This window comes from Lepisosteus platostomus, chromosome 11, assembly GCF_059453375.1.
Source record: "Lepisosteus platostomus isolate fLepPlt1 chromosome 11, fLepPlt1.hap1, whole genome shotgun sequence".
Taxonomy (NCBI): Eukaryota; Metazoa; Chordata; class Actinopteri; order Semionotiformes; family Lepisosteidae; genus Lepisosteus; species Lepisosteus platostomus.
The window spans coordinates 8,476,837-8,598,732 of NC_142621.1; the positions used below are offsets into that span (position 1 = coordinate 8,476,837).

The window sequence follows — 121,896 nt, forward strand, 5'->3', positions numbered from 1 at the left end:
CAAATGCTGACTCACGACAAGACCTTGGGCAAGAAATATGAGTGTCAAGTCCACTTCAGAGTGGCCAGCTCATCTGTGGCGCCCCATGGGCAAACAGCAGTGATGGATTTTTCTACCTGCTGACAAATTCCCTTCTCTAACCATAAGAGTCTGTTACTATGTTGGTTTGTCATGCTTTAGGACTAGCTCTGAGAGAAAATCAGCAGACATTGAAAGCAATGTAAATTGTCCTTAAAGGGAAAACCCCACACAATAAATTCTGCCTGAATTCATTATGAATTAAGTCCTAAAAGCAATGCTTCTGTGAGCTGCTCTAAGGACATATACATATCCAGTGATTGATACTCAGAAAAAAACAGCATACAGACAAAACAGAGTGAGACTCTGTTGTTAAAATGAGTAGCATTACTATGTGCCTCTTTTTAAGAAATAAAAGGCTTTAGCTTTTAAAGCCTTTGAAACATTTATGTTCAGCAAGACCTGGTGTAGTTTTGGGACTGTTTCTTTTCCGTTTTGGTACATAAATCTATATTTTGTTGGTGTGGTACTGTTGTCATATTCAACCCAGTAGTTGCATGGCAAACTTTAGCTGATAACAATTATTTAATGACCTTTATTATTATTTTAAGAGCATTTATCATTTGAGAGGAAACAGTTTAATATTTCTTCCCAAATGCCCAAGCACCAGGTGTGCTACGAAGTTAATTATAGCCTTAAGAATATAAGAATGCTTACAAACGAGAGGAATGCTACTGTATTTGGCCCACCAAGTTCGTTTCCTGAAAAAAGTCAGGGTAACTTCAACAGCTGGGTAAGTTGTTCCAGACTCCTACAAACCTTAGGATACAGAAGTGCCCTCTAGTCTTGATTTTCAAAGCACTTGAAATTCCACTGTTCATTCTGAAGAAATTTGCTGAATCTGTCACTCTGTTGAGGATTTTGAATTAAGTCCTTTTGTGTTCTTCTCAGTTCAAGATCACAAAGGTTCAGTTCCTTCATCTCCAGAATATAACTGGTTGTTCTTCTCTGGCCAGATTTCAGAGCAGCAACATCTTTTCTATAAAGTGGTTACCAAAACTGAACATGATATTCTAAACAAGGCCTTAAACATGCTATTTTAATATAACATCCAAAGACTTAAATTCAATGTTTTTATTTATACATAAATCCTAGCATTTTTTAGCCTTTTTAATAGCTTGTCTAGAAGATATAGATGATGCGTCAACATCAACACCTACTTTTTCATAAGTAGCTGTGAATTACAATATTGAAATTAATATTAAAAATCACATATTTTTATATATATTGTCAGTTGGTAGGGACTATCGCCGTGTTACTTTTGTGGTTCAAGTTTAGCAGGTGAGTTCTAATACAAATAAACAAATTCAGAGATTGTAAGAGCCTGCCACACTATTCCTCCTTGGTTCAATATTAGGTACTGCCAGTTTAGACAAGCAGTGAAATAACTGTTCTCGTCTCCTATGCAAAATGAACAATTAAGGGGGAAAGACCTAGGTCTGAGAATCCCTGACAAATTGTAAAGAAAAAACAAATAAACAATTTTAAGTCTAACTGAAATGAAAACAGCCACTCAGTCCCAAACCAGGACTCTACAGCATCAATTCATTGAAGAGATGAAAGAAGCCACTGACAGAAATCCTTGAAAAAATGTTGGACTTGGAAACTACAATTAATGGGTGGATTAAAGTTGTCTAATGTATTTGGACATGAGTTTGAAATGTATTGTTTGTTTTTGAGCATTCGTGTTAAAACCATCCCTGTTTGTATAGGAATTAAAATAATGATCTTCGTTACAAATCCTACCTTCACTTGGTTTAAATGTGCTGAGGTTAAGATGTGGTGCCACCTAGTGGCCAATTTATTGGTAATCCTTCAGCCTTTTGATAATATAGATAATTGCTATAACCTCTCTGACAAAATCCATCACCATTAGACCTTACTGTCTACTCAGACTGAATTCCACAAGTATTTTGGAGATAGCACTTGAGGCAATATTGTCAATTAGTGGGATAAAGCAACCTTATTGTTTGTTTCAACATCAAGAAGTGACCTTTAATTTCAAGTAACCCAATCTCAAAGAATATTCCTGGTCTGTATTTGTAGGTATTCTCCACAAGGAATGCATAGTATAGCCAAAAGTCAGACAATGCCATGCTTTATTTTTAATACAAGGTGATTGTGTAGAACGTGTCGACAAAACATCTTATCTGAAAAGCACTAAAAATATTGAAAGATGATCTTTTAACAATCAACAGTTCTTCACACCCAATAATAGAATTTTGTATTGTAAGTATGATGTCACACACTTGTTGGACAGGAAAGAAAATCAAGTAGCAATTGCTGGGTAAGTGACGTTGTACAAGCAAGTCCATTGTTAAACTTTTTGTCCCCCACATGTATGATAAAATATTTTGGAAGGATATTCTAACGTTATTTTGGAAACCTAATGCTTCTGTGACTTTTTTGCTTTGTTCCAAGAACATAATTTACTTCCTTACACTGAAATAACTATGTAATTCATTAATGTGGCTCTATTTTTTGCACAAATATTAAAAATACGTACTTATTTATTTAGTAATTGAAAAAGTCTTCTTCTTAGCATGTGAACATTTACATTCCATTATATGAAATGTCTGCAAGATTATATTACAGTAATTCATGGAGATGGAAGTAACTGGTCTGCTAGAGCAGCAAAATCTATTTTAATTCAGGAATACAAGTTCAAGCCCATCAGATGATATTCACAGGTGCCTCTATTAATTGTATTAAACTAGAACTCCATAAGTCTTTAAGCCAATAGACTGACTGCAACAGTATTTAACACACTGGTCTCTACCCACATCCTGCTGTTGATCGTGCATGCTGTACTTTGAAATACACTCAGAAATCTCTACATTTGCTCACTTTATGGAATGTAGGTGAGATACCATTTTAGGATAAAATTCAGCTTAACTTTCACATAGCATCACTCCAATTTCACATGGAATTGATTGAATCCCTTTCTTTTTTTCATCTTTCTCATCCTTATCTGACAAAGGTGAAATATTGAGAGCTGATGCAGTGTCCTTGTTTGTGCTCTAATGCATCAATAAGTCATTTAGGGATATGAATCAAGTTAACAACCTTTATTTATCCTTCTTATGTACAGTACATGCAGAGTTACCTTTTAGCTTGTACCACATTCCATCACTATCCTCAAGATAGTTATTTTTCCTCCTTACACCCAAAGGCAATACAAATGTTCTTTTTATGGTTTGCTTTGCAACATGAGATCCCAACTCTCAGATTTGTGGTGTAAACATTGCAACTGTCACACTCGAAATGAGGGGTGTATTGTTTTTGTCAGTGTCTCAGTATGTAGTTCAGAACTACCACAAAAATGTTTTTCTGTTTCTTTTTTTATAAACTGCGTTAAAACAGTGAGATTAACGCTGCTTATGGTCATGTGGGTTAGCTTTTGACAACACCAGTCCTTTATCAATATTTTTTGTTATTGCATAGCTCTCCAGCTGCTTTTAGAGATATCGGTGTTATATTTTAGCTCACAAGCCAGCTTTTTCTTCTCAGTCTAAAGCTTTCAAAAATGAATCAGCTCTGTTATGCATTCTTTTTTCAAGGTTATCATCACCATTCAGAAAAATTACCACATCTCAGGACTTAGTGTTAAGGTGGTCATTACTTCCTGACTCATCTTTTTTGTTTTGTTTCTGAGTAGCTACACACCCATTGCGACCATTTTGCGCTAATGTGTATCATGAATAAACGTGTAACTATTGTACGTGCTCAAGATCTGCTCTCCTGGATTATCAGATATCACATAGAACGTTCACATGAAGGAACTTGATACCACTTTTAGATAGTGTGGGTTTTCTTCCTCCACATTTTCTATTGTCAGTAGTACCAGTTTCACAACCCCCAGTCATCCATACAGCACTGAGTGAAATAAGTGAAATGTGAAGATGGGCTGTAATGTGTCAATAGGGGCAGTTTCATAAGCAAAAAGTTTGATTTCTACATTATGTTCTTGTAATAAACTTACAAGCACTGTCTATAAATACAGGACTTTCTTTTCTGTTACCTGATGACGATTAATAACATTACAGTTTATCAATATAATACTGTGTTGGGTGACATTTCATTTTTATAAAAGCCCATTCATCTGTAATGAATGATTTACCTTACATGCATAGATCATTCACTTTCCATAATTATTTCTAATATTTCTATACAGTATATAATGAATAAACAATAAATGATGAGCATTTCTTAACTTGACTTCATTTTAAAGTACTTTTCTCCTTCTATGTTCGAATCTTTTACTTTACAGGTGATTTCCTATAACAAATGTTACAAAATAGGTAGAATTCCTTTTGATCTTAGTACTTGAAAGCTGTAGAAGATCTGGTATGGATACCTGGATAATAATCTCTTTTACAGCGACTGAATTCTCAGCTAAGCAAAAACACTGACAACAAATCTGATTAAAAAAAACAATTGTCTTCTTTTCAGAAAAAAATAACTTTTTCTTAAAAGTGTTATCTTTATTACAAAGAAAACAAAATTATTTGACATATACTTATGTATGTACATTTCGTATGATTTGTTTAGACCAGTAGGTCCTATACTTTCCACTCTCCTAATGCAATCAAAAATAAAAGACTGTGTTATACATACAAAAACTATTCTATGACTAACATTATCTCCGCTTTTGACAGAGATTCCAGTGTTTCTCTAAAAGAGTGTTTAAAAAGAAGGATTTTCCAAGTGTGGGAGGGAGAAGATGCTATATAAATATTATAGTAATTAAGTAAATCTTCTGGGTGTTCATTATTCTTTTACGGATATAAACATTTTAGAATGATAAAAAAATGCTAAAAAAAATTGCAATGACACATGTCTACCAAAAGAGTTAAGACAGAAATATTAGCTGAAAGGAATGATCACTGAATGCATGCTAAAAAAAAGCATTTTTCAAAGAAAATAACAAAATTTCAATTTGAAAACAAATCAGCAGTTCTTCATGCAATACATGGAGTATTATAAAGTACTACTATATATATTTAAATATTTTAAAAGTATTTTTCCATTGCATGTACTCTGGTTCAATAAGCAACGTGGTTTTGAACAACTTTAAACTGCAGATCAGTTTACTTTAATAAGCTAGAATATAAAGCTCACTTGTTAACAAGTTCACACACGCAGACATCTTATGACATCCTGTTATTTCTCACAATACAAAATACATACAGTAGGCTTGAGATCTGGAAGCCTATTTACAAACTGTAATAAATATGGCTTTTAAAACTATTTGACAATATTTGATATATCTGAAAATATATATCTTCTAGACTTATTACTCCATTCACTCATCATAGTAAGAGATAGTTTCGATTCATACTGAATTATAGTTTTAGATTGATAGAGATGCCTAGTTCTTTCTTTAAAGCTTAAGTTAACTAAAAAGAAGAAAGAAAAGTAAACACAGGAAGTGATCCCATTAGGGTCATGGGCTTCAGATGCACAGCTCTGCTTTCATAGAAGTCCTGTATATGGAATGATAACTCTTAGGTACATTTTGAGAATATGAACGTGGATATTCAAAACACTATATGTCTACATACTATGTATAATTAATTAAATAAGGTTACAGTCAGCTTAGTCTAGTTTGGACTCTTACAGTTTGTTCTACACAAATGAGGTATATTTTACTGGGAACACTTAGACTTCTATTTAATTCACAGCTTGTGTGCCTTGCACTGTATTATACTCACAAGCAAACACAAAAATGCAGTGCTTAGAATGAGAAGCTTTAACCATTTCAACTTTAATCTGTGTGTAGATAAACATCTGCAAAAGATTATTAATTATTCATATTGGGTTAAATCGCACCTTAATGCATGATGCAAGCCCTGGTTATCTATAATAAAATAGTGATTGTGCATAAACACACTGGCAGGCAGTTCAGGAGAAAAAATAATTTGGTGGTCCATTTCAAGACCTTGCTTAACATCTGAGAAATCTTTTCAAATCTGCACTTACTAAGGAAACAATCATCAAGGTAATCAGTACCCAAAAACTCATTGAGCAGCCAGGTGTTGTTAAGGTTGGTTTCATGTTGTGACAGTTCCGGAAGCTTCAAGAAAAGGTGTTTCAAACACTTACATTCCTTTTGCAGGACAGGAGAATTTGTTTCAAAGCACTACGCTCTGGGGCTAGGCATGAGACAAGCATTTGGCATTGAGAAAGCCACAGAAAAAAAAAATTCTGTATTCTGACTCTGCCCCAGGCAATAGTACATCATCCTGAGCTACTCAGGCAAGGAGGAAAAATAACATTTACCTGTTTCTATGGTAGTACCCAGCAATTACAGGAGGTCCTTCTTAAAACTAAACTACAACTATTCTGTCATAATTCTGGAGACACCTGGAAATTTGACTCAAAAGCAGGATAGAATGAAACAGCAGAATCTATTCCTAAAACATATTTTGAAAGTTGAAGTTAAAAATCTGGTCATTAAATTTCAATTTACATTTTGCCATCATGGGTAATGCTTTTTATATAAACATGTGCAGTTTCAACAGGTCTGTTGAAGACGCCATTGACCATTAACTCTCCATTGTATACTCCAGCATTTGGAGAAGCCAAATTCCTATGTCCGCATCCTTTTTTGGGGGGATTTCAGCTCAGCATTCAATATCATTAATCCAATTAATAACATTAATAATAAATGATTCAGTAAACTGACGGACTTGAACATCAACCCTGCTATGTGTCGTTGGATTCTGTACATTGTAACACATTGCCAACAGACTGTCAGGGTGAATAACAGGACATCTTGCCCTATGCCTCTCAGCACAGGTGTTCCCCAAGGCTGTGTCTTATCTCCATGGCTCTTTTCCCGTTTCACAAACAACCTCACATCTCGGGATGACTCTGTCAACCTTTTTAAATCTGCAGATGACACTACCATTGTTCGTCTCATCTCGAATAATGATGTGACTTGTTACCGAAAGCAGATTGACTTGGGAACAGCCTGGTGTTTGGACAACGATCTCCTACTGCTTCTAAAACCAGGGAAATCATCATTGACTTCTGACGCATCCAGAACACAAAACTTCCAATCTTCATTAATGATCTTCCTATAAACTGTTTTAAATTTTGGGATACATACATAAACAGAGATCTTTAATGGAGCACCTGTCACGGACGTCCAAATGCATAGCGGCAAGACGGGAAAAAGGCCCGGGCTCGTTAGTGCAAAGAGTTCAGGAATGCCGTATAGAAACCAATGCCCCCAGGTAGCGAACGTGGGGCGACCTGGTGCTAGGCGGGTCTCAGGACATCCGAACGTCAATGCTGAGCGAGGGCAGAGTGCAAGACCCGGAAATATATAGCCCAAGGGAAAGAGAGGGACCGGAAGGACAGCAGGCAGGAAACTAGGGACAGGACAGAGAAGGAGCGCCCTCTGCACTAAACCAGCACTGACCACTTCGTCGAAAAAGCACAGCAATGTGAACCAGCCATGAACCAGCAATGTCTCCTTCAATTCTACACAGCCGTAATCCAAAGTGTTCTGACAACCTCTATTACAGTCTGGTATGGGAGCTTGGATAACTACTCTAAAGGCATACTGGAAAAGTTTGTGTCCAAAGTTGCAAAAATTGTTGGCTGTGAACCCCCTTCTATTTCATCTCACTACTCAAGTCGCACCTCCAATCGTGCCAATAAAATCATTTCACATCCCTCTCATCCAGCTCATAATCTCTTTCAGCTTCTCCCTTCTGGAAAAAGTTTCAAATCCTTCCTCTCAAGGACTGCCCACTTCAACCTCAGCTTCTTTCCCACTGCCAGATTAATTTTGCATTCACATTGAACTCTGAATTTCACTGTATAATTATGCTGCTACATGGAGAGTTGTTTACATGTGTATGTGATGATGTTTGTTTGTCTTCTGTCCTATTTAAATTTGTACTGTAAATGTTAAATGTACTGTATGTCTCATCTGTGTTCTTTGCTGTACCGAAAGCAAATTACACCAACTATTGTTGTGTGGCAATAAAGAAAAGAATACAGTTTTCCATACTCTTTCTTCATTTTGTGCATTCTTAGGGTTAATATTGTTAGCTGGCTCATGGGGATTAGTGTTGTTATTTTGGCAGAGACCAACTGCATTTACTCTGAAACCTAAGGACAGTCACTTGACACTTGGCTGGTCCAAATGGGTTTTGACAGATGTGGGGTTGTAGGACAAAAAAGAAACATACCATTCAAACCCTTAGCGGTAACTCAGCTAACTGACAATTACCTTTTGCTAAAAACAAGTAACTGCAAAAACAAAACTGTTGAAAAAGAATGCCATGGGCTTAAAAGGTATGTTGTAGGTGGTATTTACAGAGATACTTAAGACGTAAATAGATTCATGTTTATGGGTGTCAAAATATTTGATTTTTTTCTACATGGGTCTGTAGTAAAAGCCTCCAACTACTCCACCTACTCTTCAAATTCTGCCCTCCTTACTGTCCCCCAAGCCCGTCTACATTGTATGGGCGACAGGGCCTTCTCCTGCTATGCCCCCAAGCTCTGGAACTCCTTGCCCAAGGATATTAGAGAGTCACCTTCTCTAAACTCCTTCAAATCCAGACTCAAAACCCTCCTTTTCAGAAAAGCCTTTACTTAACTGGTTCCATTCTTCACCCCTCTGCTCTTCTTAATACCATCTTCCACGGTCTCCTCTATTGTTATTGTTGTATTGTTGTAATTATAATTGTGTCCTGTCTTGTGAAATTGTCTTATTTATTGTTGTAGTCTTCTTATTTATTGTTATTGTCATCCTGTAAAGCGCTTTGAGAAGCCACCTTTAAAGGCGCTATATAAAATAAAGTTTATTATTATTATTATATTACTGCAGTCGAACCCAACTGCCACAGAACTCCTTCTGAATCTGCAAGGGCATGGTGGGCACTACAGCTTCAACACCTCAGCGGTTAATCAGAATTGAACCGGTGACACTTTGAAATAAGTGCTGACACTCAATACTTTGAATTCTGTGCACTGTTTGCAGAAGTATCCAAAAATACACTGAGTATCACAGGAAATTATCACTTACAACTGAAACAAGTTGGCAAAGCTATTATTAGAAAATGACAGACTTTGTTGTAGCAGGTTCACAGAACTTCTACTGCACTGATATGTGCAAATACATTATGTTGATTAATGTTTGTAACCATTATGGTTTAACCAAGAGCTTAACTACTGTGAGAGTTACTAGCATGCATAGCCCCTGTTGAAAGCAATACAAGGCGATTATCTGCAATGCATGCCTTGCACCATGTTCTATATGCTGTCTTATGGTATTTTGTTCAATTTCTCCTGTAGAGCATGGACAAGTATGCGCCTGTTTGCTGGTCTCTTAGACTTGTCATGTCATCCCAGCTCTTCCAACAAATGTCCAGGTCTCAAAGCTGACAAGGACAGCATCCATCACATCACTGTCACATTCTCAACTTGCAAGAAAGGTGATAAAAGGCAATTAGGAAGGGGAGGTGTGTCGTCATGTCACGATGAGCCTTTGGGAAAGGTAGACTAAGCCTCATTTGACCGCAAAAAAAAAAATTCAATCTTTAAAAGTGTGCTTTTTGAATTTTTTGATTAACATAGAAATTGGGCACATTTGTTCAGGTGTACCGACACAGAAAATAGTACTACCTCTAGAATGACTATCTTTCAAAGAGTAAATTTCAGCAAACAGTGTCCTTGAATGTCACTTTGAACTGGGCAGAGATGCCTCTCCTTCAGATTTTCTATTGTCCTGGAAAGTGAAGCAGCTCATCAGTTTTGCCTCATGATGGAGTTTATTGTCTGGATCCAAACTCGATCCCATCCTCTAACTCTCTCAGCCTCTGAATCCTGATTGGCTATTTTCATTGAGCGCAGGTCGCTAATTCTTCAGTAGCAATCCTCTTACCCACACTGAGCTGTTTCTGAGAAGGCCACCATGATCCGGAAGACTAAATCTTAGACAAAGCCCATCTGGCCTTACTTAGAAATCCACAGTGTGCTTTTGTCTTCTCCTGGACAACCCAAAGGACAGGTGACCACAAGCACAAGAAAGGCAACTATCCAACTGACCAAGGGAAAGTTAAACTCACAGGTAAGAGTCTCACTCATTGATTACCAATTACCTTGAAAAAACTGTAGCTTGTTTCTTAAACAGTAGTTTTCTGCATTGTTTGAAATACAGTTGAATTTATGTCATGCCTGTTATTTATGCTATGATGACCTTTGTTTAAAATAAATTAAGAGAATTAGGATGCTGCAGCAGTACTAATTTACTATCATCTCTATTATCTTTATCTTAAACAATTGAACCTGGAAACCTAGGAGAAGTGTCTCTTAACTGTACTGCATTTTTGTTTGATCCTTGTAGCATCAGTTCTAGCAATGAGAGTGTGTCTTACGTTTTGAGCCAGTTAAAATATCAAAACATTTATAAATGAAGGTGAACATGTTATCGTTTTTGTTTTTTCAATAGAGTTCAATACAAAGATGCCTATTTTTTATATAAAGTTTTAGTCTACTAAAATGAAGGAAGTGATTCCCTTAGGATAATGGGCCTCAGATACATAGCTCCGCTTTCAAAGTCCTTTATATGGAATGGTAACCCTTATGTAAATTATATATCAAGAATATGAGCATGGATATGCAAAACACTCTGTATGTCTACATATATAATTACATTCAATTTTCTCTATCAACATATCACATAAGGTTACAGTCACCTTACAGTCTAGTTTGTACTGTCAAGTATATTCTATTGGGAACACTGAAAATGCTTTACAATTAGCTGTGTGTTTACCTTGGCAACTATACAGCTGCACATGTGATAGTATTTTGAATAGTGCTGATTAGCCACTTTTTATTAGCTTATTGTGATGTTCCATTTTCTGCCAACATGTTTTAACTCTTTGCATTTTGGGACGTTCCATGCGGCATTTCCAGCCTGCTGCACTGTACTCACTCACAGCATAAAGAAGTCAGCCATGTCAACTTCAAATCTCAAAAACTGTCATGATGTAATTGGGACAAAAAACTGACAACGAGCTTGCCAGTGATACAGGGATGAGAAAGTCAGGATTAGAACTCAGAGCTTGCGACCAGAGTAGTGATGACAGTGAGGACACACATTTAATAAAGAGTAATAACAGTAGCCTTTCAGCCTGTATGGTTTACTTTGTAAACAGCACAGAGGACTATACAATGTGCCACAGTGACAGCGAATGCAAGCCATTATATTAATTTTGTTGATCATTTTCAAAGTCACAGCTGTTCAGCGAAAGAGTTGCCCTATAGCTGAACACAAGCTGTATTTTGCATTGACTATGTCCTGACCTCTTTACAGTGACTAGGTTTTTTCCCCTGAAACTAGATTAATAACACAAAGCCTACATATTTCTGAAAACTAATTATGATTGAGCTCTTCACATGTAGTGCCATAGTATTTGATAGCAAGGATAGCCTGGACAATATACTGTATACTGTAACATCTTAAACTGGTTAAATTCTTTATATACTGTAAATACAAAATCTATCAATGTTGCAACAACTAACAGCAGCAACTAACAACAGCTCATACCTGACTTCTACTTCACAGCTAAAAATGTCTTAAATATCGCTGATATTCTTGAGATAATGTCCAAGAAATGTAGTGTTTGGAATTTACTTCAGATCCATATTTACTTGCACTGAGGAAAAGACAGTGGTTCCATTGTCAATATACAAAGCACATGACATTGCTTAGTTATATGGTACCTGTAAGGTTTAGCAGATTGAGTAACTGTAGTGGTATTTACAAACCTAGTCAATATTATAGTTAATTATGTTGACACTGAAGATATCTTTATGAAGTGGAGTAATGGATAAAATGCTACTTCCAAGTCCCTTTTTACCATATGTCTTCTTTTCAGTCTTGTCTTTGAGACACTGGACGCTAACCTAACCCTGTATTAAGCTCTACTCTGTTCTTCAAGCCTCAGTGCAGAACTTAGTCACCTTCACTGCAGGACCTTGTAGTTCTTAAAGTTCCCTTTTCACTTCACTACAACTTGAAAGGAAGCCACACGTACAAATTCCACTCAAACCAATGAAACAAATTGGGTATTAAGCTAATCCTCTAATACCACATCAACCCAGATTGCCTTGAGTGAAGAAGACAACTTCCTTCGTCACATAACACATGCTAAATTAGCCCATGCCTGTAGTTCATCATATGATTGCATCATCCTAATTAGTCCTATTTAACCTGTTTCCTATCCCTATAATACAAATGCATTCTGTTAATAATGGCTCTTTTAAAAAGGAAACTCTGAAGTTCCAAATGTTTTCAAGAGGTACAAATACCTGTACATAACGACTTTCCAATTTTGTTTTTTATCATTCACTCAAGACCTTTTGATGTTTGATGTGACATTTAGCTACAGATTTAACATATGATAGTAGACATGCTTGCTCTCCAGAGGACAGGTAGGGCTAGTATTATCTTTTCTCATTTCTTACAAACAAAAACAAACAAAAAGCTGATTATCAGTGGTGTAGTTTCTTCAGATGAAAGGGATCACGTACAAGATGTAGAGACTTAATATGACTGAATGATAAGGAACACAGAATTTATTATGAGGTGACATTTAAGATGAACCTGAAAGAAAAACTTGGATTGTAGAAGCTGCATTAGAGATCTCAAGCGAAAACATGACGGTAGGCGGCACATTGTTTGAAGTGTTGCAATAAACTGAATGGAGCTCTTTACTAAAGGGGGATGCTACTGTTGAGGGAAAACAAAAGCGAACAAAAAATGAACAATCAAACAAGAGGTTTCCGTCTTCCCACACTCAGTGCAGCTTGGGCTTGTATTAACCCCTTCATCTCTTTCATCATTTGCAGATCATTCTGCAAAAATGTCAGGCCACAGTGTGGAGGAAGACTTAGAGGAACTGCCTGCAACAAAAACAGGTAAAGAGAGGTCTGAAGAAGCCAAGGGGCAATGAGACAGATTAAAGAGTAGGTTAGATTCAGAAATGAGTAAAAGATCCTGTGCTGCTCCCTGTATAGCGAATCAATCTCAGAAGTTTAACCACAAGGAAAAAATTGACCCTGTGCATCTTAGCAATTTATTGACATCTGCAAGGATTGCACTGGGCTTTCCTTACATTGGAAATCACCAGTCGTTTCTGGCTGGCCTCATAGTCACAACGCCCACACAGCAGGTTTAGGAATGAGGAATTGTAGACAATCTCCTCTGACACGCCTGTCTTTAGACAATTGAAAAACTCCATGGTACCTTACAGCTAGGGTTGACTGCAGGAGCCTAGAGGAGCTCGATGAGTCACAGGAGTGACAGATTCACCCTAGGGATCCTGGATATACCCACACAGTGCTCTGTGAATGGCTGATCCAGACTCTGGCCAGTGATGCGCAGGTAATGCTGTTCAATATGTGCTCTGAGTGAGCACCTGTGCTGTACAGAGTCCTGTACTGCTCTGTTTTTTAAATCCCACCAAAAAAGCTTCTCGTCACCTTTAGGTAAAAGATAAGATAAGATAACTTTATTGGCCATATACAATTTGTATCAGGAATTAGTCTTTTCGCATACCCCAGCTTGCTCTCCATGAGACACACAGACAGGGAGAGAAGCTTGGGTCTCGGAGCGCAGGTGTGACCGTCGCGGTTCCGCTCCACCCCACCGGTTCGTCCCTCAACACCGAGGCGTGAACCCAGATCTCAGGCGTAACGCAACAGGGAACCAGCTGAATGAACTAAAGGGGACCTCCCCCAGCCGAAGGCGATGACGTCACTGTGCCCAAACTACTACTACTCTGGGTCAGCCATTTATACAGTGTCCCTGGAGAAGTTGGGGTTAAGGGCCTTGCTCAGGGGCCCAACGGAGAAGGATTTCTCTGTTGGCCGCAGGATATGAACCGGCAACTCTCCAGCCATAGGTGTAGATCCTTAGCCACAGAGCCGCCACACCGCCCTATTCCAAAGCAACTGCTTCCATTTCACCACGCTTTTCAAATTAACACCAATAATTTAAATACATTTGATTTTTCTAGTAGCTAGTTCAATATGTGGAGCAACATTCTTCATAAATTATAAAATATTATTAAAAAAAATACAGTAATATAAACGTAAAGTTTGATATACACATACTGGATACATACTGGATAGAATTTATAGGCAGCAAAATTCTGCCTATTCTGCCTACATGTTTAAACAATATTCCAAGTAACTGTCAAGTAGATTGGAGGACTCTGCATTTTCTTTTTGTCGTGAATCAACTTGAAATGACAAGACATGCAAACAGACTTTTTCCGAAAATAATTAATAAAGTAACTTCAAGGTATACTTGGAAAATGGAGGTCATAGCCTGCGTGGCTGACTTCAATTTAGTTTCACCATATCACCATTTCTGTTTTTTTATTGTTAATTCAGAAAGAACTCCTCTGCATTAATAATGTTTGGACATCACTCCAATTCACTGCAAGTATTCATACAGAACAGGGCCTCTGTGTATTGTTGACTTGTTTTGTCTGTGGATTTGATCTGGGGGATTAACAGTTTATGTGGACTAATATTTACAGGACCCAAGGGAGTGATCAATGACTGGAGGAAGTTCAAATTGGAGAGCGAGGATCAGGAGTCCATCCCCCCCAGCAAGCGCGAGCTCCTCCGGCAGATGTCTTCTCCCTACAAGCCCAACCGGGAAGAGGAAGCTCGGGAGAAACTGAACCGCAAGGTTGGAGATAACAAATACAAACACACGTGGAACGAAGTATACCATAGCTTGCTAAGCAGCAGAAAAGATCTCCTATCATGCACTCTGCTGATTGAAAGAAAAAGTATGACAGAAAAATTGCATTTTGGGATAAAAACCCAAATAAATCTCGGTTCTTTCATGGAAAGGTGCACACAGGGTAATTTTACAAAGCCTTGGACACTTCAAGTGCTTTTTATTAGTCAGTATTCAATGGGGCTTTTGTTAAGTGCACTTAAGACTCAAATGTTTGTTAAATCCTATTTAAATTGACAGTGAACCCAACTGCAATCCTCCACACATCCATAATAGGTATAGGTCTGCTATTAGAAAAACAATTATGACTAATAAAGCACTTGAAATTCATATTCCCAATGACTGAATCCCTTCATTAAACAGGATTAATATAATACAGGGCCATCATGTTAGCTTCACAGTGAAAGAGGGTAATCCAGTTATGTGGAGGTGGTTTCCTGTGGTCCCGTTTTGCTCCAAACATATTTAATTGGTACATACTGTATCTATGTGTAACACTGCAGTGTGTTCTTTCAGTGTACATGTCTGAACTTCAAATGAGTTACATGTTAAGGTATTGCATACGTTGAGACAAATCATGTTCTAGAGCTGAGAAGAGGATCAGAGACACAAGTCTCATTTCTTTCAATATATGTGCCGTGATCATCTTAAACATGAAAGGGCCAGACTTTCTCACTCCGCCTTTGCAGGACCTTTAGGCCACTGTTAACCTCTCCTCCACAGATGAGCGTGCAGGAGTACGAGCTGATCCAGGATGAGGATGAAAGCTGCCTCCGCAAGTATCGCAAGCAGTGCATGCAAGAGATGCATCAGCGCCTGAGCTTCGGCCCCAGGTTTGGTTCCCTGTATGAGCTGGAGAGCGGAGAGCAGTTCCTGGAGACCATTGAGAAGGAGCACAGGCTAACGGTGGTGGTGGTGCACATCTATGAAGACAAAGTCAAAGGCTGTGATGCTTTGAACAATTGCCTTTCCTGCCTGGCTGCAGAATACCCTACCGTCAGGTTCTGCAAGATCAAAGCCTCCAACACTGGGGCAGGTGATCGCTTCTCAGACAGTGTGCTGCCCACCATGCTGGTGTACAAGGCAGGAGAGCTTCTGGGCAATTTCCTGTGCATCACAAAGCATCTGAATGAGGAGTTTTATGCAGTAGATGTGGAGTCTTTCTTGAATGAGTACGGCTTGTTACCGGAGAAGGAGTTTGGAGCCTGTCAGAATGACGAAGACGAAGCAGATGTCGAATGAATTTCAGATTGCAGAGGAATGCAGAGAGAATAAGTTCAATTATTCTTCTAAGTAGTGTTTTCCAGTACGGCATCTCAACTCTTCTTAAGGCAATCTCTATAAAAGATCAAGTACTGCCCTGAAACCTGTGTAGTCTGTCCTCAGGGCCTTTTTCCTTAATATTTCCTAAGACCTACCACACATTGCCACATCCAGGCCATTGATAAAGTAAAAAAAATCAAATATTTTAGCTTCTTGGTCACTCTAACTTACAGTAAGTCTAAATATATAGACGCTAAACATGCACACAAATATGAAACTGTAAATCTAAGCATCTAAGCAGAAGGTGGCTATGTACAGTATTGTAAGTCATGTCAAGAGAAAGTGAACTGTACAAACATTCAGAAGAAAATGCCCTTTATTAAGAAAATAATCGATTAGTTAATTTTTATAAACTCAGAATGTATTGCAGAATGTAAAGCCCTTCGTAATTACTTTTGTTTTTTAAAGTTGTTTCACTTTTCTGCTGTAAAGTTCCTTTTTCCCCATTGATGATTAAAGGTTTCACAGAACTTTTGAGTACGTTTTGGTGTAATAATGGAGTTCTCCTTTCCTCCAGGGATTTCTCAGAAGAAATGTTTTCCAACAGCTGGTTGTGTATTCTAAAAATGTTTGACACATCTCCTTCCTCCTTATTGGATTTCCTCAATATGACATTGTCGGAAGAGAACGTGACCCTTTACCAAAAGAAAAACTGAAAGAGCAGGCTACCTGCCATGAATTCAAGAAACAAAACAGATAGCTTCTTAAAAATCAACCTGTCAGCCCTGTGATATTCGTGTTGCTTAAAATTTATTTTCTTAACTTAATCATTATATGATAAAAGATTACGTCTTACGTTTGCTGCTTCAGACCAAATTGCAATGAAGTAAAATGAACATTAATTTTACTTTTATAGGAAGACTACTTATAAAAGGTAATCTCCCTATAAATTCAACTAGATAAACTATTATTTAACTTGTTTAAATAATATTTCAATCCACGAAACTAGCATTTAACATGTTTGAACAACATTTCAATATATCCATGGAGTGGATACTACACACACACAGGCTAACAGACTTTCTCAGAGTGGATTAATTAATTAACTGCAGGGTATACAGTACTTGGAAAATGGAGGTGATAGGTTACAGCAATGAATGCTATCTGAACTATTCTGTTTTACAAGATTAATTCAAAACTAAGCCCAGCTCTTGGTGGCAGGTGGCAGAGGAAAGCTGCTGTGACACAGATAAATCCACTATCAAATGTTTCAAGAGGAGTTTAAAACTGGCAGGTCGAGGTCAAGGTTTTGACTTTAGCAATGTCTCCAACCCTGGTCAGGGAGAGACCCAATACAGTTATTCTTATACAGTGGGTCACTCTAACGCAGGGGGCAGTGTTTCACAGTGGGCAAGTCTCGGGACTCCATTGCAGACACTGCTGCTATACCTTGAGTAAGGTATTCTAACCAGATTGTTCTAGCCCACCCAGCTGTAGAAATGGGAACCAGCAATACAGTTTGCCCCTATGATGGACAGGACACCATCCCATGGGGTAGTCATGTGCTCTCTGTCCACTTCACACCAAGAAACCAGGATAAACTCTGGCACGATGAGCCATCGTATGTGACCTGAATGGAATTACCTACTGTACCTGTCCACCCTAAATTATCTATTATTTCAAGATTATAAGCAATTGCTTAAATAATTGACTAATCAAGCAAGTTCTATTACAATGACTGGAACACTAGTACAGTACGTTAGGGATAAATGATGATTTTTTCCAAATAATCTCTCATTTACTTCATTAAACATGCCTCCAGTTTAAACTGGCCATTCCTTTAGAAATTGATTACAGGCTACCTATAAAATATGCCAGACTAGGACTCTCCTGGACTAGGCTTGGAGACACCTGGCCTAGATGAACTGTAAAGCATTATACCTTTTAGCTGGGTGAGTTTATAAAAGAAAAACATGCAGGTAAGGAAATATTTTTCACCTTTTCACTTTTTATCATTGGTGAATACGCAAAACACCATGGGGTTGTTAACCTAAAGTACTGTATTTCATATTCATACCATACAAAACTACTGTCCTATACATCTATACTAACAAAAGCCTTAGCTTTTTTTCCATGAAAAAAAAAACATTTAGAAGCAAACTGATATTGTAGCATATTTCCATTTACCTATGCATTATTTTATAATTATTTAAAATCTTCTCAATACTAGCTAAATATTAAAACAAAATGGGACAGTTCGTAAGTATGCTTTACTGCTATTATTGTGGTGGTGGAGGAAAGGAGGAGTTTAAAGATCAAACCATAAAGAGTGTTTGAAAGTTCAGAAAAACTGTCCTAACTTGGGATGTTTCTATACAATCTTCTTTTCATTCCATTTGAGTAAAACATGAAATATTTCATTTAAAAGTGGATGAATAGAATTTTGGATAATATATGAAGTCCTCATGCATAGCTTCCCATTACTTCCCACTAGAAATGGGCTTTTTCTTATGTTCTTATACTGTATGTATATATTATATACTGTATTTGCAAGCACCAACGCATTACATAAATTACATAAACACTATGTAAAGCTTTAAAAAGCAGGTAATAATAATTCCTTACACCAATATAGTGCTTTTCTGGACACTAAACTCAAAGTACTTTAAAAGTAATGGGGACTCCTCTCCACCACCACCTGTATGTAGCCTCACCTGGATGATGAGATGGCAGCCAAACTGCGGCAGTATACTCCCCACACATCAGCTCTCAGTGGTGATGAAGCCATTTCATGGATAGGGTTTATTAGGAGGCCATGATCGGTAAAGGCCAATGGGAAATTTGGCCAGGATGCCTAGATAATACCCCTACTCTTTTCAAGAAACACCCTGGGATTTTTAATGACCACAGAGAGTCAGAACTTCAGATGTATGTCTCATCCCTGCCCTTTAAACTAAGCTATGAACAAAATACTGAAAATAATTTTAATGAAGACTAACATTTTATAAATTTAACAAAAATATAATTTATATAAATAAAGAAAATGGACATTTTGTAATTAAAACCTTTGGTTTCAGAATCTTTAATCTGTCATCTTTCACTCTGGAAAATAAACTGAGAAGGGAGAGAACAAACCTCACTTTTTAAGTTCCACTTTCCCAAAAAAATGAGTGATCTTTTGAAGTTCTGCTGTTTATAATTTATGTTAATATTCTATCACATATCCAAATGTTCACATATATATGTCTCATTTAAAATTAGCCATATAAATAAAATGATGACAGACTTATTGTCAATCTGGTTTCAAGAACATGACTGCACTAGCTGATACCCTGAACTGGGTGTGACTGAAAAGTGACTTTGAACAAGTCAATTCCTGTTTATAAAATAATGGAGTATTAAAGTAAATAAAGATTTCATTATTAAAATCATATCTGATTTATTTCCTGCATGACATTCAAGAAGCTGTCAGATTTACATAAAAAAACTGACAATGGCCACAATTGTATCTATTAAAATTTTTTCTTTGTAAACATTTCCAAAATAAGGAGTGAAAAATAACTATTCAGGGTCTGTAGGCATATTTTTATGCAGTAGTGACATTATTGGTTTTAGTACAGAAAGATTTATCTTAAATGATGGATTACAATGTCAGTGGTGTTGACAAGCTCCAGACTAAGAATTTTTTCTCACGGCTATAAAATATCCATTACATTCGTGTCACCTAATGTGAATGCACTTCAAATTAATGTAGAACTTATGGTATTTCACAGCATACACATTTTTTTAACCAGAAACTCACAGTCAAATGTAAAATATGTGTGCCTCATTATTCTATAAAGGAAGCCTCATACCATCACTAGTCCCAAAAATATTCCAGTTCCAGGCACAAAAACAGGGTTATCAATTTTCCATGTCTAACAAGTTTGTTCACTGCCAGAATTTTTTTTTTTTAAATGTGACTTTAATTTTCAGATTATTGCAAATATAATTTGCAAATACATATTCCAAATGAGCACTGGTTTGATACATAGGCCTGCTACAAAACAACATTGAATATTTAAGATATCGTCCCTCCTTTCTTAAAAAAGAATTATTTATGACATTGAATTAAATACAATATTTTAATTTAATTAAAAAATAACACTTCTTGAAGTCAGTTATTCAGTAACTAGTGTTAAAAGTGTTAAAAGATGAAATGATATATTTCCTTGTGAGATACAGAACAAAAATTAAATTATTTTATCCATTAAACTTTCTGAAGGGGGATATTAATATTCAATTAGCCATTTTTAACAGAATAAAATGTAAGACGTATAGCAGAGTGAATACTTTATATATATATACACAATGCAAGGTGAACATTGTAAACCATGGTGCTTATTTCTCTACATTAGCAGTACTCATGAAGTTGCAGGATTCTAAAATATAAAAAAATCAAGATAACAGCCCCCGAAAAGTATTCCAATCCCCAGCCACTAGTACAAAAGTAACTAGGTGTCATAAATTCCACAGCCAAATGTTTTTCTAGCAACGAATAGAAGGAGTAGTTAAGTATTCCTTACAGTCATATGATAAACTTTGATGCAAACATTTGATATAAACAGCTTCAAAAGGAAAGGCTAGGTAAAGCAGAAACCCATGTTAAGTGTACTAAAACAAACTGGGTACCTTCATCAGGAGTCGATGGTTAAGGTAAATGTTGCCAGAACTTGATTTGTTTAGCTATTGTTAAATTTTAAAAGTTAACATCAAAGATGATTATTCTATAACAGTGGGTAAATACCAGCCTTGTTTAGATGCATCACAAAAATATAAAACCCTCTTTTTTTGTCCAAGCTTCCAAAAACAAGCTTAAAAATACACCATCATTAATTTCCTTAAAGCATTCTCACTAAAATGTGTCAAGTGTATTTCACGTCTTGAGTCTGCCTTGGAGGTAATATGCCTTTCTGTAGCTTCAAGCAGTTGGTTGTTTTCACAAGGTATTCAGTCAAATGACAAATGACAAATACTAACTGGATTTAAAAGAGCATAAAGTTGCAGGCATTGCAATGTTAGTACAGTAGTGCAACACTGACACAGGTTTCCATATTACATGTACAAAAACATATACACATATTTCAGCCAGACTCCAGAACTGCTGAAATTGAAGAAGAATATGTAACAGCAACATAATAAATAGCAATAATAATAATTTGGAAAATTGGCACTTAAAAGATTTTGGTGAATCTTGTTGCGAAACTATGTAATTACAGTAAACCTTAAGTTCCTTCACAGGGTGTTATTTACTTTATTAAACCTGCACAGTAGGGTTTGTGGTCTAGAAATGAAAAACTGTTTTCTGTGATGTATCAACGGCAAAGTCAATATACGGACATTAATAATATCAAGCCTCAATCTTTAGTATGTAAAGTATTCTTTAGAATGAAAGCTTATCTAGATTCAGTTTCACCAGTACTGAAGGACCTCCAGTTTTTGTAAAAAATCCATTTGTATTTTTTAAATAAAAAAGTAAATAAGAAAAAAAACTGCAGAATAATAAAAAAAAGTTAAGGTAATCAAATGAAAATGGTTGTCCATACTCCAAAATGTAAAAAAAAAATCACATTAGGATACAAACTTATATTATTATTCAATTTGAAGGCAATCTAAATTAACAAAGGACTATTCTTGGCAGATACGTGTCTGAAGGACAGCTTTTCGTATTTCTTTTAAGGGAAGGAAATTAAAGTCAATTCATTTAATACACTGGGCATAAGGAACTTCCTCAGATTATTTGTATGCAAAGGCAGATCTGCCTTTCTACGTCTCTCAGCATCAAAGCTTTTAGTGACATACTTTTAAAGGGAAACTGCGATGCTCATTTTGTATTTTGGGTTTATAATGAATCAGCAATGATTAATGCATTCAAACCACAAGTAAACTACCAAGTACACAGTAAAGTGTACAATTTCTCATAAAGCACCACCAAAGAGAAAAAAAGTTTCAATTTATGCGTGCCATATTGTCGTCATTTTCTGCCATTCAGAATGAAGCAACAGAACTTCCAGTGATGGCCTGATTACACTGTAAAGGGGCAGATTTTGCTGCTACATTCATTTGAAATATTTTCACAAAACCAGCACGAACAAGCAGACACGTTTTTACATATTTAAATACTTTATTCCAAAATAAAGAACAACATGCCCACCCACTAAAATACACTCATATTCCTTTTTCAAGTTTTGCAAAGTGCTCAATCGTTTACATTTGTGGTTGCTTTATAGGAAATCACACCTAAAAGAAAAAAATCTAGCAGGATTTATATTTTTGGAGGACTCACTACACCAGGGCCGTCGCCTGAACAGCCGATTTGAATGAGTGCAATTGAACTGAATTCAACATATCGACTTCGAGACAGTCTTGCTGATAAATACTACTTGTTAACTCAGCATGCAGATCATGTATGTACGAACATTTCTGGGCTGAAATGCCTTCTGCACAACCTGTACTTATTCGATCGTACATCACACTGGATTGTGTCATGAAACGTATCGATGGGACCAACATCAGTGCCCAGGTTTATTACTGATCTCTGTTAGTTGAATATCCCTTGGTAAAGGAAACAGTTTGACTTTGTGATTCTGATTCAGATTCTGTTGATCTGATCTTCTACTTTGTGTGCATCCATTATATTCTGAACAGCCAAATGCTTGACACTGAGGCATCGTCTAAATATATATATGCGAGTTCAAAAAGACAAAAAAAGATTTATGTTGTCACGTCACAATTTGAGCAAACTCTTGCAATTGTCTGTGGAGAGAGAGCAGCAGCTTCTTGCCTGCCTGCGACAACATGGCAACCATACAGAACTTTCACAACGTTCACCATTTTGCACTTTATTCGAAATTTGTAAAATTCTGCAACACTGTCAATTGTTTTTTGATAAAAAGTCTGAGAAATTAGTACTGTAGCTCCCCTTTAATTGTTTTAAAGGATTAATTCAGTACTCTGGATTTCTAAAGAATGAACATACCTGATACAAGACACCGAATTATTGTATTACACAAGAAAACAAGAAGAGCAGATGATGAGAATAGACCACTCAGTGCCTCTAGTGCAATTCAAAAAACAAAAAGGTGGCCTATTTTAAATTCATTAAAGGGTTACCACTACATAACCTCTTAGTCTCAGAAGTGACGCACTTTCATTTATGAAAACAGGGTACTTACATTATAAATACCTCTCCCTAGAAGTTAAGTTTCCCCAGTTAATAAAGGACTACACTGAAAAATGGCTTAATTGTTTCAACACCAGTGTTTCACATGAGTAAAGAGCTGGGCTTCAAATGTAAATGTTTGAAAATGAAGAACTGTATTAAGTAGGCAGACACAGTGGGTCACAAAGGGAAAATGTGGAAAAAAACCTAGATATCTTTATAAGGCTTTCTGGAGGAAGGGCCACACCTTACACAAGCACAAGATTGTGGATTTCACAGCATCAAAACCCTCAGATGAAAACTGGAAAAGATATTCAGCTTTGTTGCTTTCTTTCCCTTCTCTACACAGAGATATCAAGATCATCTTTCTTTAGAGGACGATATCTGGATCATGTTTTCTTCGGGAAATAGTGCACAATTAGGTAAAAAAAAGAATTAAGATTCATCACTGGAAAAGCCCTCCATCATTCCTCTTCAGAAACAAAGAAAGAAACAAAACGCACAGAGGTCTCAGCCACTCAGACCTCACATTCTTTCTCAAAGAATGATGCCAAGAATGTCACTTAGGTGTCCCCCAGAGTTTATTTGAATGTTCAATCACTAAAATAAAACAGTGAAAAGGCTGTGGCAAGGAGCGCCATTCCAACGGCCATCACCACACCTAAAATAAGGACAAAAGAAATGGGAAATGAGTACTGGAATTTGGAGAGTAAAGACAAATAGAGGGAGTGGAAATATTTGAGGAATTGATCAATAACACAAATTACACCCCTCTTGAACAGAAGAAAGGCTGAAGCAGATTATGGTCGGCCCTTTTGTCACGCAAACCGCTTTGGCTTTATTTAGTCAAGTGGTATCCAAGATACAGCATTTAGAAAGAAAAAAAAAAGCCCTCCCAGATTTGCAGTTGCAGGTGTGTAACTTCCCCAAGACATTTTAGATCAATAATCATCAAATGAGTTTTCAGTGCCCTCGAGGTAAGATTAAAAGCACTTGAAAGACTGTGGGTGAATAATCTTCACAAATTATGGAATGACTGACAAAAAGCTGAGGTTAATGACATATTTCACAATCATGGAGGACATGTAGGTGTAAAATGAGAACCACAAAGTCTAAATTAATAGGCCTAGTAGTGCTAAATGCATCTTAGTCCACTTTAATAAGCCAGAACAATATTTACTCAAGGAGAACAGAATTACTACACATACATACCGATATTTCGCTGAATGTTTGTGTGGTTAGTGGGTGCTCTACAGTCTTCCACTTGTGGAAAGTTTCCCTCAAGGACAGCATCTGAATTTACATTTGAGTAAGCTAAGAGACAGAAAGAACATTGGCATTATAAATTATATATATCAAACCTCTGTTAGTGATGTGAATTTATGCTTCTACCTTACAGTACCAAAACAAAGTTATTTGCCATTTCCTAAAGTCAATTTAACAGTTGTAGAAAAGAAATAGGTTTCATGACAGTATTTATAGGTTCACACAAGGCTCTTCTCGGGTTTATGTGGAAATAGACTTTGCTGACTTTCTATGTCTTTTAGCTGTAACTATTATTGTGTGTGAAATAAAACCATTGTGCAATTGTGTTGACTGGAAAAGTGTACAGTACATCAATACCAACACAGGGGCATAGTAAAGCAATACTTCCAGGTATTCCTAACTAAAAGAACATCGCTGGCTTTTAATATCTTGCAGTGGATCACTGTACATACAATACATTACAGCGAGGGCTCTGACAGACCATTGCTCTAGGGATTAACTAAAGGAGATCAGAAGATATAACACAGCTCAGGTTGACAACGTATGAAGTTAATAGCTTTTATTTCTCAGAGTGTCAACTCTTCTGCGTCATAAGTCTTTCTTCTTAGGGTCTCTTAAAAAGATGTCAACTACAGGACAAACTGCAGCCATCTGCAGCCATCCAGTCTTCGATCACCCATGCCATACACTACACTATTTCTTCAGTTTTATGAACCACCCATCAAAGGCACAGTGTTAATGGAAACGAGTGGGGGTACATTAACACAGCCGAAAAGTATATTTCTTCATCTAACCACGGATATATAATATCCGTTGCCTCGAGATACTGATTATATTTTAGTTGTTTCTGTAACCTATTATACAAATTCCAGGTTAGTTAATCACCTTGTATCACACAAACATTATGTCTTAACTGGTTTAGACAAGGAGTATTTGTATACTGTAACTTCATCACCAAGAAAATACGAGCTGAGTGTTTTCACGATAAATGCAAATCTGTCGATGATGTAAGCACACCTGAGACTTTTTTAAGAGGTGCTGTAGGACTCCACGCCAGGAGTCAATATCGTTTTAAGTCAATTTTTAATATGGTTTTCTGCTGGAGAAACACCCACCTACAAAGAAAACATCCCTGTCGTGCTAGGGCCACATCTAAGCACTAATGTTACCTTTCACAAAAGCTTGCTTCATTCCACTAAATCTATGGTAACAATAAAGTGATGAAACAGGCTACTCAGTTCATGGAGTCTGTGCAGATGTATGCAGTAGACTGCCTAATGAAGAAACGAACTTTTTATCTACAAATTTTAGAACCTGTTCTTGGAGTTGTTTCTGAGTTCTTCTCTTCCATAGTTTTTTTGCCTAATTCCACTAGTCCCACCATTGTTTAAATACTTTTTTGCTTTGATGTTAAATATTTTAGAGCTTTGCCTAAAAAGGAAACTTATGTTAAAAATGATCATTTTGATTCTGAGTTGCAGTTTTGATTGCCAAGTGGCAACTGTTGAGTAAAAGGTATTGAACCAAAGGTTGTGAATTAAAAATGAGAATTTCCACAACCTTCGGCACTGAGGAGCAGCAGGGAAAAGCAAAGTCTGCTCGAAAAGAAACATAAAACATAAGAAGGAAAATCATCAATACCGATGGAGGCTAAACAGAACAATTTAAACAGCTGAGTTTCAAAAGTAATTCAAAAATTAAATCAGGTTGATCTGAAAAGGAATAGATATTATAAGCAAAGTAAAAACGTAATTTAATTGGTGTGCAAATTTCATCTAGTAGGAGGTAAGCTTTCCAGCATTATAAAAAAAAACTTTTTTTTGGCAGGAATATATACTTTTATGAGAACAGTTCATCCTTTATGTTTCGGGAAATAGAAGCTAAACTGGCGGTAAGCAAAAAATGTAACCCCATCATCCCTACAATTCAACACCCACAATTCCTAGAAATGTTTTAAAACTCATCTCACAAAAACATCTAAGCACAGGCTAACCAGTGATTAATTTAAAAGATATCTGTTTTAATGTCAGGCATTGCACAAATCGTAAACAAAAGTTTTATTTTTCTCACTAGCGTTATATTCGTTTATAGAAATCTATAAAAACATGGCAATAAAATAAAAAAAAACATGCATGCCACTAAGGCCTTTGATCAGATAAAGAACTACAAGATTAAAAATTCTTTATAAACTGACAAGCAATCCAGCAATCACCTATTAAAACCTTATCATTACTAGACCTAAGCATAAGCATTAAGAAACACTTGTGAAGTTTCTTCATATGCCATAAAAGTAACTTGCATCCTTTCTATTAAGGTGCCCTATCAGAATTAGGAATTCACTTTGATACATGCATTCCATTTTTTTTAGGAAAATTCTATTTATAATGAATGCGTTAATCTGACAAAAAAATAAATTGGTAGGTGCAAGCACAGTGAAAGTGCCTTTTTTCCCCCCATTTTGTAAGTATATATATACTCATAGTTTATAAAAAAATAAATTAATCTCAGAGTAAACTAATAGAGTCTGTCCATTTTCATACAGTGCGATTTTCATCATTGATCGTCCCACCCTTTAGAAATTGACTTAGTATTAAGATAGTCACCTTCAATTGCTTCCTGGGTCACATCTATCTGTTCTTCCTCTATGTCACAGTCCAGAATCTCTCTGAAGTGTTCCTGCAGGTCTGCCACTGCCTCATCCGGGAATATGTAGTCACACATACAGACACTGCAGCCAGGGACTTGAGCATACACCCTCCGTGGAAAATCGTGACGGTCCCTGCTAATTACTACAGAGAAGTGAAAGGACAACAGGGGATTGTAATTCATTTTCATTCTTCGTGGAGATGATTTCGAGAAAGTCAACACATGTTTAATTGCATGACGGATCCATACATCAACACAAAAACCACATGTACAAGATCAACCCAGAAAAGTTTATAGGTAGCACAAAGGAAGGAATCTCCACTATCTGCAGGCTTGCAGTTCCCCACATAAACAGATGTAAATTGATATGGCTTACATGCAAGGAGGATTGGCATGTAAGTCATATCAGTTTACTTACTGTTTGAAAAAAAAACAGGAAGCTATAAAAATGTAAGTCTCCCTTTATGTTTTCGCCCTTCTTGCTGTTACAAGAACATGTTTCGGAAGATAAAAAATTGTTTTCTTAAATGTTCTGGTATTGTAGTGTAACCTATTCGTCATTCCCTCCATCCATCTCTTTTCTAAGTGTTTCTTCAAAATCAGCGTTGTGGGGGAGCTGCAGTCTATCCCAGCAAGCAACAGGTGCAAGGCAGGGTACCCCCTGGAAAGAACACCAGTCCATGGCAGGGCATACACACACACGCTCACACCTAGGGCCAAATTTCCCAGAAGTCAATTTACCTACAGTACTAATAACTAATGTTTTTGGACTGTGGGAGGAAAGCGGAGCACCACAAGGAAATTCACACGAACATGGGGAGAAAATACGATTCTACATGCATATAGCACCCAAGGTCTGGAACTGAACCCGGAGCCCAAGTGCCGCGAGGCAGCAGTGCTAACCACTGCGCCACTGTGCCGCCCTCATTTTGTAATGACTTAGGATAATCAAAGCAATCAAGGAGTGAGTGCTTCTCCACACGCAGGACAAAATGCTCTACAACAACATAGATCAAGTGCGCCATCTAGTGACAAAGCCATACACAGCAGCGTTTCAAACAGAAAGGTGAGTGAGGAAGTTTTAAAAAAGATCTCTTTGGACTACAACTTAAAAATCCTCAGATGTTCTATACAAAGAGACAGCTGGGGAAGCTAAAAAATGTGTCAATTTTAAAAAGAGAAGTTACTAGCCCCAGGAAAAAGTTTCATGTTATTACTAAAGTATCTGGCTGATGGTTTTATGCACAGTAACTTACATCTTACAACTGGGGTGCCTCCCCTGGATTCGAACCTACAACCTTCCAATTCAGGGTCCACATGTTTATAAGTTGGGAAGAACCTGAAGCACCCAGCAAACACCTACAGATGTTAGGTTGATCTTACCATGGGAATGCTTTTCAAGTCAAATCAGGGACTGCAAACCCATCTACTGAATTGAATTGGATAAAAAAGCAAAGCAAAAAACAAGTGACCAAGAATGAAAACTGACTCAGTACTTACCTTTACTTGTGCTCTCGTCTTCATTCAGGAGGATATCTTCAAAAAGCATCTCTGTTCGGACTGAAACCGTATTCAGCACATCCCTCTTTAAAGCCTGTTTGTATAAGAGACACCTTACATTAAAATGCCTTCTTAAACAGGAGTTACTACTAGGCAATAAGAGGTTCTTTTCTTAGCCTTGCTTGTAAGCCTGTGAGAGTGGGAACTAGATTCTGCATCACTCACCTGAATTGCATTTTTCACTTTTGGTTTGTTGCTGTGAATGTATGCTTTACAGTGCACGACCCCATTCAACTGAATGGATTCACTGCAGACTTCCACCAAGGCAGTCAGCCTCTCATTTGATGAGTCTCCTGTCTTGGAAGAGAAATACAAACAAGTAAATCATTTCACTGCTCTTAAAACAGGATTGTACAAGAGCTAATGTAGAGGGACTCAATGCACCATCACTTCCAGGTTTTTAATACATTTTTCTTAGAATTATTACAGTTATTACTGCGGCTGTTTTTGATACATAAAGCAAATATTTCTAGCCATTCAGCGGTGATTTAAGCTCAGGAATCTACTGAGCAGTCAGCCTTTGTATAACTGTTAAAGGTGCTTTAATTATCATTTATCAGCATTATTAACAGCACTATTCATAGTTTTATTAATAGTGCTAATTCAGAGTGCCGTCATACTCCGGTATCCGGTATTGTCTCCCAGGCTGCATTCAGCACTTAAGCTTCAAAGTCTGCACTAGCCAAAAGTCTGACCTCCCACTACAGGACTCCATATTGTCATAACACTCTCATCTAACAGTACGACACCCGATGCGCGGACAGTGTGTAATGACTCTGCAGCCGAGCTAAAACCCTTAATTCTACCCATATATTGAGATGTACAGGGTTACTGGGAAAAGTGTTTTTGAAAACACAAGCATTTCACAAGTAAGAACAAAACAGGAAACTTACTAAGGGCATCAAAAGCTGAACATTGAAGTTCTGCTGTGTTCCAGAGCCCCGTGTGGTCTTTTTCTGAAAAAGGTTAAAAGGCAGAGAAGGGTCAGTGGGTGCTGTCCTTTGGCTGTTGCACTGTCTGTTTTTTTGTTTTGTTATTTTGAGCAATAGAATAGAGAGTGGAGTAGTTTATTGACATATGTACACGTATATTGGAATTCTTAATCGCGTTGATCTCTCGGGACAGACACAGTACAACAGACAACACTACACAATGTAGACAACAGGAACAATAAACATATTGTGGAAAATATGTGTGTCCAGCAACAGAAAAGTGGATCTACTAAACTTGCATGACAAAGTTGTATTCGTTTCTCTTAACTAAACACTGTTATAAAAGTATTTATTCGTACATTTCTGTATGCTATCTTTACTGTAGCATTGTATTGTTTTTTGTACATGATATGTGTATGTTATTTATGATTTTTTCTCTTCTCTGTATCTGTCTTTTTTTTTGTATCTTAGTTGTATCTTGTATGTTACTTCAAGCACAACACAAAAAATTTGTAACAACCTGAAGGCTTGGTTTGGCAATAAAGTCGACTTTGTGTCGACTTTGTGTAAAGCAATAATAAAATCAAACACAAATCATTAGAATTAACGACAGCACCTCTAGAACATCATAAGCCATTTTGAAAATAAACTAAAAAGGCATGCAATAACAAAGGTTATATGCATCAAAGCAGACATCCAATCACTTACCTGACCCTCTGTGAATTCTTTGTCATTTGGTCTGACATGGCCATTGATTAGAATAACACTGTCTTCTACTAGATTAGCCCATTTCTGAAGCCTGTTCTGTAAAGATAAAAACGTGTATTGGAACTTGAACTAGAGGAACCAAGGGTCCCAGAATCTATTTGGCTCAGACATCAGAATGATAAGAGTATGCTCACCTCACAACATCATGTATAGCAAAAGGAGTGTGTTACACACCAACAAATCCAGATATGAATTAATACACTGTGTAATGAAATTAAATGTGTGTACAGTAAGAGGTCGTTATCATGGGAGACTCTAATTTCCTCACAAAGACTGGGAAAACCAGCTTGAATGTCTGCAGGAGAAACTGAAATGGTAGACAAGGTTAATGACTACTTTCTTACCAAATTTTCAGAATAAAGGAAAGTCCTAAACTAAAATTACTAAACCTATAAAGTCCTGAACACAGAATACTATAATTGTAAGTAATCTAAGTATTTAAAATTGTCAAATGTTCTGACAAAATAGGAAGTGAAACAAGACCCAGGTGACAAAAGTTGAAACTGTGTGGGAGTGCAACTAAAGCTGGTGACAGATCCCTTTATACCCACAGGGTTGAGGGAGTATTGAAGAAGCTGCCCAGCTATGTATGTGGTGGAAGCTGATACTCAGGCTTTCTTCAAGAAATGGCTGAGCCTCTGTGCAATTAACTACTTGCAAATGGATAGGCTTGAATTGCCACATGGCCTCTTTTCTTTTTTAACCTTTCTCATGATCTTCTTATATTGTTTACCTCTTGTTCTGTTCCTTATTGATTCTGAAGATGATAAAAATAAGTTGTGATGCTTCATTCCGAATAGTAGAAAAAATAAAAACATAGATCAAATTATTTATTTTGCTCTGGTAATCCTACATACAAAAGAGAACTATAAACAAGAAGCCTGTTCTCCCCATTCTTGCAACACCTGCATTCGTTTGGATTTACATATGAGGAAATAAAATAACACAAATATTACCTTCACATATTTGTCCAGATTTTTCACAGAGGACCCTTCTGGCACTGGGATGTGTAGGTCTATCTTAACACTGCACTGTAGGACGGACCATGAGGATGAGAGTCCTGGCTGGTACTTCCAGTCTGCTGGCTTAGCAGAGCTCTTCAGGGCATCATTAAGAAGTGACAGGTAAAGATATAACGACGCTAAAGATTCTTAATAAGCATTCATTCTTCAATGGAATAACTTCACAGAAGTTCGTAAAAGCTGTTTTCGTCACTGCTTTTGTATAAAAGGATGCAGAATTAAGCCAGGAGTTAATGGAAAAGGTTAAACATGGTTACATATTTGAGGATAAGAGCTAAGGATAGCATTAAAATCAAGTCTAGTGACAGGGTAAATTAGGGTTTGGAACTATGGTAAGAACACATTTTACACTACAATTAACTGATTAGGTTTAGGGTCATCATGAGGTCTAAGGTTAGGTTAGGTCTAGTAGATGTTTTAGTTAGTACTTGTTTTATGTAGGGTACGGTTAAGGTTGCATTTCTCAAAGCAATATCATTTAAATTCTCTTTAATATCACCTTGGGGTCTTGCACATCGAAAGTCCGACATGTCACTCTTGGTTCACCAAGTCAAGGAAAATTATGAAGCTTTAGGTGACATTAATATCAGGAAAAATGTCAGAGCTACTGAAAAGAATGTGTCTGCTTAATATAAACATCTGTAATAGATACATTAACCTTACATCATGGTTTTGCAGACAGAAACTTACAACAGAAACACATTAGGAAGTCCCGAGGAAGACCTCCAAGTACACAAGTGCAAATACGTTAGATGGTTACAAGTAACATAAGTTGACATGGCAAACTACATCATAATCACTGCTTTGTATTTTTTATGATTGCATTAATATTTAAGAATTAGCCTAAAATGTGAGGTCGGATTCAGATTCATCTTCCTACATCAAGGTTTTTGATTAATGATACTGCTCCTATGTACAGGAGAATGTCTGCAGTGTCAACCTCACACACTGTTCTAAAGGATACTTCCTCGTCTTCGAGCAGATGTGAAGAGTCACTCTTTCTGAGACATCATCCTCCGATAGCTTCCAAAGCCTTCCCTTCACTACGGACTTCTCCACTGCAAATACCAACTAAGGAAGAAAAAATAAGCTCATATGGCTAAATGATTTTCTCACAGGTACAACTGTTAATACACGATTTTCTCTTTTCTATCCAATTCAGAATGACCTTTTTTTTTTATTGTAGCCACTTCGGATTAATTTGAACTTTTTAGCCATATGTAACCGGTACATGTACTAGTACAATGGAATTCTTACTTACAGAATAGCTCATTGTTTTAGACTTGGCCAGTTTCCCCTCTAATTATGCACACAATGATCAAAGTGAATTGTCTGAGCAACCGGGAATACTGAACATGATAATCTTGGGGAAACACAAAAAGTATCTAAAACTGGATATGGTAATTTTAGAATCACTTGCAACGTTTTCTATTTCATTTGCAATGTAACAAACTTTGTTCTTCCACTTTACATACTGTTGCTTGGAACTGTTAAATTCAATGAATGAAGTAACGCTTGCTTGGAACCAACATCTATCGCGTGGGCTTGGAGAACAACATATTACTTTAATGTCGTACATTTAGACCAAATGACCAAACAGCAGAGTATCACTGAATTCTGAAACAGAAACAGAAAAATAATAACTGAAATGAAGATAAATCATTTATGAATCTAAATGTAAAATTGATAGTTTTTCTCTCTCAAATATGTGTTGTATGAGAAGTGGAGCTAGTCAAGGCTCAAGTTACATACAGTATGGATCTGGGCCATAACGCTCAATGTGTGTTTCAGTCATGGGCCTGACTCAGGGGCTCCTGTAAATACATTATTTTAAAAAGCATATACTCAATTTCTTATGGCGTCACTCACCCTCCGCAGTGTATTCTGCGACTCCTTGGACAGTTCAGGCGAGGCGATCAGAAACACACCAAGGACCTCCAGCCCCCCAGGCAACATTCGGGAAACCTGTTCAGCACCACGAGACATTAAAACAAAGAGATCAACTGGGGGGGGATTTCTCAAATTTCCTTAAAAAGATTTTCATAAACAGTATACGTTGACTAAAGGAAACAGAGTCACAGAGATGATTCATTCTTGGTAGCCGCATAAATCAAATGAAACAATTATATTTTATTAAGCTCTGTATCGGTGTATATTTATTATTCCACTGTTGACCCGCTTTAACATTGACTTTGACATCTGTTGTCATATAGGCAGTAGAAATGCTACTGCTTCTTACATTCATTCGTTGCGCCTTTAACGCCTTTAAGTCTATCTGTTGCAATACCAGATATACAGTGCCTTGCGAAAGTATTCGGCCCCCTTGAACTTTTCAACCTTTTGCCACATTTCAGGCTTCAAACATAAAGATATAATTTTTTTATTTTATGTGAAGAATCACCAACAAGTGGGACACAATTGTGAAGTGGAACGAAATCTATTGGATTTTTGAAACTTTTTTAACTAATAAAAAAATGAAAAGTGGGGCGTGCAAAATTATTCGGCCCCTTTACTTTCAGTGCAGCAAACTCACTCCAGAAGTTCAGCGAGGATCTCTGAATGATCCAATGTTGTCCTAAATGACTGATGGTGATAAATAGAATCCACCTGTGTGTAATCAAGTCTCTGTATAAATGCACCTGCTCTGTGATAGTCTCAAGGTTCTGTTGAAAGCGCAGAGAGCATCATGAAGACCAAGGAACACACCAGGCAGGGCCGTAATACTGTTGTGGAGAAGTTTAAAGCCGGATTTGGATACAAAAAGATTTCCCAAGCTTCAAACATCCCAAGGAGCACTGTGCAAGCGATCATCTTGAAATGGAAGGAGTATCAGACCACTGCAAATCTACCAAGACCTGGCCGTCCCTCTAAACTTTCAGCTCAGACAAGGAGAAGACTGATCAGAGATGCAGCCAAGAGGCCCATGATCACTCTGGATGAACTGCAGAGAACTACAGCTGAGGTGGGAGAGTCTGTCCATAGGACAACAATCAGTCTTACACTGCACAAATCTGGCCTTTATGGAAGAGTGGCAAGAAGAAAGCCATTTCTCAAAGATATCCATAAAAAGTCTCGTCTAAAGTTTGCCACAAGCCACCTGGGAGACACCCCAAACATGTGGAAGAAGGTGCTCTGGTCAGATGAAACTAAAATCGAACTTTTTGGCCACAATGCAAAACGATATGTTTGGCGTAAAAGCAACACAGCTCATCACCCTCAACACACCATCCCCACTGTCAAACATGGTGGTGGCAGCATCATGGTTTGGGCCTGCTTTTCTTCAGCAGGGACAGGGAAGATGGTTAAAATTGAGGGGAAGATGGATGCAGCCAAATACAGGACCATTCTGGATGAAAACCTGTTGGACTCTGCAAAAGACCTGAAACTGGGACGGAGATTTATCTTCCAACAAGACAATGATCCCAAACATACAGCAAAATCTACAAAGGAATGGTTCACAAATAAACGTATCCAGGTGTTTGAATGGCCAAGTCAAAGTCCAGACCTGAATCCAATCGAGAATCTGTGGAAAGAGCTGAAAACTGCTGTTCACAAACGCTCTCCATCCAACCTCACTGAGCTCGAGCTGTTTTGCAAGGAAGAATGGGCAAGAATTTCAGTCTCTCGATGTGCAAAACTGATAGAGACATACCCCAAGCGACTTGCAGCTGTAATCGCAGCAAAAGGTGGCTCTACAAAGTATTAACGCAAGGGGGCTGAATAATTTTGCACGCCCCACTTTTCATTTTTTTTATTAGTTAAAAAAGTTTCAAAAATCCAATAGATTTTGTTCCACTTCACAATTGTGTCCCACTTGTTGGTGATTCTTCACATAAAATAAAAAATTTATATCTTTATGTTTGAAGCCTGAAATGTGGCAAAAGGTTGAAAAGTTCAAGGGGGCCGAATACTTTCGCAAGGCACTGTATACCTCAGTTCCACCTGCTTTCATTATGATGTGAATTTTTCTTGGCAAAGTCATTAAATCACACACCTGCCGAGCATGCCCAATGACCCATTCTTCATCAATGTCCACTAGTGATACTTTACTCTGTTTGGGCTGGTTAAATTGCTCTTCTCTCTGGGCCGTTTGAACTGCAAGCACTACGAAGTCCCTCTGTGGAGAACACTAAACGCAAAGAAAAATAAAGTATTAGTAAAGCATCAACTAATAGTTTTATTTTGAATGTACTGAGCTTATTGTTTATGGAGTGCACTGTCACACTAAACATATCTAGTTCTCTTTTAAAGATGATAAGTTTACATTACATAAAAATCTCTACATTTATAGGATTTACTTCGGAGATGTCTGCAATGCTCTGCTCCCTGGGGTATCTAAATCTACTCTGAACAAGCTGCAGTATGTCCAAAATTCAGCAGCCAGAATCCTGACCAGATCTAGTGCAAGTGTTCACATTACTCCTATCCTGGAGTCCTTGCACTGGCTTCCGGTCAAATTCCGCGTAGACTTTAAAATCCTCATGCTCACCTACAAGGCTTTACATGGCTTGGCACCTTATTACCTGTCTGAACTTTTATCGCCCTACTCCCCACCTCGCAACCTCCGCTCTTCAAATTCTGCCCTCCTTACTGTCCCCCAAGCCCGTCTACATTGTATGGGCGACAGGGCCTTCTCCTGCTATGCCCCCAAGCTCTGGAACTCCTTGCCCAAGGATATTAGAGAGTCACCTTCTCTAAACTCCTTCAAATCCAGACTCAAAACCCTCCTTTTCAGAAAAGCCTTTACTTAACTGGTTCCATTCTTCACCCCTCTGCTCTTCTTAATACCATCTTCCACGGTCTCCTCTATTGTTATTGTATTGTACTGTATTGTTGTAATTATAATTGTGTCCTGTCTTGTGAAATTGTCTTATTTATTGTTGTAGTCTTCTTATTTATTGTTATTGTCATCCTGTAAAGCGCTTTGAGAAGCCACCTTTAAAGGCGCTATATAAAATAAAGTTTATTATTATTATTATTATTATTATTATTATATAATGGTAAAACTATTTTAGTTTTATGCTTCGCTTCTTAAAAAAGCCCACTCATACGAAGGAACCTCACCTGCCCAATTAAGAGACCGGTTGTGAAGGCTTTTTCTGCAGTGACAAGGTTCAGAATGTACTTTTCTACCACGTCCTCCACAAAGTAACTTCTCCCCATCCTGAGAGATTTATCATTACTTGTCTTCTAAGGGGGAAAAGCAAAAATGACATATCAGTAAAATGGTACTTCACTTAGATTGATTCAGCAAACTGTGACACTATTATAAGTCGCTCTGGACAAAATAGCTAGCTGAAACAGATGGGTATTATGCGAATCCCAAGAAGCACAGTGTATTTACGAACAGACTGCTGAATCCTTACTTATCGATCATGTGCGGGTTACAGTAGCTGATTCAGAGCAGCGCAGGAGTTACACGTCATCACTTTGGTCAAGTACTTCTTAAAGAATCCGGGACTTTAATCCTTGTAGTATTATACATTTCCCTTCAAATTAAGGTGGATTGTTTAATGCAAAATGTAAATATTATACGGGAATTCTGTACAACAGATCGCAAATATCCTACACACATAACATATCTTATTTTTTGAGAAGGCACACGCTTTATTCTCCAATTTCAACACGCACACACCCAATCATAACATACGGGTGTAAATAAACAGCCCGAATATTGCTTTTCTCAAAACCCGTAACTTAAAATTTAGCTACTTTTAAATTTGAAACGTGTACTGCGATCATTATACTCCTTCTGTAGCTAAAGAGTAAAAATAGAAGGCACTGCGAATCATGCCAATGTAATATGCATACATAAATGTCTAACTTTCCAACATTCAATTGCCTGTCCACGACTGTCTCACCTATACAGTATGTTAACATTAGAAACTCATACCTGCACGCTTCACTTCTGCTTGGTAAGACCACCCAAAACAGCTTTTTTTTTTCCTAGGAATGAACGTCACAAAGCTAGCAACCGCTGGTTGGCCATTTTGCGTTGCTTGATTATGACGTCCTTCTTCGGAGGACTTAACTAAAATGCTACACTGTTATTAAACTATGCGCTAGCTGCACAGGAAAAAAAAGTATAAATATTTAAGATGAATTAAATGAAAATGCTGTGGATAAACGTAAAAAGCCCAAGACGTCTGGAGGTTCATCGTTATGCATGCACACCTTCCTCTAAAAAACACATTTATATATTTTTCCCTTTAAATTGTAACTACTTATGACCTTTAATATGTCGTGAAAAAAGAAACGTATCTTCTGTCAGACATTACAAGGAGAAGAATAATTGCAACTACACTTTTCTTTACCTAGGTGGCGATGCAATTTACTTACGGAAATGACGACAAGCCCCGGCCTACCTAGGACTTTTTATATATATCTATGTGAGAGAGTGGGGGAGATAGGCGGTATTTTCCAAGAGCTTTCGCCCGAATTGAGACTTGAGGGGGTTAAAGATGGCGGCGATTCTGCAGCAGATGCTGGAACGGCCTGAGCTGGCCAAGCTCTCCAAAGCCGTCCAAAACAAGCTCGAGAAGTTCTTGTCAGACCAGCAATCTGAAATAGATGCCCTCAAATCCCACCACGAGCGATTTAAAGTAGACAGTGGTAAGATGTTTGGGAAACGTTAATGTTTAATCTTTCGTCATGCCTGCTCTGGAGACGCAGGGAGATCTCGCGTTTCATTCCGTTCGCAATCTTTGGATTTTGAGAGCATATGATTATAAGTGCGCAGTTGTGAACATCGCTTTCCTTAATGTTTGAACTGACTTTGGTATAGGGCCCATTTCTCCAGCTGCGTGTTTATTCATATATTTTAATATGGCTGCCAAGAGGAGGCAAACAACAGGCCTTTGGCACCTGGCTTTTCAGACCTCAAAAAAGGATGTTTTCTGATTCCTTTTGGAAGCTTGAGTTTTCCATTTCTGTCTCTTTTTGTTGATTTACAAACTGTGAACTGGGAGGAAATCCCCCATCTGTAGTATTTAATCTTCATACTTTGAATATTGAATTACGAGTTTGTTACGTTACGTCTGTAAACTGCAATGTTAACCCCATCTGAGCATCTGATCTTGAACGTGAATTTGCCCCGTTTCAGGCTGTAGTGGTTAATTTGTAATTTAAAGAATGGGGACGATTATCTACCTGGTATAAATCAATGATTTGTCAGACTTTTTGTGCAAATATAAATAACATACCTGTACCCTAAACTTTGCAAAACTGTTTGTCAGGTTAAGTTACAGGATTGTCTTGTAATATAAGCAGTTATTGAATGATTTTGCACAGATTTAGGAGTTAAACAGTGCTTAATCATTCATTAATATTAAAAGCTTTTCTTACAGCAGTGCAACCAAGATTGATGCAGGCTATTCTCTAATCTTTACAGAGCAGCAGTACTTTGAAGTGGAGAAGCGACTGGCTCAGAGCCAGGAGAAACTCGTATCGGAGACTCAGGAACGCCAAAATCTCCAGGAGGAGTTCACCAAGCTCAGTACGTACATGGATTGCAATCACTTTATAGTAAATGTGACAGTACTATAGTTTTCACCCAGATACGAATGTAATCCATGCCTTTGAGCATGCTGTTGTAAAAATGCTGTTTGGAAGCTAACTCTAAGGATCTTTGTTCATGCTTGTTCCTCCACAGGGTGTATAGTTTGTGATTCAGGCCATGTGGTAAATTATCTTTTTGAAGAATCCTCTTTTTTGGGGGGGGGATGAACCTTTGGCTACTGCTCGAAGCTTGCCATGTAAAGACTCATTCACATTACAAGTAGTGCATGCGGCCCCTCTAAACTAAATTTTCTGCGTTCAATTTCTAGGTGCAGAGCTGAAGACCCTGCAAGAGCAAAAGAGAGAATATGAGTCCTCAGAAGAGAGATTTTCTGCACAGCAGGTGAACATCAAAATACATTTTGGATACAGACATTTTAGTTACTTGTTCTGAAATGCCTTTTCTTTGGATTTTGTATATCATTTCATCTGAAACTTAAAAGGGGCACATTTTGCTTGTGAGCAGGCATCACAGAACTACCGTCTTCTGTTTAATTTCAGGCTCACCTCACCAAAGTCAAAGATGAACTGGAGGCTGAAAAACGAGAGTTGGTCCGAACACTGGAGAAAAGGTCCCAGGAAGTGGAGCATCTAAGTGGTATGAAAATCTGGGTTGTGCCACAAAGCCTCTTGACCTTGAAGGAATCTTTTAAGACAACCTAATGTGCATAGCTGCTGTCGTTATGATGAATTGTTATGCAGTTTAGATGGGGTTTTTCTTGACACTGTTGCTTGAAATCTTAGGACTCAGAAGTCTAGTTTTTGTTTGGCGACTTGTATTAAGGGAATCTGGTTGTCTTGGAGTTTCAGAATAAAGGTGAGTTGTTTTGAGAGTAAAAGGCCACAAGAGGGGCTGAGTGAGATGTACTGGAGTCTTTTCACGTTGTGAAATTTTAAATATTTGTTCTCCTCAGCAAAGCTCTCAAAAAAAGGGCAGTGCAACATGTTCTACAAATTGGAGTCCTTCAGTGTTAAGTTCAGATCTACTGTCGTTTTTATTTTTATGCAACAGACACTTAAAAATGTCATCTTTCTTTAACAGAGGACCTTAAACGTCTCAATGACAAGCTTGTGGAGACGAATACTGCAAAGATGGAGTTCCAGTTAAAGCTTGATGAGCTTCAGTCTTCGGAGGTTTCAATCAAGGTGAGGTTAATACAGCTTTAGGAGTCTGTCAGTGAAACTTGTAACATTGAGATTAAACCAAAAGTTAAAGTGGTTGCCTGGAAATTGTAAATTTGGAAAACGGTATTTATCTGCCAGAGGCTGTTGTGAATCTGTGGAGTCACAACCACTAAGAAAACTGCATCTTTGGAATATTACAGGTTGGTCATGTTCTAAATAGAATCTAAGTAGGACAACAACACAAAGTTGTTTTCTGTTTTTGTTTTAGTACCGGGAAAAGAGGATGGAGCAGGAGAAAGAGCTCCTACAGAGCCAGAACTCTTGGCTGAACGCAGAGCTGAAGGCCAAGACTGACGAGCTGCTCTCTGTCTCCCGAGAGAAAGGCAACGAAGTTCTGGAGCTCAAATGCAACCTGGAGAATAAAAAGGAGGAGGTTTGTTTTATATGCTTTATTAGGCCGATTATATGTTGTGGTCTGGTCCTGCAAGGGTTAAGAAACAATACTCTTGCACTTCAGGTTTCTGTTATAAACACCTGAAACTGTAAACACATATTTAAACAAAAATAATACTTGATTTGTTCCAGCTTTGGCTGGTGTGAAAAATCCACTCTTTTGATTAGGTGCAGCTACTTCTCAAGTGCATTCTTCATTCATTGAGAAGGTTTATAGTTATGCATCCCAAAATCGTGTTAATACTATACTAAAGTGCGGTATGGCCTTCTACAAAGTAATGCCTTTGCTTAGAGCGATATAAGTACAACTCGCCCATTTGGCTTGGTTCTGTTATTCCTCAGCCTAGTAATAATTTTAGTTAAGCATGTCAGTTGTTATTAATCTGGTTTTAAGTTAATACTGATGTTGCCCTGCGTGTCATAAAACCAAGATGCAGTCTGCTGGTCTCTTAATTACTTTATTGCTTTTCAGGTTACAAGACTTCAAGAACAAGTGAACAGTCTGAAATCGTCAAACGAAAACTTTCAAAAGCAAGCGGAGGACTTGATGATGAAATTGAAAGAGGTCATTTTTTCTTTGTGGTATGAATTTCACTATTTGAGCTGGAGACCTAACACTGACCAGTGTAACACTGTCTTCTTCTATAGGCAAAGGAGCAGCAGGCCAGCATGGAGGAGAAGTTTGGCCATGAACTGAATGCGCACATAAAGCTGTCCAATTTGTACAAGGCAGGTCCACTTATTTAAGTTTTTACATTTTCTTAGCAGCATCTATTAAAATGAAATTGTTCAAACGCTTGGTCTCCAGTCTCCCCAGGTGAAGCTGGTCCTGGGATGTGTTGCCATAAAGCACAATATGCTCAGAAAAACTCCAAAGTTAATGAAAGGAGGGGGGGCAGATTTATAAAAAAGTGAAACTTGTCCAAAAGTGAATGTTGCATTAACTATTTATGGACTGTACCCTCCTGCTTTGGAAAATAAAAAAACCCGTTTGTGGGGCATTAACTGATCATAGCTCAACTTTATTTGTTTAATGATCAATGTGGAATTTAATTTTAGATGAAGTGTATACATATGACAGGGAAAATGCTGAAAATTGTTTAGATTTTGTCATGTTAATTGGCTGAATTGATTCAACAATGTTGCCCTTAACCTATTTATGTACTTTAATTTTTTTTCTCAAGCTTACAAAGCTTAACATGATTCAAAGATACCAAGATTCTAGTAGAGTGTAAGTGTAAAACAGTCTTAAGTCATAAAAAAATGGATGTTTTGAGAAGTTGTTGTTTCAGTTTTACTGCTTTGTGTGTAGAGTGCAGCAGCAGATTCAGACTCTAAAAGTGAGGAGCTCAACAAGGCTGTGGAGGAACTTCACAAGTTACTGAAGGAAGTGGGAGAAGGTGAGTAATTGCTCTTTACGGGAGTCTTTGCCTTATTTGTAACGTTAAATGAAACCGAAGACGTTTTCTGGGGGCATCCTGCTGTCACACCAGAGTCCTGGGCTTGAATCTGACCTTGAGCAACTGTGTGGAGTTTGAAATGTTCTCTCATTGTCGGTTTGGGTTTTCCATTCCCCACCAAACTGCCAAGGGCATTCTAGTTGTAGTTTTACTGAATTATTTTTCCATGGTCCTGTAATGGAGTGGTGTCCCACCCAGAGAAGTTGTATGCCATCAATTCAGCCTTGTGTCCTGTGCTTTATGATTTGACTCAGTCCTTTCCTGGATAAATAGCTTGCTGATTTTGATGGATGAACTGTTAAATCAACTGTTTGCTCTTTGTGTGTTTCTATATACAGCAAAGAAATGCACAGAAATGAGGCTTTTAGAAGCGGAGAATGCAAAAGAGAAGATTGAAGCAGAGCTGAAAGACAAGATCAGAAATATGGAGAAAGAGCTAGAGAATGCTAATGATCTGCTCTCCAATGCCAAGCGAAAAGGTGATGTATCTGTGAAGTCTTACAAAGGACTCTGGTTGAGTACAGCAGTGCCGTTAACATTGCCTATGACCCATACATTTTAAATATTTAAAATTGCTAGACGGAGTACCATTGTTTTCCAGGTGTAGCAGCACTTACTGAAGAGGAGCTGACAACTATGTCTCCTACTGCTGCAGCAGTGGCAAAAATAGTGAAGCCTGGGATGAAACTGACTGAGGTATGAATTATAAAATTGTTGTAATGGAAAGCTGTCCTCCACCTATAGTTTTTCATTTTTTAGAAGGTAGAGGCCTGTTCTTAGTGGTAAAGAAACTTATGATATTACAATTGCGATTGTAGCATCTTGATCATGTACTTCATAAGCAGCAACTAAAAAAAATCTGTGATTAATTACTCTTGAAGTGCTATGGAATAAAATTACACGTTGATCGATAACCCTAAGCTAGTCACAATAAAAAGAAAACCAGCCCTACATTGCATCGGTTTTGAAGTGTATACATGGTTTTTCAGCTTTGTTCTGCCTGTCCTTGTAGCTGTACAACGCATATATAGAATCACAAGACCAGCTTCAGCTGGAGAGACTGGAGACCAAGCGTTTGAACAAGTACCTGGATGAGATCGTCAAGGAGGTGGAAGCCAAAGCGCCCATTCTGAAACGCCAGCGGGAGGAATACGAGCGAATGCAGAAGTCGGTGGCCAGTCTGTCGGCCAAATTGGAGCAAGCCATGAGAGTAAGACACGAGCTCTCCTCTCTGGAAAAGGCCTTAAAAGTTGAGATCGATAAGATCACTTTATTGGCCATATACAGTTTCTTGTATTAGGGATTTGTCTTCTCGCATATCCCAGCTTGCTCTCCATGAGACACACAGACAGGGAGGGGTCAGAGCGCAGGGTCAGCCATTTATACGGCGCCCCTGGAGCAGTTGGGGTTAAGGGCCTTGCTCAGGGGCCCAACGGAGTAGGATTCCTCTGCCGGCCGTGGGATACGAACCGGCAACCTTCCAGCTACAGGCGCAGTTCCTTAGCCACAGAGCCACCTTGGTGAAAAGGTTTAAAAAAAAGGGGTTAAAAGTTTAGCCATCTCCTTGGGGGACTCTTTTTTTTTAAATGTAGAACATCTTTATTAGTTTAATAACTGCTTAACATGTAGCTTTTTTTTTTTTAGGAAATTCATAGGCTGCAAAAGGAAACGGATGAGGCCAACAAGCGCTCCTCTGTCCTGGAGAGGGACAACCAGAGGTTCGAGCTGCAGCTCACAGACATGTCTCAGCAGGTCAGCTGTTCTGCGTGTTGATCGGAAGTATGAGGCACAGTCTGGCTAAAAATCTCAAGTTTCTAGTTCCTTAACTTGACTCCTCCCATCTCTTCCCGCAGATCCGCGTGCTGCTGATTGAGCTGGAGGAGGCCCGGGGGAATCACGTTGTTCGTGAGGAAGAGGAGGTGAGCTCTGCTGACATCAGCAGTTCCTCCGAGGTCATATCCCAGCGCCTGGTCACTTTCCGAAACATCGAGGAGCTGCAGCAGCAAAACCAGCGCCTCCTAGTGGCTCTGAGAGAGCTTGGTGAAGCACGGGAAAAGGAGGAGATGGAGACCACCTCTTCCAGGTACTGTTGGGCAACCATGTTAAATTTCCCCATGTAGGTTTGAGAGCTTGTTTGCCTCGTCACCCTGTTGGCATCAAAGGATCGAAGGCAGGTAAAATTCAAAGGTTTTCAAACACTTTCCACTAGTTTTTGTGAACCAGAAAGTAAAACTGAGTACTGAGATGCTAAGCCTTATAGATGAGTATTTTGAAGTCAACTCAAAACATGAACATTTAAAGATCTATTTCATATTAAAATCACTTTTAGTTTGTTTGTTTTCCCCTGAGAAAACCTCACTCTTTTATTCTTTATAGGGTCACGGAGCTAGAGCTGAGTTTGGACAAGGCCCAGAGGGAGCTGGAGCAGCTACGAGAAGCCCGCAGTCACCAGATGCAGCTGGTTGAGTCGATCGTACGCCAGAGAGACATGTATCGCATCTTGCTGGCTCAGACAACTGGAGTGAGCTTCCCTGTGCAGGGTAAGGCGTTGAAGGTTTCCTGATCCCTGTGCTGCGCTATTTTGTGACTGCGTTGACCCGTTCTTTTGCGTAAAATGTTTATTTCTCAACGACGGCACGATGCAGACCAGGCACCGCTAGTTTTCATTAGCGGATGACGGACGTGGCTTGTCATGCACGTGTTCATTTGCTTAAAGAACGTGCTAATCTCCACAGAACAGCAGCCTTGCAAACAGAGCAAGAGCCAGTGGTGGTAGTAGTTCAGGTGGGTAGCTGCGTCAGCATGCGTAGGCTGCAAAGGAACAAGTAATAGGTTTTTTCCATGCTGAAAAAAAGAAGAAAGATGTTTCGGCCGTGGAGCCTTCTTCAGGTGTGTTCAAGAGCCAGTGGTGGCCCACTTGAGAGTAAATTCTATAACCTTATTAGTAGTTTTCTCTGGTCAGTTGATTTCATAAAAGTTATTGATTAGGTGTTTGGGAGCCACTACAAGAAGTTAACCTTCCCTTTAAGTCTGAAATGAGATTTGTTTTCAGCTTTTATCCCCCTGTAATTTTTTTTATGTGGATCTCGACGTAGCTAGATTTGACTTTTCAGCTCTTTTTTGCACAAGGGCATAATGTGTTCTAAAGGCCCTTCGACTGAAATCTGCTCTCTGGCTTTCAGGTACTGTGCAGGAAGAGCTTTCTCTGATGTCCACCCCTCGCCGTTCCCCTGCGGTCACTCCCACTGTGTCTACTGCAGCACAGGCCTCTACACTAGAGCCCACTGAAGTGATAGAAGCCAAGGCAGCACTGAAACAGGTGACTTAAAAAAAACTTGATCCGGTCAACTGCACTGGGTAAAAGTGGTAAAGTACCACTAGATGGCAGTATTGTGCACAGGTTTATTCCTCTGACCTTTCATACATTTACTTTATGCATAACTTTTAAAATCTTAAGTCCATTTCTAAGTACAGTATTCTCAGTTTTTAGGAGATGCTAATGAAAGAACCACCAGCCTATAGCGGGGAAAAAAATGGGGAAAATTTGTTGTTGCTTGTCCTTTTAGAGTCTATAAAGAATTTTAAACTATTCTTTATTTAAAACATTCACCTGTGAAAATTAATTGGAATCAATAAGGCAATTAGTCAGTTGTTTTTAATTTGATCACAATTTGTTACTGGTAATGTACCTTATTTAAGTATATTTCCTTTCAAATGTTTTGCTTTTTTTGTGGGTTGGCCTGGTAGAAAAGATCCTTTCATTAGGAAATGCTACAAAATATTGTTTAATAATGCTGGAAATCAATAAGATGCACATTCTGGTTACAGTCTGAGAATAGTTGTCTCTTAGTTATTACTTTATGCTTATTGTAGTGCGCCAAATTTTAGTTGAGCGTGTCGAGTAGTATTGATATGAATAAATGCATCAGTAAAATGAGTAATAGTGTAGGGTTGCTTATTTGGTATGATTTTGTTGCGTGGTAAATGTTTAAAGTTCTAAAGATTTATAGTAAATTAAATGTTTTTCCAGTGGATGTGATTCTCATGACTGTCACTAAGGTGGTTGCATTTTATGTATGCAATCCACAAGCCACCCTTTTCTTAACCATTGAAAAACAGAACGCATTCAGATAGAGGACAGAGACTAATTGACTTGAAATTTGATCTAGGTTAATTTTTTTTTCCCAGCTGCAAGAGGTGTTTGTAACATACAAGAAGGAGAAAGCCGAAAATGATAAAATGCTTAACGAGCAGAATGAGAAACTGCAAGAGCAGATGTCTGAGCTTCGTTCCCAGAATGCCAAAATATCCACCCAGCTGGAATTTGCATCCAAGCGGTAAGCAAACGGATATCAAGATTCAGTAAATAGTTGTGGGATGTCCTTCCTGAGGGAACCTTTGGTCCTCACCAGCTGCGTTGAAAATTGTAGAGCAAAAGGTGTTAGATTTTGGAACTACGAGCACAACATTTCTTTTATGTCGGAAAGACTTCTATCAAAGTGTGATGCCAAAAAAAAAAACAATTGGTAATTGCTCTCTTGCTTCCCTGCAAAGTTATGAAATGCTACAGGACAACGTGGATGGTTATCGCCGGGAGATTGCTTCATTACGTGACAAGTGTCAGAAAATGATGACCACCACCCAGAAACAAGAACAGATCATCCACACTATGACGCAGGATCTGAGAGCTGCCAATGAGAAACTGGCTCTTGCAGAAGTAAGGGTGCGATTAGTTGGACAAAATCTCCTCTTCCCATGGGGTGATCATGCATGGGTTAAACATGCTTGCAGTGCTTTGATTGGAATCTAAACTGTCCTTTAGGTAAGAGGTGAAAACCTGAGAAAGGAGAGAGACATGTTGAAGTTGGTTGAGTCGAGGTTGAATCAGGAGAAGGAATCCATTCAGGCAGAACAGAGAGGACAAAACCTGCTTCTGACTAATCTGAAGTCCATTCAGGTAAGAGCGTGGTTGGAGTGCTGCCCTGTGTTGTTTGCATGCAATATGAAAGTCGTCTTATTTGTTTGGTTCAAGGTCAGTAGTTCAAGGGAGGCATTACTTATAAAAGCTTTAAGTACTGCACGAAAGCCATTTGGGAAGTTTTTGTATTACTATTTGTGGTAATTGGTCATGTTTACTCCTTCATAATATTTCTATATGTTTGAAACACACATTGTTTGCAATACTTCACTAAAGAGTAGGATAAACAGTATAGCTATATTTATACGGCCAATGACGACATTATCTCACAATTGCTTCTCAAAGGTGACCCTGGAGCGCTCTGACACCGAGATGAAACAGCGCCTCAATAACCAGATTGAGAAGCTGGAGAGAGAAATCACCCAGATGAAGAAAAAACTAGAACATGAAGTGGAGCAGAGGCACCTGCTCAGCAGAAACCAAGATGTAAGGGCCTGCCTGTCATTGATCCTTCCATTCATTTCACACTGAGCTTCCTTGAGCGTCTCACATCGTGTGATGGCCTGTTCTCTACTGTTACAGCTGCAGTTGCTGGAGGCTAAGAAGCAGCTGGAAACTCAGAATGCCGTGCACCAACAAACCAAGGAGCTTCTGAAGAATTCTGAGCAAGAGATCAACACCTTGAGACAGCAGCTCAGCAATGCTGAAACCCAGCTGGCTTCACACGCATCACAGGGCTCAGGCACCTCAGGTACAATGCTACCACAATGCAAGAAAATTGCCTAGATTCATTTAGACATGGACATACCTTAAATAAGGAAATGAAATCCTCGATTTGGTCTGAATTATGAAAATTGACATCAGATGCTAAAGTTTTGTTGGCAGAGACTTGCACATTTGGAGCTAGATGAATGGACTAGCATATGTGTGTAGGATTATATGTAAGGCAGTAAGTCTGGCACGTTGATTAGCAGTTTTGTGTGATGTATTATGTTGCTAACTGAAGAGGGAGTTGCAGTAAACCACAATCGTTTGTGCTGGATTTCTCAGTTTTGAATTTTCATACTTGTACCGTGCATGACAGGCTACATTGTGATAGGATCTGGTTTTGAAAATCCAAGTTTTGTTCAATTGTAAAGTGTCGAATTCCAGCTGCAGGGCACATTTTTTGCAGTCAAAATTTAGCATGCTTGTTCGTCCAATTACATTTGTCCATTTAGGAACTATTTGTAAATTAGTGGTTTCACTGCTCAACCTGCATTTTCGTCACAGGTGCTCAGGGCTCAGAGCAAGATCTTGAGGAGCTGCGTGGACGCCTCAGGCAGGCGGAGGAGCAGAGCGGAGACCTGAAAGAACGGCTGAAAAATGCAACCAGCAATGTGGAGCAGTACAGGGCCATGGTACTTAGCCTTGAGGAGTCTTTGAGCAAGGAGAAACAGGTTGGTGTGATTCACTTATTTTCGGAGACGAGGGCCGATTCCCTGCACCAAGATAGCACAATGTCTTTCTTTCTAATTCATGTGGTGACTTTGTTGTTTTAACTGCTTCCACTGAGAATTATCTGACTTCTGTCTGGGAAGGTGACTGAAGAGGCTCGTTCCACTATTGAGATTCGTCTGAAAGAGTCTCAAGAGTACCAAGTGCAGCTAGAGAAGAAGCTGGTTGAAGCCGAGAAAGAGAAGCAGGACCTGCAGGAAGAGAAACGCAAAGCCATTGAGAATCTGGAGCAGCAGGTGATTAGTTACCGTTGACTGCAAATTAAAAATGACCGTCCAGTTTGCTGATCTGAAACAGGATCCACAACCTAGGAACATCTACTAGTTAGCCACATGCTGTGAAATGCAAATTCTGCAAACAAAGGCATTGTTTTTATGATACACAGGGCATATTGGTTCTTGCATTTTTATCTTTCTTGGTTAGCACTAGACTTGACGAGCGACAGGTTAAAGCTGATTGTCACCCATGTGCTAAAGGTGTGTTTCCTTTCATTAAGATGATCTGTTATCCCTTGGGATTTTATTAATCCCTTGTTAATTTGATTTGTTAGATGAATGATCTGAAGAAGAACCTCAGCAACATCCAGGCTGAGCTCCAGGAAGCTCTTCAGAGAGCAGCTGTAGCAGCAACCCATGAGCAGCAGGCTATGCAGGACTGCCAGCAGCAGGTGAGTCTGTTTAATCCTTTTAGATACTGCAGCTGAGGGGGGTCTGCCACATCATCATCACAAATAGCATGAATTGTAGCATTGATGTCCAGGCAGGGAGAGCCTGAACAAAATGGCAAAGCCTGCAAATAGGTATCCATTGTCTTTTACTGGGGAAGTAGTAAATTGTGTTAAGCATATTTTCTGCCCATTTAGATAGTTCTTAATTGACACTTGTTTCATTTTAGTTAAGATGGGACTTTTAAGCCAGTGCTTGAAATCATTCCCAAAGTTCCAGCTTAATGACTTGATCTTTGCATCCATTTTTCTTCTGAAAGATGTCGGTCTTCTTTCCAGGGTAAGTTGGCTGCAGAAGCTCAGAACAAGTATGAGCGAGAGCTGATGCTGCATGCAGCTGATGTGGAGGCCCTCCAGGCTGCTAAAAACCAAGTGGCCCAGACCTCTCAGATGCGCCAGCAGCTGGAAGACCGGGCCCAGAAAGCCAGTTCCCAGCTCCTGGAGGCCAAGGTCTCCTGGGAGGAGCAGGAGAGAATGCTGAAGGTAGGCGAGAGCTGGGTTAACTGATGCGTTAAAACAGTCACCAAGTACATTCTCATCGGGTTTGACTTTCTTTGGCTTCTAGCCATCGCGTATGGTTTGGGAACCAAAATCCTCAGGAAAGGGCGAGTTCCGTTTTGTCACGGAGGTAGAATTAAGTAGGGCTTTTTCTCTACTTCCAGGATGAGTTAACCAAGCTGACGTCCCGTTGTGACGATCTCCAGAAACAGAACAGCCTCCTGCACGAACAGGTTGAGAGCATCGGCAACAAGATGGTGGCCTCGGTGCAGCACGTGGCACAGGACAGCCACCTCAACATCTCTCTGAGCGAGGAGGGCAAGTCCCAGGAGCAGATCCTGGAGATCCTCCGGTAAACCTCCCCCAGGGGGCGATCCCCCTCACCCTTTGACAATCGACGAGGTTTTGGATTCCCTTATGGGTAATGTTTGCGGTGATTTGCCGGTTTCAGGTTTGTGCGGCGCGAGAAGGAGATCGCTGAGACCAGGTTTGAGGTGGCCCAGGTGGAGACGCTGCGGTACCGGCAGAGGGTGGAACACCTGGAAAGGGAGCTGAAAGAGCTGCAGGACAGTCTGAACGCAGAGCGGGAGAAGGTGCAGGTGAGACCAGCGAGCCTCCAGCGGAGAGGAGGCCATTCTTACATCTTACATTCTTGCTTACATGGTAGTTTATCAGCTGACTGCATCTAAAAATTTCTGTTTTTGTGAACAAATTATTAATGTTAAATGTGCATCATCAAAGGCAACACTAGTATACCCCTCCCAATATATTGCCTACCCGAATCGCCTAGACCCGATGGTATTTCTCTTTCACTTTCATTGAAGGGGACAGGGTTGCTTTTAAAATTCACAGGTTGTTGCTGAGCATGGCCACCATTGGCCATACATTTGTAATATGTCCTTTGCATCAAGGTGCAGATGCTGATTTATGGGATTTTGTCCCATTACTCTTCTAGAACTTGGCCTCTGAGTTCTAATGCCACACATCATCTCAGTTTTGTCTTGGCAACTGTTCAGTGGCATCTTAGCTGGAGATGTTGTTGTAAAGGTTACCATCAATTACCTAATACGATGTCCTGTAATAACTAAATACTCATGCCCAGATCATTACACTTGAACATCCCCATCAGACTTGGTAAAGCTGACTCATCTTTTGGGTCGGGGCTTATCACTGAGGGAATACATTTGGCTGTAACATCTTACCAGTTCAGAATTTGTTAACTGTGAATACCCATGATGGTGCAAACTCGCTCATGATATGCAGGGCATGATGGTTCTTTTGTGTTTTTTTATCTTTCTTGATTTTTAGCGAACTTGACAAGTTAAATCAAATTTTCACTATGTGCCCTATCAGCTTGCACTGATGTAAGGCTTATGCAACAGTGAATTTTGTCATGTCTCCTGGTCAATGCTGAATGGTCAAATATAGGGACACCAAAAACACTTAATATTCAAAATTCATGTAATGCCCTAAAACATCTCAACGTAGTAATTACTTTCTTTTGATGAATATTAACCTTATTACTGTGGTTGCCATTATCAGTTTCAAGGATCACGATTTTAAACAATTACTTCCAAAACACCGAAATACAGAACATCTTCATCTTTATTCATGTAAACTGTTGTGGAGTTAAACTGGGATGTCATACCCATGTGGGAGAGATTATAGCCACCAAACTACCTTCAAACGCGAATGTTTCAGTGCATTGAAGTCACAGCAGCACAATGCAATACGAAAGCTTGTATTCTGTGGCATTTTTGCATTTCTTGTTCACCTGAATTCCTGCTGAAGTTGTATTAAGGTGGGTTAAGAAATGTAATTTTACAGCTTCTGTGACCACTATCTTGACACACAGAAATCATAGTTTCCGGTATCTGTCTGGATGTCACAGCACCCCTTCATTGTTACCCTTGCCAGTGCGCCTCTTTTATTCATCTGCAAATGCTAACTTTTCTTTGAGGTTATTGTGAACTGACCACTGCAGTAGAAAATGAAAGCATTCATGTGCTTACTGGTTTATGACTTGCGTGCTAGGTGACTGCTAAAACCCTAGCACAGCACGACGAGCTCATGAAGAAGACTGAGACCATGAATGTCCTGGTGGAGACCAACAAAATGCTTCGGGAGGAGAGGGAGAGACTGGAACAGGAGCTTCAACAGATGCAGGCCAAGGTTGGTGTGTTGGCCTCATTGCTGGCTTCTTTGTAGATGTTTGTCAGAAACTGAGCTCAGATGATTTTGAGGATTTAAAAGGAAGGATCAGGAACTGGAGCTTGTTAGAGCTGTAGTCAGTGTGTTTGTCAGTGTGTTCTGGAATACTGTATTAAGAGAATGAAATAGCAGCTTGGCAATTTAGAAGAAGGTCTGTACAATTCAGAGTAAGATGCGAGGTGCTTCAGCATCTGAGTATATTTAATAAGATCTGCTTGAAGGCACTAGTCAGGATAATTATACCTCTGTTACCCCTGTTTACCAGCTGTGAACAGAACCCTAGTGGCTGGCATGGGATTGCAGAGTATGAACAGTAATAGAGGAACATGAAATTCAGCTTACAAGTTAACCTGTTATTCAGAGCGCTTAAAGTACCGTAAGTGTTTTCCGATGCGCCTTTAAGCTTCAGCAGAGAGCAGTCTGTTGAAAACGGTATTTGGCTTTTCCTTCCCTGGGTGCTGGCAAACTCTTAGGTACGCAAGCTGGAGGCCGACATCATGCCTCTGCAGGAGTCGAATGCAGAGCTGAGTGAGAAGAGTGGCATGCTGCAGGCTGAGAAGAAGCTGCTGGAGGAGGACATTAAGCGCTGGAAAGCGAGGACGCAAGTAAGAGTTAACTGCACTTCTTAACACACTTAGACCCCGCTCAAGCTGATAACTGGGTGCGTCCATTACGTCGCCATTCCAGCGTGAAGGATTGTTTTTGTATATCTTTTCTGCGACTTCATGATTATCCTTGCAATCCTAACACTTGTAACCTTATGTCTGTACTTTCTGTGCATCCTAGAAGTGATTGTAGCACAAATGACTTTGCATCTATACCAAGGTATTTGCTTAAAACGCTTCTTTTGTTAACAACGCTTCTTCGTAATTCTGACAGAAAATGTGGAGTCTGAAGGCAACTGCAAGTTATTCCAAAAAATGTTTTTTTGATGAGAGAAAAGCGAGGATGGAAAGTCATCCTGCTGGATAAGGGGGGTAGTGAGAATTGTAACTTCTGGTATCTGGCTATAATAAGAGAGCTCAGCCAGAGGAATCTTGACAGAGAAAAATACATTTTCTTTCTCTCGTGGTATTGTGCCTTCAGTTCAGCAGAAGTGAAGGCCTGTTAGTCGCTCCACCTCTGTAGCCTGGAATCTGATTCTTTTCCTGGTCCCCTGAAGAGGGGTTACCTTTGCCCATTCACCTTCAAGTGTAATTTACTATCGCAGCAGCTGAACTCTGAAGGTTGGCTTTCTACAGTGGCATTCTGCAGATGGTGCCTTAAAATCTCTTGTTATGCATTTTGTCCATTTGTTTTAAATTACAATAAATCTCGAGAATGTGGATGGAGTTTTCGAAAAGGGTGACAGTATGGAGTAGAGGTTGGGGCAATGGTAACCTCTGTCTTGGACAAAAGCATCAAGCACCCAGAACTGACTTGACTAACCTTTGTGGGATGAACCTTTTGTTTTGCCAATGTAGCAGCTGGTTACACAGCAGAAAGATACTGATCCCGAAGAGTATAAGAAACTCCACTCTGAGAAGGAAGCCCATTTAAAGCGCATTCAGCAGCTGACTGAAGAGAATGGTCGACTAAAGACGGAAATCGCTAGGTTAGTCTCCCGTTCTGGGGACAAAGAAATGGGTATCCGAGAAGACATCGAACACTTTGCAGAATTTGTTTTTTTGCCTCCTATACCAGGACAAATGCTTCTTTGACTACGGCGCAGAACCAAGTGCACAGTGAAAGGGAGAACCGTGCCAAAATGACAGCAGAGAAGGAGGCACTGAAGAAAGACCTGGATGCCAAAGTGTTAGACATTCAGGAAAAGCTGAAAACCATCACGCAAGTGAAGAAAATTGGTCGCAGGTACAAGACTCAATACGAGGAGCTGAAAGTGCAGCATGACAAGGTATGAGGACTCCACCAATTTTGAACCGCAAATTTGGTAAACCATAAATGAGTGTTCCGTTTTGATTTTTCATTAAAATGGTTATTTCTAATCCTTGAGACTTCTAATAGACTGATTTCATCAAAGTAATTGATGGTTCAGATTCTTCTTTTGAGTCCTGGTGAGCATATAAATGGTTATGTATTGTACTTTTAAAATAATGTATTAATTTTTCCAGCTGGTCACCGAAGCTGCTACCCAGCCAATACTGGAGCAGGAAGCCCAACAGGCATCAGCCAATGAAATCCAGGCTTTAAAAGATGCTCTTGGACAAGCAGAGAACAAAGTAAAGGAAGTCGAAGGACAGGTTGAGAACCTCAAGAAGGTGATGTAAATACATTTACTCTGATTCTGTATTGGAAACCACTATTGTTGGGGAAATTCTTTAAAGATCCGAAACGCTTTAAATATTCCAGTGACTTTGAGCACCCACTTTTTTTATCTACACATTGTCGTGGAAATTTACCTATCAAGGAAGCCACAAGAGAGAGTTCTCACCTGAGTAAGGTCTTTATTTCAATATTGCAGTATTGGGAGCCCTGTTGCCACTTTGCAAAGTGCAACCAGAGACTCAATCTGTTTCAAGCAGTACAGGGTTTTTATAAGACGTTGCGCTGTAAAAAAGCTCAGCACTTTGTCCCTTCTAAAACTTCCCCTTGCCCTAAGACAAAACAGATTACATTATAAAAAGAAAAGAAGCACCACTAGATTTGTTATTCAAAGCTTATCAGTTACTTTCAGCTAATCTAATGACCTAGACGGCATATATTGTTTTGGTACATTGTCTTCTAAAGTAACCTAAACAGTGTACTTTGTTGACGCACTGTTTTCTAAAATTCTGCACGTACTGTAGCACAGCAGTTACATCCTTGAAATATATTTTCTAAAAGCACCAATATTTTTTGCAAAGCTCTCTACATTTTAAGAATCAATTTACTTATTAGATTTCCATTTCAACATTTTAGGTTATCTTTTTTGTGAACTCATTTGTGTGGGCAAGGTTGATATGAAAAGTAAGTCATGTTAGGAAGCCAGGAGGCCATGTAGTTTCATACAAAGCAAGTAAGCTAGGATAACTGAGTCAGCCAACATGGTAACCTGACCCAGGCACTCAAAAACCCTTTCAAATCAAAGAGTATTGTAGTGACACTTCTACTGTTTAAAAGCAGTTGACCTCCAAGTAACATCTGCTTTTCTTGTCTTTACCAAGATGGCCACTGCTTTGTTCTCACGACTCAAAATGCCATTCTGGAAATTTTTTTTGAAATAAAATGTAAAAAGTTTTAATTAAAACTTCGCAGGATTCATTGCCATGAGTCCTTTTATTCCTTAACTGGCTGCAGTAAGGTGCAAGCCAAGAGGTATGCAACTCTCCTTCTGTATTATGATCACTACATGGCGTGTAGTGCAGGCTTATACTGTTGAAAACCTGTTACTATTTCAGTGCTTTACTCTAGGGTTTCAAGGCAGTGGAACGTAGTTTTAAAGCTTGTAAAAAGGCGTGCGATTTTAGTTTGCCATTGAGGTTCCTGAAAGAACACCACAGGAATTTTATTGGTGGTGATGGTTTTCATATTCCAGGCCTGTTAGCACTGGAAGGTAAAAGTTGACCTTATAAAAAAAAAATATATATATCTTAATTACTGTTGACAGTGATTTGAACGCTTGTTGGTGTGTTTTGAGTTTATAACGTCTGAACGATTATGCTTTAATATAATTTAAATGTTTTTCAGACAAAACAGGTTTTGGTTGTCTATTGCATTAAAGTGCATACAAGTAATTTGGCAATAAAAAAACAGAACTACATCTTTGATTAATTTAACAGAATTCTTTACCCATCATATCGGGGGGGAATCAATGTAGTGCTCATTCATTACACTTTTACTTGGTGCCAGGTGTTTATTTTTGGGTCTGTTTTTAGATGGTAAGCGAGCAGGAGGCAGAGAGGAAGAGTTTGCAGGAGCAGGTGACCAAGCTGGAGCAGAACCTGCAGGAGAAATCCACCCAGGAGGAGCAGCTGCGCCAGCAAATGTCCGAGAAAGAGGAGAAGACAAAGAAGGCCTTCATGGGGGCCAAACAAAAGATCAACCAGCTTATTGGTCAGTAAGCTCTCGTAAAAGGGTGTCATGTTTTTAATGTAATACCGTGATCCTTCACTTTATAAACTACCACTGTACGAGTTTTCACTTATATAAGATGTAGTTTTTTTCTACCTGTGTTGTCATTTACCGAGCAGATTTCCTCTTACTAGCTGGGCTCTGCCCAGTAAAGCAAGGAATGTTGTGCTGTCTTAAGGTGAAGCTTGGACGTTTTGAGGAAACGTTTTGGATTTCCGGAACCAATCTGAGATCTTAACATGGGGGGGGGAATTTAATTTCCGTTGTACGCATGTTTCGCTTTCCCAGCAGTCTTCGAGGAATGAATTAAGCCCTTGTCAGGCGGGACACGCCGCACGCACGTCTCGGGGGGGGGGGCTCGTTCGGCGTTTTGCCACCGCTGTCCTCTCCCCGCGCAGGTGCCAAGGAGCAGCTGGCGAAGGAGAGCGAGGAGCTGAAGCAGCAGAGGGAAGAGCTGGAGGTGCGCATGAACGCCCTGAAGTCGCAGTACGAGGGGCGCCTGTGCCGGCAGGAGCGCGAGCTGCGGGACCTGCGGGAGCAGCAGGAGAGGCACAACGAGCAGAGGGATGAGCCCCAGGAGCAGCCCTGCAAGGTGCGCCGCCCCGGCCGACGCCGCTTCTTAATAGCGCAGCTGGGAGTTTGGGCTGGGGTGGGGGTTTACGTTTTGAGTTCTACCTCTGATCCTTTTGGGTCTTGTGTTTTGTTTTTCAGTCTCAGGAGCCACAGAGGCCACCTGAACAGAGGCAGATTACCCTGAAGACCACGCCAGCAGCAGAAAGGGGGAGGTAGATCTTTGGCATTAAGATTCTAATAGCAAGTTATGACAGCTTAATAAGGAACTCAATTCTGCATAATAGAATAAAAGTTGTGGCTAATTGTGAGTAGTTAGGATTTTAAAATTCCCCTCTGTACAAATTTGGGTTAGGGTTATAAACCTTGGGTTAGGATTGTAATTCCCAATAATTGGAAATTAAATATTTTCACCCATGTACCTTTTTTTGGTGAAATCCTTCAGTTGTCTGTATATATGTTTTTTGCTATCTGGTTTAAGTGCCAAGTGGTTGTACCAGCACAGATACTGGTTACGAGTTGTGTATAATTGTAACCCTGAAAAAAACACGTTCTTCCCATGATAGCGCTAGCACTTCAGAGCCTCCCACGGCCAACATAAAGCCTACCCCCCTTGTTGCAACACCCAGCAAAACCACAGCCATCCCCGGAAACAAGGCCACACCGAGAGCCAGCATCCGGCCCATGATCACGCCAGCGACCGTCACGACGCCGACCACCACTCCCACGGCCACCGTGATGCCAACCACCCAGGTGGAGACACAGGAAGGTAGGCGAGGGGGAAAAAAAAATCAGCTTTGTCCAAAGCCTGCCTTTATTCAGTAGAAGACGAAAACCCAACTCTGGTATCCCGTGGCTCTGATTTCAGCAATGCAGGCTTCTGAAGGACCCGTGGAGCACGTGACGGTGTTTGGTAGTGCCAGCGGATCGGTCCGCTCCACAAGCCCAAATGTCCAGACCACACTGTCCCAGCCCCTCCTCAATGTGCAGCAGCAGCAGACCCAGGCAACTGCCTTTGTGCAGCCCACTCAGCAGAGTCTGCCCCTTCTTGAACCAGCCAGCCAGGAGCCAGCGCCTACCTTGGTGGAGGCTGTGCCCAGTGCCCCAATCGAGAGACCTTCCACCTCTACAGCAGTCTATGGAACAGGTTTGAGCTTTGTTGTTCGGTCACGTTTTGCTATTGCAGTAATACTTTTTTAATTTGTAAACCACTGCCTGTAAGGCCACCTTGAGTGGGTACATTTCCTCTTGCCTGGGGGAATTGGCTTTTTGTAATGTACATTAGCAGCAGTTCTGTTGTCTTAAATCTAGAATACAATCAATTGTGTAAAAATAGATGCTCTTACGTTTGAAAGGAATTATGATTATCCCTCTTTTAGTTGCAGCCACACCTGGCACTTCCTTACCCAAGAGGCCCCGAGAGGAAGAGGAGGAGAGTGCCCCTGACAACACTGAGAGCATGCAAGAAGACCCTGCAGATCCTCCAATTTCAAAGAAACTGCGAATCATTCAACGGGTTGAACCAGAGGTTAGAGACATACCTACAAATATCTTAATCTTTTAGGAAGTCCACCTGGCTCGTCTGATGAAGAATCCAGCCTTTACTTACAAAATGTCACTTACCCTTTTCTGAATTATATCTTGGTTGAGCTGTATGCTCAATTAGTAGTCTGCAAGTAGTATAAATGGAGCATGCTCTCAGGGGGAGATTAATGTTGTTTTGAGGACTAGGACAGTAAATCAACTCCTCTGGACCTTTTCAGGAGGAAGTTGTGGCAGAAGAAAGTACTGATGTTGAAATAGAAGCTGCAACAGAGATCCAGGAATCCCAGGACCCTGAACAGGTGAGATAAGCGATACCTTTTGATGTATTTCTCATCGTTGAGCATCTTGGCTTTACAAAAGGACCTGATCTGAAATAGACTTGAGTTTTTCTTACCTCTCAAATAGCGGCAGCAAAGCAGTTAATTACGTGTTCTCTTGGTTCCAAAATCTGTACTTTTTCCCCCAAACAAAATTACCTGAAATGGAAGCAGCTCTTCTCGAGCACGTTTGTGAAGGCGGTGTGCTGAATGTTTGTGCAGGTGACCGTGGAGGAAGGCTACCCCGTGTTAGAGGACGGTGATAGGATGTCTGTCCCATTGGAGCTGGTGCACCAGCCGGCGGAAAGCCAAACTGCACAGGAATCCCCCGAGGAGCAGCAGCACGAAGTCATTGTGATTGCGACCGACAGCGAGAGCGAAGATGAGGAGAATGAGGAGGAGGGGGAGCAGGTACACCCTCACAGTTATTAGACCTTCCTGGATGAATGAGGAGACTGCATAGCCAGCTCCACATTTACTGCAGAGTGAACTGTTTGCCCATTTGTGGAGGTGTGTATTGGTATGAGATCAGTGGCCCATCTCAATCATTATTCCTGTGCAATGCCATTAATGTTCCTGTAGTTTATCATTCACTGCTGAATTCCACATATACAGCATTTTCTGCAGATTTTCTTGTCTGCTAAATTTATAAATATCGGATTCTTTTTCAAAGCCAGAACCGCTTTAGTCATAGTGGTTTAGTCAATAGTAATATTTAGTGTGTAACCGAGTTTGCAGAGAATCCCGTTTGTCTGTTCAGTTAAGAACATAAGATTGATTCTAAAAGTTAATACCCATTTAGTATTTAGTAGCTCCAGTCGGCCCTGGATCTCCGCTGTAGAGCCCTGGTGCCTGAGATGTGTTAAAAGATGATTGTCTCAATCAGGGACAGGTCGGAGGAATCTGCCTACACTTCCTCAATCTCTCCTTTGTGAGGGATTAAGGGATTTATTGCCCCAGATGACAGCAATTGACAATGATCTTAAATGCGTCTTAATTGTAGGGTCTTGTTTTTATTCCAGCCAGTCATGCAGCTTATTTTCAGATCAGAGTTATTTAAAAGGCTGTTGATCTCTGTAGGACTACGAGGAAGAGGAGGAGGATGAGGATGAAGATGATGACACGGGGATGGGGGATGAAGGCGAAGACAGCAATGAGGGAAGTGGGAGCGCGGACGGCAACGAGCCTTACGAAGGAGATGACACTGAGGTGAGCTCAGCCTTTTCAGATATTCAAAAATCCCCAAAAGGATTTTGACCAGTAATAAGGCAATCTGATCTACTATAGCTATATGTCCATAACCCATTTATAATATCTCCACCATGTTTCTGTCCTGAGTAACGTATATTTGACCTTTTCAAATGTGTACTTCAATTTGGAAGTGAATTTTATTAGAGACGTCAATTTTTTTTTTTCCTGTCGTCATGTCATTTTGAAGGTTGTTCAATGAATTCCGAATAGGACGTTTTTTTTATCAGACTGCTAGACCACTCGATTTCTCAAAAAGGAAGACGTGTGGACTTGCTGCAAAGGATCGAGTAGAGGTCAATTCCTTGCTGAAAAGTAAAATGTTTTAGCTTTGCGACTTACCTTGACTTGTTCTAGTGTTCCTATTTCATTGGCGTCGGGAATTATTTTACAGAGAACATTTAACGACACACACTTGTGGGAGTGAGGCTCTATTTGATGGAAGAATGTTTTAATTCTCGCACTATGCTTGTAAGATGTTGCATCGGAGTTTTACCCAACAGGGAGCTGAAGCGACTGATCCTGGAACTGAGACGGAAGAGAGTTTAGGAGCAGGCGATACCAACCAGAGAGCAGCCGACACTCAGAACAGCGGTAAGATGTCAGCCGTCTCGAACCGCACGGAACTCTTTTCTTCAGCGGCCTCCAGGACCTCGCCTGTCTGTCGAGCAGGCTCTTAGTGAGGTCCAGGCACTGCGCGTTCGGTCTGACTTGGCTCTTCGCTCTCGCGTGTCAGGTGAAGGGAGCAGCAGCACCACGGAGTCCACCTTCTCCAGCGAGCCCCCCCGAGAGCAGCCGCAGCCAGCTGCCTCTACTGCGGAGCGCCAGGGCCCTCGCCCACCGCAGTCGCCGCGGAGACCCCCACACCCGCTACCCCCCAGGCTGACCATCCAGGCTCCGGCACAGGAGCTGGGACCACCTGCACAGGTACTCATCGCCCTCCCCGCCAGCTCACTCGGACCCCATTAAATAAGCACTCTCCTCTTTGTCCTCGAATGAGAAGAGGTTTCCGACCCGCGTGTTGGAGTGAAGGATGAAACTAAAGCAGCAGGCAACTTAAACCTGCATGGAAGTTGATTTGCACTAACATCTTTTGTTGCAACCCTTGCTGAGATATGAATGAATATGTATTAATGTGTGGATGCTTGTCTGTTGGATCTGTAAGCATTAGAGTTTGTTTTAATGAGGAGCGCAGTGCTGACTGGTGTTCTTTGTGCAAAACAGCGCATTCCTATCCGCCGCCAGTCTGTAGGGAGAGGGCTTCAGCTGACACCTGGCATAGGCAGCATGGTGAGTTTGTGCTCTGTGGATTTCTCTCTTATCTGGGCCCATCTGTTTTTGTTAATAAAACCGGCTTGATCGCTGTTGTTTATCTCATTTTTATTTTCTTCACACCCCCGCACAGCAACACTTTTTCGATGATGATGATAGGATGGTGCCCAGCACCCCAACACTGGTCGTGCCTCATCGTACAGATGGATTTGCTGAAGCTATTCAGTGAGTAGCCTTTTAATTGCCCAAAACTAGCGGGCTGTTAGTTTTCTTTTCCTGTGTCGGAAACCACCCGTGACCTTTAATGGGAATGGAATCTGTCGGCGATCCTGCATTCTGTTATTGAAATCCTGAATTTGATGTGGCACACATGAATCTTGATAACCCATAACGAGCCTTGTAGAGTTTTAAATGCGCTCTTTGATTAAGACCTGGAAAGATTCAGGGCTTCAGCTCACCCAGTTTGCACAGTCAGTCCTGGATGGCAGATTTCCACTGGGTAAAAGAAGCCTGAGTCAAATAGCTGTCACCCACTGCTAGGATTATGAATTGCTGGCTGGATCAATAATAATAATTAAGAATTGCTTACACTTATGTAGTGCTTTTTCTGGACACTCCACTCAAAGCGCTTTATAGGTAATGGGGACACCCCTCCACCACCGCCAATGTGCAGCATCCACCTGGATGATGCAACGGCAGCCATAGTGCGCCAGAACGCTCACAACACATCAGCTATCAGTGGGGAGGAGAGCAGAGTAATGAAGCCAATTCATAGATGGGGATTATTAGGAGGCCATGATTGGTAAGGGCCAATGGGAAATTTGGCCAGGATGCCGGGGTTACACCCCTACTCTTTTCGAGAAACGCCCTGGGATTTTTAATGACCACAGAGAGGACCTCGGTTTAACGTCTCATCCGAAGGACGGCGCCTGTTTACAGTATAGTGTCCCCGTCACTATACTGGGGCATTAGGACCCACATGGACAGCAGGGTGAGCGCACTCTGCTGGCCCCACTAACACCTCTTCCAGCAGCAACCTTAGTTTTTCCCAGGAGGTCACCCATCCAGGTACTGACCAAGGCTCACAAGATCAAGGTTTGGAGACCCTGGAACATAGTGTATGTTAGCACAGCTGACTGACCTCAGTGCTTTGGTCTTGGCTGTTGTGTGCATTGGCTTATGCTGATCACTGTTTGAATTGTGCTCAGCTCTCCTCAGGTTGCTGGTGTTCCCCGGTTTAGGTTCGGCCCTCCTGAAGACATGCCACAGAGCAGCTCCAGCCACTCTGACCTTGGACAGCTGGCTTCCCAAGGAGGTACATGTGACACATTGAGCCATTGGAAGTCTGTTAACTGGCCTTCTTTGAAGGAAGGTTTGTCTGTGAGGAACCATTTGTGGCAGTGAGAACTTGTAAACATTAAACGTGTAGCCAAAAGGTTTTTAAAGTAATCGATTAAGCACAAGCGTTAATCGGTCTCGGGAGAGTAGTTGTTAGGTATGCAGTGTTATGTTTTTTTTATCAACACCTGTATTTTATTTTACACGTTAAGAGTTCCAAGTTAAAGAAGTGTCACTTTTATAAACACAATCCACTCTGTAGGTCTAGGAATGTACGAAACTCCCCTGTTCCTTGCAGCACACGAGGAGGAGTCTGGAGGGCGCAGCGTTCCTACCACTCCACTGCAGGTAGCAGCTCCAGGTAAGGGCTCTGTCTTGACCCAACTATGTTCACTGACCACTGTGAACGTTTTGACTGAAAGTTGTGTTTTTTGCGAGTTTGATATTCTAAGTTATCTGAAGGGGCCCTAGATGGAGCTTCACTTCTGTCTGATAGCTCTGAACCTCGCAAGTGTACCTATAACAAGTGGGGTAACAACCTAACTTGTGCATTCCATGAAGCAAATGGGCATTTCTGAGATTCTGGAACTTGCTGAGTTGCCATTTGCGGTAATTCTGCAGAAATGTGGTCCTAGTGCAGTGTTACAAATTGTGATTGAAGTATCATATAGTAGGATTCACAATTTATAAGATCTCACCATTGAATCTACTCACGTGTCTGTCCTTGAGCGTGAAAGCTGCATTCCCCGTCACTAAGGAACTTCAATTCACAGGTTTTCACTCAGTTTTAAAACATTTAGTTGCTTTGAGTATTGTGACATATAAGGCATTTAGCAGCCTGGGTTCTGTTTACTTTGTAGCCGCACAAAGCATTCTTAAAAATGTAGGTGTCTTGATTTTGAAATACTTCACATGCAATTAAGATTTTGTCAAGTAGATTGTTTTTTTATCCCTGAAATTTCCATTTTGTGCCTTTTACATTTCAGTTGTTAATTGCATCCGAATCTTTTCTCTTTGTAGAGTCTGTAGTTTTATATGCATGAGTTGCGTAGCACAGCATTGCCTTATTGGCCTGCAGTGATATTTAAGATCCTGTGCGTGGCTGTTTTGTCAGTTACAGTCTTCACTGAGACGCACACCTCAGATGTATCGGAGAACGCCTCCCAGTCTGTACCCATGGTAACCACGTCTACAGGAGGCTTGTCCACCCCTGGAGAGCCTGGCCAGGGGGACGATGGCGATGAAGTCTTCATGGAAGCAGAAAATGAAGGGTAGGTACTAAGCTCTTCATTTTGATTTCGCCTTCTCTTTTAAGGACATTTCTTTCTTTATATGTGCTGTTAAGCAGGGAGTTTTGAAGGTGGTGGTTTTCCCTTTCTGCCTAAATAAATGCAAATCTGACTTGTCTTCATGTTCTTCTGACCTGGAAATAGTTCTGCATGAGAATAATCGTTTTGATGGGGAGGCGAGTAGGCACATACTACATCCCAGGCGGTGGCAGATCTCGACTGTCTCTTTGAAACACTCCGCTTTCTTGAAAAGGGCCAGTGCCGAGGCCTCCCTGGAGTCGGAGAGCCAGCCTGAGTTAGAGGAGTCTGCCCAGCCATCTGATGAGGCCAGCCTCCCCTCCACCAGCCAGGACCCACCCTCCAGCTCCTCCACAGCAGGTATGTCAGCACATCTCTGTACGGTAGGCACAGCAGTTTCTCGCACTGTGAACAATTCTCGGCTAAGGCCAGACTTTGACATGTTTCGTTTTTCTCTATCTGCTGGTTTCACTAAAGATTGAACTACTGTCCTATGCTCCCCTGGAGAGTTTTCATACAGGGCAGATTAACATTATTTCCCTGTATTCAATGCTCAATCTGATGTTGTGTGAATGACTTTTGAGCTGTTTTTACTGGAGTGGGGCAGCATGTGGTGATTTGGTACCATGTCAGAGTGTAAACCTGACGCTTAGCATCCGAAATAGCATTTAAAGAGCTGCCTTTCTCCTTTTCCTCAGCAGACACGAGCAGCGCGCAGCCGAAACCGTTCAGGCTGGTGAACCGACAACCTCAGTCCATACGGACAGAGACGCGAGGGCGCCAGATAACTCGACAGAGAGGTCAGCAGTCGGGCTTGGTCTTGTGCCTCATTTCAAATCGCACTGATGTGACCAGCTACCGAGTCAGCTTTTCTGGGGGGTGAAACTCCCAACAGCTAAATACCAGCATAAATGTGGAAATCTCTCAGGTTCTAAAAATTCAGGTCAAACAAGAAAGGAGAAATAGCTTTAAAGTTTAATGAAGGTTTAAAAAGCTAAACATTAAAAAGGGCAGTTTTTGACCATGCAGCGTTTTGATACTTTTTGAAGCAATTAATTTTAGAAAGATTAACAGCTTTTAAGTCGGCTGTACATCAGTCCCTCGGTAGGGCTTACTCTTGCAGCATTTAGAAATAGATATTGAGCTGAATAAGTGACTTTGTTCTGTTTGCTGTTTGTGTCCTGTAGGTGTAAGCCATGCAATGAGTGGAAGAGGCCGGTTCACCAGAGGAAACATGAGTTGACTGCTTTGTATCGCCGCTGTCAGCAGTACCTGAAATCGCAGTCATCGTTTGTTTGTGGAAATCAGCTTAGACGTGCTTAAAGCATTGTTTTGTACTTCTAAATTTTGTGAGTGATCATTATATAAAGCGATGTTCTTTTTTTTTTATTAATAAAATTGACAAATCAAAAACCAGCCTTCCGATGTCTTGCTTCCGGAGCCTCTATGGACAGTGGTACCAGTCCTTAGCAGTGTCCTTGTGGGTCACAGACTTCAGTGGAGGAGTCACAGCTGGCTGGTCGCTGTTAATTGTAATGTTGTAGTACTTGGCTGTGAAAAAAATGTAAGAAAAGTATTACTGGTTATTTAACCTTTTTCCTTCTTTAGGAAAAAAATCTGTATTGTGTTCTGGTATTATTGATGATTGAAATGACCACTGGTAAGACTTTTTTTTTTCCCCTCTTACGTCTTACTTCTGTAAATTGGGTAGGTGCATAAATATTCACTTCCTTTTAATGATGTCCCATTTTGTCTTTTATATGCATGGGGATATAATATTATGGGAAAAAGGGTTGATGTGCAAAAACTGCAAAAAAAAACATTCACTCCTTAGTAAGTGCTTGGTGGAAGCAACAATTTCAAGTCTTGCTTTTGATAACTTACCAATTTTGCACACCAGGATGGTGTTTTCACCTGTTCTTAGCTCAAGCTCAGTCAAGTGGCTGTTGCAGATTTTCTAACGGATTCACATTGGGACACTCAACGAATATAACTTAAGCCACTCCAGTATAGCTTTTGCTTTAGGTTATGATGCCAGAATATGAATTTTCCTCCCAATTTAGTTCAGGCAGACCTGCTACAAGTTTGACAAGCTTTGGTAGTCCCTGCTGATGAAATTCAACCCTGTAATAAATCGCTTCCAACACTATCCTTGACAGCAGGGCTGGTGTTGGCTGGGTATTGTGCTATGCTGGGTGTCTGCCAGAAATAATGCTTTTTCACAAGAAAAGGTCTAGTTTTGTCCACTCTGCCCATACATTCTTTTGCCACGTTTGCAGTATCACTTAAGTGCCATGTGTGATTGGAAAAGGGCTTGTCAAATGAGATGATGGGATATTTTGGGCTTTTGGATGTTTTCTTCCATCTCAGTCTTTGAATTCTGTAGCCCTTTCAAAGACACTATCGGCCTCGGAGTGGCGTCACTAATTTGTTTTCTCCATGCCCGGCTGCTCAGGTTAGAGGAAGAGTCTAGCTTGTGCAGTATTTTTTTTATACCATTCCCCTGATCTGCACCCTTATACAACTTCTCAGTTATTTTGAACTGAGTTTTCATGATTGAATCTTTGCTTGGAAATTGGCAGACTTGGAGGCCTCACAGAGATGTGTATGTGTTCTGAAATCACAGGGCCACAATTATTGCACATCGAGTCATAGTTAACAGTGGCTTGTCGAATAAATTTTTTTGCACCTCAACTAATTTAGGTTTGCAATTTTTGTTGCTCAGTTGGAACGTTCAAACTTAGATGAAAAATATCCACATTCAAATGTGTATACACATTTTATACAATATCATTATATACAATTTCAATATAATGAGCCAATATTGAAAGAGGGTGAATACTTTTGCCTCGTATTACTGTATATGTCAGTTCACTTGTAGGAATTGTAATGGATGTTAAGTTTTAAAACTACTGAAAATAAGATGAGACAAAACCAAATAAACATTCTGTATCTGGCTCGTGGACTTTTGAAGCATAAAGTTAAGAATATGTACTTGTGTAAAAAGTTTTGTAATGTCTTGTTGTTTTAGTGACAGAATGACTAGACAGTTGGATCACTGTGCCTTGCCTGTCAAAACAGTGTCTGACAGTCACTGAAGAACTGTTCTTACGAGTAGGTTCAGTCCACACCTGTAACGCATTATTGTTAGGTCATTAGGGAATTAAATAACATTTCTAAATAACAGGTTTAATAATTAAGCACATAGATGCAAATTCTCATTCTATGGGTATTTAAACCCCTTTTGGCACTTACCCCTTGAAAATACAAAATAATCATATCCATCTGGTTTCTTGGAGTTGGGTAGAGATATAGCTGAAGTAACTGATGTAGGAAAACCTTTCCATGTCAGTTTAATGTTGACTTCTTTTCCAAGATATACTGGACCTAAGATTGAAAAAAAAAGTTTATTTCTATTAAAGTCATCAATGTTTCAACAAGGAGAAATTCTAACTTCCAACCACTTTATAGCTGCGTTTTTTGCCTCAGATCTACAGTCCCTCTATAAGCTCCCAGGCGTATTAGCTTGCAATGTGCTGATCTTTCACTTAAAATTTACCTCTTTGGGTAATGGAACAAAAAGTAAAGAATTTCAAGGATTAACCCTTTGTTTCAGGACTTGATAGTACAAAAGTTATGGCAAATATTGCTCTGTGCAATGCTATTTACAATTACAAGATTTTTAGAATTTTGTAAAGATAAAATTATCCAATCTGTAACAGTGTTATCTGATCTTTTTTGCTTAGATTTCATCAGGGACATGACTAGATTTGGGAGGCTCTGTATCATATCTTGAATTTTTTCCCACTTTAGAGAAGGGCACCTTATAAATATGCAGTAATTTAAAGCAGCAATTTCAATGCCCAGGTGGTATTTTGGTATAGTGGTTGGCATTGCTGCCATACAGCCCTGGGGCCTTGGGTTCAATCCCAGACCTGGAGTGCAGTCTGTGTGGAGTTTGTATTTTCTCCCAATGTATGTGTGAGTTTCCTCCCACAGTCCAAACAGGTACTGGTAGGATCATTGGCTTCTGGGAAAACTGGCCCTGGAGGGAGTGTGTCTGTCTGCCCTGTGATGGGTTTGCGTCCCGTCCGGAGTGCACCCTGCCTTGGGCCTCTTGCTTGCCAGGATAGGCCCTGGCTCCCATGAATTGGAAAAGGTGGTTAGAAAATGGATGGACTGATGGAAATAGGCAACTCATTTCTATGAGTGATCTGTGATTGAAGTGATGGAATGGCAGTTCGTGCCTGGTTTTTTTTTTTACCTGCTTGTCTAGTTATCCTGCTGTGGAGGCTGTAGATGCGGTACTGGGTTTGGGGTTTGCCACAAGACTGGGAAGGTTCTTGTTTGTAGGAATATTTTTGCACCAAGCCTCCTAAAATTGCGACAGAAAGGAATGAGCATTCCGTGGAACAGAAGATTGGCAGAAAAGAATCTAGCAACCGCAGGGCTTCCAAAGTAAAGGACACTACCTCGTTTGAAGAAATAAACGGCTTCCCTTCGTTTTCCGAAAGCAGGCACAGACAGAGCAGCAGTTATTCGTCCTGACATTCCTCCAAATCCTTTGGAGATCAGTTTGGGGTACCCCCTGTCCATCACCCCATTGTCAAATCTCCAGTATTCGTTTGCCTTGGTTGAATAAAAACATGGGATAAATGTGTGTCCTGCATTTGTATTGACCTATGACTAAAACCAAAAGGAATTTCTTTATAGCCTTAGTTCTGAAATTATCGCTCTCACCCTTTCCATATCACCACAATTAAACATAAAATTAGCGAAACAGTGTATAATTTTTTTCCACTGATGTGGGAGCTTGATATGCCTCCTTGCTAATGGAGCTGAATGGCCTTTGAGCCTTGTCAGAGGTAGAATAAATGGTATTCTAAAGCTGGTATTCCCAGCCCTGGGCCTGGAAACCCATAGTTCTGCCAGTCAAGCTCCTTCCTTCATTGAATCCTAGTTGAGGTTTTGGAGATTGTTCAATTTGTTTTTTTTCTGAGACACAGTGAATTTTGAGACATGTTTAGGAACTGAATAGGATTTCAAACAATTCAAAATTAAATTATGCTGTCTGGAATGAAATCTAGTAGGAGTGTGAGTCCCCAAGGCCAGGAACCGGGGACTCCTGTACTAAAGGACTAAGGAGGACAAAGCTTGGGTTTTATATAACGAATAACAACAGAACGGCTGCTGCATTTGAGGATTGGAAATTCCTCGCCATCTTTCCTGATCAGACAGGGCAGGTTTATAGTTTAAATGAATGTCCTGAGTGCAACTTGATCTCCATTTCCTTATGAATGTCCAAGAGACATCGAGAGGAGCCAATTTATCATTCAATGGCAATTCTATTACCAGATTGAAGTATTCCTACATTTTTAAGGTTTAAAAAGTGTACTGTACCTTGAAAATGAAAGTTTTCCCTTGGCAGTTACAGCGAGTGAAGACCGTATCTATGGGAGAAGGAACTCCCCACTCTTCTGTTATCCTGCGAGGGTGTCCTAGAGCTCCGTTGGAGCCGAATGTCCAGAAAAAATGTCCTAATAGCATGTAGACACCAAATGTCAGCAAATCGTGAAAAACACAGGAGATTCGGTTGACACAGGGCTTCCATCTGCCTATTACTTACACAATGAAATGGCCAGAAACATTCTGCTGTATCAGGTCCTGTGAGAAAAAATCTTTAAAGTATATTTTTATATATTTTGTGAAATAACAAACTAGAGCTTTAGCATCATAACATTAATTTACAAAGGCAGCCATCAGCTTTTTACCATGCTGTAAGTTGTTTTAGATTTTAAAATGGATATTTAAATGATCGTCACAAAAAACAGTAAGTTGGATTTTGACATTTGACATTGTTTAGATCTTCATTTCACTGATGAAAATTTCAGTATTTTTTGAAGATTTTCTTGAACCCATATAATGAGTCATTAACTTGTAGCCTCTCAAAAAAAATGTTTTTTGATAGATACAAGACAATCTAAGCTCAATCCTACTCAGGCACTCAATGATGACGTGTGGAGGAATTTTTAACGTAATAAAATATGTTTTCGTTTCAAAACGTTTGCCACAAGAACACCTGATTTACTCAGTCCTTACAGTTCACTAAATATAGATGCTGAAAGATTGATTACCACTTACCCCGGAAAACAATCATTGTTCCATTTTGTAGAGTCGTCAGTGCATTAGCTGGACGGCCGCTGCAGATGTTGGTATCATTATTTTCACCTAGAATGAGGATAAGCAGTGTAAATCGTGAGCAACAGAAAGAAGAGTAAAAAGTAGATGTCTTCTTTTAGGCTAATGAGCTTTTTTTCAGAATCTGATTAATTAAACATGAGAAGGGTAAGATGACATAATGTCTCTTTGTAAAGGGGTGTTGACCATTTTTTTAGATCCTAGTCATCCTGAACTATGTTTTTCCACAACTGAGCGCAGATGTCTAAAGGCTAGGTTCAGAGAGTACTGATACAATCTGCCTGCAATTCAGAAAAAACATGAAAACACAGGATGGGGGAAATGAATAGATGTTCGTACCTACTGAGTCACTGGGATGTTTTGAGGGAACGGTGCTTTGGATTGTGACAGTTCCTGACGAAGTGCCGGGAACAGGGATGTCTGCTGGAACTGCTGAAGCAAAGCTTAGCCTCTCAGGTCTTTCAGAGGGTTCTGGTAAAGAGGTGTGTACCGATGTGTGCGTTAGCATGAACATGTCTTTGATTCCTTCTGTAGGCGAGATCACATGCACACCTACAGAAACCGATGACGGGACTCCATTGTGAGCAGTGGTCTGAGAGGCAATATTTTCTGGTTCTGGAGACATTGTTGATTTTGCAAGATCTTCAGTACCAACAGGGGACTGAGGAGTGACAGCAGGTAGTTTGACCTCATTGTCCGGTACTGGAGACATTGTTGATTTTGCAAGATCTTCAGTAGCAACAGGGGACTGAGGAGTGACAGCAGGTAGTTTGATCTCATCGTCTGGTATTGGAGACATTGTTGATTTTGCAAGACCTTCAGTAGCAACAGAGGTCTGAGCAGTGACAGCAGACGGTTTGACCTCATCGTCTGGTACTGGAGACACTGTTGACTTTGCAAGATCTTCAATAGCAAAAGGGGTCTGAGCAGTGACAGCAGGTAGTTTGACCTCATCGTCTGGTATTGGAGACATTGTTGATTTTGCAAGACCTTCAGTAGAAACAGGGGTCTGAGCAGTGACAGCAGGTAGTTTGACCTCAGCGTCTGGTATTGGAGACATTGTTGATTTTGCAAGACCTTCAGTAGCAACAGAGGTCTGAGCAGTGACAGCAGACGGTTTGACCTCATCGTCTGGTACTGGAGACACTGTTGACTTTGCAAGATCTTCAGTAGCAACAGGGGTCTGAGCAGTGACAGCAGGTAGTTTGACCTCATCGTCCGGTACTGGAGACATTGTTGACTTTGCAAGATCTTCAGTAGCAACAGGGGTCTGAGCAGTGACAGCAGGTAGTTTGACCTCATTGTCTGGTACTGGAGACATTGTTGATTTTGCAAGATCTTCAGTAGCAACAGGGGACTGAGGAGTGACAGCAGGTAGTTTGATCTCATCGTCTGGTATTGGAGACATTGTTGATTTTGCAAGACCTTCAGTAGCAACAGAGGTCTGAGCAGTGACAGCAGACGGTTTGACCTCATCGTCTGGTACTGGAGACACTGTTGACTTTGCAAGATCTTCAGTAGCAACAGGGGTCTGAGCAGTGACAACAGGTAGTTTGACCTCATCGTCTGGTATTGGAGACATTGTTGATTTTGCAAGATCTTCAGTAGCAACAGGGGTCTGAGCAGTGACAGCAGGTAGTTTGACCTCATCGTCTGGTATTGGAGACATTGTTGATTTTGCAAGATCTTCAGTAGCAACAGGAGACTGAGTAGTGACAGCAGCTAGTTTGATCTCATCGTCTGGTACTGGAGATATTGTTGATTTTGCAAGATCTTCAGTAGCAACAGGGGTCTGAGCAGTGACAGCAGGTAGTTTGACCTCATCGTCTGGTACTGGAGACATTGTTGATTTTGCAAGATCTTCAGTAGCAACAGGAGACTGAGTAGTGACAGCAGCTAGTTTGATCTCATCGTCTGGTACTGGAGATATTGTTGATTTTGCAAGATCTTCAGTAGCAACAGGGGTCTGAGCAGTGACAGCAGGTAGTTTGACCTCATCGTCTGGTACTGGAGATATTGTTGATTTTGCAAGATCTTCAGTAGCAACAGAGGTCTGAGTAGTGACAGCAGGTAGTTTGACCTCATTGTCTGGTACTGGAGACATTGTTGATTTTGCAAGATCTTCAGTAGCAACAGGGGACTGAGGAGTGACAGCAGGTAGTTTGATCTCATTATCTGGTACTGGAGACATTGTTGATTTTGCAAGACCTTCAGTAGAAACAGAGGTCTGAGCAGTGACAGCAGGTAGTTTGACCTCATTTTCAGGTACTGGAGACATTGTTGACTTTGCAAGATCTTCAGTAGCAACAGGGGTCTGAGCAGTGACAACAGGTAGTTTGACCTCATTGTCTGGTACTGGAGATATTGTTGATTTTGCAAGATCTTCAGTAGCAACAGGGGACTGAGCAGTGACAGCAGGTAGTTTGACCTCATTGTCTGGTACTGGAGACATTGTTGATTTAGCAAGATCTTCAGTAGCAACAGGGGTCTGACCAGTGACAGCAGGTAGTTTGACCTCATTTTCAGGTAATGGAGATATTGTTGATTTTGCAAGATCTTTAGTAGTAACAGGGGACTGAGGAGTGACAGCAGGCAGTTTGACCTCATTTTCAGGTACTGGAGACATTGTTGATTTTGCAAGATCTTCAGTAGCAACAGGGGTCTTAGCAGTGACAGCAGGTAGTTTGACCTCATCGTCTGGTACTGGAGATATCGTTGATTTTGCAAGACCTTCAGTAGCAACAGGAGTCTGAGCAGTGACAGCAGGTAGTTTGACCTCATTTGCAGGTACCGGAGACAATGTTGATTTTGCAAGACCTTCTGCAGGAACAGTAGTAGACAAAATTGTAAAAACCTCATGAGGAGGTGCTGATGGCTTAACAAAGGAGGATGAATCTGCAAAAAATAACAAGACACATTGGTATTCTATTGTATGAGAAATCCAAGAAGTCATATTAAATTGTACAGTAGCAAATTTGTAAAATGCCCAAATTACATAAAGTTTTACTTTTCTTTCTAAAGCGGTAACGGTTTTGAAAGTAAGAGCTAAATATGATCCCGAGAGGGGGAATCCTCATTGATTGTTAAGAATGTTTTCCGTTGTTTACAATAAGAACAGTATTATTACTCGTCTCGGAGTCTAGACTTGTACCCCATCTAGACACTCCTTTCCTCATCAATCGGAAGCTTTTTTTACATATTGGTTAACTGAAGAATGAAAGCATTGTCATTTCTGGATACAAGATGAAATTTGGCAAGGAACTGCAGTCCGTCAAAAGTGAATCACCTGAAATCCTTGTAGGAGGCAGGCTGCTCTGCACTGGTGAGGGCAAACCAGTGCTGCTGTTTGCTGCAGCAATCTCAGTCTGACTTGTCAAGTAGACTTTTCCTTCAGTAGGAAAGACGGCGTAAGTCCCCTCTAAAGTCTCTTTGACTCCCTCCCCCCCTGGACCCAGGGAGGGCTTTCCAGAATGTGTGGTCATTGAGCTCAGTGTGACAAGACCTGCTACAGTCACGTCAGGAGAGCTGGTCACTAAGGGTTCGAATCCGCTCACACTCTCTGCAGGCCCTTCCTCTTTATCTGCTTCCACAGGGGCAGAGGCCTGGGGTTTCTCAGCCTTCTTCAGGACAAAAGGATTGGTCAGTGTGGAATCCAGTAGCTTTTGACCCTTTGCCGGTGGTGTGGTCTCTGTGGAGACTGTACCATCGGGGATTTTAGCCTCTAGGAGACACGAGTTAATATTTCAGAAAAAAAAACCAATAGAATCGTCCCAAGGTTTTACTGCCCCGATCATACATAATGCACTCACCATCTCCCTGGAGGTCACGACCAGGCTCCTGTTCAGGGGCAGGTTCCTTGTTCCCTGGGACGTTGGATAAGGGGAGCAGCTGGCTGTCAGTCAAATCTGAAAGGAGTAAGGCGCCATAAGCCTAAACAATAAAGCGTCTACCAAAAATGAATATGTACTCTAATTCCCAATCACTCAAATTTAAAAAAGTTTAAAAATCCTTTACACTTTCGAACTGGACTGTGGAGCTCTGAATTATCATTTTAAATCATTAGCTGCATCATCAGATTGAATTGATGGATTGCTCAACTGAAAAGGAGGCTCTCCAGATATCAATTGATAGACTTGCAGCATTTACATTTAATTCAGTTCTAACTTTCTTTCAATAACTTAGCTTTCAATGTCTATTTTTGTAATGTGCCGGCTGAGGGCCTTGTCAGTGGTCAGAGTTTGCATGTTTCTTCATCACCAAACGACCCAGGCTGCTTTGGATACCCAATACTGCCCTATTGATGCATCACTTAGAAAAGCAGATGTGTATTTGTGGAGAGGTTGTCTGAGACCAGGAGTTGAAGGCAAGCACATTTTCCTGTAACTATAGTGTGGTACATATCTGGTTGTCCTCATTATAGAGAATTTTCTGCTGAGAAGAGACCGAACAATATGTAATCAGCAATCATCTTCACTTCAAGAAATGATAACAAATTTCAGAAGCTGTCTTTTGTATTCACAGCAAGCAGCTACTGTAATTGTTTGTTTTTTTAGTGGTTCTACTTAATTTTTGTTTATATAATTTTTTCCCCATTGTACCCTGTCGTGATAGTGATTACACTGCTCTTTTTGTCTGTCTTTTCACCAGGATTCAAAGGCTCCTACTTGACAAAGATATCAGTAGTGAAAATTATTCTTAAAATAATTTAACATCTTTCCTCAGCTCTCAATAATTCGCTGTTGTTTGTTCCCTAAACATTTCCGTTTGTTTGCCAGTTTCTGCCTTCTACACTTCACCTTGAATTAGTTTCTCAGTTTTCCTTCTCTTTGAACCCTCTTTCTCATCTCCCCTACTTTGTCTCGTGTTTTATTTTTATGCTTCCCCTTATCCACACTGTGGCCTCATATTCCTGTTGTCTCCCTCATTCCGATAAACACCAGAATAAGAATCCACAGCCAGAACTTTGTTTTTCTTTCTTTTTCTAGATAGAATTAACTTCTTAATTTCATCCTTTGTAGGTCTCCACCCCTGACTATTTTTATTAAGGGTAAGCAGGCTTAAGCTGTATAATTTCTGAAATATTACATATTGATAATATTAAAGTTATCATATATATTGATTTTAAATTAATTCCTTCAACACTGTGAATGTAGGGAGTTTGGTCTTCATTAAAAGATCTATGTTTTCTTTTGTTATTGAGGTTAAATACAGCAAAATGCAAAACACAGCTTCTCAATCATCACAATTGAAATAAAGCATTCCTGGAATTTTGCAATTAAATACATGTTGATTTATCAGTGTAGTGGTCAACACTGTAAAGTCAGTCCCCACTAAGAGTGTTCCTATGTTTAAACATACACAGTTCTACCATGACTCATGCGTATAACTCAGTCATCTTTCATAACTGGCTAAGCCTGAAGTTTGGATTCACTTGGTAAATATGACTTATAATTATTTTTTCCTTTAGCCAGATGAGCCAGCTCATTTTCTAATATTGGCTACACACATGTTCATTCTGGGAAATATTTGCCTTTCTTTTCTACTTCATAGCAGCTGCTCAACAAGTCTCCAGATATGGAGATCTTCAACCATCGTGCCCCAGTCTAGAATTGATAGCAGAAACTATGCCACTACAGTATGTAGCTTTACTCTTGGCATATAATAAATGTTAAATATGTTTCACGACAATTTCATGTTTTAGTCATTGGTCTTCCTTATTGCAGTGCCCATTTTATGTGCATACCTTTGATAATATCTTCATTTTCACTGGATTCGCTGTCAGCTGCCGGTTCTAATGCCATCATCCTTGTGGGTTTTGTAGGAAATGCTTTCTTGCTAAGTGAAAGTGACTTCACTGCTAACTTCTTAGTTGGTTTAATCTTGGTAGCCTCTACATAATGAGACACAGAAATCAGACTGTAGCATTGAAAAAAACAAGATACAAATGAGTGCATTTGGTTGCTAGTAGCTTATTGATCTAAGGATCTTATTTCTTTTTCTTGAAGGATCCCAGGGAATTCACAAAAACACAGCTAAGAAATGTGATTCAGATCAACACAATAGTTGGTATATAGAAGAATAGTAGATTACAAAGCAATTCTAAATAATGCTTCAAACAAATTAATGACTATTATCTCTATAAAATAATACATAAAGCATTACAAAAAAATATTCAAAGGCTAAATAACAGAAGTTTGCCCACAAGAACAAAATTAATTGATTTAGGTACAGTATGTCTGTATTAGGTACTGTATGTTGAACTAACCTATTATGTTCTGTTTCCTAGAGTCAGCATGAGTTGTGGATCTTCTTGTGGTTATTGGCACTATTGTTGGTGGCATGCCTGGCTTTTGGATGATTTCTACAATGAAAACACAAAACGAATATGCTGATAAGTCTGCAAAACAAAATTTATCAGATCATCGTTTTAAAAGTTAAAATCCTCCAGTTCATGGCACGAATGACAATGACAATACTGGTGAACTGATTTAAAAAAAATGGTCCTCTTTTCATTACCCTCAAAAAAAGTAGAAACATGTAGAAAGAATTCATCTCACCTATTGTACAGTGTTTTCGGTAATCAGGACAGCACTGGTTATACCGTGAGCATTCTACATCACAATAACACTGTTTGCCACGCTGAAAGGTCTCTCCACATCGCCCCTTACAGGAATCAACTAAAAAAAAAGAACATGTTCTGTACATTCCCTTTAATTTGGATTTATTTGGCAATTTTGCTTTTAATTGAAATGAGATCCAAATGGTAAAGTGCAGAAGATATCTATCCATGATGTTGCAGGGAAGAATACTCTTAACAGAAATAGAAAAGCAATTTTTGCTGCTGAAGTTCAAGGCACTGATCAGAAGTGACTACATGTGTTCATTGAAGAAGCCTTCTGAAAGACCCTAAAAGCAGAGACTGTGATATTCTAACAACAGAGTGTCACATAAAAGTTTTAAAAAAGCATTAAGCTCTTGTGGTATTTCAGATGAATTATTAATCTCCTGAGATGAATGAAAAAAGCAATCTCAGTGAATAAAGTCTTACCTGTGGTACAGAAAGCTTCATAATCACTACAGCACTCCTTGTGTAAAAGACAATCGTAGTCACAGTGACAGATATCGCCCCTGTAGTAAGATTCTCCACATCGGTCATTGCAGCTTGCTATGAAAGAAGGGAAAATAAGTGCATAATAAAAACTAGTCTATGAATTTAGAACCTATAGCAACAATGTAACTTTACTCAATATTGAACAAATCAATGTACAAGTTCATCATACAGAATATATATTCCTTATTTCACATTACCCTTAAATTTTTAAATTCACCAAATACAATTATTTTGGATACTGCTAACAATAGAAAAAAAAAGAAAAGCACAAAAAAGATCAACAGATTAGAACTTTCATCAGAAACCAGAATAAAACATAATAAATGTAACCTAAACATTTCACTTCTTACTAGTTAACAACATGCACTGTGTGTGTAAAGAAATGTGTGTTTTTTGTTAAACATGTTCCTTGAAGTGAGTTCAATTTCACTACAAATTCCTCTTCCTTCCATTCAAAGTTATATTTCCTTCTTAGTTCACCCTCACTTAACACACCATAGGAGTCTCATAACATCCTAGAACCTTATGCACCCAAAGAAACTCATCAGAAATCATAGTTTTACAGATTACCTCTGAGAACACAACTGGATAGTTACCTATAGCAGCAGAGAGTGGATGATAAAGACAACTAAAGACAATAATTAGAACAGCATATACAGGTGAAGCTGTCATGGTTGCTGTTTACCTAAGGAAGCAAAAAAAAACAACAGTTAAAAATTGGCTACTCTACAAAAAAGAAAATCACAAAACAAATGCTAATCATTTATATTATAACTAACACTGTTTCTCAAGTTTTTGAAATACTTGTGTGTTCAATTACCAGTTAAATGATCTTTCTATATCAGATATTGATTACAACTATCAAATGCATAATCAATAACGTATCTGTTATTGAATTCTGACATTTTAAATTGGTATAACATTTTACAAACCTTACCTGCCCTTCCAAATAATTTCTTTTCAGCTCAGCTAAACTAATTTTCCTCTGGTGGTTTTTTATATTCTGTATTGTGAGGGGGCTGGATTTGTCTGACAGGGCTGGTCCTTCTTATTAGCTAATCCTGCGCACAGAGCTTCCCTGCAAATACAGGAAGGCATTCTGGACTGCGACCATTTTATTCCTGGTAGTCTTAAGAAACATTTGGAAATAAACCAAGACATATTTTACTGAAATACCCCCCACGAGGTCATGAGCCAATTCTTCAGTTCTACTAGTATGCTGGTTTAAATATTTCAGGTGTTATATATCCAAGGAGCTAATTTGGACTATACATTTAATTATTATGTTACTAACATATTTTATAATAAATAAATCCTTACACTTACATAGTGCTTTTCTGGACACTCCACTCAAAGCACTTCACAGGTAATAGGGACTCCCCTCCAACACTACCAAGATGTATTTCCCACCTAGATGGTGTGGTGGAAGCCATAGTGCGCCAGTACTCTCCCCACACACCAGCTGTCAGTGAGGATGAGAACATAGTGATGGAGCCAGTTCATAGACGGGAATTATTAGCAGGCCATGAGTGGTAAAGGCCAAGGCGAAATCTGGCCAGGACACTCAAGTAACATCCCTACTCTTTTCGTGAAGCACCCTGGGATTTGTAATGACCATGGAGAGACAGGACCACAGCTTTATGTCTCATCTGAAGGACAGAGACCTTTTTTGCAGTAAAGTGTGATCATCACTATACTGAGGCATCAGGACCCACACAAACCACAAAGTCCAGCAACCTTAGCTTTCCCAGGAGGTCTCCCATCCAGGTATGAAATGATGGTTTAGTGAGGAAAGCAACAACAACAGTTTTGAGTGAGTATACTTGAAATACTATGAAATCTTGTTATTTTTGCAGTTTTTAAAAAGATGAGATGAAGTATGCACACATAGATAAAAGGCACATAGCCAACAACTGAAATTGCACGTAATAATATACAACTTTATTTGCCATTCAACAATCTCATTCACTATACATGAACTGCTAGAAATTCCTTCTGCTTTTGCGGTCCCTCCCATTCATTCATCGTTAATAGAGAAAGACACCGTGTTCCTGGGCTGCCCACGACATGACATAATGGCTTGTATGACAAGCACTGCTTTTAATTCTTTTATTGATAAAAACATGTGGAAGATACTATCGTTAGACTCATTTCTGTGGGTCGGAAATTAATTGCTCAATTTTGGTCAGGCCACTTTTATACTGAGGTAATGTCTCCTGAGAATAACCAAGACCCCACCTTTTTGCACATGTTGAAAGAAATGATATTGAGCATTTGTCAGCATCGCTGGATGTAACATATTAAGAAATGTGTAAGTTTGTTCAACATGTTTTTAAATCTTCATGCAGTAGGTCAGTTGAATCTGCCTGACTCACCCGGTAAACTCCAACCTTCGCAGATGACCAAAGATGACTGCATGTCTGATGATTGATTAGACATCATTAAAGGATATTTTTTCATAGCAAGAACAAAAAACACATACGGTTCATTTTTTATGCTGAAAAACTTCAGAAGCATAAATGATACCAGAATGGGCTCCATATAGACTCTAGCAAGAAAAAAAAGAAGTCAGCATCTTCTGATTTAATCCTTTTTAATTTATAACAGTATATTGTTTCTTGTATGTATTTAAGGCATTTCTTCTTGTTTTAAATCTGAGATTTACTGGGTCTGACTTAAACGGGTCCTTCAGCCTGTTGTGTTTAAAATCTAAATGTGAACTGTGGTCAGTGGCAATCGTGAATTAAATTACTAGCATTGACAACAAAATGCATTTTAGTAAGGAGTGGAAGCAGTAGTTGAACACAATACGTACTACAACACAAAGGCAGTATTTAAGTAAACATGTAAGTGGCAGAAATTTGATATTAGTGCTAACATAGAAGAGGCAGAAGTGTTATAGGTACGAGTTAAACAAATTTGAATGGCCAGATGATATTTTACCAATTGTTCTTGCACAGAAACAAGATGGTATTAACAGGATATTTGTAAAACAGAGGCAATATTTCAATGACTGGGAAATTGCTAATGCGGTGGCTACCCACTAAAACTAGTAGTTACAAACATTAGAATTAAAACGGATCTACAGTATATGCCTCTCTATCTAAATGCGATCGTGCGGTATTATCAAGGTGGAATTAGAAAGGGTGGTTCTTCTTTAATTTGTCAAAGATCTTCGAATAGCCACAGCAGCAATGAATACAGAGTACGTGACTTCCGTTAATGTGCTTGTTTTATGAAAATGAGCGTAGTCATAAAATACTACTAGCAACAGGCGTTTTACTTACGAAGAGGATCGGTAATTTTGCACTGTAATAATAATAATAATTGCTTACACTTATATAGCGCTTTTCTGGACACCACTCAAAGCGCTTTACAGGTAACGGGGACTCCCCTCCACCACCGCCAATGTGCAGCATCTACCTGGATGATGCGACGGCAGCCATAGTGCACCAGAACGCTCACCACACACCAGCTCTCAGTGGGGAGGAGAGCAGAGTAATGAAGACAATTCATAGATGGAGATTATTAGGAGGCCATGATTGGTAAGGGCCAATGGGAAATTTGGCCAGGACGCCGGGGTTACACCCCTCTCTTTTCGAAAAACGCACTGGGATTTTTAATGACCACAGAGAGTCAGGACCTCGGTTTTACGTCTCATTCGAAGGACGGCGCCTGTTTACAGTATAGTGTCCCCGTCACTATACTGGGGCATTAGGACCCACATGGACCGCAGGGTGAGCGCCCCCTGCTGGCTCCACTAACACCTCTTCCAGCAGCAAGCTTAGTTTTTTCCAGGAGGTGTCCCATCCAGGTACTGACCAGGCTCACACCTGCTGAGCTTCAGTGGGATGCCAGTTGTGAGTTGCAGGGTGATATGGCTGCTGGCTGTAAGACAGCTAGACATTAAACTGTATACTCTAATACAATTACAATGAATAAGAGGGATTGTTTGAGACAAGAAATCGTGGTTCAATTACAGCTATGAGCATTTATTAAACACAACATCAAGTATCGGTATTGCATGTCTATCCTGGTTTAACCGTACAGCCAAACCAAGTACCTCTCCAAGCTCGAGTGCCCTTGGGCACAAGCACTACTCTGTAAAATCGGCACCGACCATGTTGGTGAATAAGAGAGGTGTGTGATACTCAGTGCATCGACAGTGTGACGATTTAGAAGAACATTGCTTGAACAGGTTCAATTTAATAATATTTATATCGTTTCGTAAAAGTTAAAAACCACGGTTAATTATTTTAGTAACACCGAGTTTAACCCACAAAGCTAAAACCACTCCCTTTCCAGAGTTGGTAGAATCGGTTCGCCTGACAGGAAGAACCGGTGTTTACAGTCGAAACACAGGAAGCTCCGAACTGTAAGACGTGTTTGTTAAGTTTTCGCCACCAAAATGGAATTCATTCACCGATTATGAGGCGTGAAACAGTTCAGATCGGCGGCAGTTTCAATGGCGTGACCATCTGAAGTCAGTAGAAAAGCCTGTTAAAACAACAAGGAGGTCTACAGTGGAGTGGTAGCTGAGCAAGTACTGCTCAGAGAAGTAAATATTTATTCACAGGTAACTTAATTCAGTGGAAAATGTGTCATATCGAACAATGAAGAATAAACCACACAGTCCTTCTAGTTTTATTGCTTAGATTAGCAGAACAGATGGATACACCAGACGGTCGCAATACATTTTTCATTTTGTGTAATCTGTTTCTTAACGGGTGTGCAGTGTATTTCAGAATCCGCGGCCATTGCAAAATACGTGTTTCCATCTGTTTGTCACCTAACACGAGGGGTTATTAGTATGCAATTTCCGCCTTTGGATTCCAGACCATGCATTTTGCAATCAACTATAACGCCAAAAGGCTCAAATCTTACAAGGCTCAAAATCTTAAAAGGCTCAAATCCTACAAGGAATGAATCAGATCTTCAGAATTGGCACTACTAATCGAACTACTGTTCGTTGAAGATGCAGTAACTCAGATGATCTCTAACGGATTTATTTCGGGTCGACGATGTTTGGTTGATTTAGGTTTTGCAGTCTGAAACACAATTACCTGTACTTCTGCATTTTGCTGTACTGTCCGCATGCGTCTGTGCCACTATTCTATCGCGACTGCATCTGTGATGGTGGTCACCAAACTGATGCGCTGCATATAATGACTGGTCGAGGAGTCACTTCATAGTGAAGTTCTTCATAAGAATTTTGCACCTTAACTCAGTATTTGGTGGAAGGATCTTTGGCAGTCATTTAAGTTTGCACAGTGGTGTGGTGTAGTTTTGCCCGGTCTTCCAGGCTTTCAGATACTTTCATCAGTTGTTCATTCCATCAGAGCGTCACTAGTCATTGTGCTGGGTGATTGACTGGCAGAGACCGGGAGCAGGACTGCTGTTTCCCTGGGGTGACCATGGGCTCGGACAGCAGCACACTGAAGAGCTGCACCCTGGAGGAATGTCAGCTGAGCCTCCCATCCGGACTCACCATGTACTCTGCCCTCCTAGAAGATGGGAAGCCAACCTCGGTCTTCGTCTACAGGCCGGACAGCGAGGATAAAGTTAACAAGGCTGCTAAGGTAAGGAGAAGAAGCGGTGAATTGAAATAGGGTAAAAGTGAAGGACAGCCTTGGTCCCTGGGCCCAACAGTCATCCTGGGTTTAGAGGAATTTTGAAATCCAAGACAATTCGTGTGGTTGCTAAGATTATTTTGTCAAAATAAAATGGATAATTGTGTAAAGTTGTATAAATAATTAGCTTGGTTTTCAAAAGATGGGCACCACTGGGTTAATCAGAGGTGATTTAGATTAAGAGCATCATATTTAGTGAATTTCCAAGACAGACTTACCTTTAAATCTTTTTGTGTCAATTTTGGTTATGGAATCGGAATAGGTTTAATTATTTTGGCTGGGGAAAAGTCATGAATGGCCCCAATTCATGACCTTTGTGCTGATGTTTGCAAACATTAGGATGGACAGCTACACTCTTGACATGTCATGGACAGCTCATACGGATGAATGTAAGTGTTTACCTGCTCAACTCATGTGGTCTCTTACCTGGTTCACACGGCAGCACCTGAAGACCCTGCGTCACCCCTGCCTACTGCGTTTCCTGTCGTGCACAGTGCAGGCTGGGGGAATCCATCTGGTAACGGAACACGTGCAGCCACTGGAAGCCGTGCTGGAGGGCCTGTCTCCAGAGGAGATCTGTTCCGGACTCTACGACATTCTGCAGGCCCTCGTATTCCTTCACGACAGAGTAAGAGTCGTTCGCCTAGCTGGCCACCAGAGATCTTCAGCACACCGAGTTAGTTTGCGCTGCCCGAAAGCACCTTTTCCCCAAACACTTCACTTCCAGGTTGTCCAAGAGAAAATGCTGCACCTTTTCTGATAACTTATCAATAGCAAAAATACCATGAATGAAAGTTTTAATGACTGTAATTTATTTAAATATATTAGCAAGTGATAAATTACACTAATGACAATGCATACCACTTGTGCAAGAGTTGTTCCTTGCACGGATTTCATTCAAGTCATTAAACAAAATGATTGAAAACAAATACTTTTCCCTCATACAGTAATAGCACATTGTATTACTAATTTGTTTAATGTTTTTATCCAGTGTGACTCAGAGTTTACAGTTGCTTTTTTTACATATAAACTTTGGTGACCGTGTACACGGCTGGGTTTATGGGAGTGACGTGGGGTAAACTACCTTGCTCAAGGGTACTGAAGCAGTATCCTCACTTGGGATTTGAACCTGCAACCTCCAATGGGGAGCCTTAACCACTACTCCACAGTGCAGTGCTGTACCAATTACAGACACAATTACACATGCTGCCTTAAAACGTAGTCTGTTTCACAAAACAATCACATGTGACAACATCTCAGTTTTTTCTTCTGTGCTCTGGTAACACACTCCTGCCTGGTGTGGGGATTTCTCCTTTTATCTGCCTTTAACTGAACCTGGCTTGTCTGTACTTCAGGGTAAATCCAGCCATAACAATGTGTGCTCGTCATCAGTCTTTGTGAGTGACGACGGTCACTGGAAACTTGGGGGGATGGAGACCGTCTGCAAGTTCGCTGAAGCCTCCCCTGAGGTGAGAAATGTTTAGACTGTCCTGGTGGATTAAATATGTCTGTATGTACCTTTGCAGCTGCATCAGCTTAACCCTTAACATCTGTTGGGCCACAGGTACATTAATTTTTGGTAACGATTGTGAATTGTGGCCTTGGGATGAAATTAAGTGTGATTGGCATCCAATCACTTTCCACCAAATGTAGGGCCTATCAGGATTCCAAAAGAACTATTACTTCATTTTCTAGTTGTTTAATATTTATGATTGTAAACAAAAACCTCAACAATGGTCAAAAGCACTTTTATTGTAGGCAGATCTATAAAGGGAGTTCTTCACCACTTTATGATTAGCTAAAAGGATTAGTGATGATATTAATTGTTGTCTCTATTGTCTCTGTTGTCCTCAATATTTGCAGTTAGTAAACATGAACCGTGAAGCAAATATCTGATATGTTGCATTTTGTCATAGTTTGTTTTAGTATGAGAATTAACATTATTATAACATTAGCCCAAAGTATGAGCTCTTAAGTATGGGCTCTAAATAAAGTATTAACATATGATTCAGTAAAGACCTGAATAGGATTAATTAATTCACTGGATTTATATCATATTCACAAAAGTTAATTTAAATTTTAAATACAATAATACAGCAAAAATGTTTATATACAGTGGTGTGAAAAAGTGTTTCCCCCCTTCCTGCTTTCTTATTTTTTGCATGTTTGTCACACTGAAATGTTTCAGATCATTAAACAAATTGAAATATTAGACAAAGATAACACAAGTAAACACAAAATGCAGTTTTTAAATGAAGGTTTTAATTATTAAGAGAAAAAAAATCCAAACCTACATGGCCCTGTGTGAAAAAGTAATTGCCCCCTAAACCTAATAACTGGTTGGGCCACCCTTAGCAGCAACAACTAGAATCAAACGTTTGCGATAACTGGCAATGAGTCTTTTACAGCGCTGTGGAGGAATTTTGGCCCACTCATCTTTGCAGAATTGTTGTAGTTCAGCCACATTGGAGGGTTTTCGAGCCTTAACCGCTTTTTTAAGGTCATGCCACAACATCTCAATCGGATTCAGGTCAGGACTTTGACTAGGCCACTCCAAAGTCTTCATTTTGTTTTTCTTAAGCCATTCAGAGGTGGACTTGCTGGTGTGTTTTGGATCATTGTCCTGCTGCAGAACCCAAGTGCGCTTCAGCTTGAGGTCACGAACAGATGGCCGGACATTCTCCTTCAGGATTTTTGGGTAGACAGCAGAATTCATGGTTCCATTTACCACAGCAAGTCTTCCAGGTCCTGAAGCAGCAAAACAGCCCCAGACCATCACACTACCACCACCATATTTTACTGTTGGTATGATGTTCCTTTTCTGAAATGCTGTGTTACTTTTACGCCAGATGTAATGGGACACACACTTTCAGAAAAGTTCAACTTTTGTCTCGTCAGTCCACAGAGTATTTTCCCAAAAGTCTTGGGGATCATCAAGATGTTTTCTGGCAAAACTGAGACAAGCCTTTATGTTCTTTTTGCTCAGCAGTGGTTTTCGTCTTGGAACTCTGCCATGCAGGCCATTTTTGCCCAGTCTCTTTCTTATGGTGGAGTCATGAACACTGACCTTAACTGAGGGAAGTGAAGCCTGCAGTTCTTTGGATGTTGTTGTGGGTTTTTTTGTGACCTTTTGGATGAGTCGTCGCTGCGCTCTTGGGGTAATTTTGGTCGGCCGGCCACTCCCGGGAAGGTTCACCACTGTTCCATGTTTTCGCCATTTGTGGATAATGGCTCTCACTGTGGTTCGCTGGAGTCCCAAAGCTTTAGAAATGGCTTTATAACCTTTTCCAGACTGATAAATCTCAATTACTCTGTTTCTCATTTGTTCCTGAATTTCTTTGGATCGCAGCATGATGTCTAGCTTTTGAGGATCTTTTGGTCTACTTCACTTTGTCAGGCAGGCCCTATTTAAGTGATTTCTTGATTGAGAACAGGTGTGGCAGTAATCGGGCCTGGGTGTGGCTAGAGAAATTGAACTCAGCTTTCCAAAGATGTGATAAACCACAGTTGATGTATGTTTTAACAGGGGGGGGGGCAATCACTTTTTCACACAGGGCCATGTAGGTTTGGATTTTTTTTTCCCTTAATAATAAAAAACCTTCATTTAAAAACTGCATTTTGTGTTTACTTTGCTATCTTTGTCTAATATTTCAATTTTTTTGATGATCTGAAACATTTTAGCGTGACAAATATGCAAAAAATAAGAAATCAGGAAGGGGGCAAACACTTTTTCACACCACTGTAATAATGGTTTCTGCAAGCTTTTGAAATGTGACAGGCTAGAGTATGTACAGATCTTAATAACACATCTTTGTTTTTACAGTTTCTTAGCAGCATTGGGTCTGTGAGAGAACAGAGGGTGGTTCCACCTGAAGAAAAGGTAATTAAGGATCTGTCTAAAAGGTTGCTGTCTGCTCCTCTACACACTTTGCATTTGTTTCTAAACTGTATTATTTATTGCGTACCTTTCTCCTTTGGTAGGCAAATGGTTACGTCCATTTCTGCCGCACTCTGGATGAAATGGGTTCTTATGAATGGGTTCTTTTCCCTTCCAGGTTGAAGGCTTTAAAATGCTGCTTGATAAACACGGACATGCCAGAGATGCCTTTTCATTCGGACTGATGGTGGAGAACTTAATCCCACTCCTAAATGACTATGGTGAGTCCTTTTGTTGCTACCTTTTATCACATCAATTTGGCTGAGTGACTATGGAAGACTTGGAACAGCACTGCCAAACCACTACTCACACACTAACAAAGGGATAATAATTAATAATTGCTTACACTTTTGATGTATTTTCTGGACACTCCACTCAAAGCACTTTACAGGTAATGGGGACACCCCTCCACCACCACCAATGCGCAGCCCCACCTGGAAGATGCGACAGCAGCCATAGAGCTCCAGTACGCTCACCACACACCAGCTATCAGTGGGGAGGAGAACTGAGAAATGAAGCCAATTCATAGATGGGGATTATTAGGAGGCCATGATTGGTAAGGGCGAATGGGAAATTTGGCCAGGACACCAGGGTAACACCCCTACTCTTTTTGAGACATGCCCTGGGATTTTTAATGAGCACAGAGAGTCAGGACCTCGGTTTTACGTCTCATCCGAAGGACGGTGCCTTTTTAACAGTATAGTGTCCCCGTCACTATACTGGGGCATTAGGACACACACAGACCACAGGTAGTGCGCCCCCTGCTGGCCCCACTAACACCTCTTCCAACAGCACCCTTAGTTTTTCCCAGGAGGTCCCCTATCCAGGTAGTGACCAGGCTCACACCTGCAGAGCTTCAGTGGGCTGCCAGTTGTTAGTTGCAGGGTGATATGGCTGCTGGATGTGCAATGAGATCATTCATGGAGTCACCAGTAAAGTCAGTATTTTATAACGTCACACTTTGCTGTGTACAGCCAAGTAGCTCTGTTCTCATTCTATGTGCAGTGAAGTTTGTGCTAAAAATATTTAGAGTTTCATTATGAAAGTGATCCACGAATGAAGAGGAATTATGGCAGATTACAAAAAATGGAAGAACTGCTGCAATTTCACTAGAATCAAAGTGATTTTTTTTTTCTTGCTTGAACTTGCAAAACCTGATTACCTGATTTCAGCTTCCAAAGAGCTGTTGGACAGTTTCCGAAATACATTACAGAGAAGCCTGCTGAACCCTGATCCTTCAGCTCGGCCTGCTCTCAGCAGCCTCCTCAAACATGATTTTTTCAGGTATGTTGATGTTGCCTGTTTAGTGGTAAAGAAGCATCTGTCAATTAACTCTTTGAAAAGCTTAATCTTTTTTTGATGTATACAAGTGGTTCCCCTCTCGTATCCATGGCACCACTGTCCCATCTGGGTTTTGTTCCAGCCAGATTGTTAATTGCAGGCTAATCGGTTTAATTTTTCTGAAACATATTTAAATTTCTGATTGTCTACCAACTTCCCAGCTTAAGAATTCCCGTCATTCAGTTGTTACCTGAAATGTAAACAATTGGATTTTTGGGGGAAAAAAGCACACTATTTAGGACTGTTTCTTACAGTGTCATTCTCAACTGGGTGTTAATTAATAAATTGGTCACCCTATTAAAAGCTGCTTGGTCCTAAACGTGTTGGAAACAGTACACTAAAGGTCACTTATTCTGAAATCCAAGGACAATGTAAAAACAGGTATTCATGAAGTCAGCCAAGGAGATCAATTAAAGGCATCAATTAGCACTGGTATTTTAAAGCAGTGGAACCCTGATCCTGACAGGAACACTGTGACTTCTTGGTTTTTGCTGCAGTTGAGTTCTTAATCACAGACTGACTGAGTTCTGTTTAAAGGAGAGCTGCAGTCCTAATTTCTCAGTCTGGTTATTAAATCGTGGTAACAAAATGAATTCGTTGACAGTATAGGAAAACTTAACAAATTTCAAATTAAGCACAAAATTGTGAACTTTATGAAAGTACTGTAAGTCCTAATGCAAGAAATTGTATAGGGCCAATAAAGTGATGTTAATGTTGTCATGTTGTTAAAGTCGACATGTTGTCGCAAACTCCTGGTCTTGCCAAAGGTGAGTGAGAGTTCCCCAAATTGCGATGTGATGCAGACCTTCCTGCTCACTAGTCACTGTAATGACTAATGTGATGTATGAGCGAAGTACAGGTTGTCCAGCAGACAATTCACCACAGAAATGTTCTGTAATGATTTGCATAAAGTAGTATTTGTTGGCAAAAGTAAATCAACATTGAGAGCAATATTTCTATTGGATTAAAAGAGAAGCCTGCTTCTTTACAATGTAACTGCTACACGTCATTGAAAGTTTTGTTGCCTGGTTCTGAATAACTGAAATGTAACATATTTTGTTATGTAAATTGGAGGTTTTACAAGTTACTTTTTACATTTTACTTTTATCATAGTTTCAAATGCACTCATCAATGCTGATTCTTTCTAACCCTAAAATAAATAAATAGTGTTGCAGTTCCCCTTTAAGAGTTGAAAGCAAATGTATACATTTTAGAATATCAAATGGGATTTGTAATTAGTATCAACCCTGCTCTCATACAGGAATGTTGCAAAGGGAAAAATTCACATTGTGGGCGTGTCTCATACATTATTATTCCCACTTGTGTCTGTTCATCGTCAATCAATCAACTAGTTTAGTCAGAAATAATGTCAAGCAAGTTGAAAAGCTGAGAAGAGGCTGCATTAAATTCTGTATGCAGAAGTTGCTGGAGACACTCCCCTTAAAGTAGGGTATTCTTAACACTTAGGACTTAAAGAAAAAAACAAGCAAGCAGATCAATGAATTCATCAATTAGCACTGGAGATTTAGAGCTGCTGAGAAATTCAAGATATCCCTTAAATGTTTTGGTTATTCATTACTGGTATAAATCCTTTAAAGTATTATGATGTCTCATGTGCTTTACAGGAATGATTTCCTTGAGGTGGTGAATTTTCTGAAGAGTTTAACTCTAAAAACAGAAGAGGAGAAGAACGAATTTTTTAAGTAAGTGAGCAATAAGGCTGGTTAAATGTTATATCCAGTGTGGTATACCCAGAATATTAATAGTTGTCAGGATCAACAATAAAATGGAAGACTCTGCACCTGTTGGCAAGAGTGATCTTGGCTTTTGTTAAAAAATAGCTTTTTTTAAGATACTTGAATTTGTTTCAACAAACATTGTGCAGATTTTCAATTGAAAGAGTCATGGTTTTCTCTTGCAGGTTTCTCCTGGACAGAGTTCAGAATCTTCCTGAAGAGCTGATTGCTTCACGCCTCATCCCGAAACTTCTAAACTCACTGGTGTTTGCAGAACCTACAGCCGTTAAAAGTTTTCTACCCCATTTGCTCATGCCAAAGAAGGGTAATAGCTTTTATACAGTAAACACACCTTGTTAGCAATATTGACAATGTTCTCTGAGACTCAAATTAAATCAAACTTCAGCCTGCTGGCTAATCCTTGATGGTAGCATTTTGCTTCCTCAAGGCTTCAACATTGTGCCCAGAAGGAATCTTCTGAAGGTCTTCAATGGGTTTGTAATTTGTGACTGCAGGTTGGTGGGTGGGACAAGGGTTTCGACAGCAGCGTGGAATAGTGATTAGAGCTCTGGAAGCATAACTGGAAGGTTCTAGGTTAAAATCCTTTTGGAGAGCTTGAACTAGGTCTTTTTACCGAAAATTCCAGTAAAAGCTGTAAATTGTAAGTTGTTTCAGATAAACATATCAGCCCAAAAAATGTATTTGTGCAAAACTATGAGCAGTTCATTTATAAAAAACTGTTTTGATTTGTTGGTTTTGATAGTCAATGCCAGCGACAGAAGCATTTTAGAGCCATGCTTTATACTGTATTTGTATCAAGAGCAGTGTGTGTCATATGCGAAGGTCTCATGCTTTAAATGTGTTTGTGTTAACAGATTCCAGTGAAAACAGTCAGGAATGTCTCCTCTCGGTGTCTCTGTATCGTAAATATGTAATTCCTCAGCTGCTGAAGTTGTTTAAAGTTAATGAGGAGCATGTCAGGATGGTATTGCTGTCCCACATTGATGTCTATGCAGAGCTCTTCTCACATGAAGAACTGAAGAATCAAATACTACCTCAGGTCTGTTTTTGAAGTCCCGGTCCATTTCACTTTTTGAATGTAGACTGTAGGTTTCAATGGCATAGTGTAATAATCATTGAGTGAGAGACCAGTATTATGTGGTTTTCTCAGTAAACGTCTTTTGTACTTTTTGGAGTACCAATTATAGTGTTAGTTTTAAAAAAGAAACCTGAAGTTATTTTAACATTCTCTAGAATTACACATTTGTCCCATGGATAGTAACAGCTGAAAGATATTTTGTTTAAAATCAGTACATAGAGTCCTTGTAACCATGCCTTTTATTTTGCCAGCCCTAAGTGTCTCCCCCTCCTCTCTGAAGGTTTTGCTTGGTATGAGAGACACAAATGACTGTCTGGTTGCGATGACCCTGCAGAGCCTAGCGATTCTGGTCCCTTTACTTGGAGCTCATGTGGTAGTTGGGGGAGAAAGATCAAAGGTCTTCAAACGAACCACACCCAACTTCACCAAATCAACTGAGGTCACACCTGAAGGTAAGCACTGCAGCAGAGTCCTAGACACTAAATAAAACTAGACAAAGCTGCTGTTGGTGCTCCTTAAAGCGCACAGTGCTTTCTAAGGAATATCATTAACTGTTTTCTTCTTTTCAAGGCTCTCCGGTTCACAGTGTCAATAGCTTCAAAACGCAGGTGTCCCAACCCTCTAAAGTCTTGAAGCTTTTCTCTAAATCCTCTGAAGCAGCAGAGTTTGTGCTGGAGAACATGGGCTCTCTTGGCTCAATAGCGCAGTCACAGCAAGTGCCAAAGAAAACAGGTGAGTACCAGCCTACAGGTGTGAGGGAGAACTGTTCACAGTATTGCTGAAAGGAATTTAAATGGATAAAAATGCGCTCTTGATAACAAGTACAGTATTTCTGAACACTTTTCCAAAGTGGAATATTTTGTTCTTAATATCTTTTAAGCGCAAAAACACTTAAACGACCAAAATCAAATGCAAATAAATCAACTATTGTGATTACATTGAAATGTGTGTGTTTTTCACACTTAAATATGGATTTTTTGTTCATCTCCAACAGTTAATAGAGATTTGAAGAAATTGCCCTTGAATGGATTCAATGACAGAAGACCACCCATCTCTGCTGGAGAGGAGGATCTTCATGGCCTGGGGAGCATTGCCAGAGATGGTGAAGAATGGCCAGACTGGAGTGATGCCGAGGAGATGGAGAAGAACAAAACTGTGGAGCTTTGTGTTCAGCCAGTGGACACCCAGAAGACAGTGAACATCACAAGGGACATCAACATGGAAGAGGAGCCCTGGGAGGATTTGGAAACATGCAATCATGGATCTGAAATGACTTCACACCAGGCATCCCATGGATCAGCAGGCGACTCTACTGCTTCACCTCTGGGTGATCCCCCAAAGAACCCATTCCCTGGACCTACAAAGAAATCCAACGCTTTAAAGCTTAGCTCAGCTTCTAAACCTAAAGATGAGAAAAAACAGACTGACTGGGACAATGACGTAGTACACCTCTCTGCCAAACCAAGCCAGATGCAAAAAGTTACCAGTGGCGGCTTAGGCGAGGAGTTCACAATAGAAATCAGAAAGAAACCCGAGAAAGATCCTGAAATGGACTTCTTTGCGGACATGACCCCCGAGATCAAGTTGTCTTCAGCCACGTTGATGTTCACTTCTGAAAGGACAGATGCCGTTTTTGGATCTTCACTGGCTGTTCCTTCAGGGCATACGGAGCTCCTGGATCAGGAATCATCAACAGACAGACTCACAATTATTGCCAAGTTTGCTGCAGCTGACCTGGCTGATGTAAGTTTTACCTGAGACGATTTGATTTAAAGAATGTAATTCGTTTATTCCCACCCGTCTTTCTTTTTTTGTAATCGTGAGTTCCTAAGAATTTGCTTTTAACAGTTCTACTTTTGAACGGATTTAACTGTTATTTTGAAATAGATATGAGCTTCAAATTGACAGGTTTTTGCTGTAAAGTCTTGTATTGGAGTTACTGGGCTTTTCCGTATTGGAAGTTTAAACTGTTATAAATATAGGTTTCAAGAGTGATAAGCTGAACTTGCACAGCTGAAAATTGTGACTTTGTCTTACATTTAATGCATGGATATTGCTGCCATGTTTCTGACACTTTAAGAGGAATTTAAGTTTAGCCTTGCAATCCTTAGCAGCTCCTTAAAAAAAACAATTCTATCCTTGTTTTGGCATTTTAGGTAATTTACTGTATGTGCATGTCTGGAAGGTAATTCTGTCTCTGATCAATAACCAATTGAGAATATTGTTGTAGTAAAATTGAATAGTACTAATGAAAAATGTCTAAAGCAAAATTTGCAGAACTGCTTTGACCCGCTGATTTTATGTAAGTCTGTTAAGCTTGAGTTAAAATGCAACAGAACAGCCCTTTGGCCTGCTAAACTCTTCTGACCATACATCTTAAAGTTAAAGATTAATGCCACATCTTTACTAAAAAGTTAAAGGTCTATATTTCTGAAACATATGTTGAACAAATTGATGACGCAATTGATAGAGTATTCTTCAGAAGGTGAGATCATGCTGTGACTCGGTTTGTTTAAATTTTTCAGACGGAAGTTTCGGGCTGGGGCGATAGTGATGACCTGAACTGGGAAGATGAGAGTAACTGGTGACACCTTGTGGAGGATCAGCTGCAGTTGCACAGACATTGTCCCCATTGCCAATCAGTTGGAAGAACACTGACGAGGCCAAGAGGAACCTTTTAATTTAAGTCCTGTTTTCCTTTAGAATTAAATCCAATTAAGAACATGAATCAAAATTTAAGAACCAGTACTTTTTGAAATATAGTTGTATAGTTCAACTTCGGACATAAAAGCTGTGGAAAACTTACCGAGCCACATTGTTCTTACACTAGTCAGCCAGTAATTGTTTTATGTGGATGAGGTGGCACAATCTGCATAATGTTTTAGTACAATAAATCAAATTTGTCTAGTTTTAATGGGATCTACCTTAATGCAGAGAATTACTTAAAACCTGGAAATGGTGATAAAACCAAACTTGAAATCTAGTATGATGAACAGGAGAATTAATATTTTCTAATGGTTGTTTGTGCCATATAAAGAGTAATGAGTTTTGCATAATCATGGGAAAAGGGCCTTATGAGAGTTTCACTATTTTCTAAAAAGTGAAAAAAGAATGCTATATTTTAATGTGTAGGAAATTTACATAATTTATTTGTGTTTACACAGCTGCTGATGGAATAAATGACTCTACAGAATGTGACTATTATTCTTGAAAAAATGCACCCCTTACATCATTCCATTATCTGTTTTGCAAAACATGCTAAAATTGAGGTTAATAAATGTTATATCACTTTAACAGTACAAGTTTCTGGAGAAAAAAACACTACATACTTCTAACAGTTTATGATGTGTAGCATTTAAGAATGTACAGACTGTTGCTTATAGTTCAAGTAAAACATTACAGAATAAACTATTCTGGCAGTTAAATTTGAAACTTGTAAAACTGTAAAACTGAATTTACTGTACAGTATAACAACTCTTAACTTCTGCTGCTGAAGGCCAGTTCTTTTTTTAAAGCGAAGACTGTAATGAACAGAAAACTAATCTTTAACCAGACAACAGGGTTAAGAAAACATTATGCTTAGGTGGGAAAAAAATCATACAGTTCTTGAATAGAAAATTTTAATAAACAATGAAAATGTTTTTATAGACTTGCATTTACATTGTCTTTTCCATGCAAAACTGTTAAAAGTAAATACAAGATAAGCAGGTTTGATACATATATCACAAAACAGTATTTTTCCTGAAAATGAACACAATTGAGATTGACTTAAAAACAAAATGTACAGACGTGCTTTCATTCCAGTTGCACTATGTTCCTTTCAGCTTGACCTGGTTGATGTGTGTTATCTGCGTCTGCAGGCTCTGTAGCCTGGCTGCTACCCATTGTGGTGGTGGGGTTTGTTCTGTTAGGGACTGAAGAGTTTTCAGCGCATTTTCTGCGGTCTGGAGAACCATTTCGTACTGCTCCTCTTCACAGGTCTCCTGTCGAGGTCGCTTGGGACAGGGCTAAGAAGAAACACAATAGAGGAATATAATAAAAACAACTCTCAGAAACTGAAACATTCTGCCTTTGCATAGTAAGAATTTCTGTTCACATTGAAAGAAGTACACTAGGCTGCTGCAGTATACACTGCTGCCACTTAGCACCTCAGGCATTTAACCTTGTACCCCAGTGCTATCTGCGTGGTTTGTTCTCATTGTGTTCGCATGATTTCCCCTGGGTTCCCTGATTTCCTCCTACAGTCCAAAGATATACTGGTAAGTTAACTGGCTTCTAGAAAAATTGGCCCTGGTGCGAGTGTGTGAATGTCAGCGTCTGTGTGTTGCCCTACAGAAGAATGGTGACCCATCCAGGGCACGTCCTGCCTTCTGCCCAGTGCTTACTGGGATAGGCTGTGGTTCCCTTGCAACCCTGAATTGGATGGTTTGTAAATGGATGGATGCATTTAAAGAAGCTAGCTTATTTAAACTGCAGAAAATTGAATACCCTTTCTATGATCAAACTCTTCCTGTCTGCTGAAACACCGTGGTATTTTAAACATCAATACAGTAACACAGGCATACACAATACTTTTGAAACTTTGTATCTTTTCTTTGTTTCTGATCTCTGCATAATAACTAGCACTCAACGGAATCATTCGCATCCCTTCTGACCAATATTAAACAATTTAGCTGACTCCTACTCACCTCTGCATCACCAGTTACTTCCACTGCCCCCGTTTCAAGTCTGTGTCTATGCCTCTCAATAACACATCTTTCCGATTTCAGTCTCTCAAGCCGTTCCTCCTTATTTTCCTCCAGATGAACAGCCTTTGGTAAAGAGTGGCAGACATTTACATATATTTAACTTACATCTCAATTGGAATTTCCACAATTAATGAATCACTCTGTGCTAAAAGGCATTTTTACCTTGCTGAGGAACTTTACAACTTTATTTTTTGTTTCTTCCGATGCCAAACTTTCAGGGATTACGTGTTCATGATTGGTAACCTAAAAGAAAAAAAGACGTTTGCAAGTGTTCTGCCAAGTTGATGACTAATTTCCTTATCTCACACTTCATAAACAACAAACACATTTCAATCTGCGTTTTAAAAGAGTCAGCAAAATAATATAACATTTAAATAAAAAATAAACAGAGTATTAAATGGCTATGGAAGAGATAGAGACTGAAAAAAAACATTATTTAACTGAAATCAAATCTTTCTGTACTGAAACATATTACCTCTGCAAACTGAGCAAACGCCTCCAGTGTGCACTGGTGGAGAAGCCAGGATCCCTCAGCCAGCAGGGATGAGAAGAGACTGGAGAGTTTGGGCAGGACCTGGCTCTGCAGGATAAAGGCAAAGGTTTTATTTCCCTCACTAAAAGTAAAATCATCTCCTGTTCTACTATTGCTTAAAACACATGCCTTACAGCTGAATGTGTTTTTACAATAAATCAGTATAAAAATAATTCAAAAAGCTTTTAACCCTCTGTTTGATGCTAAAATATTTTAAACCCTGTATTATTCCCTTCATTCCATCCATCCATTTTCTAACAACTTCATGTTATTCAGGGTCACAGTAGGGCCTGAGCCTCACCTGACCAGCATCAGCCACAAGGCAGGGTACACCCCTGATGGGATAGCGGTCCACAGCAGGGCAGACAGACACAAAGACAGGCACAAGTTCACACCAGGGCCAATTTTCCCAGAAGCCAATTAACCTACCAGCATGCCTTTGGACTGTGGGCAGAAATAGCAGCACCTGGACGAAACCCAGGTGAACACAGGAAAACATAGAAACAGTACCCCAGGTCTGGAATTGAACCCAGGGCCCTGGTGCTGTGAGGCAGCAATGCTAACTACTGCACCCACTTTGCTGCCCTATTCCTTCTACTGTTGTTTTAAATTTCACCACAAGGACAAAGTCCAAAAAACAGGTTCATTTGTAACCTCCATTTACTGATTGAGAGAAATTGAAAAAATAACCATTTCACACACACCTGAATTTCTGGAGGTATAAATAATCTCCCCAAGGATGCCAAAAGATCCAGTGCCGCCAAAACAATGTCATCAGGGCATTTGAGAGGCAGGAGTGATGTTAAACAAGTTAGTGCCTAAAAGGAGTCGGGTAAGATAATTTTATGTCAGGATGGGAATGGGATAAAAAAAAAGAAGTCAGGCAAATGCTATGCAGTTTAGTTAAGGGGAATCAACACGGACAGAAACCAAAAACTCAAATACATCACAATTTTATTTTGGCAGCCTTTGAGCTAGAACAAATAAGATGCTTTATGAACACACCATACTCTTAATCAACAGTGTGACTCAGACTATTATTCATCAGTTACTCAGATTTTCTTATCTTAACTTTCTTCTCTCCCTCTAACTCGCCCTACACCAAGGTATTTCCTAATCAGAATAGCTCTGGATCCTTGTGAGTCCCATCTCAAAATGTTTCTATGATTTATTTTCCAACTATCTCAGCTCAGGCTATGACTTTGATCACATTAATGTTTAGTTTCCCAGCTATATTTTGACCGTACTGGTTTTTAGATTTTTAAACTGATAAAATAATGAAATGGACTTTTACCTGGCATATAACTTGGTGATCTATACACTGCACTGCGGTAGCAGACAAACAGAGGAGCAGGCGCAGAGTACACTGAAGAGCAGGCTGTGTTAGTACCTGTGCAGAAAGAAATAATAAAAAGCAAAGCATGGGCTCATTATAAAAAGTGTTATTGACCTGCGATGATCTGAAATTAGGCAAACTGGTTTTTAAAACAATAAATTAAGGGGGAAAAAAATGATCTAAGCTTTATTCGATTTAACTTGTATCTTAAAATATCATAGGAACAAGTAATAGGTTTATTCCATGCTGAAAAAAAGAAGAAAGAGAAAGAGTGTGGCGAAGGCTCCACGGCCGAAACGTTGTGTTCTCTTTCTTCTTTTTTTCAGCATGGAATAAACCTATTACTTGTTCCTTTGCAGCCTACGCATGCTGACGCAGCTACCCACTTAAAATATCATAGCTTGGCATTCAAGCTTGGAAGAATTTTCAGAATTGAAACAATTGAAATTGAAACGATATCAAGGCCTGAGAAGACACTGGAAGAGCATCATCATGTACCTGTTTGACTGATATGCGTGGCCAAAGCTGTGTGACCAGTCTGGAGACACTCTGCTCAGCCTCGGATTCCAACACCTGACCTGACCCTTGACGAACTGACAGCATAGCAGAAAGTGCCGTATTCTGGAAAAAAAAAAAAACATGACTTGTTCTACTGCTTTTCAAACATACATGGTCTGTAGTTAGGTCTATGTCTATGCATATCAACATTACTATTGCAGATAAAAGAGAAGTGTAAAGTGTTTTGTGTCTTGCAAAAAACGCTGAGATATCCACTTGGCAAACACATTTGCCCAGGCCAAATTACAATACAGAAAACTTTACATTAAGAATAAACACGAGAAACTATCATGCACGTATGTGAGGGTAAACTGATTTATTAATTCTGATTCCCCAAAGAAAGTGAAATATAGTAATGTAGAGCACCCAAACAGCTACACACAGCCTCAAAAAAGTTGTATCTATTCAGCTAGACTGTGGAATTTCTTAATTTTAAAACATTCCCCTAACTACACAGGGGTCAGTCCCAATTAAGGAGGTTATGGGGCTCTCTACTGTAATGACAGTATAATAAAATGTCTGACTAAATCTCTGTATAAGCCTCATCCACCAAGTTCCTCACCACTTTCTCCAGCTGGCCCAGCTTGCAGCCCTCCTCCAGCCAGCTGGCGCACACAGCTGTAGCGGACTTCATGATATCCTCTTCAACCTGCTTTCTTACATCCAGCGACAAGGCTTTCAGTAGAACATGCTGCCAAAGGGTCAAATTCTCAGCCTCCTTGGGGGAGAACTTTGAGATGAACTGAACCTGAAGGTTTGTGACAGAAACCCACATACAGGATATGTTAACACTGCCACATTTTATCTCTCGGATATTTGCATCTCATTCATTTCCCTCTTCGATTCTCACCTGATGGTTCGGCGTCATGAGGAATATCATTCGTCTCAGCAACAAGGCCAGGTGTGAAAGCTGGTAACAGTCCCCTGGACAAGACTTGATCTGCCATTAGGAAGGAAACTGTGTTACTGTACTTTAGTATGGCACTGTGCTGAGAATTGTATTCACAAAACAATTATGGTGATGTTAACAAGATTATACTTTGTACACGTACTGTTAAAAAAATATCATTTTTAATTAAACAATGTTAAAATACATAAAGGAAAAAGAAGAGGTATGAAGTTGACAAATTTGTGCCTCCCACACCCTAATTCAAACAGGGCTTGATTTTCAACTGCATGCAGGCTAGCCAGCAGTAAGTCTTTTATCTCACACTGAAACATAAGAAACAAAATATCATCTATGACATTTGCTGGTTTAACTTTTCAAAACGTTTAGGTAAGCTGTGCCTCCCAAGCACATGTTCAGCAAGACGCAATGACAGAAAAAAAGTAGATTGATTAAATAAAAATGGCAATGACATATTGCCTGACGCCTATGCCAAGTTATTTAATGGACAGGTGTCCAATCCCAGATTAACTGACGTTAATTGTCACCTTTGCAGGGAGTCTCTGAGAGGCCAGGCACTAATTTGGCATGGGGGATCATTTGTTCTATCGGAGGGCACAGCTGAGTCACTACATCTAGGGTTACAGAGAAGAACTCTGGCAGGAATTCTGGATCAATGTATCCCTGGCCTTAACCACCAGAGGCATGGCAAAAAGTATTTCAAAAAATGTCCCAAAGACCGGCTTTCAACAACAGCATGATCACAGACAGGACCTGAAAGAAAATAGCTCTAAACTATAGAAATTAACAAAAGAAACACATTACTTGTATTAGGTCCAAGTTAATGTGCTAAGAGTGAAATTCAAACCTTCCCTTTCCACAAAAGCTCTTCTGTGTGCCAATGGACTTGTATGCCCTTAGTGTTGGGAACAAACTCATACAAATGCACTGTAACTGACTTGAGCTTACCAGATGAGCTATGATCATCCCATGATGCTGACAGAGTTCTGCTGTCCCAAAGCTGTAAAGAGAGAGTTTCTTTTATAGTCCAAACAGCGAACAAATACATTCTTTTTTTTGGTAGCATGTTAAAAAAAAAAATCACAAAATCAGACTCTACATTTAATGAGTGAGCATTTCTGTCACTCTGTAATAATGTAACTGTGATGTTTCCTAGTCCCATGTGCTAACAGGCAGCTGTAATCGGTCGAGTTCCTTTGTGAAAAGACTCGACAATCAGTTTGATTGGGTTCTTATACAAAATGCCTCATTCCGAGCAAAACATGAATGTATTTTGCTTCTTAATTGTAAAATTTCTTGGTAGTTCCTACACCTCTATAATGCTCTTGGACATATAGTACTTTATCAGTTTCCTTAGTTACGTGTGCTAATTCAGTTTCAAACAATGATTGGTTTTTCAGCTGGCCTTTCTTTTGACAATTTTCAGCAGGACATATAACCTCTTTTATTATAAAAATGTTATTGCTATAAGTGATAAAACCACAGAGCTTACCGGGCCAGGAAGCACCAGACGTCTGTGGCAAGCAAAGCTGTCTGGACATCCGAACTGAGAAGAGCCCCTAACAGAGAGTGCTCCTGCGTTGGGAGACAGACAAAACTCACAACAACCCCATCTATTCTAACTTTGGTAATTCTTCTGTATACATAACATTAACCTCTGGACCAGAATTATCATTATTTGTTAAAATATGGATCATAAAGGAATAAATTGATTTGGTGGTCCAAGTATTAGCTGTAACCAATACTGTAGATTTTATTAGATGAAAGCTGAAGTCATTAAATAACACATTATTCAGGGTGAAATTTATAATAAAACACTCCATAGTGCCTTTAATCTGGCACCTCTATAGAACTGGCAAAACATGGTTGTTTAGTAACCTCCCAAAAAGTGCTCTACACAACCTTAAAGTAAATAAAACATATTGGTTATAGGAAGTACAGGTATAAAAGGAATTATTATTTTACACTCCTATACAGTTTTGAACTGTACAAAAACATGATTTTTCTGTTCTGAATAAGGAAAAAGCTGTGTATTTGTTTTTATCTTGATATTAAAGTGCTATGCGGAAAAAAAAAACCTGTGATAATTATATTAAAACGACAGACTACAGCATCACCACATTCAGTAGTGCAGATTTAATTCTGACTTTGTTTTTTAGAATCCCCCATCAATGTAGTTGAGCAGAAACACAATATCTCAATAGAAATGTGAAACCTTTAACTTATTCGGGGGGGCAAAGTGATGGAACAGGCGTGTTTACCAGCTGTGAGAAATGTGCAGATGGAAGAGAAGCGATGCAGGCAGAAAGCTGGATGCAGACATGTTGGTACAGAGTGACTTTGCTCTGTGCCTGCCCATTCATCATCACCCCAGGCAAGAGAATAGGTATGGCTCGTTCCAAGGAACACCGCTGGAAACTGAGGAACAAGGCTTGGAACACAGACAGCCTGGCGAAGACACAGGTACACACAACACTAGCGTGACTAAACCTTGCTCGTATTTTTAGCAATCAGATGTCAGTAGAGAGCAGTTTATTCCAAGGCTTTTCAATGCATATGTACCTAGGCGTTTCCTCTGGAAACTGGCTTCCTTGGCACCAGAGATCAAGCACATCCTCTGGCAGAGATGGCAGTTTCCCTAAAATGTTCACAAGCAAGAGGCACTGTGGGAGACACAGCTCTGGACAGGATTCTGGAAAAAAAACACAGAAACAAGCAGCGATGTGTTGCTCACTCATGCAATTAATGAAGGTTGTCAAGATTTCAGAATAAAATCATCACTTTAAATATTTTTAGAACCACAGTAGTTCAGGTGGGTAGCTGCGTCAGCATGCGCAGGCTGCAAACGAACAAATAAAGGTTTATTTAATGCTGAAAAGAGAAGAAGAAGGCTTCACAGCTGAAACGCCGTGTTTCCTTTCTTCGCTTTTCAGCATGGAATAAACCTTTATCTGTTCCCTTCCACAAGAGTAGTTCAGTAGTTTCAGTGAGTTGCTGAAACTTCACTGAAAATGTCTGCAGAATAATGGGTTAGACTATAATCTCATCTAAATAAATAAACTGTAATCTAAATAACACTCGAGAGTTTTATTCCAAAACTTATTTTCGGAAATCTCCTTTCTGAAAACCTGACACTACTTGAAACTGTTGTGAATGAAAAAAAAAAGTATAATGAATGTCTTCACTTGTGTATTTCCACACAGTACTGGACTATCTGCAATATGTTTTTTTTTATCACAATTCGTGACCTTTTCATTAAGTGTTTCTTGAGTGTTAATACTAATGGATCTTTCTTTAATCAACACAGGAAACCAACTCACGCTGCTCTTCTGCCAGAACAGCTTCAGCAAAAGGTCTGAAAGGAAGCAGCTGTGTGATAAAAGGGTCCATTGGCACCAGGACATTGCTGATCTCATTGCAGTGCCTTTCAGATATCACTGGAGATGACAGGCTGGGAGGAAACTTGCTGCAAAATCAGAAAATACTGTAAATAGCCTGTCAGCAATGATCAAATATGCAAAATGTCCTCAGAATGGGAGTCAGGGTGATTAAGGTTGAATGTTTCTTTAATTTGAAATGATAGAACAGTCCTACTATTAATATTACAACATTCTGATAAGATAAAAGAAAAGTACAATTTTTTTAAGTGAGGTGCAGAAGGACATTTACCCCCCTGTGTAGACTACGCCACACGCAAAATTCATCCTTAAATTAATTATACAAATACATTCCTTTGTCTACAACAATTACCTGTATATCTGAAGATAAAGGCGGTGGAACTGACCACAAGATTTCGACAAAAAAGGCTGGAATTCCTATAGGAGAGAAAGTAAAAAGAAACCAGTAATGTATGGTACACATTTATCGCAACACTTAAACATCTAAAAAAATCCCAAAACTTATAAAGTCTTAATTAGTTAATACCTTTATATAATGCACTAATGTGTTGGCAAAAAAACGACATATTTTCGCTGTTTTCTGGAAGAACTTGCACTCTGCACTTTGTGAAGATTCCTAGAAAATAGTAATAAAGGTAAATTAATTAGTAGAGTCAATTACAAGGAACTGTAATGATACTATACTGAAGGCGGCCATTCATAAAATATCCTTAGCGGTTCATTAGAAGTAACAAAGGAGCTTTCCATCCTTGACAAAGTTAAAAAAAGAATAAAAATGAGGTTCACTGAAACATACTACAAAGCTGCTAATAAGAGGCACAAGAACTTCCTATTACCTGCACTCCTGACTGCTTCATCTGCTCAGCAAGCTCCATGCAGGAGTGAAAAGAGGCAAGAACATCGTCACACAAACTGGACACAATGTCACTGTGTCTCAGCTGGTCTTCCAACAGCACCTGATACTTGACACTTTGTCTGAAACAAGGGTGACACAGTCACTTTCTGATGCCTCAAAAGTGGTACAATTCCAAGAGATGAGGATACCTAGTGTTCTAATAAAAAATGACACTATATTTTAAGTTGCCTTTTTTAGCGAAAGAGAAAAGGTAATGAAGTTGAAAACTTACTTGACAATAAACTTCCAGGTGTTAGCATGCATTGCAAGGTCCAAGTTAGAAATTACTGAGCATATATCCAAGAGACTGTGAATCACTAAACAGACAAAGATATATTTACTGTGGGTAAAGAAGTGAAAATGTTCCTTTCAAATTCAGTAGCATCTAAAATCATCATGTTCCTGAATTTCGTTTCTCATGAGGGAAGAGCACATCCAGGTAAATGCAGCATTGAGGTCAGACTATTTGGAGACGGCTGGGAATTTTAACTAGGAGGACTTCTCATTCAAAAAGGAAGTATCGGGAGATATCACCATAAGAAAGATGGTTACATGACTTCTTTTTGGCACAACTGCAGGCAAAAATAAAAATGGAAAAGCAAAGATGAATAATTAAAAATAGGCATGACTAAGGAACAGAATAAAGAAACAGTTAATTTGGGAAGTGAGATTTGGAGCAACAACATCGGTCATCCAAGACGCAGATGATGCAAGTTTCTGTCTGCAGAAAAGCTTGCTGATAAGGAGCAACTGAGCATGTTGAAGTCACCTGTCACCATGTCTGAGACCTCCTCCTCAGTGGCCGAGTTCCCTAGGGAAATTCTATCCAGCAGCTCCATGAATCCCTTCTGAAGGGAGTAGGCCTCCTTAAAGAGGGCCTGTAGTAGGTCAGCCACCAGTGACAAGCGCCCCTGGTATGCAGTCTCACTCTCCTGAAAACAACAAACGATTAGGTTATTTTTCATATTTTCGGCAGCAGTGACTTGACAGTTCTGACATTTTGATCTTAAAGCTACCCCAAGTAAATTTTTTTTCTCAAAACAATTGCTTTTGTTTGATATCTTCTTGCATTAGGCTGCATATCAAAGAGAATTCAGGAACAGGGAATTGCTCACCTTACAGTGCTGGAAAGTGTTCTTTAAGATTTTCAGAATGCAGGAGGGTAATGAGCGAATACTGTCGAAAGAAGCAAGATTCTCCTCAAAAGAACAGATGTGACGCACACACCCAGATAAGGCTTCCAATACCTGTACCATGATCTGTGGATTTTAAAACAACAGGTCAAGGCCTCAGTACAGTTACTGACATTAAACTTCAAGATAATAAATTCCTACATTTTGCTCGTTTCATTGAAGCAATCGCATTTTGTTGTAGTTGTGAAATCTTATAATCTTTGAAAACCATGCAATACCTGCAAAATATTTCTCAGCAACACGCGCAGCTCAATATTTTGACTGGACAGCTCTCCTACTTGGTTAGAAATCTCCTCCGTCAAGTCATTAAACATCTTCACAACCTGGGAAAATGGCAGATGTGTAAATTGCTTAATTGCAAACACCCTCCTAGGATTTTTTAAAAAAAGTTTCTATAATTGTGACTTTCAATTTTGTGCACCACTCAGAAATACAAAGCAGTGTAAACCTCAAGAAAAACTGCAGAAGACATGATATTAGCACCCAGAAAAAAAATATGCACCTTGGGTAGAACCTTTGAGAAAAACTCTCCCTCCAGTTCTGTAAGGCTCAGATGAGGTAAAAACATTTGGGTGAGAATTTTCAAGACTCCTGAAAAACAACAAGAAAATCCCCAAAGTTTGTTATCAGTAATCTTTTCCTCATTTCTCTAAAATAAATGAGACTGCATAGTACTTCTTTTGAAGAAAGAAACTATTTGAAGAATCTGATCTTAAAAACAGTTTTAAACCATACACAGTAGTTGATTGAAACACAAAGCTTACATTCAACCCCAGATACATAATAAATTTGAATTGAAAACGCAGACAATTCTTCAGAAGCCTAAACACACAGAAAATAAAAATTGCCTTTTTATGTTCAATCTGTTCCCTTTTCATCCTAACAGAAAAATGTCAAGGCTAATCATCCTTTTGTGTAATACTCACTGATATATTCATCCCAGTCGGCAGTGTGATGATATATGGAGTATGCATGGATTAAAGAAATTGTGATTTTCTGAATGCATTATTAATATTGCTTTTGAATATAAGTCATAACACATAAAGAATGCCAGTGTAACTCTAATGCTACAGTGATAAATGCACAAGCTCAGCTGAACAGCATCCAGGAAGAGAGTTCCTATAAAGACTATAAGGCTGCCATACACAATTGAGATTCAAACTGAATCAAGTGTGTTTATTACACTGAGTAAAACTAAAAAAACTTAAAAATATAAACAGTAGGACATGCCAGGCCGAATCCTATTACAATATATTTTTTTAAGGTTTTAAAGTGGAAACTAAGGATTTAGGACAAGAGAAACTTCTTTACACAAATAGTTGCGAGAGGGTGGAACAAGCAATATAATTGAAGCTGAATTCCTCGAACAGGTGAATGAGACCCTCAAAACAAACGATTGCTGGCAACCAAAGGAAAAGGACAGGTGGACAGCCTCCTCTTGTTTATTACTTTTTTCTAACCAAATGTTCCCATTGATAGTGTAGGTTAGACTGATGAAGTGAAAGGATATGAGAAGCTTAGGCAAGACAGATCTGAGCTCCTGCTGACAGATCTCCACACTCCACTGGGTGATCTCCTCAAGCAATGTAACCTGAGACATTTCTGCTCTCTCTCATGGGCTCTGTAATACAGGTACAATTCATCTAAGCATATAGAACCAAACCAACTTTGATTCAGGTCTTTTTTTTACAGAGAAAGAGCTTTTTGGTGCTGCTACAGCCGTTGGTTTCTAGAACCACTAGGACACTTTGAAGCTTTCTAGTATGGCACTCAGGTGTGTTCACTGAGCTAGAAAGAAAACAAATAGTTAAAAACAGTGAAAAATACAAATACAATGTCTAATCCATGAATACTAAATTGTCTTTCAGGATCCATCCCAGTTATAACTACAGATACTAAGACAACATAATTCCTTGTTAATACAGTAATAATAATAATAATAATAATAATAATAATAATAATAATAATAATAATAATATAGCGCTTTTCTGGACACTCCACTCAAAGCGCTTTACAGGTAATGGGGACTCCCCTCCACCACCACCAATGTGCCACCTCACCTGGATGATGCGACGGCAGCCATAGTGCGCTCACCACACATCAGCTATCAGTGGGGAGGAGAGCAGAGTAATGAAGCCAATTCATAGATGGAGATTATTAGGAGGCCATGATTGGTAAGGGCCAATGGGAAATTTGGCCAGGACGCCGGGGTTACACCCCTACTCTTTTCGAGAAACGCCCTGGGATTTTTAATGACCACAGAGAGTCAGGACCTCAGTTTTACGTCTCATCCGAAGGCCGGTGCCTGTTTACAGTATAGTGTTCCCGTCACTATACTGGGGCATTAGGACCCACACAGACCACAGGGTGAGCGCCCCTTGCTGGCCCCACTAACACCTCTTCCAGCAGCAACCTTTTTTCCCAGGTCTCCTATCCAGGTACTGACCAGGCTCACACCTGCTTAGCTTCAGTGGGTTGCCAGTTGTGAGTTGCAGGGTGATATGGCTGCTTTATTACCAGTAATAACCCTTTCCATCCTTAAGGATCCCAAAAGATATTTTACACACGGAAAAGGACCCAATTCACCCACCACTTAATGGACAAGTGTAATACCCATTATGCACTATTGGCCTAATTGCACATTAAATCAAGTAGAGAGGTAAGAAATTGGGTCACCAATTGAATTAAAACAGAATTTGGAGGGCACTACTATTTTCTGAAATCACACATACATCAGGCAGATTTATACTTTGGAGTACAAGCCTTTAACTCATACAATTCATTAAAGCTCCATTGTGTTGTATTGACAAGATCAGTGAAACTAATTTGTGAAATTGTAGCCTGTCCCGATCACAGCATTGGTCCCAATGAGACAACCTCACCCCAAAAGAAGGTCTTTTGGTTGAGATCGCTCAAATATATGATTGAATTATAATTACATCCTAATTCATCCTAGCGAGCGTGCAATAATAAATGCTTCTGTCCTAGGCCTAAATATTCTACACCACATAGCTAAAAGAGAAGAAAATTCAAGCCTTTATAAGAGAAGTCTATGATCAGACCTGATTCAAGAATTCTGAACCCACAATGGAAGTAAAGCCCAAGAGACTTCAGAATCAACAGTGAAACGATAACCAGAGGACACAAATGATAACTACTGTACATGGTGGCACACTTAAAAATAAAAACAGTAGGCACATTTTACACAAAGGGTTGTAGAAGTATGGAACAGACTGAATTACATTCACTTTTTAAAGTCGCTATAACTTGTCTTGTTGCTTAATTAACCTTCAGATAATTCAGACAATATAAATATGTGATTAAATATTCCTGTTTATTACTTCCTTTGTGGCATGTATTAACTTGATATAGATACAATTAAACAATTTGTATACAACCGTTCACTTTCGTTAAATAAGCGTGTATAATAACTAATTCGCTCCCGAATAAAAACGTAACAGCTTCTGACTTGGTGAACTGACTGACGCCAGAAATATTAAAGGCTTTACGGTAATTTATTACTAATATTCAAGTAAACCAACATGAATTGCTTCATTTACACGGATTTGGAGATAGTGCCATATAGTCTCCACCACCGTCCTCAGAAGACATCAAAACTGTAAACAGTAATATAAATAAAACGTTTATGTGAAAATTGAATTACAGCTATGTGCAATATGCATGTTAAATAAGTAACTGTAACTTAATTTCAGAGTCCTATCTACCCATCTACCAACTGGCTAAAGATTCATTATCTAAGTTATCTTACCTTCTCCATCTACTCAACCGCAGCGGTTTTACTTGCAAAGCTTTATGTGGGACATTTATTAACAGACAAGTTTTAGCTGGGAATTAAAAGGCTAGAAATCGCAACGAAACACCTACAGAAAAATACAAATCCGACACCTTTTGATTTTGCCTCCTTTCTTTTCTCCTTCCGTGTGATGACAAGAGGTCATACCATTGAGGTTATAATTTAGGGGTGAAACAAAATCCATCGTTTGTTTGTTTGGCATGCTGCGTCTGATTTTCAAATACAAACTTTTAAATATATTGTTTATAAGCTATTTTGACCATATCTGTATTGCAAAATACACTCCTTCAACCGTTAAGGACCCTTCTATCCTCCCACATCGGAGTAATGGTTCCGTCGGTTGGCTACAGCGGAAACATGACGTCACAACACCAGCACAGGCTATAGTGTATTTTTCTTTTAGGTTCCTTAGTGGTGTATGTGTCCCTAGAAATTATTGCGTTCATTAAATGGTTCATTCTTTTACCCTTTACCTGTGATCACTTTTTATTTCAATTAAAATGATAGGTTATAAATGAATCAATTATAGGCTAAGTTTTGTTCCTGCAATTTCCCTCACGGGATCAATAAAGTATCTATCTATTTAAGTATACACTAAGTATAATAGTAAAATGCCGAAAGACCTATTCAGGACTAAACATATAAAATGTTACAAGGCCATTGGGCCAAATTGGCTCATTTGTTGGCTAGTCACTAACTGATCAGAGGATCATCCAGCTGTTCCAAAGCTGATGCGAGGATTTACTGTATTTTCAAGAAGCAACTGCATGTGATCTTTGGACCATTTAGCTACTAACCACCAACCGAGCTAGAGAGACAAAATGTCCTCCCCTAAACAAATATATGTTTTATATTTAATAACAGAAGATGACACACCTCCAGTATTTGTTATTGAAATACAATTTTAGTTTCATGAGCGTCTGTCAGTTTGATAGCTCGCAGTGCGTGTTTCTACCTGCTTGCTGAACTTCTTTCTTCAAAACACGTTTTTGTGATATCGGTTAATTCCTCTAGATGACGCACTACAGTCTGATACAGTCCATACAATACCAGTAAATCGCTTACTTTTTTGGATTATCCATAGCATCAGATAATAATGAAGGGGATTTTCGCAGTAGACGCCTCGTTTTATAACAATAGACGGAATGATGATGCTTTAAGATTTTTCTCCGGGGGATTTTAAGTATTTTTCAGAGGAGACATTCAGTCTTTGGGATGTGTTGGGGGAATGACCTTTTGACACTTAGCATGTCTTAATGTTTCCCGGACCTCCTTAAGTAATGTAACACATTTTTCAGGAGAGCCGCGCGAATTGCTTTCTAAAAAAATGAAATGGAAATAAAAGACGGTTTAACTCTGTCTAATAATAATAATAATAATAATAATAATAATAATAATAATAGGTGAACACTTTTTAAATCTTTTAAAGTCGATCTGAAATATGAAATTATGAAATTACAATAGATCATGCATTCTGTAAGAAAAAATGCGCAATACCCCCAATTTGTATACAATTTCGTTTTCTAGACTATTTTGTCATCTAAAATAGCTCATCTGTAGCATGGAATTCAGTGGAAAACATACAAGCTAACAGGCGCAGTGACGGCACAATTTCAAATGTTGATCTTTCTAAATACTATTAATGTATTTTTAAATAAATTGTTTAAAATTCACTTTTCACCTACATCGTAGGAAATCAGGTCTGAACACACCCAGCGGTTAGTTCTGCTTTTAGATTATTGTGTTTTGTGAAAGGAAGATATTTTTCACAGTGATAACACCGATAGACTAAAGCTGTTTCCTGTAAAACACATTTTCTGAGTAAAGAGAGAATAAACTGTGAAAAACAACTACAGGAATCTGAACCTACAGTATGATATGGTGAAGTAAACACTACCAAGCCAAATGTGTGCTTACCGCGAAGGGTTTCTGACTTAATGTTTTAAAATTCATCTAACTTGTACTGTACATTGACCATGTTTCAGAATTTATTTGCTTTCCCTACACTGGTAAAGTCAATATTACAATTTTAGTTATATAGTACCTTGCAAAAATATTCCAACCCTTCCTATGGTGCGCCATTTTCTCAAATTAAAAATGATGCATTTTTTAAAAAAATGTAAAACTTCAAAACCTGAATACTCAAACAGAAGACGTTTAAAGGAAAGATACATTGACTATATGTCACCTATACTGTATGTCATCAGAACCTAAAGAGAAAAGGCTTAAGTATACTGTATAGACTGCATAAGTATTGAGACCAGTTTGCAGCTTGGTGCAAATGATTGCCAATACTTGTCAACAAATTTACTTTAGTTACTTTTTTAAATTCTCTGAAATTGAATGGGGATCGCTTATGGTCAGAAGTTTTCAGGATTTTCTGTAGATCCTCAACAGGATTCAAGTCATAACATAGACAAGGGCCACTCAAGGCCATTCAGTTTCTTAGTCTTAAGTGACTCCAGTGTAGCTTCAGCCTTGTGCTTGGGTGATTGGTCTGGGAAAAGTTAAACTTTCATCCTAGTTTAGGTTTATAGCAGACTGAGGCAGGTTTTCCTGTATTTTGGTTTATCCATTTCCCCCTCAGATTTCACAAATCCCCACCGGTGCTGATGAAGAGCAATCCATTAACATGATCCTGCCACCACCGTTCATGACAGTATGGGTGTCAAGATGCACTGTGTTAAGTTAGTGCCAGATATAGCGCTTTGCATTTAGACCAAAAGGTCCACTTTTGTCCCATCTGACCACAAAACCTTCAGCAGTATTTTTGCAGTAAGACTCCCATGCTTTGTTGCAAATTCCGTGCAGGATGTGAGAGGGGTAGAAGCCAGATTTGTGAAGTGCTTGTGACGTTGTTGACCCATGGTCATTTTCTCCCATCTCTGCCATTGGTTTCTGTAGTACTTTTCAAATTGGCCTCATGGTATCCTGCCTGCATGGCTGCCCAGTTTGGAGGAACACTCTGGTCTAGGCAGTGTCTGGGTGGTACAATGCATCTTACATTTCTGGATGATTGAGGAGATTCAGGGATATTCAGAAACTTTAGCATTTTTGTACTCATCTCCTGATCTGTGCTTTTCAATTACTTTCTCCCTGACTGACTTTGAAAGCTCCTTAGGCTTCGTTGTTGAGGCTTTGCTTGAAAGGCGTGGTTCTAAAAATATTTAAAAGTCATGATTTTATTCTGAAATCGTGACAACCTTCATTAATTGTATGGCTAATTAAGATCACTTTGTGCGCTTAAATTAATTTAAGTTTGTCACAGCAAAGGGTCTGAATACTCATGCAATCATGACTTTTCTGTTTTTCTTTTCATTTTAATGATCTATTGGCTTCCTTCTTTTTGTTATTTTTTTGTATTGTGTGTGTGGAGTAAATTGTATGTAGAAGTAATATTAACAGCAATTTTAAAGAGTCGTGACTCCGAGTTTTAAAGCAACAAAATGTAAAGAAAAATGCGCAAGGGTCTGACTACTTTTGCAAGGCGATGCATATAAAGAAAACTGACATAGCACAATATGTATAATTTTATTTCATAATTAAAGAAAGATTACAGATATACAGTGATGTGAAAAAAACTTACATAGAATTGTAAGACTCCCCTTACAATTCTATGGTTTTACATATTACAACATAGCTGACCTTCATCTAGTCCTCACAAAGCCCAGTAAATAAATCCAACCTCATGTGACAAATAACACACATAAATTGTACTTTTTCCTTATTTATTAAACAAAAATAAGCCAACATTCAGTAGCTTTGTATGAAAAAGTAAGTGAAGAGGGTGTACTTTCTTTTTCACATCACTGTCAGTGTGCTGTGGTTAGCAATCCTTCCTTACAAAGCAGGGGCCTTGGGGTTCCATTCTGGACCTGGGGAGCTATCTGCGTGGAGTTTGTATGGTTTCACATGGGTTCCCTCTATGTGATCTAGTTTCCTCCCACTGTCCGAAGACATGCTGGTAGGTTAATTGGCTTCAGTAAAAATTGGCCCTGGTTTAAGTGTATGGGTGTTTGTGTCTATATCTGTGCATGCCCTGCGAAGGACTGGCCATACAGAGTGTAGCCTGTCCTGTGCCCATTGCCTGCTGGGATAGGCCCCAGCTCCCTTGTGACCTGTACTGGATAAAGTGGTTTAGAACACGGATGGATTAGACATATTTAATGACAATGGTTCACAATGTGGTTCACAATGCACTGTCTGTATACATGTGTATTATTACCATATGCCTTGAAGTGCAAGGAAGTGCTGTTCAGGAAGGGTGTAGTACCTTGGTAGTGGAAAGCACAGTTCATTATCACTTCCTTAATGTTCTAATTCAATGTAACATTAGCAAGAAATAAATCTGATATCCTTTTATCGTAGCATTGTTAAATAAATGTGACCTTCTCATCTAGTACCAAGCCCTTTGTGGTTGGCTCCCAGAATTAATGTATTTGTTCTTGCATGCATCCTAACTTTATGTGGCTGTATCTGCAAAAGTCATAAATACAGAACGTTTCTGACGTTACTGTAGAAAACTCTATTCATATAGGGAACTAACCAAACAATTTGCCGAAAACATGCCACATAATTCCCTTTAAACGCTTATCTGTAAATTGGTCTTGTTTCATGTTCTAATAGTACAGGGAACTAAAGGTTTGTGAATTGTGTGCCACGCACTATAGAGCCAATTAGGGGATGGATCTGAGAGAGCGGGCACAAAAAAGAGAAAAGGACACACACTGGTGTTGTCCAACAGGAATCAATCAAAGCAATGCGATGAGCAGGATGTGCACTCTCTAGACGTTTAATAGACACTGCCAAAACCCAGGCCTGCAATCCAAAGAAATTTAATGGACACTGCCAAAACACAGGCTAGAGTGAGTACTTCCTGCTCATCTCATGCCTCTGGCAGGGAGGAATCCTACTGTACATGTGACCCCAGCACAGGTGGTGAAAAATAGGAAAAGCACTTATACTAGCACTAACGTACTGGTCATTTTCGAAAGTTTGAGTTCTAATGTCAATTGAGTCTTGATCTTTTGTCTATTGCCAGGAAACTCAAGCTAAAACAATAAAATATTTACCAAAGGGTTGGCTTTCTACAGCATAGTCAAAGAGTTTCCAACTTGTATACGTGCTTTGTAATCATTTCCACATCAAAGAACTGCGTTTTGACCCCCAAAACCATCTCTATCTTTCATGCGCATTTCTTCCCTACGATGAAAACTGAAATCGCACGACCTGAAATCCAATTTGATCCGGAATCGGGGACTGTTTCTGTACAGCTTTTTAAAGTACAACAGAAATTGAATGCTAATAAAGGAATTCAAGATACAGGTACACTGGCAGAGTTCCATGTAGTCTACATTATTTATATATGCGCCCTGCTTTAAACCGTTGTTTCCCATCACTTTTTCTTTCCAGTTTTACAGTATAGGGCTGCTGAATACAATTGCGATAATTCTGGGAATTCAACATGTTCATTTACTTCAAAACTTCTCAGAATAGAAATCAAAACCAGAATGCTAATTTCCCACCATCTGTCATCGACTCAATCTTAATGCCAATCAAAACAGGCAGCTGTAACAGTCAAAGGTTCCTTTCTCTATTGATACTGTACGTAAAACGCCTGCCTTTGTGTACCTGGAGACTTTCAGCAGAGTGGGTCTGACTCATACTTTAGATGAAAGTTCACTGGAATACAAACATCCGATGCTTTGTGAATGTTTATGGAATATTTTAAGCTCGCTTGGTTAAGGCGCAGCCCCCCGGCCAGAGGACAGGAGGAGGCCGAGACCCCCCTTGGTGAGGAGTTAACCAAGGGGTAGTGCCAAAGGTAGAAATGGGGTGGAGAAGGGATTTATGCAACAAAACTGTGAAGAGGTGTTTATGTGAGAGATATATATAGTATAAATCAGTAATGATTATGATTTAAAAAAGCTGGATGAAATTGACTTTGTCTGTTGTTACTCCTCCCTTCAGCTTCCTAAGAACTTCCATGTTGCAGCTATCCCTAACTGCAATTCCTGGACTTTTCTAAGTTGTGCTGCACCGGAGATCCGTGCTTCCCAGTCTTAGGACAACTGAACAACAAGACATTCTACAGCAGGAAAACAGATGCTTGTAAAATATTGTTTTTTCATATCTAATTGAGGTTTTGCTTTTCTGCCCTGTGGCACTGGGGCCCTGGGTTCAGTTCCGAACCTTGGAGCTTTTTCGGTGTGTTCTCCCTGTGGTCGCATGGGTTTCCTCCGGCTGCTCTGGTTCTCTCCCGCAGTCCAAAAACATACTGGTACTGCTGGGAAAACTGGCACTAAGTGCGAGTGTGTGTGTGTGACTGTGTGAGCCCTGCAATGGACTGGCTGGGTTAAGGTTGTGGTGTTCCCAGCCTTACACCCATAGGCTCCGGCTGCCCCGCAATCCTGAATTGGGTGAAGCAGTTAAAAAAAAAGGATGGATAATGAATTGAGCAGAAGTATACTCCATTCCACCTGCATTTCCCTGTTAATGTGAGCCTAACCAATAAGGCAGTGGAGTGAGACTTGCTATTCAAGTTAAAAGTTTTAACAGATTCTTCAGTTCTAGACTGAAGTTCTTTGATATAAATCACAAAACATGTTAATGTGTCCTGTACTCTATATTATCTGCCTACCAGTTTCTCGGAAATGTGAACTTCACACAGACAAAATAATCTAGAGTTGTTGTTTTTTTTTCTGATGACAGCAGGACCATCATAAGTATATTCATGGTAAATAGTATTCATATCCTGTACAATAGACATCACAATGGCATAAAAATCAAGGAATAAATCAGAAATGCTTCCACAAATATATACCTTAATATTAACTGACACTTCTACTTTCATATGCATAAAACATAACTATTACGGGATATTAAGAAACAATATGTTTTTTAAAGAGCACATGAATACTGTTTGTCTCAATTGTGAAAATGTCATTAGAACAGAGGTGGGTTCTTCACCAGGGATGTGAGACATCCCAGATCTTTTGGAAGGTAAATCGCTTAAAGCACAAGCATGTAAGTACAGCTGAGTTGTTGAACCTAACCTAGGTATTTTAAAGTAGACAAAAAGTGGAATTTTGCTGCAAAATAAAAATATATAATTCTTTCTCTTTCATACTATAGTAATGATATACAGATATACAGTGCCTTGCGAAAGTATTCGGCCCCCTTGAACTTTTCAACCTTTTGCCACATTTCAGGCTTCAAACATAAAGATATACATTTTTTATTTTATGTGAAGAATCACCAACAAGTGGGACACAATTGTGAAGTGGAACGAAATCTATTGGATTTTTAAAACTTTTTTAACTAATAAAAAAATGAAAAGTGGGGCGTCCAAAATTATTCGGCCCCTTTACTTTCAGTGCAGCAAACTCACTCCAGAAGTTCAGCGAGGATCTCTGAATGATCCAATGTTGTCCTAAATGACTGATGGTGATAAATAGAATCCACCTGTGTGTAATCAAGTCTCTGTATAAATGCACCTGCTCTGTGATAGTCTCAAGGTTCTGTTGAAAGCGCAGAGAGCATCATGAAGACCAAGGAACACACCAGGCAGGTCCGTAATACTGTTGTGGAGAAGTTTAAAGCTGGATTTGGATACAAAAAGATTTCCCAAGCTTCAAACATCCCAAGGAGCACTGTGCAAGCGATCATCTTGAAATGGAAGGAGTATCAGACCACTGATCTTGAAATGGAAGGAGTATCAGAGATGCAGCCAAGAGGCCCATGATCACTCTGGATGAACTGCAGAGAACTACAGCTGAGGTGGGAGAGTCTGTCCATAGGACAACAATCAGTCTTGCACTGCACAAATCTGGCCTTTATGGAAGAGTGGCAAGAAGAAAGCCATTTCTCAAAGATATCCATAAAAAGTCTCGTCTAAAGTTTGCCACAAGCCACCTGGGAGACACCCCAAACATGTGGAAGAAGGTGCTCTGGACAGATGAAACCAAAATCGAACTTTTTGGCCACAATGCAAAACGATATGTTTGGCGTAAAAGCAACACAGCTCATCACCCTCAACACACCATCCCCACTGTCAAACATGGTGGTGGCAGCATCATGGTTTGGGCCTGCTTTTCTTCAGCAGGGACAGGGAAGACGGTTAAAATTGAGGGGAAGATGGATGCAGCCAAATACAGGACCATTCTGGATGAAAACCTGTTGGAGTCTGCAAAAGACCTGAAACTGGGACGGAGATTTATCTTCCAACAAGACAATGATCCCAAACATACAGCAAAATCTACAAAGGAATGGTTCACAAATAAACGTATCCAGGTGTTTGAATGGCCAAGTCAAAGTCCAGACCTGAATCCAATCGAGAATCTGTGGAAAGAGCTGAAAACTGCTGTTCACAAACGCTCTCCATCCAACCTCACTGAGCTCGAGCTGTTTTGCAAGGAAGAATGGGCAAGAATTTCAGTCTCTCAATGTGCAAAACTGATAGAGACATACCCCAAGCGACTTGCAGCTGTAATCGCAGCAAAAGGTGGCTCTACAAAGTATTAACGCAAGGGGGCCAAATAATTTTGCACGCCCCACTTTTCATTTTATTAGTTAAAGTTTCAAAAATCCAATAGATTTCGTTCCACTTCACAATTGTGTCCCACTTGTTGGTGATTCTTCACATAAAATAAAAAATTTATATCTTTATGTTTGAAGCCTGAAATGTGGCAAAAGGTTGAAAAGTTCAAGGGGGCCGAATACTTTTGCAAGGCACTGTACATACTGTAGCTTAGGTTTAAAGAACTGACGCATTGTACTTCATGGATTTTTTTAAATGGCTGCCAGAACATATTTTGAGAACCACAGGGATGCAAACTGCAGTAAAGGTTAAGAACTACTGCACTACTATATAGGTTGTCATTTTCTTTAGTAACACTTACTGTTTTTCTTCCCATTTGTTAAACTCATTAATGGAGCAGGGAATTTCTTGAAAAGTCCTGTTTGTGTCAAAAGTCGCATTAACCCAGAAATACTAAGGAAACCTTACTCAAAGCCAAGTATCTTTCAAACTAAATCTTCCTTTTTAAATGAGCAGATTAAAAAAAAAAAATCAGGATAAGGGAACTTGGCATCGAAACGGTGGAAATATTCATTGTATAACAGATGAATGTGCTCAATACCCTTTAATACCAAGGTCAGGCAGGGAAGGTGGGTTGGAGAGCGAAAAATAACCACGTATTATAATAGGAAAACATGTTTACAGAGTCAGAACATTTCATTTTTTAAATGTCAATTAAAACACGAGGTAAGGAACTAGCATAAGACCCATCTGTACACAGGGCAGAGCAAATACAGCCTGGTGAAAGTCTTAGACTGACCTTCTTTTGCCACTAGCTGATGAAGATGTATATCAACTCTTTGTTCAGTCTTTGTTGTATGTATCTTTCACTGACCTGTTTTCCAGGTCCTAACAGAAAGAAGACTCTTCTTTAAACGGAAACAGGATATGCTTTTTATTTGGCACATCTCACACCAGCGTCCTCTATGGTCTCCTCTGTAGCTGATGGTTTCCTCTTTGTACAATGCACATTGAAGCTATGTGCCATAATCACCCCCCGTCACATAGCTTTAGGGATTTGGAATCTCATTGCTTTTGGAATAATTCCAGGCTTATGCTGCTTCATTTAATAATTTCAGCCTGGTGGACTCTGAGATGTTACAAGGTTACCGAGAGCAAAATTTATAGAATATACAGCATGGCTTTAAAACCTTGCTTTGCACAGATGTTAACTCACGTTACAATGGAACTGGTTAATCTGAAGAAGAACATATAAAATCTTGCAAAAGAAAGGAGACCATTTGACTTAATATATGTAACAAGTTTGGTAGTTACTAGTTAACTGATCCAAGGATCTCATCCAGAAATTTCTTGAGAGAAACCAGGGTATCAGCTTCAACAAAGCCAGGGCAGCTCACAAAAAAACTGTACTAGACAACAAGATATTCTATATCAAGAATGATAAAAACGTTATACAATCTTAGTCGAAATAAAACAAATACTATTCCAAGACTGATTCTCTAGGGCTATCCTAGAGACACCTCCACCTTAGCACAAATCTTTAAGGACTACAATATATGTTTTAAGATTAGGAGTCGTGGTAGCTCAGACAGCAAGGGTGTCTAGCTCCTGACCAGAAGGTCCCAGGGTTTAATCCCAGGTAGGGGCAAGAAATATAGCTTGCTCTAATTCCTTCCAGATGGCACCCAGGTCCACTCGGCCTGCTTTCCAAATGAGTACTGGGGGTTAATCCTTCTGGGGGTAACAGGCTGGCCGGAGCGCGATGCTGACCACATCAACTCCACCTCCAGTGTCAGATGGTTGAGAAAAATGGTGGCCCTGGCCCCCCATTCCCCTAGGGGCCTTAAAGGCCTGAAAAGGGGACCTTTAAGATTTGAAACTTCAATAACATCGACATTATGAAGTATGGAATTAAACGCTAGACTGACAGGTTACAATAATCAAATATTTTTGGCCTTCTCTTTTGACTGGGCTTGTTTCGAGTTTTTAGAATCTCAGAAAACTGACATAGACCTCTTAGACTTCAAGGTTAACCGTGAAACATGAGCCAGGTGACAGAACTGTAAAGTACAGAGACCTGCATTTAAGACTAACAACAAGAGTAATGTCCTTACATTTAGTATTGTAGGAGTCTGAAACATGCTGCTCAGTCATCTTATTGAAGCTGACACACTAGGCTTCTGTACAAGAAAGGACTGGGAGAGATCCTTCAATCAGACACCTACAGTATACGCAACCAAATAATTACGGGCCAGATGATCTCCTCTCTCAAACTATCTCTTTTCATTTCTCATCTCTTTCAATGTTTTGTTTCCTGCCTGGTTCCTTACAGTACGAGTGACAAGACTATCATTAAAAACAGCCAAGGGGGACAACAGAGCTGTTTGAACGGATTTATTTTTCAGTCTTAAATCATATCCGAATACTTGATTGTCTTCTTGAATCCAATACAGATTAACAGGACTTTAACTTAGTAATGAGGGAAAAGGGTACATTGTACTTTTGGGGTAAAATTTCCCATGTAGTATGAATCATTTTTATTAGCTTTAAAGATATAATACCGCACATCATAATTCATCTAACACTGACACTCAAGTTTATTTACACATGGGAAAATAATGTCTGTTATATAAACAGTGGGATATATGTTTAGTGCAATCCTTAATATTTTATTATGTATATTTTTTTCAATCTATTTCTTATCATCAGACCAGGTTATTTCATAGTCTTTGAAGACAGCCTTCAATTTCTCAACCGTCAAGGAGTGATCAGCTTTTCCATAACCCTGAAAGAAAAAAAAGGTTTCGTATATCTAAGGAAAAGCGTCTTTACACCAGCCAAGAAAGCATAAATGAATGAGCCAACTGTCTTCAGATCGTTAAAGGAATTGCGACTGCATGCTTTCAAAGCAAAGCAATAACTGTTCAGCCATTTTCAGAATGCCGTTTATTCCTGGAAAGAATTGCAGTAACCAGGAGCCCATCCTGGAAACAGAGTTTGAAACAGGACTACACCCTGAACGGGTCGACAGTCCATCGCAGGTTTCAACCCTTTTATGACCGCACATGAAACTTCAGGGTCCAAATGGAAGGGTTGAGGTTGAACTTACGGTGGAAAGACCGAACACCCTGATTTTCTTCTCTTTACTGTTGTGTTCGACCTTCCCTCCTCCCAGACAGCTGCATTCCATTTCTAAATTTTCCATCTCAGGATTTACCCTCTCAAATATGTGATCTGTGAGGAAAGAAAAGAACTGGGTGTCTAGGTCATGCGTACGATCTCGGTCCAGTAATGGTCATGTGGCGGTCGGCCCACGATGTCGGTCTCGGTGACGTTTGCACCCCTTATGATTTTCTTTCTTTAATTTCGAATTAAAATGTAATTAATTTCAATATTTAAAGATTGTGTTTACTCATCACAAACGAATACAGAACATGACCAAACCTCGCAAATTCATATAACTAAAACAGTGCATAGTATACGTTTAGGACAAAAGGGAAAAAAATGAAAAATACATCATCATAACTTGATAAAAAATGTTCTAAATGCAACATTTCTTGTATCAGGTACACCCCCTTTACATCTATGTATCGGGGCAATCTCGTTATACTTTACAATCAAATGCCTGTGTCACGAAGTTCTCTTTCAAGCTACGTTTGGTATTTAAAAATAGAACATGCGAGTAGGCACATTTTATTTTTAAAACGTTTAGTTTTCCTTCCTGAAGGACACTATATTCCTAAATATTTCACATATAATAACCTTAACGCTACATAAAACCAATCTTTATTCTCCAGCACTTGCAAAAACTGGATTTATGGAGGCGTGTAAATCGCTCGAATTATTTAGGTAACCTCATCCAGCGAGCTGAACTTACTGTGGAACTCGGCACTCGCCGTGCCTCTCACTATATCTTTGTGCTGAGACCCATCTTTCGTTTTCACCCTCACTAGAATGTATTTAAACACTCCGTCGGGGTCTATTTCAACATCAGAGACTTTACTCAACAAATCAGCCATGGCCTTCTCCGGTTCTGATAAAACAGCTCACTACCGCTTCTCTGTTGGCAATTCTTTTTGTTATTCTGGGTGGAGCTTCGTCATACGTGGAAAACCAGTGTTTGTGACGGATGAACTTTAAAGCGACACAGTTATTTAAGTTCATAGCAATCACGAGTCAAATTGTCAGACCGTGCAAATCCACTAACCCCAATCAGTAAGATTTCCCACCATATAATATAGTCTTTACATCGTCTTACTATCCCAAAGTGCTTCATAAAGTCATATTTCAGTATACTTTTAATTTGATTTAAAGTAAAAATGTAGCTTGCGCTAGGCGATTTAACATCATACTGGAGTATCAGGCACAGCTAATTCAATCCTTTGTTGATCAATGAGCGGCGTACTTCACCAAGTCTGCTTTGTCAGCTGGCATTTATATTACCCTTATTTTCCTGTTGTTGTTTTAAATCTCCGCATATGCTGTTCTCTCTATACTGCGAAGTTCACCGTTTCCCTTTGTACAACAATAAGGTGCAGTTAAGAGGCCTTTGGAGGTCATGTTTGTTGTGAGGTTGGCCAGTTTTCTACAAGTCTTTTTTTAGAAATTAGAGATTTTGCAAGATCACCAACGATAAACATGTAGTGCAAAGATCTACAGTGCATTTATTATTTTTCTTAAAGAAAAAATATTGGTAAAAAAAACCGCGTAGAGATCTAGCAGCATAGCGACGCATTGCTAAACCACAGCTCTGGAGCACCGGGTTCAATTCCAGACCTGAGGTGCTACCTGCGTTGAGTTTGTGTGTCCTCCCCATGTTTGTGTGGGTCTCTTCTGGGTGCTATGGTTTCTCTCCCCCCAGTCCAAAACATGCTGGTAGGTAAATTGGCTTCTGGGAATGCTGGCACTGGTGTGAGTCTGTGTGTCCCTGCCCTGCCATGGACTGCCGTCCTGTCCAGGGTGTACCCTGCCTTGCGCCCGTTGCTTGCTGGGATAGGTTTCAGCTCCCCCCGTGTCTCTGAGTTGGAAGACTTGGTTAGAAAATGGATGGATGAAACCTGTAGAGATGTAAAGCATTGTTTGAATTAATATATGGGAATATTGCAATTAAGAATTATTTCATAGCAGACTTAGCCTCATAACGCACTATTATATAATAGCTGTTCTGCTATGACGTCTCCCATATTTGGTAAAAACAATTGTATGTGGTGCTACAGTACAAGCTGAGCAATTTTCTGCTGTTGTGTGTCACGTTTCCAAGCAAATAATCCAATTTATAAGATGTTTACCGTCTTAGATATCACAGTTTGGTGA

General features: G+C 39.6%; 7 protein-coding genes across 20 annotated transcripts; 3 read left to right on the top strand and 4 right to left on the bottom strand.

Annotated features, from left to right (window-relative positions):
- Window positions 1–10,010: 10,010 nt before the first annotated feature.
- On the top strand, window positions 10,011–16,656 carry pdcb (phosducin b). The gene is made up of 4 exons (XM_088598244.1): window positions 10,011–10,171; window positions 12,958–13,026; window positions 14,655–14,809; window positions 15,587–16,656. Exons 2-4 carry the CDS (start codon window positions 12,972–12,974, stop codon window positions 16,103–16,105), a joined length of 729 nt encoding a protein of 242 aa, XP_088454370.1. The 5' UTR covers window positions 10,011–10,171; window positions 12,958–12,971; the 3' UTR covers window positions 16,106–16,656.
- A 7,234-nt stretch (window positions 16,657–23,890) lies between these two features.
- Window positions 23,891–37,788, bottom strand: odr4 (odr-4 GPCR localization factor homolog). Of its 2 annotated transcripts, none has more exons than XM_088598255.1 (14): window positions 37,415–37,788; window positions 36,586–36,711; window positions 35,516–35,650; window positions 33,391–33,486; window positions 32,486–32,592; window positions 32,021–32,057; window positions 31,456–31,596; window positions 30,440–30,535; window positions 29,693–29,755; window positions 28,965–29,096; window positions 28,740–28,833; window positions 27,197–27,382; window positions 24,540–24,641; window positions 23,891–23,988 (listed from the first exon to the last, which is right to left on the bottom strand). In XM_088598255.1, exons 2-14 carry the CDS (start codon window positions 36,682–36,684, stop codon window positions 23,921–23,923), a joined length of 1,356 nt encoding a protein of 451 aa, XP_088454381.1. In that variant the 5' UTR covers window positions 36,685–36,711; window positions 37,415–37,788; the 3' UTR covers window positions 23,891–23,920. The 2 variants fall into 2 exon arrangements, with proteins under 2 accessions (XP_088454381.1, XP_088454382.1); XM_088598256.1 differs by lacking the exon at window positions 37,415–37,788 and adding an exon at window positions 36,888–37,013.
- Window positions 37,789–37,924: 136 nt separating this feature from the next.
- tprb (translocated promoter region b, nuclear basket protein) lies at window positions 37,925–65,024 on the top strand. 8 transcript variants are annotated; one of them, XM_088598245.1, is made up of 51 exons: window positions 37,925–38,133; window positions 38,912–39,016; window positions 39,348–39,421; window positions 39,580–39,676; window positions 40,121–40,224; window positions 40,472–40,636; window positions 41,129–41,221; window positions 41,305–41,385; window positions 41,969–42,056; window positions 42,455–42,595; window positions 42,718–42,812; window positions 43,129–43,326; window positions 43,761–43,868; window positions 43,970–44,199; window positions 44,493–44,656; window positions 45,299–45,435; window positions 46,305–46,453; window positions 46,671–46,833; window positions 46,939–47,073; window positions 47,380–47,520; window positions 47,617–47,785; window positions 48,307–48,473; window positions 48,615–48,767; window positions 49,082–49,198; window positions 49,535–49,738; window positions 49,918–50,105; window positions 50,205–50,352; window positions 51,788–51,925; window positions 52,438–52,569; window positions 53,428–53,558; window positions 53,648–53,858; window positions 54,076–54,222; window positions 55,819–55,996; window positions 56,413–56,606; window positions 56,726–56,799; window positions 57,151–57,353; window positions 57,453–57,731; window positions 57,964–58,112; window positions 58,348–58,428; window positions 58,669–58,857; window positions 59,527–59,655; window positions 60,198–60,288; window positions 60,431–60,621; window positions 60,919–60,984; window positions 61,100–61,191; window positions 62,175–62,281; window positions 62,567–62,665; window positions 63,419–63,575; window positions 63,847–63,971; window positions 64,310–64,411; window positions 64,799–65,024. In XM_088598245.1, the coding sequence occupies exons 1-51, from the start codon at window positions 37,983–37,985 to the stop codon at window positions 64,852–64,854; spliced, it is 7,086 nt and encodes a 2,361-aa protein (XP_088454371.1). In that variant the 5' UTR covers window positions 37,925–37,982; the 3' UTR covers window positions 64,855–65,024. The 8 variants fall into 8 exon arrangements, with proteins under 8 accessions (XP_088454371.1, XP_088454372.1, XP_088454373.1 ...); XM_088598246.1 differs by having other exon boundaries at window positions 64,313–64,411; XM_088598247.1 differs by having other exon boundaries at window positions 63,425–63,575.
- On the bottom strand, window positions 64,571–77,941 carry LOC148651927 (uncharacterized). Its single transcript, XM_088598254.1, has 15 exons — window positions 77,858–77,941; window positions 77,517–77,605; window positions 76,858–76,974; window positions 76,367–76,486; window positions 76,075–76,170; window positions 75,553–75,699; window positions 73,619–73,714; window positions 73,096–73,530; window positions 70,149–72,704; window positions 69,753–69,839; window positions 69,012–69,148; window positions 68,084–68,240; window positions 67,876–67,986; window positions 66,867–66,998; window positions 64,571–65,162 (listed from the first exon to the last, which is right to left on the bottom strand). The coding sequence occupies exons 2-15, from the start codon at window positions 77,590–77,592 to the stop codon at window positions 65,056–65,058; spliced, it is 4,374 nt and encodes a 1,457-aa protein (XP_088454380.1). The 5' UTR covers window positions 77,593–77,605; window positions 77,858–77,941; the 3' UTR covers window positions 64,571–65,055.
- A 3,310-nt stretch (window positions 77,942–81,251) lies between these two features.
- Window positions 81,252–93,856, top strand: scyl3 (SCY1-like, kinase-like 3). 2 transcript variants are annotated; one of them, XM_088598263.1, is made up of 14 exons: window positions 81,252–81,496; window positions 82,260–82,499; window positions 82,993–83,178; window positions 83,906–84,019; window positions 86,374–86,430; window positions 86,606–86,708; window positions 87,660–87,771; window positions 89,454–89,531; window positions 89,750–89,889; window positions 90,440–90,624; window positions 90,944–91,115; window positions 91,234–91,395; window positions 91,658–92,406; window positions 93,189–93,856. In XM_088598263.1, exons 2-14 carry the CDS (start codon window positions 82,335–82,337, stop codon window positions 93,249–93,251), a joined length of 2,286 nt encoding a protein of 761 aa, XP_088454389.1. In that variant the 5' UTR covers window positions 81,252–81,496; window positions 82,260–82,334; the 3' UTR covers window positions 93,252–93,856. The 2 variants fall into 2 exon arrangements, with proteins under 2 accessions (XP_088454389.1, XP_088454390.1); XM_088598264.1 differs by having other exon boundaries at window positions 82,298–82,499.
- Window positions 93,857–94,266: 410 nt separating this feature from the next.
- On the bottom strand, window positions 94,267–108,941 carry firrm (fignl1 interacting regulator of recombination and mitosis). Of its 5 annotated transcripts, none has more exons than XM_088598261.1 (25): window positions 108,921–108,941; window positions 105,741–105,851; window positions 105,157–105,196; window positions 104,733–104,821; window positions 104,449–104,553; window positions 104,153–104,296; window positions 103,807–103,969; window positions 103,270–103,354; window positions 102,979–103,117; window positions 102,669–102,758; window positions 102,495–102,559; window positions 102,065–102,210; window positions 101,307–101,436; window positions 101,006–101,192; window positions 100,237–100,319; window positions 99,693–99,744; window positions 98,688–98,777; window positions 98,400–98,585; window positions 97,778–97,900; window positions 97,238–97,333; window positions 96,648–96,761; window positions 95,887–95,991; window positions 95,574–95,654; window positions 95,352–95,474; window positions 94,267–94,670 (listed from the first exon to the last, which is right to left on the bottom strand). In XM_088598261.1, the coding sequence occupies exons 2-25, from the start codon at window positions 105,828–105,830 to the stop codon at window positions 94,473–94,475; spliced, it is 2,724 nt and encodes a 907-aa protein (XP_088454387.1). In that variant the 5' UTR covers window positions 105,831–105,851; window positions 108,921–108,941; the 3' UTR covers window positions 94,267–94,472. The 5 variants fall into 5 exon arrangements, with proteins under 5 accessions (XP_088454387.1, XP_088454384.1, XP_088454383.1 ...); XM_088598258.1 differs by lacking the exon at window positions 108,921–108,941 and adding an exon at window positions 108,137–108,279; XM_088598257.1 differs by lacking the exon at window positions 108,921–108,941 and adding an exon at window positions 108,000–108,188.
- A 10,021-nt stretch (window positions 108,942–118,962) lies between these two features.
- On the bottom strand, window positions 118,963–120,671 carry LOC148651930 (14 kDa phosphohistidine phosphatase). The gene is made up of 3 exons (XM_088598265.1): window positions 120,461–120,671; window positions 119,693–119,817; window positions 118,963–119,368 (listed from the first exon to the last, which is right to left on the bottom strand). The coding sequence occupies exons 1-3, from the start codon at window positions 120,600–120,602 to the stop codon at window positions 119,276–119,278; spliced, it is 360 nt and encodes a 119-aa protein (XP_088454391.1). The 5' UTR covers window positions 120,603–120,671; the 3' UTR covers window positions 118,963–119,275.
- Window positions 120,672–121,896: the final 1,225 nt, after the last annotated feature.

Bases quoted from the DNA above. Each gene is read 5' to 3' on its own strand.
- pdcb (XM_088598244.1), top strand. From the start codon at position 12,972: ATGTCAGGCCACAGTGTGGAGGAAGACTTAGAGGAACTGCCTGCAACA. The intron at 13,027-14,654 runs GTAAAGAGAGGT...TAATATTTACAG, and splicing joins ACTGCCTGCAACAAAAACAG to GACCCAAGGGAGTGATCAAT. The intron at 14,810-15,586 runs GTTGGAGATAAC...TCTCCTCCACAG, and splicing joins GGGAGAAACTGAACCGCAAG to ATGAGCGTGCAGGAGTACGA.
- odr4 (XM_088598255.1), bottom strand. From the start codon at position 36,684: ATGGGGAGAAGTTACTTTGTGGAGGACGTGGTAGAAAAGTACATTCTG. The intron at 35,651-36,585 runs GTGAGGTTCCTT...CTTTGCGTTTAG, and splicing joins CCGGTCTCTTAATTGGGCAG to TGTTCTCCACAGAGGGACTT. The intron at 32,593-33,390 runs GTGAGTGACGCC...TTTCTTCCTTAG, and splicing joins CGCAGAATACACTGCGGAGG to TTGGTATTTGCAGTGGAGAA.
- tprb (XM_088598245.1), top strand. From the start codon at position 37,983: ATGGCGGCGATTCTGCAGCAGATGCTGGAACGGCCTGAGCTGGCCAAG. The intron at 53,859-54,075 runs GTATGAGGACTC...TAATTTTTCCAG, and splicing joins TGAAAGTGCAGCATGACAAG to CTGGTCACCGAAGCTGCTAC. The intron at 62,666-63,418 runs GTAAGGGCTCTG...CTGTTTTGTCAG, and splicing joins ACTGCAGGTAGCAGCTCCAG to TTACAGTCTTCACTGAGACG.
- LOC148651927 (XM_088598254.1), bottom strand. From the start codon at position 77,592: ATGACAGCTTCACCTGTATATGCTGTTCTAATTATTGTCTTTAGTTGT. The intron at 73,715-75,552 runs GTATGCACATAA...TACTCCTTTCAG, and splicing joins AAATGAAGATATTATCAAAG to ATTTGACTGACAGCCAGCTG. The intron at 68,241-69,011 runs GTACAGTACACT...TATTCAACCAAG, and splicing joins GGAAAACTTTCATTTTCAAG to GCAAACGAATACTGGAGATT.
- scyl3 (XM_088598263.1), top strand. From the start codon at position 82,335: ATGGGCTCGGACAGCAGCACACTGAAGAGCTGCACCCTGGAGGAATGT. The intron at 89,532-89,749 runs GTAAGTGAGCAA...TTTCTCTTGCAG, and splicing joins GAGAAGAACGAATTTTTTAA to GTTTCTCCTGGACAGAGTTC. The intron at 91,396-91,657 runs GTGAGTACCAGC...CATCTCCAACAG, and splicing joins GCAAGTGCCAAAGAAAACAG to TTAATAGAGATTTGAAGAAA.
- firrm (XM_088598261.1), bottom strand. From the start codon at position 105,830: ATGTCTCAGGTTACATTGCTTGAGGAGATCACCCAGTGGAGTGTGGAG. The intron at 103,118-103,269 runs GTAAGTTTTCAA...CCCTTGTTTCAG, and splicing joins ACCTGGAAGTTTATTGTCAA to ACAAAGTGTCAAGTATCAGG. The intron at 97,334-97,777 runs GTACATGATGAT...CTTTCTGCACAG, and splicing joins CACGCATATCAGTCAAACAG to GTACTAACACAGCCTGCTCT.
- LOC148651930 (XM_088598265.1), bottom strand. From the start codon at position 120,602: ATGGCTGATTTGTTGAGTAAAGTCTCTGATGTTGAAATAGACCCCGAC. The intron at 119,818-120,460 runs GTAAGTTCAGCT...CTTTCCTCACAG, and splicing joins GGCGAGTGCCGAGTTCCACA to ATCACATATTTGAGAGGGTA. The intron at 119,369-119,692 runs GTAAGTTCAACC...TTTTTCTTTCAG, and splicing joins GGGTGTTCGGTCTTTCCACC to GGTTATGGAAAAGCTGATCA.